At 40.7% G+C, this 144179-nt stretch overlaps 1 protein-coding gene across 2 annotated transcripts; it reads left to right on the top strand.

Annotated features, from left to right (window-relative positions):
• Window positions 1-52252: 52252 nt before the first annotated feature.
• Window positions 52253-119764, top strand: LOC126210553 (zinc finger protein 490-like). 2 transcript variants are annotated; one of them, XM_049939809.1, is made up of 9 exons: window positions 52253-52274; window positions 52389-52596; window positions 52858-52920; window positions 83395-83463; window positions 83575-83652; window positions 83805-83873; window positions 89658-89826; window positions 100483-100984; window positions 116971-119764. In XM_049939809.1, the coding sequence occupies exons 3-9, from the start codon at window positions 52900-52902 to the stop codon at window positions 117101-117103; spliced, it is 1041 nt and encodes a 346-aa protein (XP_049795766.1). In that variant the 5' UTR covers window positions 52253-52274; window positions 52389-52596; window positions 52858-52899; the 3' UTR covers window positions 117104-119764. The 2 variants fall into 2 exon arrangements, with proteins under 2 accessions (XP_049795766.1, XP_049795767.1); XM_049939810.1 differs by lacking the exon at window positions 52253-52274 and having other exon boundaries at window positions 52383-52477.
• The last annotated feature ends 24415 nt before the right edge of the window (window positions 119765-144179 follow it).

The following is a 144179-nucleotide window of genomic DNA, read 5'->3' as shown; positions in this document are numbered from 1 at the left end:
CATGCTACTTGCAGTTTATGTCTCTCACCAAAAACACATTTTTAAGTACCCATAAGAATAGTGAAGTACCCAGTGGCAGTTGAGCTTATCAAGAGCAAATGAACAACGGTGATAGTTATTGTGATGAGATAAGCACCCTGCAAATTCATTGTAATTGTTCACTTCATTAATTACTCTTACCTACTCTGTATTTAGAAATGTCAAAAGGCAGGTATGTAGAGACAGTCATGCATTGTTCATTATCCTTATTGGTTCACTTTGACCACTGCATTACAAGCTTTATGTTTTTAGTTCATTTGATATAAAGAATCTTAACTTTTTTCCTTTATTTATAGCTGAAAATTTGCAAGTAAAAAGTACTGATATTTATGTGGTGTAATCACATACGGTGGAACATTAAGACTAGGCTAAGTAGAAATGAGTATCTATGTAGCGGTCAAAGGAACTGGGCATGTAATATAGTGCATAGTGTGGATACATGGAATGACTGTCAAATTAATTAAGCTCATTACATCCATAGTAATGGTGACTGAGAAAGAATAATGATAAAAAAGATGAGATTTAAGATCATACAGCTTCCTGTCTGAAGTATATTGCTCAGTTTTGAAAACTGCAATTTTTGTTTTGACCTCTATTGATAGTGGAGTTTAGTGTATCAGTTGATAATATTGAAGTCTTAAAGAGTCCTGTATGTATTAGGGAGAATAAAATAATGTAGTGCTAATTCCATGTCAAATAAGCAATAATAATAAAATTCAGTAAAATACTAGTATGTCACATGTGCTGTTTCTGGTAACAGAAAAATTATTAGATCTGAACAAAAATTGATATTGCAAAATGTTGATAGTTATACAATCTCTCAAATATTTGTTGTTATGTACCATTCAATGTATTTGAAGTATATATATATGATAAATTTTGTCTACTGCTGTTGTCTTAGAGTATAATTTTAAGCCGTTGTGTTCTAAACAGTTGTGCAATTTTTATTAGCTTATTTGTTTTGTTGTCATACTGCATTGTTTGACTCATCTATACAGCATTTAAGCAGCATTACTATTTTCTTTGGCTTATGTTGTGGAACAAGTGTTCCTTGTTAGTGTCACTTATTCAGTTTGTCAGAAATAACTGTTTTTGTTTGGGTGACTATGAGTCCTTGTAGAGCACAGTGTTTCATTTGTTACTGATGGCAATGAGAGGGGAAAAGAAAAGTATGAAGTTTTGTACTGTCACATAGCCTACTGCACATGGTTGGACATTTCTGTACCAAGTGAGGTGGCACAGTGGTTACCACACTGGATTCACATTCGGGAGGATGACAATCCATATCCACATCTGACAGTCCTGATTTAGGTTTGCTGTGATTTCCCTAAGTCGCTCCACACAAATAACAGGATGGTTCCTTTGAAAGGGCACAGCTGATTTCCTTTCTCATCCTTGAAATAATCTGAGCTTTGCTCTGTCTCTGATGAGCTTGATTTTGTTAGACTCTAATCTTCCTCCCTTCCTTTCCATGTTTATTTAGGATAAATACTTTTTACATATGAATCATAAAAGGTCATTGGTTTCAGTTACTTTAGTCATTGGACCAGTGTCAGGTAGCATATGAGGAAGGCAAAAAGTCATGTCACCAAAATATTGATCAAGAAAGGTGACAATATCTGACAGTGCACCCAACAACTCAATAATATCAGCAAACCACCAGAAAAGCATGAAGAACTATATATGTTTATACTTGCTGCAGACAGCTTTGTACATTGTTCTCTATTCATCCACAGTCATTTGCACGACATGGTGGTACAATGAGTAAAAAGCACACTTCCTAGATTTACCAGAGATCATCATCATAAATGTTGAAGTAACCGTTGTGGAATTTTTTTCTCATTCAGAATCTTGTCTGTTCCTTTATTTTGGCAGTATATATACATGCAGTTCATCTAGCACATAGAGATAGCACTCTTTGTTGGCTCTATGTGAAATATCCATATTACCTTCTTATGACTGTGATTCTGTGGGTGTGTATTGACAAATTTGTGTCTAGTGCAGTTTTATTTTTTGTTTAAATAGATTCATTAAAGCAAGTTTTAAATGTTTGACCTGTCTGCCCATTGTATTGTATATTGTCATCACAAATTATCTTTTGATAATGGAGTGTAGGAACATTTACTTTTTTTGTCCCTACCTTTCTTAAATTCAAGTATGCTATCGCTTGAGAAGGAAAAAAATGATGGAATACTTTCACCACTTACTATTTTATGATTTGTTATGATGAATATTCTACCTTTTATATCACAATTGGAAAGTTATGAGGGACATTCAATAACTGAAGAGACAAATTGATGCAGAAAACTATTTTTACAAAATTAGACTTCTCAACATAATCCCCACTAATATTAATATTCTTGTCCCAGTGATGAACTAGTTTTATTTTTATTTTTTTTTAACCTGCTCCAAAGAAGAATTTGTCTTGTGGTTTGAGCCACTTTTCCCACAAAATCGTTGATCTCCATATTGTTGGTGAACTTTTTTCTGCATAATACATCCTCAAGTGATCCAGAGAAATGGAAATCTGAAGGAGTCAAATATGGACCAAATTTTTTATGGTTTTTTTGGTCAACTGTGCAGTGTGAGGGCGAGCAATGTCACGTAGCAAGCTCAAGTCTTTTCTTTATGAGATCGATGGCATTTTTCTCTCAATGCTGGCTTTACTTTGTTCATCAGCATGTCTGAGTAGTAGGTGCTGTTTATTGTATGCTCATCTTCCAAATAATCACAAAAGATGACACTGGGGGCATCCCAAATGATGGTCAACATAACTTTTCCCACTGGTTCTTGCATTCTATATTTCTTTCAGACAGGTGAGCTGGTGTGTTTTCCTTCCATGCTTTACATTTGGACTCTTGTTTCAAAATGGGTAAGCCAAGCTTCATAGCACATTACAATCTTGTTTCGAAAGGGTCACCTTCACCTGCATAGTGTTCTGTCAAGTCTACACATTTTGAATCTTGCTTCCTTACGTTGTTGCATTAACTCTTTCGGGACTCACCATGCATATTTGTTTTGCTGTACTTGGGCTTGTTACCAATAATGTTGTGAACTGTGGTACCACTTACTGCAACTGTTTCTGCCATATGTTCAACTTCATTACTAATGTCATCAGTACAGGTTTCATGTGAAGTAGTTGACACTTCAACTGGCTGATAAAGAGTTTGCTCTTCAATCACTGAGGTTGGACCGTTTTTGAACTGTTCTACTGGCTTCTAAAAATTTCTGTGGTTCATACAACTTTCACAATACTGTAAAATCATTCAGGAAAAGATTTTAGCTGGTTTTTCGCCTTCTGGAAGCAGAAAATGGATCACAGAACATTGTTCGACTGATGTTGAAATTACAACTGGACACACCATCATTATATGCCAAATTGAGGCTATAAACAAAATATTTTTTATCCATCAGCTGTTCTCAAAGCTCATCCCAGTGAATCCAGCCTAAAGTTATGAAAGTACAAAACTTTTGCAAATTGTTTTTCTTCTTCATCAATTTGTCTCTTTAATTACTGATTGTCCCTTGTACAGTTTGGTTGGGATGTAAGCTTATCTGGTGCTCTACTCTCTTCTTCCTAAGCAATGTACTCTGTCTGCATGAATGTCTGCATTTGTTAAGATTGTCTCAATTTCCCTGAAAGATATTTTGTCCTACAACACTGGCCATTTCATCAGTTTGGAAGAACTTAATGAAATGACATGTGTTCGAGACATTGTACTAGCATTCAGGAGGACTGGGACTCAACTAGCCATCTGGCTTTCAGGATGTAGGATTCCCATGGTATCATGAATGGGTTAAAGCAAGTTAGACTGTGGGCTCATATTTAGAAGACAGAAGTTTAAGTCCCTGTCTGGTCACCAAGATTTAGATTTTCTGGGGTTTCCCCAAATCAGCTGAGGCAAATGTTGGGATGACCACTTCGAAAAGGACGCAGTCGATTTCCTGCTCCATCCTTCCAGTATCCAAGTTTGTGTTTTGTCTCGAATGACCTCATTGTCGACAAAATATTAGAGACTGGTGTGCCTCTGCTGCTTTTCAACTGGGATGAGCATCTTGAAATATTATTTTATGTAGCTGGCACAAGTTGTCAGCTTGCCCTGGTATACTATGCTGCTATGTAGCCTCATACAAGTGTAACATCAATATCACACTATGTAATTTACACTTTTCATTCCGGTTCTTTTAGGAGAAAAGATTGCTTTGTAAGTATCCAGGGAACGTGGCAATCGATATAGTGATATAGGATAACTGTTTTTAATTTTTTGTTTATGCTGTTGCTAAATTGCTAATAGCAATGTATTTTACATGAAGTGTCTGAGATATTGCTTGACTTCATAACTTTATTAAATTTTTTTTTGTAGTGCACGGTAGATTCATCATCAGGATATCACTCCTCTTTTCCCTTTTGTTAAAATTTATAATATTCAAAATCTTGTCAGTGTTTTAGATGGCAGATATTTCCACCATATCCTGAAGACTAGCCCTTTGGTTTATACACCTAGTAACACAATAATAATATCGTTATTTAATTTTTTCCTTGTATACGTCTCCAAGAGTACTGGAAAATATGACAAATAAGTTCTTCAGGCAACATAGTTTATTTTTTCACTGCCCCAATAAAATATTTATTGTCAGTTTTGGTTAGTTTAAATTCACGGTTACAACTGTGTTGCTTTCGTTGTCAACATTACATGGACTCTGGTAACAGACAGAAATGGCAACTAATCAGTACAACATGTTTCTTACAAGTCATTCACAGTATTCTTTTTTATGTTTTACTGTTACACAATGATTAAATAAAGATCACATGGAATGAGAACAAAATGACAGTATCTTTTCATTGTGATTGGTCGTTGCCAAAATGTGGTTCTCTGATGGATATGGCAACTGTCTGCTCCCAAATGAACAGACAAAGCCATTTTGCTTCAATCTCAACTCTTTCAACATGAAACATTATATAATTATTTCCAAATTATAGTAGGCAAAATTTCATTTAATGTGTTTTACAAGTAAATGTTTTACCTTACATCACATAGACAGCAAAGACAGCAGTGTGACTGAAAATATTGCCACATTACAACCTTTTGTTTTGAAGCTGTTTTCTTAACTGCACAGTCTCTCCTATGGTTCTGTTATTTGTCCTTTCTTTCTGTCTAGTGAGAGGGAGCATTGGGGCAGATTTGTTTGCTGTTCCTCTGTGTAGGCATTTGATGTTTTCTCTGTCTTTGTTTTTATTCTCATTGATGAGGAGGATCTAAAAATATGCAGATTTTCTTTATTAAAAAAAACATGTTTTTTCCCAAACACAACTTTAATTTCCTTCAAAGTACTCTCCATTAGCACCAATGCACTTGTCCAAATGTTCATTCCAATGTTGGAAGCATTTGTTAAATTTGTCCTCTCTGATACCTGCTAGCACTGTCACAACTGTATTTTATGTTGTCAACATTTGGCAAAATGCTTTCCCTCTGAGTTCTTTCTCACTTTGGTGAAGAGGAAGAAGTTGCAGGGGCTAAATCTAGCAAACAGGGTGTGTCGGATACGGAACTGTTTTGTTGAGGACAAAAACAGGCAGACACTAAGGGTATGTTTATGTTATTGCCTCGTTATTGACGCACCACATCTCGCTACTCACCAGGAGCCTTGTTACATTTATGATGCTCATCCTCACTGCTCTATGAGAGTAACTACCCTTCACCTGTTCACATAGCTAGCAGAGTCAAACATGGGACTGCTGGAGAGACCTTGAAGCAGCCAGTCACAGCTCCAGTTTCAGGGCATGTGGCGATATGCACAAACCTTCTCGATCTCATCACCTAGTGAGGGATGTAGCAGTTGGCAGGGCAAGTAGCAATGGAGCAGGTTAAATGGGCCAGTAAGACTCTCTTGGCCATGCCAGTGAAAAGTGAGGTGGCAGCATAAACACACTCAAAGACCCATGTGTTCAGTAGTGTTGTTATGATGCAGGAACCGCTAGCAATTTCACAAAATCATGTTTTCAACTAAATTTGTGTGCAAACTTTTCATAATCTGTAAATAGAATTGTCAGTTCACGGTCTGCTGTTGAGGGATGAATTCTGTGTGTACAGTTCTTTTGATGAACACCCCCCCCCCCCACACACACACACAACGAAAACACCACACACATTGTCTTCAGATTTCATTTCACCTGACTAACTTTTTATAGACAAGGCGAGCCAGGCCACTTCCATTAACTTGACTGTTGTTTACTTTCTGGATCATACCTATTGCACCGTCTCTCATCACCTGTGATGATTTTGTTGAAAAACTTGGATCTTCTTTGAATACATCCTTCATTGTATGAAAGACTTCAACACGCTGGTCCCTTTGATTGCTGGCGAGAACTCTGGACACAGTTTTCCGCTGTCATTGTTCACATTTTCAAATCGATGTTCAAAATGTGCTGAATTGTGCTCCACACCAACCCGTATAAGTCTTATAGTTTGCCAATCCTCCTGTGTCAGTCTTCATTGATGAGATTACAGATTTTGCCAATGTGTTCCTTGGTTCAAGCAGTTGATCAAAATGGAGCTGACTTTCAGTGGCCATTTCCCCGATTTTAAGACAAAAAAGCTATTCGTACACTCGAGTTCCACTAAGATGCTGTTTGCATCCTCACAGCATTTTCTGCTGCATTTTTGTTGAGTATGAAACAAAACTTCACAGCTGCATATTTCTTCATGTCATGATTCACTACAGATGGCACACAGAAAAATGCTCCAGGGATCACTCTTGTCGTTTTCGAGTGACATTGCTCGACAGAATGACTCTGGAGAGGTTCTACAGCAGCCTCCCATGGTGTAGCCTGTTACTACAAGTATTCTATGTGCAGCTTTATGATTCCAACTGCTTTTGGATCCCCCTCTCATATATGTGACTATACTGGGTCATTGTGTGTTGTGGCATGGAGCACGTGTTATGTAATGGTGTATAATGGATCAATGATTTTTGAAACATTATTTTTTTCGTTGCAACTCATGTGTCTGTAGTAGAGGGTCTCAAGTGAGCAGAATGGGAATACCTGTGGTTTCTCTTAACATGGAGAAAGTTGTTCCTGAGTAGACACTTGGCCAAGTATTAACTGGAAGTCACACCCATATCCTTACTTTTTAAAGTCAATGCACTTAAGCGTACTGGGCTATCCTTACATTCTACATGATACATATCCAGGTTTGAGTCCTCATCCAGTAGACAGATTTTTTAGACAAGGTGAGCCACATCACTTTCATTGACTTGACTGTTGTTTACTCTGTCAAGAAGTTTCATACAGGTGTACATTCCACTATAGAAAGAAATAACCATTTAGTTAAAAACAGCTGCGACTATGTTGTATTCAGTCACACAGCTTATTGGTTGTGCCTGTAATTGTTTACTCTGTTCAGTCACTTTACTAATGGATGTGGTAAGGTTGTTTTTAACTGGTACTGGTCTAGTGGACTGCTGCAAATGTGAGTGGAATGGAGCAGTGTTTATTAATGCACTGGACTTACACTCAAGAGGTGCAGGGTTCAAATCTCAATTTGGCCATCCAGATTTAGGTTTTCCATCTTCTTCTTCTTCAGTAGCACTACAGCCCTTGGTGAGCCTTGGCTTCTTCAACAATCTTCCTCCACACTTCTTGGTTATTTGCTGCTCTTTGCCACCCCTGGATTCCCATACTGGTGATATCCATTATTACCTCGTCGATCCATCTTCTTCTAGGCCTCCCTTTTCGCGTAGCTGAATGAATCACACATTTCATAATTTTCTTTGGAATTCTATCCCCTTCCATTCTCTCCAAGTGTCCTAGCCATCGTATTCCCTGTGATTTCACAAATTTTACTATGTCCCTGCCTTGTATTAACTCTTATAATTCGGCATTGTATCGTATTCTCCAGCCTTCTTCCTCCCTTATTGGCCCATCAATTTTGCATAGTATTTTCTGCTCAATGGTTCTTAGTGCATTTTTATCGTGTTCTGTCAATGTCCATACCTCTGACCCATATGTGATAACTGGGTGGACTAGGGAATTATATATTAGCCATTTTGTTTTTCTTGTAACAAGGCTGTTTTTGAAAAGTTTTCCATGGTTTGCCTGAACTGTTGAAGTCAAATACTGCGATGTTTTCTTTGAAAATGACAGAGCCAGTTCCTTCCTCACCCTTGACCCATCCAAGCTCGTGCTTTGTATATAACGACCTCGTCTTGAACGGGATATTAAACCCAATTTTCCTTCTGTTATAAATATGTTTCTGTTTTCTCTCTGAAAGAGTTTGACTTGTAGCTGTGACATGGAATGTGTGACAGGCAGTTTCTTAAATACCTGTTGTGGAAATGTTAATAATTTTTATTACTAACTTTTGCAGTTGAAGTATCTTTTGAGCTTTTGTATATTATTGATGCTTAAATCTGAGAGAGTGTGTTACTTAATGATTATGAAAAGAACGCTTTATAGTTCTCTGTATTCTTTCTAGAGATTTTAAAGACTGAATTTTGTATGAATGCATTTATCAAAGAAATATCCTCTCTGTTACACTGCTCTCAACAGTTTCTGCAATATGACTGTATATCAAATCATGCAGGAAAACTGTTCTTTAAATTCACAACTATTCTGAATCTATTCGCATTAGGCTTTTATTGTGCAATTTTTGTGATTATATGTTGTTGTAAAATTAAAAATTAACAATGTATTGTTTGTTTACTAACTGTTCTTATATAAAAATGAGATATAAATAATTGTTTTAAATGAATTGTGCCACATGCTCTAGTATGTTATAAAACATAAAAGTTCGAAAACATGTTAAAATACTTGTTTCCATGTAAAATGAATGCTGTCAAAAGGCACTGGCACAGCCTATGATCTTTGCACATTTAAATATTTAATAATTATTAAAATATTTTATTGTAAATTGTTTTTTATCCTAGTTTTGTTTTGTCATTTCAGATTTAATGTTCTCTCTGAGATGGCATTTTAGAATGTTGCAATAAATACTGAAGTACAAATTCTTTTAAATGTGATGGCTTTATTATGTAGTTGTTTCATGCTCCTATCATAACTATGATACTGCGGTTGTTTGTTTACTAATAACTGTTCTTATATACAAAATGAGATATAAATAATTGTTTTAAATGAATTGTGCCACATGCCCTCATACATTATACGAGGGCCGTTCAGAAAGTAACCTCCGGTTGATTTAAAATAATACACCAAGTTAAATAAAAATATTTTAATATATACATCTTAGAACTACATCTTTGCACTATTTTTCTACATAGTCTCCATAGCGATTGAGGCACTTATCGTATCTCTTCACAAGCTTTGAAATTCCTTCTGCATAAAAATCACCCGCTTGTGCCTGGAGCCAGCCTGTGACCGCATCTTTGAGCTCTTCGTCGTCATCAAACCGCTGTGACCCGAGCCATTTCTTCAAATGCATGAAGAGGTGATAATCACTTGGCGCCAGGTCTGGGCTGTAAGGTGGATGGTTGATAACGTCCCACTTGAAGGACTCAAGAAGGGCCGTTGTTCTGCGAGCAGAGTGAGGACGGGCGTTATCGTGCAAAAAAACGATACCGGAAGTCAGCATACCATGGCGTTTGTTCTGTATAGCCCGTCGTAACTTTTTTATTGTTTCACAGTACACGTCTTGATTAATGGTCGTACCACGTTCCATGAATTCAACCAACAACACCCCTTTGGCATCCCAAAACACCGTTGCCATCAGTTTTCTGGCAGAAAAATCTTGCGAGGCTTTTCTTGGTTTGGTAGGCGAATTTGAATGTGCCCACATCTTTGATTGTTCTTTTGTCTCAGGGTTCACGTACTTAATCCAGGTTTCGTCACCGGTCACGATTCTGTTTAACAATGGTTCTCCTTCGTCCTCATAACGTGACAGAAAGTCTAATGCAGAGGCCATTCTTTGAGTTTTGTGGTGGTCAGTAAGAATTTTGGGCACCCATCGTTCACAGAACTTACGGTAACCCAATCTTGCTGTCACTATCTCGTACAAGAGAGTCTTAGAAATCTGTGGAAAACCAGTAGACAACTCCGACATTGAGAAACGTCGATTTTCACGAACTTTTGCATCAACTGTCTGAACGAGTTCGTCAGTCACCAATGATGGTCTACCACTCCTCTCTTCATCATGAACGTTTTCTCGTCCACTTTTAAATAAACGTACCCATTCACGGACAACTCCTTCACTCATAACTCTTGGTCCGTACACGGCACAAAGCTCACGATGAATAGCTGCTGCAGAATATCCTTTGGCTGTAAAAAACCTTATGACAGCACGCACTTCACATTTGGCGGGGTTTTCTATTGCAGCACACATTTCAAACTGCCACAAAAACTAAACTAGCGCAGGTACGACGTTCACTCGACCACGGCTTGATGCCGACTGATCTGTTGAGTGCGTGAACGCACAGATGGCATCGCTACTCCCCCCACAACCCGCACTGTGACCGATCGGAGGTTACTTTCTGAACCGCCCTCGTAAGTCATAAAAGTTGAAAACATGTTAAAATACTTGTTTCTGTGTAAAATGAATGCTGTCAGAAGGTTGATGTTTATTTTATAATCTATTTACAAGACAGTATCCGTTTCACTCATCTGTTCTTCCAAATCCTTTGCCATCTCTGACAGAATGACAGCGTCATCAGCAAACCTTAAAGTTTATTTTTCTTCTCCATTAAATCAGTATCTCTCTTACTATGGCCTCAGCAATAAACCTAGCTTTACATTTCTCCTTAATTGGAGAAATGAGGGCTGCCTCCTCACCATACAGCCCACCTACCTCTCACCATATGTGCCATCACTGGGAAAAAAATAGCTTTTCCAATTTGCACCCAGGAGTTAAAGTAGAATACTAGTGTGAGTGACATCTCCTTAAGTGACTGTAACTCAACTGGTTGTGACCTGGGATCTCCTATGTGACTTCCACCATGCTGGTCAGTCGGTTGTTTTAATCTGGACCCCAGATATATTGGGAACCCAGGAAATGAACATGCTGATCCGGATGGCCCAGTTGGCTGCCAGGATGCTGATTTTGGAGGTGAGGATACAGGAACCAGACCTTGGTCGATTCTATGTCGTCAGTTGTTGGAGGTTTGCAACGTGGATTAGTGTGCCGCAAATGTGGCAGTCTTCCCTTCATTTGTCTCGCAGGGAATCTACTATTCTCAGTCAGCTTTGCACCGGCCACACATGGCTGAACCATAACCACATCCTACAACATGAGGATCCACCCCACTGGCAGTGTGGTGCCTGTCTGACAACTGCCCACATCCTACTGGATTGCCCTAATTAGACCACCTGACAGCGAAACCTTAAAATTACTGACATAGAGCCTCTCATGCTAGCGGATGATGCCGAAGTGGCTCATCTCATTTTACATTTTACCTGTGAAAGCAGATTGTTACACTTCACTGTGACATGGGGCACATCAGCCGTGTCAGCCGCTTGAGGGATTGGAGGGGTGCCCTGTCTCCTGCTCCAACCCATAGGTCCCCATGCCTGCCCTTGTTCGGTGTTTCAGCCTGGCCCCTGCCCTTCTCACCTTTTCAATTCTTCTTTTACATCTGTTGTCGGTTTATTGTCTCACCATCATTGTTCTCTCTCCTAAGATTTTGTCAACATTGTCCGTGTTGTGTGGGGCAGCTTTCTCACCTTCACCCTTTTACCCCTCTCTCACTTCTATTTGCTTGTAACTCTTGGTTTTGTTGATTTTTGTATAAAGTCAGGATTTGTCTTTTGAGTCCTTTGCCTCTGGAGACTATTCCCAGCTTGACACACAGGCAATTGAGGGACTGATGACAATATTGTTTGGTCCCTTTAACTCCATCAATACACCTCCATTAACTTTAATCAATGGACAAAGACATCACCATTAAATTCCTTTTCACTCAGCATCCAGTTATTCTTCTTTCCTTATTGATTTTTTGGTGTGGTCAGATTATCACAGCAATAGTCTTTTACTCCTAGTAGTATCAAAGGAAGAATCAACAGAGAAAACTAATAAAAATTATTGGACAGGATTGCTGGTCAGAATTACATTTTAGAGGCAAATGTGTAGTATTGCAGACAGACACACACACACACACACACACACAAACAAGTAAAAGTGGACACTATTCTAGCCTCTAGCTTTAGAAGCTTATAGTTCCCTTGTCAAGGAGAGGATAGGGTGCCTCCCCTTGTCCTTACTAAGTGGTTCTCTCTCATCCTGGGGTCTGAGTGACCTGCTCTTCATTTTTATACTCCCACAACCTATCCTTTTCTCCTCTCCACTTAAGAAACTTGTCATGTTCATGAAATACACATGGTGTCTAACATAAGTGTGGCAGAAAGAGAATCTCCTACCTCCAAAAGTAATTGCCGTTACTGAGGTGGCTTGCTAGCACACAATAACTAAACAGCTTTTTCACAGGGTTTGGACAGAAATTGTAAATCACTTAACAATAGTTGATTAAAGGAATTATTAAACTACTAACTTTAGTGTGAAGATGAAGCATGGCAATATTGTGAAAAGTTCGCTCGCACTTCTAGCTGTGAACACTGGTCTAGTTACGAATCCACTGAATGATGGTTAACGAGTAGTAAAGGGTGTGGCAATAAAATCTCATGCATTTGACATAGACAGTGTGTATTGTATTGTATTTTTATTGGTCCTGTTGTCTACATAGCAGCTTATGCATAAGACATTGGACAAGTCAAGTTATAAATATACAGGCTGAAAGTCATTACAAGGCATACATATTTAAGGTTACAATAATACACTTTACACGTAAGTATTTATATAACACATTTCATAAATTTAAATATTCTTCAATGGAGTAAAAGCAGTGACGCTGTAAATATGACTTTAGAGATTTTCCAAATGTATTGACCTCAGTGATAGCTTTTATGTTTTCAGGAAGTTTGTTATAAAGCTTAACTCCCATGTGAAAAGTACCTTTTTGGCACAGTGCTGTGCTGATTTGAGTCATATGTAAGTTTCTGTTTTGTCTGGTAAAGTGCTCATGTATATCACAGTGTTTTTGCAGTCTCCGGTCCTTGCCTATTACATTTAATTTAAAGAACAAAAGGGTTTCCATAATGTATACACATGGTAATAGAGGAATACCAAATTTCTTAAACAGGGGTTTACAAGAGTCTCTAGGCTTGCACCCAAACAAGATTCTAATGGCCCTTTTTTGTAGTTTAAAAGTGCTATTAGCTGCTTTAAAGTTTTCCCAGAAGGTGACCCCATATCTAAGACGAAAATGAAAGTACGCATGATATGCATTCAATACTGTTTTCTTGCTACAGCATGATTTTAATGAACAAAGATGATGTGAGGATACTGATGTGGAGTGTGTTTTGTTTGAAAGTGGTGTATGTGCCATTTTCAGTCTGCACCATGGTGTGGCTTGGTGGGCATCACATGTTTGTTGTGGAGGAATTTATTTGTAACAGTGGTTCTGTGAATAGAACTCAGTAAGCGTTTTGGAGATGATTCGAACTTGGCCGACATGATTGTGTCCCGGGTAGAAAAGCTATTTAATTGTGGGTATCAAACTTTAGAAAGACGGGCTCAGCACTGAAAAGTAAACCTACTGGCCGTCCTTGGACTGCAACAGCGCCGGAAAATGTGGCACATGTGGGAGTGTGTGTGCAACAGTCACCAGTGCATTCAGCACTTAAAAATGCAGCTGCCCTGGGATTATTTATGAGGAGTGTTAAGAAGAATTCTTCATAGAGAACTTCATATACACTCCTTCAAAATGATGGTTACCCAGGAATTAAGTGAAAGAGATTTTGAAATGTGCAGAGGTGCATGTGAGGAAATTCTTTGAAACAAACTTTCCACCTGGTGCTTTGTTTATTTATTTGGATGAGACCCATTTCCACTTATCACGAACTGTAAACAAACAGAATTTCCACTACTGGGCTGCAGAAAACCCTCCAGAAATTCATCAGTGATCACTACACAACCCTCAGGTGACAGTTTGGTGCGCCATTGCTGAATGTTTTGTGTGGGGACCATATGAAGTGTGGCAATATTGTTAAAAGTTCGCTCACATGAAAAAACTGTTATTTTCATATGCTAGAGACCTTCCTCCATCCTAGGCTAAAACAGTTTATTGCAGATCATGAAGATCAAGAACTGTCGTTCCAGCAAGACGGAGCAATATCACACACCTCTCGGCATTCTATGGAAATGTTGCGCGAGTTGGTTCCTGTTCATCTCGTCTCTTTGCGACAAGACATTGCGTGCTCCTCGAGGTCGCCCGATTTACTGCCTTTTAATTTTTTTCTTTGGGGCCATTTAAAGGCTCTAGTGTACAAACATCGTCCTACAACACTGGAAGCACTTTAAGAGGCCATTACCCAAGAAGTGGCAGCCATTCCGAGAGAAATGACATCAAGATGTACAGAAAACTTTTTGACAGACTTCGTCAATGTGTCAACAATGGAGGACATCATTTAGCAGATATAATTTTTAAAACCAAATAATCCAAAATGGCAAAATATGTATTTTTCATAAATAAAAGTAATTTTTTGCTATCATATTTACTTTTTCTGTGACAACCTATAAATATGAGGAAGGTTTTATTGCCGGACCCTGTAAATGTCCATTCAGGCTCTGCTGCAGATGACAGTAGATAAGTTCTGATGCTGCCTTGAGGCATAATTGTTACATGCTCACTGTGAAACTGGTCAGATGCTGTGTGACTCAGTGCAGATACTGGCTGAGTGGAACTGTGTGTCCACTTATACCTGTGATTAGTACATAGATGAGCATTCATTTGAGAACTATTTGTGTGATGTCAGATGGAAGCAGGGTACAGCCCGTGTTTAGCATGCCCTCTATGGCATTGGACCATAACTGTGGCAGGTGGAGAGGACTATTTGAGTGATGTATGCTAGAAGCATAACACAGTCCATGTCTTGTGTGTCCTTTATGGCGTTTGACCATAACTATCTTCTGCCACAATTGATGATGGCATTGCCGTGTGGCATCCTCTTTGTGTATGGCTGTGTACCGTCTCTACTGGTGAACACAGCAAAACCATTATTTATGAAAAATAGGATTTCCATTGTTTGACTGTGGCACTTTTACATTTATTTGTTTATTGGCAGAAACACACATTTGAACTATTAAGTAATGACGAGTTTTGTAAACTCCCAGGTGACAGTTTATTATCATGGCACAGAATCGTCTGCACCACACATGAGCTCTGCCATTTTTCCTCCCCCCTCCCCCCCTCCCTCTCTGTCAGTCTCTCTCTCTCTCTCTCTCTCTCTCTCTCTCTCTCTCTCTCTCGCTCTCTCTCTCTCCCCCTCCCTGTCCCTCCCCCACTCCCTCTCCCTCTCTCTGTCCTCCCCTCCAACAGTCATCTGACTAGTTTGATGAGGCCCACCGCAACTTCTTCTCCTGTGCCAGCCTTTTCATATCAGAGTAGCACTTGTATCCTATGTCCTCAATTATTTGTTGGATTTATTCCAATCTCGTCCTCCTACAGTTTTTACTGTCTACAGCTCATTCTAGTACCATGGACATTATTCTATGATGTCTTAACATATGTCCTGTCATTCTGACCTTTATTCTTGTTAATGTTTTCCACAGATTTCAATCCTTGCAAATACTGCAGAGAACCTCTCATTCCTTATCTTATTAGTCTCCCTAATTTGCAGCACTGTTCTATATCACCAAATCTCAAACACTTTCGAGTCTCTTCTTTCCCAACATTATCATAGTTCATGATTCACTACCACACAATCCTATGCTACAAATGGCTTTCCCACTGCCATACACTCTCAGAAGAAGAAAAAAAAAAAAAAAAAAAAAAAAAAAAAAGCACCACAAAGGAGTTATGCAAATTGGTCACATATTGATATTCATATGGATATCGACAATAAATGCAATTTGTAATCTTTGGTGGGCAATGGATGAGTGCATGATGCTGCAGCCCAATTTCACCGTACAGTTGCTGAGCATAGTAAATAGGGGACATGTTGATACCAGGGTATAACATCTTTGTGAATTTTATTCCGTCTACTCAGGTGGACAGTAACTGTGCCTCACACACAGGCACATAAAAGTAACATGAGCAGATGTCAGCACTTAAGAGAGGACATGCAGGAGGGCTCATAGCGGCCTGTTGGTGTAGTCAGTGAATCGCTTGAGGATTGAATAGGAGAATTGCCACTATTTGACAATGTTGACAAGAATGGATGAACCATGGCTGAACACAGTGTCAAAAAGGATGCAGTCATCCTGGATGGACGACAGTACATGAAGACCAAGCAGTCATCAGAGAGTCAATCATTAGCATCGATCCGGCATGCAACTGGTGATTCAGTGACTACAAGGGGCATTAATAAGTGGCTCACAGAAAGGGGGCTGAGCTCATGATGCCTTTTATGCTGACTACCATTGACCTCCATACACCGACAAGTGCATTTGCAGTGGTGTGGGGCACATTCAGCCTGGAATCTCATTCACTGGAGTAGAATTGTCTTCTGTAGTGTCGCGGAATAGCAAAGAGTTGGAAACGTGGAATATTGTCAAAGTTTCGTTGCCTATGCCGAGAGCCAGAGGCAGTAGGTTAGCCAAGAGGTAATAGGATTGCATATGTATAGGAATGTGTCGTCACGCAGGGGCAGTGGCCTGGTTATACACAACAGGTGAGAGAGAATTGCTTAGCACGCGGGTTTGTGTTAGACGGAGACTTTCGTAGAGTGTAAGACAGAGGTATAGCGTCAGCTGTACTGCATTTCATAACTTCGCGTAAGTCTCCCATAACAACACGTAACTCTGCCACAAGAACACCTAAGGGGTGAGTACAACAGATAAATCAGCAGTATAAGTGGAACGAATGCGTTCATTACAAAGGAGCATGACGTCAGGATGTCGCTCGTGCTTCCTTTAAATACGCCAGCTGTGATAGCAACAAGGCACTCGCAGTTAGACTTGCAGTTAGATGTGTACTGGGACGCTGCGTAGCACTCAGCTCGGTGATCGACATGTTAATCTTTATTAAGGAGATGTTGCAGTAAGGGCGGTCCATCCAGCAGCAGACGTGAGGGGACAGTGCCAGCTCCGGTCCTCTCTGCTGCTGCTGTCAATCATCAACTAAGGATTAGCAGACATCGCAGCAGACTCACTCGCCGCCAATGCTGACCACATCAGTGAGCCGTCGTCGGGACTGTGTGGGGCCTAGGCCCTGTGCATCCGCCGTCACAACCGGGTGAGCCGACGACGCTGGGGGACTGCAGCCCATTCCGCCCGTCCACTGCGGACGAGCCACCAGGAGGAGCAGGGAAGAAGACAGGGTGGGATTGGGATAGAGTACACTCCACACTACGAGAACGCCTCTCGTGCCGACAGCGCCGGGACTCCAACCCGGAGCCTACTACGCGCAGCAGCCTACTGTCTGCCGCCGAGCCGGCCGGCCATCCGGGCGCCGCCAGCAACGCGCCGCCAAAGTAAGGGCATTCCACCGCTATGTCACAGCACGCGGCACTGCGCTAGCAAGACTGGTGCAGCGCGGAGCTGGTGTCATCGCTCCGATTCAGCGAGGACTCGGGGAAGGTCATTGATATCACCAAGCTCAGCCAGCCTGTGTTACGCGGGCCACATTGTACTCGGCAGGAATAAAGGTGTCATGAATTAATAATGTTTCTTTGCCATTTCTGATGCATCCACAGTCATTTCCTGGCATCCTGACAACTGGAGAGGTCACCGCTCGGCTTCTAGTCCACCATAGGCGACCGTGACCACCGGGGCACCTACACTTCAGTGATGTTTCCCACCTCAAACTGAGCCTCATGACCAGTGAAGATATGTCTGCCCAGTGGCCAGAAGTGATGGTCTGGAGTGCCATTTCATTTCATAGCAGGGATCCTTTGATGGTCATCTACAGCACCCTTACAACACAGTAGTATGTCAGTGATATTCTACACCCTCTTTCATTGCTCTTCTTGGCAAGCCATATTGGGCCTACATTTCAGCAAGATAATGCCTATTTGCACAGAGTGAGAGTTTCCACTGCTAGGCTTCATGCTTGCCAAACCATGGCCAGCTAGGTTGCCGGATCTCTCCCCAATTCAGAATGTTTGGAGCATTATGGGTGGGGTCCTTCAACCATTTCAGTATTTTGACTAGCTTATGCATCAGTTGGACATAATTTAGCATGGTATCACTCAGGGGGACATACAACAACTGTATCAATCAATGCCAAGCAAAATAACTGCTTGCATAAAGGCCAGAGGTGAACCAATGTGTTACTGACTTGCTCAATTTATGAAGTTCTTTTTCTTGAGTAAATCATCCAAATTTTCTGAAATGTTTGTACATGTAGATCCCATCTACCGATCTCCAACCTGTTCAGATATTTCTTTCATGGTACGTCCATCTTTTTCCCCCTTAAGAGTGTAGTTCACAAGCTCCTTTCGGATCTGAGCTTTCACCCAGCACAACATTTATACTAATTCCTATATTTTAACTTCTCACATAAAACAGTCAGTTTTATATAACAAGGGCAAATACATTTTACTACATCTTCATTTAGATCAATTCAGAAAAATTGTGTGTGTAGAGTGATTCAGCTGCCTCTGCCTGTGGGTTTTATGCAACTTGCAATGCCTTCAAGTGCCATACACAAGATTTTCATGTTCTCTCTCTTGCTACACGCAAACTATTAGTCCTATAGAAAAAAACTAACAGAACCTTCTAGTAGGAAATTCAATGTAGTTCAATTTTGTACTGGGATACATTTTCACTAGAGGCTGTAGTTTTTTAATTATTCAAGAAAAAATTAGCTTCAAACATATTTTTCTTGAATAACTTGAAAACCATGACCTACAACAAAAATGTATCACAGTACAAAATTCGACTACATGAAATTTCCTACAAAAAGTCTTGTTCAGTTTTTCTGTAGGACTAATAGTTTGCATGTAGCGAGTGAGAGAATATGAAATCTCACATGTGGTTTTTGAAGGCATTGCAGGTTGCATAAAACTCATTGGTAGGGACAGCTGAATCATCCTGTATGTTACTTTACTTGTAACACATCACCAATGGTTGGCTGGTTACATTGTATAAACTGATAATACTGAACAGTGTTAGAATTGTGTTTTGTCTCATAGTGATGACACAGTTTTTGTCAGTCATATGGTGCACTTCGTAGCAAGTGCATGCTCCTGGTCCATTTTATGAAAGGCCTTGGTGTTAAAGTGTTACACTATAGACACCTCTCTTCTTCAGAGAGGACAGTCCGCTGCTTGACCTCACAATCAGTGAAGAATAAACTACAACTGCACTCTTTTCCTCAAGAAAACTCACACATGAAATAAATAATCAGGAATAATGAATGGACATAACAACTGTCTCTCTGTCCTGAGGAGTTTGCTAATTTTTGTTGAACCTATGCTTCTTTGGGCACTGTCAGAGAATATCTGTGAACATAAATTATTAACTGTTAAACAATTTGAAAGCTTTGAGGCATTCTATTACCTCATGCTAGTCTCCCTACATTTGTTAGTAACTGTTCCATTGCTGATTTCAAGGAAGTCAGGCTTTTCTCTGAGAGTTATAGTACTTATTAATGTAACAGTACTATGAAAAGGATAGTTGCTACTCACCATATAGCAAAGATGCTGAGTCACAGATAGGCACAACAAGAAGACTGTCACAAAATAAGCTTTTGGCCACAAGACCTTTGTCAAAAATAGATGACACACACACACTCAAGCAAATACAAGTCAAACACATGACTACAATCTCTGGCAGCTGAAACCAGAAGTTGGGTATTTTGTGACAGTCTTTTTGTTGTGCCTATCTGCGACTCAGCATCTATGCTATATGGTGAGTAGCAACTATCCTTTTCATAATACTGTTACATTCCAGCCTGGATTTTCCATCTTTGACATACTAATGTAACTATGTTAATGAAAAAAAAAACAAATTTTTAAAAATCCTTATGAAGAGCTGATTCAGAACAGGAAATTCCTGTACGTAAAATAAGGGAAAGGCAACCACTCACCTGTAGTGGACCAATGCATGGAGCACAGAAACATGACCCAGGAAACAGAATTCACACTAACTTTCCAGCTCTTGCTCTTTTTTTGCAAAAGTACACACATTCACACACACACAACCACACAGACATCCAAACGCACACTTCCTTGGCCACATGAGTCTTGTCATGGCCACAGGAGTGTGTGTTTGGGTGTCTGTGTGGTTGTGTATGTGAATGGGTGTACTTTTGCTATAAAAAGAGCAAGAGCTCAAAACCTAGTGTGAATGCTGTTACCTGTTACACGTTTCTGTGTTCCATGCATTGGTCCGCGATAGATGAGTGGTTGCCTTTCCCTTATTTTAGGTACTGATTCAGGAAAAGTAATGATTAAAAGCACCATGCGGGGACAAAGTAGAAATCCCATATTATTGTTGTTGTTGTTTTCTTCAGTCCAGTCCAGTCCAGTCCAGTCCAGTCCGAAGACTGGTCTGATGCAGGTCTCCATGCTACTCTATCCTGTGCAAGCATCTTCATCTCCGATTAACTACTGCAACCTCCATCTTTCTGAGTCTGCTTACTGTATTCATCCCCTCCTATGATTTTTACCCTCAAATACTAAATTGGTGATCCCTTGATGTCACAAATGTGCCCTATCAACTGATCCCATCTTTTGGTCAAGTTGTGCCACAAATTTATTGTCTCCCCAATTCTACTCAGTATATCCTCATTAGTTACCTGATCATCCTATCTAATCTTCAACATTCTTCTGTAGCACCACATTTCAAAATCTCCTGTTCTCTTTTTGTCTAAAATTTCATCGTTTGTGTTTCACTTCCATACATGTGTGGCGCCGATGTGATCGACACCAGTATCGATCTCAGTATCATCTTTGGACTAAGCAAAACATTATCGTTGTGTAGTTCCACCATTCAGTTCTGTGTAATCCTTTCTTGTGTGAAGATGTGAATAAATGAACTCCTGATTATAAGGTGTTGTTTGGTGTATCACACCTGAGCATCCAACTCACTGGTAACCCCGAGTTGTAACGTCTTCCGTTTTCGCCATCTTACTGTGTCTGCGGCCTCCGCGTCGGCTATTTTCGCATGTATTACATCAACACAACATTCGAACAATGGCTTCAGCCCAACGCCTAATGCCGGATTTCGTGAATGCATCGTGTTGCGGGCGATGTACACCAGCCAGGACTGCAACACGATGCCACGCACTCGTCGATTACGCCGATTTCGCAGACGTTTTCGTGTCTGCAACAATAAGTGAGGTTAGGAATGTGCATGACTCCGGCTATCAGACGCCTTTGTTCCTGCCACATCCCTCCGCCCATCAGACATTCCCGCCCTAAGGTTCACATCCCGAAATCTCTGAACAATTGTGAATACGTCATGCTCTGAGATGACACTGTCCGTGATCCCCTCCAACCCCATATACCGACCCGTACCTAGTCCTCCGGCGCTCAGCCAACATCTATGACATCCAGATAAAAGATTCAGCTGTTACAGTCTCTCTCAACAGACTTAAGCCTGCTCATGTCGAGCCCGCTTCTACCCCCCTTCAGGCCACGACCATGTTGTGGCTCATGACGCTCCGACCACTCCCTCCACGTCGGACTTACTCACTCAGTCGAGTGACTTCCAGCTCCAATCGTCGAGCTCTTCTCCGACCTCGCCCTCTACTCCAGTCTCACGCACCCCATTGAGTGATCACATGCTCCCCACGTTGAGCTTACCTACGATCATGCCCTCGCCGCCGGGCCCTTCTCTGGTCCTTTTGTCCTCTCCCCCGTCGCCGTTCCGGACACGAGTGCGCATGCGTGACGAGTGTCACGTGTTTCTGAACTAACAGCTGCTACCCCTCCCCTCGCAAGCAGCGCCTCAAACTATGCAACTTCGGCTCCTGCGCGCTGCCGTGCGACCGCCACTGACAACACAAACAGTACACTCACGCCTAGTGCTTCACCCGTGACCGTGCAGCCACAGGCCGCGCCCTCGGACAACGGACTCACTAACGCTTCACGAGCTCTACCGAGCTCACCCAACCACAGTGCCACTGCTTTGGGCCGGTGGCCATCTTGTCACGTTGACTCCTGGGACACTTCGCCGCCTCGGCTCCCGTCAGATCCACCGAGTGGCTCCGAACACCACGACCTCTCCTCGCCTGCCCCGCCCGCCGCACATTGTAAACAAACCGCCTCCCGTGCCGCCGACAACATTTCCGTCGTCACCAACGACACGGTTCACAAGCTTCGCCTCACGCCAGGCCGCCCGATCTCCAGTAAACCACGTCGACTTTGTCCTGAGCGCCTCTCCGACCTTAAAAAGCAGATTTCTGAACTTCTAAGCTCCGGCGTCATCGAACCCTCTGCCAGCAGCTGGTCTACGCCCATTCATATGACACCCAAGAAAGACGGGTCCTGGCGCATGTGCGGAGACTACCGTCGACTAAACGCACAAACAATCATGGACACCTACCCCATACCCAAATTGCCGACTTTACCAGTTCCCTCGCAGGTACGACCACGTTCTCTGTCAATGCTTGCAAACGGGCCTACCACCAGATACCCATGGCTCCTGAAGACATCGAGAAGACAGGAATCACCACCCCAATCGGGTTATTTCAGTTTCGATTCATCCCCTTCAGTCTGAAAAACGCAACCCAGACCTGGCAACACTTCATCAACGAAGTGCTATTCAAACTAAAATTCTGCTTTGCATATCTTGATGACATTCTTGTGTTCAGCTCCTCCATCGAGAAGAACATTCGACATGTGCAAACTGTTTTGGACACTCTCGCAGCAGCAGGCATTGAGACCAACCAGGACAAATTGCAGCTACATCAACCCACTGTCACTTTTCGTGGTTTTCAGGTCTCTGCTGACGGCATTTCACCGCTCCCTGACAAAGTACAAACAATACTAAACCTACCCAGACCTTCGTCATTCAAAGAACTCTGGCGCTTTCTGGGGACGGTTAGTTATTATCGCCGTCATCAACCTCGGGCTGCGGAGATTCAGGCTCCACTGACGGACGCCTTGGCAGGCACCAAGACTTCTGGATCTCAGCCCGTTCCATAGACCCCTGCTATGACTGACTCTTTCACTGCCCTCAAAAATCTTCTTGCCAAGGCCTGCACCATTGCGCATCCTCATCCCAATGCGCAGCTTTTCATCACCACAGATGTGAGCGATACTGCCATCGGCACTGTCCTTACCCAGACAGTCGACGGCCAAACTTCGCCTCTGCAGTTCTTCTCGTGCAAGCTGACCAATGCACAACGGAAATATTCCACGTTGGACAGGGAGTTTCTCGCCGTATACGAAGCGATCAAGCATTTTAAGACCGACATTGAGGGACGCCCTTTCTATGTTTTGACAGACCACAAGCCCCTGGCTGCGACCATTTCAAACCCGCCAGCTGACCCGCCTCCTCGCCATTTCAGATACATGGACTTCATATCTCAGTTTACCACCGATGTCAGACACATAAAGGGTGCCGACAATATAGTTGCTGATTTCCTTTCATGAGTCGACGCTGTTCATTCACTGTTAGACCTCTCTGAACTGCCTTACCTCCAACCCGCTGACGAGGACACACAAAACCTGTTTTCAGACTCTACCTCTTCACTACACTTCGTCTGCACCACCTTCCCTGGCATTTCTGGTGAGATCTGGTGCGACGACAGTACGGGCACGTTATGCCCCCTCATCCCAACCACGCTCCGTCGAGCTGTCTTCAACGCACTGCATAATTTAGCCCACCCCGGTGTTCGTGCGTCGGCCCACCTCGTAGCAGAGCACTTTGTGTGAAACATCAACAGAGACTGTCAACAATGGGCACACTCCTGCGTCACGTGCCAACGCTGCAAAGCACACAAGCACACTTCACTCCCCCTCGGCGCCTTTTCGATCCCTCCTGGGCGTTTCCAGCATATTCACATTGACATTTTCGGCCCTCTCCCCCCCTCTAACGGCTTTCGTTATGTTCTCTCGTCTATCGACTGAACAACTCGCTGTGTCGAGGCTGTCCCCCTCCCCAATATCACGGCAGAAACTGTTGCTCGAGCATTTGTCGAGTCATGGGTATCGTGTTTCGGATGTCCAGCAGTCATCATGACTGACCAGGGCAGACAATTTGAGTTGGCCTGTTCAACGAGATTTGTAACATTTGTGGCATCCAGCACATCCATACCACAGCATATCACCCGCAAAGTAACGGGATAGTTGAGTGCTGGCACCGCACTTTCAAGGCGACTCTTCGATGCCACGACTCTCTTTGGACGGAGGCCCTTCCCCTTGTGCTACTCGGCATTCGTGCGATCTATAAGGAAGACCTCAAAGGCGCAATAGCAGAGTTCGTATACAGCCAGAACATTGTTCTCCCTGGCGACCTTGTGAGCCCTTCTCTCCCTCAGTCTGACTTACCTCCCTTCGTGGACTGCATCAGACGCCACTTCATCAACCTCCACATCCCTCCGCCCGCCAGCCATTCCTGCCCTAAGGTTCACGTCCCAAAATCTCTGAACAATTGCGAGTACTTCATGCTCCGAGATGACACTGTCCGTGCTCCCTTCCAACCCCCATATACCGATATACCGGCCTGTATCGAGTTCTCTGGCGCTCAGCCAACACCTATGACATCCAGATAAAAGATGCAACTGTTACAGTCTCTCTCAACAGACTTAAGCCTGCTCATGTCGAGCCCGCTTCTACCCCCCTTCAGGCCACGACCACGCCACTCACTGTTGAGGCTCACAACGCTCCAACCACTCCCTCCATGTCGGACTTACTCACTCAGTTGAGTGACTTCCAGCTCCAATCGTCGAGCTCTTCTCCAACCTCACCCTCTACTCCGGTCTGACGCACTCCGTCGAGTGATCACATGCTCCCCACGTCGAGCTTACCTACGATCATGCCCTCGCCACCGGGCCCCTCTCTGGTCCCTTCGACCTCTCCCCGTCGCCTTCCTCGCCCTGTCGAGGTTTCTCACCCCCCCCCCCCCCCAATCTTGAATGTGCCCTCGCTCGAGGTGTTTGTGCCTGTACCCCTGGACATAATCCACGACTTCTCTACAATACTACGCAATGACACACTGTTCGTCGTGTGTTTCCCTTCATCCGGTGCTCATGACACAACCTCCGTCATTCCCTGCCACCTGGTGAAATGTGTTCCCCTCTTGCCTGATGTCATCCCCCCCCCCTCCCAGCCTCTGGCCTCTCAGAAGTACTTCGCTCTGCAGGAGGGGGGGGGGGGGGGGGGCTATGTGGCGCCAATAAGATCGACACCAGTATCGATCTTAGTATCATCTTTGGACTATGCGAAACATTATCTTTGTATAGTTCCGCCATCCAGTTCTGTGTAATCCTTTCTTGTGTGAAGATGTGAATAAATGAACTCCTGATTATAAGGTGTTGTTTGGTGTATCTCACCCGAGTATACACCTCACATGGCTACACTCCAGACAAATACCTTCAAAAAAGACTTCCTAACATTTACATCTATATTCGATGTTGATAAATTTCTCTTCTACAGAAATGTTTTTCTTGCAATTGGCAGTCTACTTTTGATATCCTCTCTAGTATGGCCATCATCAGTTATTTTGCTATCCAAATAGTAAAACTCATGTACTTCGTTCAAGTCTCTCATTTCCTAATCTTATTCTTGCAGCATTGCCTGATTTAATTCAGCTATGTTCCATTATCCTTGTTTTGCTTTCATTGATGTTCATCTTACATCCTCCCTTCAAGACACTGTCCATTCTATTCAACTGCTCTCCCAAGTCTTTTGCTGTCTCTGACAGAATTACAATGTCATTGGCAATCCTCAAAGTTTTTATTTATTCTCTCTGAACTTTAATTCCTTCACAAATTATTTATTTTGCTTACTTTACTGTTTGTTCAATGTGCATAGTGAGTAACATTAGGAATAGGCTACAAACCTGTCTCACTCCATTCTCAACTACTGCTCCCCTTTCATGCCCCTCAACTCTGATAACAACCATATGGTTTATATACAAAGTTGTAAATAGCCCTTTGCTCCCTGTATTTTACCCACGCTATCTTCAGAATTTCAAAGAGAATATCCCAGTCAACATTGTCAAAAGCCGTCTCCAAGTCTAAAAATATTATAAATGTAGGTTTGCCTTTCCTTAACCTATCTTCTAAGATAAGTCATAGGATCAGTGTTGCCTCGTGTGTTCCTACATTTCTCCAGAATGCAAACTGATCTTCCCCAAGGTCAGCTTTTACCAATTTTTCCATTCTTCTGTAAAGAATTTATTGCTAGTATTATGCAATTGTGACTTATTAAACTGATAGTTTGGTAATTTTCTCACCTGTCAGCGCCTGCTTTCTTTGGAATTGGAATTACTACATTCTTCTTGAAGTCTGAGGGTACTTTGCCTGTCTCATACATGTTGCACACCAGATGGAAGAGCTTTGTCATGGCTGGCTCTTCCAAGACTATCAATAGTGCTGACAGTGTGTCATCTACTCCCTTGTTTGAAAAATGCTTTTGCAAAACATAACCTCAAAAACAGGCAGAATGATATAGTTATTAGCTCAAATAAATGAGGCTGCTGCACATAAGAAAGAAACTCGTATGGAAGTCGCAAGAACCAAAAATAAATACAAGTGGACAAGTGTAACTTACAGTAAACAAATTCAAAATGTCTCACTAATGAAAAATAGAGTGAAAAAAATGAATTCCTTGTTATAGGTGATTTTCTGCTGAAAAATGTGGTAGTGCCAAATTCCACAATAGACGTTCATCCAGGAATCAAGAACCACCAGTTGAGGAAACGCTTTAGCAACATATGTAGCTCGCAGGATGATTCAGCAGAGGCATCTCAGAAGAATTACAAAGGACAAAGGAGTCTTCATCCACATAGGTAGAAATTTTCTTAGAAGCAGCACTGAAGAGTAAACTGTAAGTGAAACAAAAAATTTAATTTGATCAGCCAGTAACCTCTACAAAATCAGGGTGAGTGGTATTTATCAACAGACCAGTCAGTGATCGATATGTTGAGAGAATAAACCATTCGATATACTGTAATAATCTAGGAGCTGTTTTTATAAATCTGAACAAATTCTTAAGCAAGAAATGCTTGGCTAAGACAGTCTGCATTTAAATAGGTTAGGATCCAAAATTTTTAGTAAAATGTTCACTGATACATATAAAATTCTGCAAAATAGGGGAAACATATACAAAATTATGGGGATGAGAAACAGTGTTTGGTAAAGAAAACAGCAAGTCTGAAATGGTACCCAAGGAAGAGTTTGCTTGAGACAATAAGTAGAAAAAAATGACACTACATAATGCACTTGAACTTAAATGGTCCAAGTGCTGCCTTTTCAAACAAGAGTCGTAAAGTGGACAAACTACAAATTATTCTATCTGAATGTAGAAATATCAAAGTTATTTGCCTCAATGAACATTGGCTTACATCTAACAACATTAAAATTTTGATTTGATCCATTATAAATGGTTTGTGAAAGCCTGCGAGTGTAGATACAATAGGTTTGTTTATAATTAAATAAATCTTCTGCTACCAGTCACGATTTTTCTTTATTTTACTATTCGCACGACGCGTTTCGAGAAATAATTCTCATTTTCAAGTGCGTTTTTTGATATTTCTCGAAACGCGTCGTGCGAATAGTAAAATAAAGAAAAATCGTGACTGGTAGCAGAAGATTTATTTAATTATAAACAAACCTATTATATTAACATTAAAATTCTTAATAAAATTTAAAGTTTCGAATTAGCCAACCGCTTTTGTAGATGAGAGAAATCACATGGAGTCTCTTACATACTTACTCATTCTGATATAAAATATGAAAAAAGAAATGATTTTAAATCATTTGAATGAAGAGTGTATATTTGAAAGCTGCTGCATCGAGTTGAGGGATCTAAATGTCGTAGTAATTTCTATTTATAGAGTACCAGAGAAATCTACAATTGAAGATTTTCTGGTGAAATTTCATTGGCTGTTTGAAAAAGTCAGTAAAAAAAAGCAAAAAGATAGTAATAGCTGCTGACTTCAATATTAATATCAAAGTTGAAAGCAATGCACAGTCGCGGCACTCCTCCAGAAATTCAAATGGGAGGTTCTCAGCTATCCTCCATACAGTCCGGAACTCTCTCCCTGTGATTATGCCATTCTTGGTCCCCTTAAAAAGGTTCTGGGGGGCAAACAATTCACCTCAGACGATGACATCCAGCTGTACGTGCCACACTGGTTAACATCGCAGCCCCGGGAATTTTATGAGACAGCCATTCACTGCCTTGTGTCACAGTGGGACAAGTATCTCAACAGCCAGGGGTCAATACTTCTAATACACAGGTAATGATTTCTGTAATTACACATCCGGCTCGTTTCTTTTTGAATGGTCCTTATAGTACACACATTAAGTTTCTGTGATTTGCTTGTGCCCACTCACATCTATTGTGGTGTTACCTGCAAGAATAAGCAAATGTTGTTCAGTTAAACTGAACAACAACAAAAAAAAGTGTCTGCTATCTTCCCCGTAGCTATGTGCAACTACTTATTGAACTATATTGTTAGGTTAATGATAGTTGGTGTTAGTACACTTTACAGAAGTATCAGGGTGTGGTTGCATGTTGTTCCACACCCCTGAAGGCTCTCTTGCATGGTGGGATTTAGGAAACAGGATATGTGAATGACTTCCGGCTTTTAATCAATGTATTAGTCTCAGACTATGTTTTATTCATGATATCATTCACAGTTTTTGCCAGCAGTCATCAAACTGATCACTTTTGCAAACATAAAAGGTACATATACAATGTTCCCATACTGCTTAAATAAAAATGTTTGTGAAAAGAAGCTGAAGCATTAGTTGCACTATTCTACTAACTAGGTTTTAAATGAATGAAAGGACTTGCTTAGTGTGAAACAATGAATTAACAGTAACACCCAATGAAATTCTTTAATGAACACAGGCAGGATCTTTTTAAAAACAACAAATAAATAAGAAGGATTAGTTTGCTCAATTACACTTGCTTAATGCCTGTTCGACTTACACACTGGCTGTTGTTCAGCTTAGCTTTTACTTCTGTCACTCTTGAATATGTTGTGTTATTTCTATAATTTGTAGAGCAGAATGTATTTGGGCTTCTGCTCTAGCTTCTGGTATAAATACGGTACGGTAAGATAGTAAGCGAATGATGGTACCCCTTAGGGAAACGGCAGCAAGGGACCGCAAAGGACAGCAGGTGCACTCAGTGTATATGCCTGGGGGCCTCATTTAACATGCCGAAGAGGTTATTCCGGTAGCCTCTGAAGCAACAGGGTACAACCAACTGCAGATTTTGGCGCACGTTGGAACAAATGACGCGTATTGTCTGGGCACCAAGATCACACTTGGGTCATTCCAGCAACTGACAGAAAAGGTTGAGAAGACGAGCCTTGTGCACAGAGTGTCAATGAAGCTCACAATTTGCAGCTTGCGGCATTGTCCCCAGAACTGATTGTGGCCCTTTGGTTCTGAGTTGAGGGGAAGGGGATGTTTGGATGGTTCCTAAGCTGCGACTTCCTACACTGGCACCATAGGGTTAAGAACTGTAGTGTTCCCGTAATTAGGTGAGGTATGCACCACACACCAGCGGCTGCTACTCAGAAAGCTGACTGTGTGTGGGGTGCACACAACGTTTTTTTAGATTAGGTGACCCTTCATCCAATCCAGATGACGATGGCTGTAGGAAACCCACAGGCGAGAGTATTAAAAGTCTATTGGTTACAGGTTGAGGCATTTCCAACAGATTGCCAGAGCTTGAAGTGCTCCTGAAAAGCACTGAAGCAAACGTAATACTGGGTACAGGAAGCTGATTGAAACCTGAAACTGATAGCAGTGAGATTTTTGGGAAAAACTTAAGTGTATGTGAAAAGCATGAGCAAATGTGAAATGGAGGTGATGCATTTGCCGCAGTAGACAAGAAACTCAAATCCACAGAGATAGAAATTGAAACTGCATGTGAGTGTGTTTAGGCAACACTCAGTATTAGAGGTGGGTATAAAATGATAACTGGATCCTTCTCTAATTCAGCTGAGCATGATGGCCTAAATACTAATGTTTTAAAAGCCTGTAGCCAAAATTTCTCTGTACCTCTGTCTGCAGCAGTCAACAATATAATAGAATCAGGCACCTTTCCAGACAGACTAAAAATAGCACAGGTAACACCCATTTTTAAGAAAGGTGACAACAACAAAATAGAAAACTACAGACCAGTCTCAATCCTTCCTGTCTTTTCCAAAATAGTTGAGAAAGTTATATACAACAGGATTATAAACTTTCTTAACAAACACAACCTGATGTTCGAAAATCAAAATGGATTCCTAAAAGGTAAATCAACTAGCACTGCAGCTGCTCAACTAACTGAAGAGGTGTTAGGTGGTATCGAAAGCAAGGAACATGTGGTAGGTGTTTACCTAGACTTGGAAAAAGCCTTTGATTGTGTGAACGTTGATGTCCTAGTAGACAAGCTATGGAACATAGGCATTGGAGGCACTGCTTATGACCTAATAAAGTGTTATATGAGCAACAGAAAACAGTTTGTTCTACTTAAAACGGAAAGTGGTGTCTACAAATCAGAGATCACTTGCATAAAATATGGCGTGCCCCAGGGCTCGGTGTTGGGCCCCCTTCTGTTCTTGATCTATGTAAATGATATTAAATACTGTACTATAAATTACAAAATAATTCTGTATGCCAATGACACGTCCATTGTATGTAAAAAGGAATCATGTAATGAACTAGAGGCCGAGTGTAATAATGTGATAAAAGAAATTGTTCAGTTTTTTAATGAAAGCCACTTAAATGTAAGCACCAGTAAAACATGTTTCGTGGAGTTTAACAAAAATAGTTTGAATAATGAAATTAAATTATACATGAGCAACAAATTGGTAAAGAAAGAGTCTAGTGTAAAATTCCTTGGCATAACAATCCAAAGCAACCTGAAATGGGACACACATATTGACTCCCTAGCAACTAAGTTGTCAAAAAATATATTTGCAATCAGTACTATTAGCAAGTTCTGTAGAGACACCGTAGTCCTAAAGACTGCATACCATGCTCTTTTCTCCTCTCACTTGAACTATGGTATTGAAATTTTGGGGGCAACAACCAAAGCTATTCTAGATAAGCTACTCATTCTTAAAAAAAGGGGTGTGCCTAGCCAGATTAATATATATAGATAGTAACCTAGATAAAATAAATCAGCAGTGTCATATCTCAATGAGGAACTTGAAACTTTCAGCACATGTCAGAGTGATGTAGAGGAAGTCTCGCTCAGGCCTAAAAGAATAACTGACCAGGCACTGGATAGATATGTGCCCAGTAGAACAGTTCATATGTGAGGGACCCTCCATGGTATACATCACTATTAAGAAACTTTTATAAAGAAACAGAGATTACTGCATAATAGGTGTAAAACAAAGCAGAGGGCTGTATATAGGGAGATGCTGAATGAAGTGCGTTTGGCTGTCAAGAGAGCGATGTGTGAAGTCTTCAGTGACTACCGTAGCAACAAATTGTCAAATGATCTTTCACAGAGCCCAAAGAAAGTCTGGTTGTTGTAAAGGCTGTTAGTGACACCACAGTTGCCGTCAGGTCTCTAGTGAAAGAGACGGGAACTGGAATTGAGGGTACCAAAGCAAAATCTCTGTTTTAAAATTTTCCTTTCCAGGAGAATTTCCCCAGTTTAATCATCATTTCACTGAAGAGATGAGCTAAATAAGGATTTGTGTCAGTGGTGTTGGGGAACACCTGAAATCATTAAAGCTGAACCAAGCTCCAGGGCCCTGAGGGAATCCTAATCAGATTCTATATCGAATTTTCAGCTGAGTTAGCTTCTCTTCTAACTATATCATAGATACCTCAAACAAACAACTGTGCCCAGTTCTTGGGAAAAAAAAAGAAACAGGTCACACTCACCTGCAAGAAGGGCAGTAGAAGTGATCCACTAAACTACTGTCCAATACCCTTGACATTGATTTGTTGCAGAACCTTATAACATAAAGAGGTATCTAGAACAGAATGACCTCCTTCAAGCCAACCAGCATGGATTCCAAAAACACTTATCATGTGAAACCCAGCACACACTTTTCTCACACTTGCACTTCTCTCACATGACATACTGAAAGTTTTGGAACAATGCAACCAGATAGATGCAGTATTTCTTGATTTCAGAAAAGTGTTTGACTCAATACCTTATCTATGCTTATTGTCAAAAGTATGATAATATGAGGTCTCAAGTGAAATTTCTGACTGGACTGAGGACTTTTTGATAGGGAGGATGCACCATGTTATTTTGGATGGAGAGTCATTGTCAAAAGTATGATAATATGAGGTCTCAAGTGAAATTTCTGACTGGACTGAGGACTTTTTGATAGGGAGGATGCACCATGTTATTTTGGATGGAGAGTCATTGTCAGAGGTAGAAGTAACTTTGGGTGTGCCTCAGGGAAGTGTGTTGGGACCCTTGCTGTTCATGGGATCATAAGGATAAGATTACAATAATTACAACATGCACAATCAATCATTCTTCCCACATTCCACATGAAAATGGAACGGGATGAAACCCTAACAACTGGGACAGTGGGACGTACTCACTGCCATGTGCTTCATGTGGTTTGCAGAGTGTAGATGCAGATGTAGGTGTCCTCAAGGTGGCGGGCAAGGGGAGCACTCGCCGCCCCCGCCCCCCCCCCCCCCTTTCCCGACGAATCTTGGGTACTAATTATTTTTCTACTGCGTTATAGCCATCAATTCTCTGCATATAGAGAGTTTTTCGTGCCATCAATAAAATTTAGTTCTTATGGCTTGACATGTCGTGAAATTGGCCAAGACATACAAAAAATGGCAGTTTTTTTTATCCCGCCTGGAAAAATTTCTGCGCACACCCTAAGTAACACGACATTCCGAGATCCGAGTGACAAATTCCTTGCGGTATGTTCCTGTTACTCATACTGACATGAGATTAAACGAGCGTGACAGTACGAACACTGCTGTCAAATTTTGTTACGGCGTCTACTGTGTGCAAGTGTTCTTATACACACCTCTCGGCATTCTATGGAAATGTTGCGCGAGTTGGTTCCTGTTCATCTCGTCTCTTTGCGACAAGACATTGCGTGCTCCTCGAGGTCGCCCGATTTACTGCCTTTTAATTTTTTTCTTTGGGGCCATTTAAAGGCTCTAGTGTACAAACATCGTCCTACAACACTGGAAGCACTTTAAGAGGCCATTACCCAAGAAGTGGCAGCCATTCCGAGAGAAATGACATCAAGATGTACAGAAAACTTTTTGACAGACTTCGTCAATGTGTCAACAATGGAGGACATCATTTAGCAGATATAATTTTTAAAACCAAATAATCCAAAATGGCAAAATATGTATTTTTCATAAATAAAAGTAATTTTTTGCTATCATATTTACTTTTTCTGTGACAACCTATAAATATGAGGAAGGTTTTATTGCCGGACCCTGTAAATGTCCATTCAGGCTCTGCTGCAGATGACAGTAGATAAGTTCTGATGCTGCCTTGAGGCATAATTGTTACATGCTCACTGTGAAACTGGTCAGATGCTGTGTGACTCAGTGCAGATACTGGCTGAGTGGAACTGTGTGTCCACTTATACCTGTGATTAGTACATAGATGAGCATTCATTTGAGAACTATTTGTGTGATGTCAGATGGAAGCAGGGTACAGCCCGTGTTTAGCATGCCCTCTATGGCATTGGACCATAACTGTGGCAGGTGGAGAGGACTATTTGAGTGATGTATGCTAGAAGCATAACACAGTCCATGTCTTGTGTGTCCTTTATGGCGTTTGACCATAACTATCTTCTGCCACAATTGATGATGGCATTGCCGTGTGGCATCCTCTTTGTGTATGGCTGTGTACCGTCTCTACTGGTGAACACAGCAAAACCATTATTTATGAAAAATAGGATTTCCATTGTTTGACTGTGGCACTTTTACATTTATTTGTTTATTGGCAGAAACACACATTTGAACTATTAAGTAATGACGAGTTTTGTAAACTCCCAGGTGACAGTTTATTATCATGGCACAGAATCGTCTGCACCACACATGAGCTCTGCCATTTTTCCTCCCCCCTCCCCCCCTCCCTCTCTGTCAGTCTCTCTCTCTCTCTCTCTCTCTCTCTCTCTCTCTCTCTCTCTCGCTCTCTCTCTCTCCCCCTCCCTGTCCCTCCCCCACTCCCTCTCCCTCTCTCTGTCCTCCCCTCCAACAGTCATCTGACTAGTTTGATGAGGCCCACCGCAACTTCTTCTCCTGTGCCAGCCTTTTCATATCAGAGTAGCACTTGTATCCTATGTCCTCAATTATTTGTTGGATTTATTCCAATCTCGTCCTCCTACAGTTTTTACTGTCTACAGCTCATTCTAGTACCATGGACATTATTCTATGATGTCTTAACATATGTCCTGTCATTCTGACCTTTATTCTTGTTAATGTTTTCCACAGATTTCAATCCTTGCAAATACTGCAGAGAACCTCTCATTCCTTATCTTATTAGTCTCCCTAATTTGCAGCACTGTTCTATATCACCAAATCTCAAACACTTTCGAGTCTCTTCTTTCCCAACATTATCATAGTTCATGATTCACTACCACACAATCCTATGCTACAAATGGCTTTCCCACTGCCATACACTCTCAGAAGAAGAAAAAAAAAAAAAAAAAAAAAAAAAAAAAAGCACCACAAAGGAGTTATGCAAATTGGTCACATATTGATATTCATATGGATATCGACAATAAATGCAATTTGTAATCTTTGGTGGGCAATGGATGAGTGCATGATGCTGCAGCCCAATTTCACCGTACAGTTGCTGAGCATAGTAAATAGGGGACATGTTGATACCAGGGTATAACATCTTTGTGAATTTTATTCCGTCTACTCAGGTGGACAGTAACTGTGCCTCACACACAGGCACATAAAAGTAACATGAGCAGATGTCAGCACTTAAGAGAGGACATGCAGGAGGGCTCATAGCGGCCTGTTGGTGTAGTCAGTGAATCGCTTGAGGATTGAATAGGAGAATTGCCACTATTTGACAATGTTGACAAGAATGGATGAACCATGGCTGAACACAGTGTCAAAAAGGATGCAGTCATCCTGGATGGACGACAGTACATGAAGACCAAGCAGTCATCAGAGAGTCAATCATTAGCATCGATCCGGCATGCAACTGGTGATTCAGTGACTACAAGGGGCATTAATAAGTGGCTCACAGAAAGGGGGCTGAGCTCATGATGCCTTTTATGCTGACTACCATTGACCTCCATACACCGACAAGTGCATTTGCAGTGGTGTGGGGCACATTCAGCCTGGAATCTCATTCACTGGAGTAGAATTGTCTTCTGTAGTGTCGCGGAATAGCAAAGAGTTGGAAACGTGGAATATTGTCAAAGTTTCGTTGCCTATGCCGAGAGCCAGAGGCAGTAGGTTAGCCAAGAGGTAATAGGATTGCATATGTATAGGAATGTGTCGTCACGCAGGGGCAGTGGCCTGGTTATACACAACAGGTGAGAGAGAATTGCTTAGCACGCGGGTTTGTGTTAGACGGAGACTTTCGTAGAGTGTAAGACAGAGGTATAGCGTCAGCTGTACTGCATTTCATAACTTCGCGTAAGTCTCCCATAACAACACGTAACTCTGCCACAAGAACACCTAAGGGGTGAGTACAACAGATAAATCAGCAGTATAAGTGGAACGAATGCGTTCATTACAAAGGAGCATGACGTCAGGATGTCGCTCGTGCTTCCTTTAAATACGCCAGCTGTGATAGCAACAAGGCACTCGCAGTTAGACTTGCAGTTAGATGTGTACTGGGACGCTGCGTAGCACTCAGCTCGGTGATCGACATGTTAATCTTTATTAAGGAGATGTTGCAGTAAGGGCGGTCCATCCAGCAGCAGACGTGAGGGGACAGTGCCAGCTCCGGTCCTCTCTGCTGCTGCTGTCAATCATCAACTAAGGATTAGCAGACATCGCAGCAGACTCACTCGCCGCCAATGCTGACCACATCAGTGAGCCGTCGTCGGGACTGTGTGGGGCCTAGGCCCTGTGCATCCGCCGTCACAACCGGGTGAGCCGACGACGCTGGGGGACTGCAGCCCATTCCGCCCGTCCACTGCGGACGAGCCACCAGGAGGAGCAGGGAAGAAGACAGGGTGGGATTGGGATAGAGTACACTCCACACTACGAGAACGCCTCTCGTGCCGACAGCGCCGGGACTCCAACCCGGAGCCTACTACGCGCAGCAGCCTACTGTCTGCCGCCGAGCCGGCCGGCCATCCGGGCGCCGCCAGCAACGCGCCGCCAAAGTAAGGGCATTCCACCGCTATGTCACAGCACGCGGCACTGCGCTAGCAAGACTGGTGCAGCGCGGAGCTGGTGTCATCGCTCCGATTCAGCGAGGACTCGGGGAAGGTCATTGATATCACCAAGCTCAGCCAGCCTGTGTTACGCGGGCCACATTGTACTCGGCAGGAATAAAGGTGTCATGAATTAATAATGTTTCTTTGCCATTTCTGATGCATCCACAGTCATTTCCTGGCATCCTGACAACTGGAGAGGTCACCGCTCGGCTTCTAGTCCACCATAGGCGACCGTGACCACCGGGGCACCTACACTTCAGTGATGTTTCCCACCTCAAACTGAGCCTCATGACCAGTGAAGATATGTCTGCCCAGTGGCCAGAAGTGATGGTCTGGAGTGCCATTTCATTTCATAGCAGGGATCCTTTGATGGTCATCTACAGCACCCTTACAACACAGTAGTATGTCAGTGATATTCTACACCCTCTTTCATTGCTCTTCTTGGCAAGCCATATTGGGCCTACATTTCAGCAAGATAATGCCTATTTGCACAGAGTGAGAGTTTCCACTGCTAGGCTTCATGCTTGCCAAACCATGGCCAGCTAGGTTGCCGGATCTCTCCCCAATTCAGAATGTTTGGAGCATTATGGGTGGGGTCCTTCAACCATTTCAGTATTTTGACTAGCTTATGCATCAGTTGGACATAATTTAGCATGGTATCACTCAGGGGGACATACAACAACTGTATCAATCAATGCCAAGCAAAATAACTGCTTGCATAAAGGCCAGAGGTGAACCAATGTGTTACTGACTTGCTCAATTTATGAAGTTCTTTTTCTTGAGTAAATCATCCAAATTTTCTGAAATGTTTGTACATGTAGATCCCATCTACCGATCTCCAACCTGTTCAGATATTTCTTTCATGGTACGTCCATCTTTTTCCCCCTTAAGAGTGTAGTTCACAAGCTCCTTTCGGATCTGAGCTTTCACCCAGCACAACATTTATACTAATTCCTATATTTTAACTTCTCACATAAAACAGTCAGTTTTATATAACAAGGGCAAATACATTTTACTACATCTTCATTTAGATCAATTCAGAAAAATTGTGTGTGTAGAGTGATTCAGCTGCCTCTGCCTGTGGGTTTTATGCAACTTGCAATGCCTTCAAGTGCCATACACAAGATTTTCATGTTCTCTCTCTTGCTACACGCAAACTATTAGTCCTATAGAAAAAAACTAACAGAACCTTCTAGTAGGAAATTCAATGTAGTTCAATTTTGTACTGGGATACATTTTCACTAGAGGCTGTAGTTTTTTAATTATTCAAGAAAAAATTAGCTTCAAACATATTTTTCTTGAATAACTTGAAAACCATGACCTACAACAAAAATGTATCACAGTACAAAATTCGACTACATGAAATTTCCTACAAAAAGTCTTGTTCAGTTTTTCTGTAGGACTAATAGTTTGCATGTAGCGAGTGAGAGAATATGAAATCTCACATGTGGTTTTTGAAGGCATTGCAGGTTGCATAAAACTCATTGGTAGGGACAGCTGAATCATCCTGTATGTTACTTTACTTGTAACACATCACCAATGGTTGGCTGGTTACATTGTATAAACTGATAATACTGAACAGTGTTAGAATTGTGTTTTGTCTCATAGTGATGACACAGTTTTTGTCAGTCATATGGTGCACTTCGTAGCAAGTGCATGCTCCTGGTCCATTTTATGAAAGGCCTTGGTGTTAAAGTGTTACACTATAGACACCTCTCTTCTTCAGAGAGGACAGTCCGCTGCTTGACCTCACAATCAGTGAAGAATAAACTACAACTGCACTCTTTTCCTCAAGAAAACTCACACATGAAATAAATAATCAGGAATAATGAATGGACATAACAACTGTCTCTCTGTCCTGAGGAGTTTGCTAATTTTTGTTGAACCTATGCTTCTTTGGGCACTGTCAGAGAATATCTGTGAACATAAATTATTAACTGTTAAACAATTTGAAAGCTTTGAGGCATTCTATTACCTCATGCTAGTCTCCCTACATTTGTTAGTAACTGTTCCATTGCTGATTTCAAGGAAGTCAGGCTTTTCTCTGAGAGTTATAGTACTTATTAATGTAACAGTACTATGAAAAGGATAGTTGCTACTCACCATATAGCAAAGATGCTGAGTCACAGATAGGCACAACAAGAAGACTGTCACAAAATAAGCTTTTGGCCACAAGACCTTTGTCAAAAATAGATGACACACACACACTCAAGCAAATACAAGTCAAACACATGACTACAATCTCTGGCAGCTGAAACCAGAAGTTGGGTATTTTGTGACAGTCTTTTTGTTGTGCCTATCTGCGACTCAGCATCTATGCTATATGGTGAGTAGCAACTATCCTTTTCATAATACTGTTACATTCCAGCCTGGATTTTCCATCTTTGACATACTAATGTAACTATGTTAATGAAAAAAAAAACAAATTTTTAAAAATCCTTATGAAGAGCTGATTCAGAACAGGAAATTCCTGTACGTAAAATAAGGGAAAGGCAACCACTCACCTGTAGTGGACCAATGCATGGAGCACAGAAACATGACCCAGGAAACAGAATTCACACTAACTTTCCAGCTCTTGCTCTTTTTTTGCAAAAGTACACACATTCACACACACACAACCACACAGACATCCAAACGCACACTTCCTTGGCCACATGAGTCTTGTCATGGCCACAGGAGTGTGTGTTTGGGTGTCTGTGTGGTTGTGTATGTGAATGGGTGTACTTTTGCTATAAAAAGAGCAAGAGCTCAAAACCTAGTGTGAATGCTGTTACCTGTTACACGTTTCTGTGTTCCATGCATTGGTCCGCGATAGATGAGTGGTTGCCTTTCCCTTATTTTAGGTACTGATTCAGGAAAAGTAATGATTAAAAGCACCATGCGGGGACAAAGTAGAAATCCCATATTATTGTTGTTGTTGTTTTCTTCAGTCCAGTCCAGTCCAGTCCAGTCCAGTCCGAAGACTGGTCTGATGCAGGTCTCCATGCTACTCTATCCTGTGCAAGCATCTTCATCTCCGATTAACTACTGCAACCTCCATCTTTCTGAGTCTGCTTACTGTATTCATCCCCTCCTATGATTTTTACCCTCAAATACTAAATTGGTGATCCCTTGATGTCACAAATGTGCCCTATCAACTGATCCCATCTTTTGGTCAAGTTGTGCCACAAATTTATTGTCTCCCCAATTCTACTCAGTATATCCTCATTAGTTACCTGATCATCCTATCTAATCTTCAACATTCTTCTGTAGCACCACATTTCAAAATCTCCTGTTCTCTTTTTGTCTAAAATTTCATCGTTTGTGTTTCACTTCCATACATGTGTGGCGCCGATGTGATCGACACCAGTATCGATCTCAGTATCATCTTTGGACTAAGCAAAACATTATCGTTGTGTAGTTCCACCATTCAGTTCTGTGTAATCCTTTCTTGTGTGAAGATGTGAATAAATGAACTCCTGATTATAAGGTGTTGTTTGGTGTATCACACCTGAGCATCCAACTCACTGGTAACCCCGAGTTGTAACGTCTTCCGTTTTCGCCATCTTACTGTGTCTGCGGCCTCCGCGTCGGCTATTTTCGCATGTATTACATCAACACAACATTCGAACAATGGCTTCAGCCCAACGCCTAATGCCGGATTTCGTGAATGCATCGTGTTGCGGGCGATGTACACCAGCCAGGACTGCAACACGATGCCACGCACTCGTCGATTACGCCGATTTCGCAGACGTTTTCGTGTCTGCAACAATAAGTGAGGTTAGGAATGTGCATGACTCCGGCTATCAGACGCCTTTGTTCCTGCCACATCCCTCCGCCCATCAGACATTCCCGCCCTAAGGTTCACATCCCGAAATCTCTGAACAATTGTGAATACGTCATGCTCTGAGATGACACTGTCCGTGATCCCCTCCAACCCCATATACCGACCCGTACCTAGTCCTCCGGCGCTCAGCCAACATCTATGACATCCAGATAAAAGATTCAGCTGTTACAGTCTCTCTCAACAGACTTAAGCCTGCTCATGTCGAGCCCGCTTCTACCCCCCTTCAGGCCACGACCATGTTGTGGCTCATGACGCTCCGACCACTCCCTCCACGTCGGACTTACTCACTCAGTCGAGTGACTTCCAGCTCCAATCGTCGAGCTCTTCTCCGACCTCGCCCTCTACTCCAGTCTCACGCACCCCATTGAGTGATCACATGCTCCCCACGTTGAGCTTACCTACGATCATGCCCTCGCCGCCGGGCCCTTCTCTGGTCCTTTTGTCCTCTCCCCCGTCGCCGTTCCGGACACGAGTGCGCATGCGTGACGAGTGTCACGTGTTTCTGAACTAACAGCTGCTACCCCTCCCCTCGCAAGCAGCGCCTCAAACTATGCAACTTCGGCTCCTGCGCGCTGCCGTGCGACCGCCACTGACAACACAAACAGTACACTCACGCCTAGTGCTTCACCCGTGACCGTGCAGCCACAGGCCGCGCCCTCGGACAACGGACTCACTAACGCTTCACGAGCTCTACCGAGCTCACCCAACCACAGTGCCACTGCTTTGGGCCGGTGGCCATCTTGTCACGTTGACTCCTGGGACACTTCGCCGCCTCGGCTCCCGTCAGATCCACCGAGTGGCTCCGAACACCACGACCTCTCCTCGCCTGCCCCGCCCGCCGCACATTGTAAACAAACCGCCTCCCGTGCCGCCGACAACATTTCCGTCGTCACCAACGACACGGTTCACAAGCTTCGCCTCACGCCAGGCCGCCCGATCTCCAGTAAACCACGTCGACTTTGTCCTGAGCGCCTCTCCGACCTTAAAAAGCAGATTTCTGAACTTCTAAGCTCCGGCGTCATCGAACCCTCTGCCAGCAGCTGGTCTACGCCCATTCATATGACACCCAAGAAAGATGGGTCCTGGCGCATGTGCGGAGACTACCGTCGACTAAACGCACAAACAATCATGGACACCTACCCCATACCCAAATTGCCGACTTTACCAGTTCCCTCGCAGGTACGACCACGTTCTCTGTCAATGCTTGCAAACGGGCCTACCACCAGATACCCATGGCTCCTGAAGACATCGAGAAGACAGGAATCACCACCCCAATCGGGTTATTTCAGTTTCGATTCATCCCCTTCAGTCTGAAAAACGCAACCCAGACCTGGCAACACTTCATCAACGAAGTGCTATTCAAACTAAAATTCTGCTTTGCATATCTTGATGACATTCTTGTGTTCAGCTCCTCCATCGAGAAGAACATTCGACATGTGCAAACTGTTTTGGACACTCTCGCAGCAGCAGGCATTGAGACCAACCAGGACAAATTGCAGCTACATCAACCCACTGTCACTTTTCGTGGTTTTCAGGTCTCTGCTGACGGCATTTCACCGCTCCCTGACAAAGTACAAACAATACTAAACCTACCCAGACCTTCGTCATTCAAAGAACTCTGGCGCTTTCTGGGGACGGTTAGTTATTATCGCCGTCATCAACCTCGGGCTGCGGAGATTCAGGCTCCACTGACGGACGCCTTGGCAGGCACCAAGACTTCTGGATCTCAGCCCGTTCCATAGACCCCTGCTATGACTGACTCTTTCACTGCCCTCAAAAATCTTCTTGCCAAGGCCTGCACCATTGCGCATCCTCATCCCAATGCGCAGCTTTTCATCACCACAGATGTGAGCGATACTGCCATCGGCACTGTCCTTACCCAGACAGTCGACGGCCAAACTTCGCCTCTGCAGTTCTTCTCGTGCAAGCTGACCAATGCACAACGGAAATATTCCACGTTGGACAGGGAGTTTCTCGCCGTATACGAAGCGATCAAGCATTTTAAGACCGACATTGAGGGACGCCCTTTCTATGTTTTGACAGACCACAAGCCCCTGGCTGCGACCATTTCAAACCCGCCAGCTGACCCGCCTCCTCGCCATTTCAGATACATGGACTTCATATCTCAGTTTACCACCGATGTCAGACACATAAAGGGTGCCGACAATATAGTTGCTGATTTCCTTTCATGAGTCGACGCTGTTCATTCACTGTTAGACCTCTCTGAACTGCCTTACCTCCAACCCGCTGACGAGGACACACAAAACCTGTTTTCAGACTCTACCTCTTCACTACACTTCGTCTGCACCACCTTCCCTGGCATTTCTGGTGAGATCTGGTGCGACGACAGTACGGGCACGTTATGCCCCCTCATCCCAACCACGCTCCGTCGAGCTGTCTTCAACGCACTGCATAATTTAGCCCACCCCGGTGTTCGTGCGTCGGCCCACCTCGTAGCAGAGCACTTTGTGTGAAACATCAACAGAGACTGTCAACAATGGGCACACTCCTGCGTCACGTGCCAACGCTGCAAAGCACACAAGCACACTTCACTCCCCCTCGGCGCCTTTTCGATCCCTCCTGGGCGTTTCCAGCATATTCACATTGACATTTTCGGCCCTCTCCCCCCCTCTAACGGCTTTCGTTATGTTCTCTCGTCTATCGACTGAACAACTCGCTGTGTCGAGGCTGTCCCCCTCCCCAATATCACGGCAGAAACTGTTGCTCGAGCATTTGTCGAGTCATGGGTATCGTGTTTCGGATGTCCAGCAGTCATCATGACTGACCAGGGCAGACAATTTGAGTTGGCCTGTTCAACGAGATTTGTAACATTTGTGGCATCCAGCACATCCATACCACAGCATATCACCCGCAAAGTAACGGGATAGTTGAGTGCTGGCACCGCACTTTCAAGGCGACTCTTCGATGCCACGACTCTCTTTGGACGGAGGCCCTTCCCCTTGTGCTACTCGGCATTCGTGCGATCTATAAGGAAGACCTCAAAGGCGCAATAGCAGAGTTCGTATACAGCCAGAACATTGTTCTCCCTGGCGACCTTGTGAGCCCTTCTCTCCCTCAGTCTGACTTACCTCCCTTCGTGGACTGCATCAGACGCCACTTCATCAACCTCCACATCCCTCCGCCCGCCAGCCATTCCTGCCCTAAGGTTCACGTCCCAAAATCTCTGAACAATTGCGAGTACTTCATGCTCCGAGATGACACTGTCCGTGCTCCCTTCCAACCCCCATATACCGATATACCGGCCTGTATCGAGTTCTCTGGCGCTCAGCCAACACCTATGACATCCAGATAAAAGATGCAACTGTTACAGTCTCTCTCAACAGACTTAAGCCTGCTCATGTCGAGCCCGCTTCTACCCCCCTTCAGGCCACGACCACGCCACTCACTGTTGTGGCTCACAACGCTCCAACCACTCCCTCCATGTCGGACTTACTCACTCAGTTGAGTGACTTCCAGCTCCAATCGTCGAGCTCTTCTCCAACCTCACCCTCTACTCCGGTCTGACGCACTCCGTCGAGTGATCACATGCTCCCCACGTCGAGCTTACCTACGATCATGCCCTCGCCACCGGGCCCCTCTCTGGTCCCTTCGACCTCTCCCCGTCGCCTTCCTCGCCCTGTCGAGGTTTCTCACCCCCCCCCCCCCCCCCAATCTTGAATGTGCCCTCGCTCGAGGTGTTTGTGCCTGTACCCCTGGACATAATCCACGACTTCTCTACAATACTACGCAATGACACACTGTTCGTCGTGTGTTTCCCTTCATCCGGTGCTCATGACACAACCTCCGTCATTCCCTGCCACCTGGTGAAATGTGTTCCCCTCTTGCCTGATGTCATCCCCCCCCCCTCCCAGCCTCTGGCCTCTCAGAAGTACTTCGCTCTGCAGGAGGGGGGGGGGGCTATGTGGCGCCAATAAGATCGACACCAGTATCGATCTTAGTATCATCTTTGGACTATGCGAAACATTATCTTTGTATAGTTCCGCCATCCAGTTCTGTGTAATCCTTTCTTGTGTGAAGATGTGAATAAATGAACTCCTGATTATAAGGTGTTGTTTGGTGTATCTCACCCGAGTATACACCTCACATGGCTACACTCCAGACAAATACCTTCAAAAAAGACTTCCTAACATTTACATCTATATTCGATGTTGATAAATTTCTCTTCTACAGAAATGTTTTTCTTGCAATTGGCAGTCTACTTTTGATATCCTCTCTAGTATGGCCATCATCAGTTATTTTGCTATCCAAATAGTAAAACTCATGTACTTCGTTCAAGTCTCTCATTTCCTAATCTTATTCTTGCAGCATTGCCTGATTTAATTCAGCTATGTTCCATTATCCTTGTTTTGCTTTCATTGATGTTCATCTTACATCCTCCCTTCAAGACACTGTCCATTCTATTCAACTGCTCTCCCAAGTCTTTTGCTGTCTCTGACAGAATTACAATGTCATTGGCAATCCTCAAAGTTTTTATTTATTCTCTCTGAACTTTAATTCCTTCACAAATTATTTATTTTGCTTACTTTACTGTTTGTTCAATGTGCATAGTGAGTAACATTAGGAATAGGCTACAAACCTGTCTCACTCCATTCTCAACTACTGCTCCCCTTTCATGCCCCTCAACTCTGATAACAACCATATGGTTTATATACAAAGTTGTAAATAGCCCTTTGCTCCCTGTATTTTACCCACGCTATCTTCAGAATTTCAAAGAGAATATCCCAGTCAACATTGTCAAAAGCCGTCTCCAAGTCTAAAAATATTATAAATGTAGGTTTGCCTTTCCTTAACCTATCTTCTAAGATAAGTCATAGGATCAGTGTTGCCTCGTGTGTTCCTACATTTCTCCAGAATGCAAACTGATCTTCCCCAAGGTCAGCTTTTACCAATTTTTCCATTCTTCTGTAAAGAATTTATTGCTAGTATTATGCAATTGTGACTTATTAAACTGATAGTTTGGTAATTTTCTCACCTGTCAGCGCCTGCTTTCTTTGGAATTGGAATTACTACATTCTTCTTGAAGTCTGAGGGTACTTTGCCTGTCTCATACATGTTGCACACCAGATGGAAGAGCTTTGTCATGGCTGGCTCTTCCAAGACTATCAATAGTGCTGACAGTGTGTCATCTACTCCCTTGTTTGAAAAATGCTTTTGCAAAACATAACCTCAAAAACAGGCAGAATGATATAGTTATTAGCTCAAATAAATGAGGCTGCTGCACATAAGAAAGAAACTCGTATGGAAGTCGCAAGAACCAAAAATAAATACAAGTGGACAAGTGTAACTTACAGTAAACAAATTCAAAATGTCTCACTAATGAAAAATAGAGTGAAAAAAATGAATTCCTTGTTATAGGTGATTTTCTGCTGAAAAATGTGGTAGTGCCAAATTCCACAATAGACGTTCATCCAGGAATCAAGAACCACCAGTTGAGGAAACGCTTTAGCAACATATGTAGCTCGCAGGATGATTCAGCAGAGGCATCTCAGAAGAATTACAAAGGACAAAGGAGTCTTCATCCACATAGGTAGAAATTTTCTTAGAAGCAGCACTGAAGAGTAAACTGTAAGTGAAACAAAAAATTTAATTTGATCAGCCAGTAACCTCTACAAAATCAGGGTGAGTGGTATTTATCAACAGACCAGTCAGTGATCGATATGTTGAGAGAATAAACCATTCGATATACTGTAATAATCTAGGAGCTGTTTTTATAAATCTGAACAAATTCTTAAGCAAGAAATGCTTGGCTAAGACAGTCTGCATTTAAATAGGTTAGGATCCAAAATTTTTAGTAAAATGTTCACTGATACATATAAAATTCTGCAAAATAGGGGAAACATATACAAAATTATGGGGATGAGAAACAGTGTTTGGTAAAGAAAACAGCAAGTCTGAAATGGTACCCAAGGAAGAGTTTGCTTGAGACAATAAGTAGAAAAAAATGACACTACATAATGCACTTGAACTTAAATGGTCCAAGTGCTGCCTTTTCAAACAAGAGTCGTAAAGTGGACAAACTACAAATTATTCTATCTGAATGTAGAAATATCAAAGTTATTTGCCTCAATGAACATTGGCTTACATCTAACAACATTAAAATTTTGATTTGATCCATTATAAATGGTTTGTGAAAGCCTGCGAGTGTAGATACAATAGGTTTGTTTATAATTAAATAAATCTTCTGCTACCAGTCACGATTTTTCTTTATTTTACTATTCGCACGACGCGTTTCGAGAAATAATTCTCATTTTCAAGTGCGTTTTTTGATATTTCTCGAAACGCGTCGTGCGAATAGTAAAATAAAGAAAAATCGTGACTGGTAGCAGAAGATTTATTTAATTATAAACAAACCTATTATATTAACATTAAAATTCTTAATAAAATTTAAAGTTTCGAATTAGCCAACCGCTTTTGTAGATGAGAGAAATCACATGGAGTCTCTTACATACTTACTCATTCTGATATAAAATATGAAAAAAGAAATGATTTTAAATCATTTGAATGAAGAGTGTATATTTGAAAGCTGCTGCATCGAGTTGAGGGATCTAAATGTCGTAGTAATTTCTATTTATAGAGTACCAGAGAAATCTACAATTGAAGATTTTCTGGTGAAATTTCATTGGCTGTTTGAAAAAGTCAGTAAAAAAAAGCAAAAAGATAGTAATAGCTGCTGACTTCAATATTAATATCAAAGTTGAAAGCAATGCACAGTCGCGGCACTCCTCCAGAAATTCAAATGGGAGGTTCTCAGCTATCCTCCATACAGTCCGGAACTCTCTCCCTGTGATTATGCCATTCTTGGTCCCCTTAAAAAGGTTCTGGGGGGCAAACAATTCACCTCAGACGATGACATCCAGCTGTACGTGCCACACTGGTTAACATCGCAGCCCCGGGAATTTTATGAGACAGCCATTCACTGCCTTGTGTCACAGTGGGACAAGTATCTCAACAGCCAGGGGTCAATACTTCTAATACACAGGTAATGATTTCTGTAATTACACATCCGGCTCGTTTCTTTTTGAATGGTCCTTATAGTACACACATTAAGTTTCTGTGATTTGCTTGTGCCCACTCACATCTATTGTGGTGTTACCTGCAAGAATAAGCAAATGTTGTTCAGTTAAACTGAACAACAACAAAAAAAAGTGTCTGCTATCTTCCCCGTAGCTATGTGCAACTACTTATTGAACTATATTGTTAGGTTAATGATAGTTGGTGTTAGTACACTTTACAGAAGTATCAGGGTGTGGTTGCATGTTGTTCCACACCCCTGAAGGCTCTCTTGCATGGTGGGATTTAGGAAACAGGATATGTGAATGACTTCCGGCTTTTAATCAATGTATTAGTCTCAGACTATGTTTTATTCATGATATCATTCACAGTTTTTGCCAGCAGTCATCAAACTGATCACTTTTGCAAACATAAAAGGTACATATACAATGTTCCCATACTGCTTAAATAAAAATGTTTGTGAAAAGAAGCTGAAGCATTAGTTGCACTATTCTACTAACTAGGTTTTAAATGAATGAAAGGACTTGCTTAGTGTGAAACAATGAATTAACAGTAACACCCAATGAAATTCTTTAATGAACACAGGCAGGGTCTTTTTAAAAACAACAAATAAATAAGAAGGATTAGTTTGCTCAATTACACTTGCTTAATGCCTGTTCGACTTACACACTGGCTGTTGTTCAGCTTAGCTTTTACTTCTGTCACTCTTGAATATGTTGTGTTATTTCTATAATTTGTAGAGCAGAATGTATTTGGGCTTCTGCTCTAGCTTCTGGTATAAATACGGTACGGTAAGATAGTAAGCGAATGATGGTACCCCTTAGGGAAACGGCAGCAAGGGACCGCAAAGGACAGCAGGTGCACTCAGTGTATATGCCTGGGGGCCTCATTTAACATGCCGAAGAGGTTATTCCGGTAGCCTCTGAAGCAACAGGGTACAACCAACTGCAGATTTTGGCGCACGTTGGAACAAATGACGCGTATTGTCTGGGCACCAAGATCACACTTGGGTCATTCCAGCAACTGACAGAAAAGGTTGAGAAGACGAGCCTTGTGCACAGAGTGTCAATGAAGCTCACAATTTGCAGCTTGCGGCATTGTCCCCAGAACTGATTGTGGCCCTTTGGTTCTGAGTTGAGGGGAAGGGGATGTTTGGATGGTTCCTAAGCTGCGACTTCCTACACTGGCACCATAGGGTTAAGAACTGTAGTGTTCCCGTAATTAGGTGAGGTATGCACCACACACCAGCGGCTGCTACTCAGAAAGCTGACTGTGTGTGGGGTGCACACAACGTTTTTTTAGATTAGGTGACCCTTCATCCAATCCAGATGACGATGGCTGTAGGAAACCCACAGGCGAGAGTATTAAAAGTCTATTGGTTACAGGTTGAGGCATTTCCAACAGATTGCCAGAGCTTGAAGTGCTCCTGAAAAGCACTGAAGCAAACGTAATACTGGGTACAGGAAGCTGATTGAAACCTGAAACTGATAGCAGTGAGATTTTTGGGAAAAACTTAAGTGTATGTGAAAAGCATGAGCAAATGTGAAATGGAGGTGATGCATTTGCCGCAGTAGACAAGAAACTCAAATCCACAGAGATAGAAATTGAAACTGCATGTGAGTGTGTTTAGGCAACACTCAGTATTAGAGGTGGGTATAAAATGATAACTGGATCCTTCTCTAATTCAGCTGAGCATGATGGCCTAAATACTAATGTTTTAAAAGCCTGTAGCCAAAATTTCTCTGTACCTCTGTCTGCAGCAGTCAACAATATAATAGAATCAGGCACCTTTCCAGACAGACTAAAAATAGCACAGGTAACACCCATTTTTAAGAAAGGTGACAACAACAAAATAGAAAACTACAGACCAGTCTCAATCCTTCCTGTCTTTTCCAAAATAGTTGAGAAAGTTATATACAACAGGATTATAAACTTTCTTAACAAACACAACCTGATGTTCGAAAATCAAAATGGATTCCTAAAAGGTAAATCAACTAGCACTGCAGCTGCTCAACTAACTGAAGAGGTGTTAGGTGGTATCGAAAGCAAGGAACATGTGGTAGGTGTTTACCTAGACTTGGAAAAAGCCTTTGATTGTGTGAACGTTGATGTCCTAGTAGACAAGCTATGGAACATAGGCATTGGAGGCACTGCTTATGACCTAATAAAGTGTTATATGAGCAACAGAAAACAGTTTGTTCTACTTAAAACGGAAAGTGGTGTCTACAAATCAGAGATCACTTGCATAAAATATGGCGTGCCCCAGGGCTCGGTGTTGGGCCCCCTTCTGTTCTTGATCTATGTAAATGATATTAAATACTGTACTATAAATTACAAAATAATTCTGTATGCCAATGACACGTCCATTGTATGTAAAAAGGAATCATGTAATGAACTAGAGGCCGAGTGTAATAATGTGATAAAAGAAATTGTTCAGTTTTTTAATGAAAGCCACTTAAATGTAAGCACCAGTAAAACATGTTTCGTGGAGTTTAACAAAAATAGTTTGAATAATGAAATTAAATTATACATGAGCAACAAATTGGTAAAGAAAGAGTCTAGTGTAAAATTCCTTGGCATAACAATCCAAAGCAACCTGAAATGGGACACACATATTGACTCCCTAGCAACTAAGTTGTCAAAAAATATATTTGCAATCAGTACTATTAGCAAGTTCTGTAGAGACACCGTAGTCCTAAAGACTGCATACCATGCTCTTTTCTCCTCTCACTTGAACTATGGTATTGAAATTTTGGGGGCAACAACCAAAGCTATTCTAGATAAGCTACTCATTCTTAAAAAAAGGGGTGTGCCTAGCCAGATTAATATATATAGATAGTAACCTAGATAAAATAAATCAGCAGTGTCATATCTCAATGAGGAACTTGAAACTTTCAGCACATGTCAGAGTGATGTAGAGGAAGTCTCGCTCAGGCCTAAAAGAATAACTGACCAGGCACTGGATAGATATGTGCCCAGTAGAACAGTTCATATGTGAGGGACCCTCCATGGTATACATCACTATTAAGAAACTTTTATAAAGAAACAGAGATTACTGCATAATAGGTGTAAAACAAAGCAGAGGGCTGTATATAGGGAGATGCTGAATGAAGTGCGTTTGGCTGTCAAGAGAGCGATGTGTGAAGTCTTCAGTGACTACCGTAGCAACAAATTGTCAAATGATCTTTCACAGAGCCCAAAGAAAGTCTGGTTGTTGTAAAGGCTGTTAGTGACACCACAGTTGCCGTCAGGTCTCTAGTGAAAGAGACGGGAACTGGAATTGAGGGTACCAAAGCAAAATCTCTGTTTTAAAATTTTCCTTTCCAGGAGAATTTCCCCAGTTTAATCATCATTTCACTGAAGAGATGAGCTAAATAAGGATTTGTGTCAGTGGTGTTGGGGAACACCTGAAATCATTAAAGCTGAACCAAGCTCCAGGGCCCTGAGGGAATCCTAATCAGATTCTATATCGAATTTTCAGCTGAGTTAGCTTCTCTTCTAACTATATCATAGATACCTCAAACAAACAACTGTGCCCAGTTCTTGGGAAAAAAAAAGAAACAGGTCACACTCACCTGCAAGAAGGGCAGTAGAAGTGATCCACTAAACTACTGTCCAATACCCTTGACATTGATTTGTTGCAGAACCTTATAACATAAAGAGGTATCTAGAACAGAATGACCTCCTTCAAGCCAACCAGCATGGATTCCAAAAACACTTATCATGTGAAACCCAGCACACACTTTTCTCACACTTGCACTTCTCTCACATGACATACTGAAAGTTTTGGAACAATGCAACCAGATAGATGCAGTATTTCTTGATTTCAGAAAAGTGTTTGACTCAATACCTTATCTATGCTTATTGTCAAAAGTATGATAATATGAGGTCTCAAGTGAAATTTCTGACTGGACTGAGGACTTTTTGATAGGGAGGATGCACCATGTTATTTTGGATGGAGAGTCATTGTCAAAAGTATGATAATATGAGGTCTCAAGTGAAATTTCTGACTGGACTGAGGACTTTTTGATAGGGAGGATGCACCATGTTATTTTGGATGGAGAGTCATTGTCAGAGGTAGAAGTAACTTTGGGTGTGCCTCAGGGAAGTGTGTTGGGACCCTTGCTGTTCATGGGATCATAAGGATAAGATTACAATAATTACAACATGCACAATCAATCATTCTTCCCACATTCCACATGAAAATGGAACGGGATGAAACCCTAACAACTGGGACAGTGGGACGTACTCACTGCCATGTGCTTCATGTGGTTTGCAGAGTGTAGATGCAGATGTAGGTGTCCTCAAGGTGGCGGGCAAGGGGAGCACTCGCCGCCCCCGCCCCCCCCCCCCTTTCCCGACGAATCTTGGGTACTAATTATTTTTCTACTGCGTTATAGCCATCAATTCTCTGCATATAGAGAGTTTTTCGTGCCATCAATAAAATTTAGTTCTTATGGCTTGACATGTCGTGAAATTGGCCAAGACATACAAAAAATGGCAGTTTTTTTTATCCCGCCTGGAAAAATTTCTGCGCACACCCTAAGTAACACGACATTCCGAGATCCGAGTGACAAATTCCTTGCGGTATGTTCCTGTTACTCATACTGACATGAGATTAAGCGAGCGTGACAGTACGAACACTGCTGTCAAATTTTGTTACGGCGTCTACTGTGTGCAAGTGTTCTTATACTGGAACACAATTTTCGGCTCGATGAATGATTCCGGCTTTGAGAATTATCCAAAAAACTATATTCCACTATAGTGTGATGGCATATGTCGCAATAGCGCAAAAAATGACCATAAAAACGGATCTGAGAGACCATTCTACCCAAATGTACTAGAAATAACTCGAGTTATAAATTACACAAAATGACACTTTGAGGAATAGTGTACAGCGACAATGCTACGCATTTTCACTCATTTTCATACACGAGACAGTAAGGACACCCGAAGAGGACAAATGGGATAATTCTCGTACAATCTAACTTTGCCGCAACCATTTTCCGCTAGCTTCGTTTCGTTCTTTTTTTCACCAGATGTCTTTTTTGCAGGTTATGTTGGCTATGCTGCAAAAGTATGTTACTTCTGCTTTCGATGTACAAACGAGTTTCGTTGAAAGCATTGTTGGATAACGCAACAGGTTATTACATTCTTGTCGGTCAATAATTGATAGAGGAAAGTTTTATTAAAATGACTTGATAACTTTGACCCTGAAATGTGTGCTGGTCTCAGTAATGGAAAAGAAATGACTGGCCGCAGGTGTGAATGCTCGACGTTTCTATATACATATATTTTTGTGTCGTGTTTTTGTTCAGTTTTTGTGAAGTTGACAGTTTTGCTAATGCAGCTAAGACGAAGAATCTTTATACTTATATTACAAGACATAACCTGTATAGTTGTATTGCACTCGAAAATGAGTGGACAATTATTCCATAGTATAAGAAACACACCTTTACATTTTAAGGAACTTTAAGTTAGCGAAAACGCGTCAGAACCTGATGGATGCTTTGTTGTTTCCAGATAACTCAAATTTTGAGGCTGCAAACGAACGCGCTATGTACAATGGCATCGCCTGTAAAAAGAGTAAGTTACTCCGTGTTAAAATAACGGTGGAGGATATAGTCTAATGTGCGATTGCACTGCAACACTTCAGTAATATCTAATTAATTCTGCGGATCTTCTAACTAAAGAACAGATATTTGTTGTAAATCATAACAACTACCATGATCTGTGTACTTGTCTTTCCATTGCAGTTACGTTTGTGTAAGCCCCTTTCGTTTTTAGTTTTAATCGTTGTTTTCAGCTTGTAAGATACAGGAGTTGTTAAAAATTTAGTTAACGGGAACCTATCAATGGTTGGTGTCCACACTGTTGAGCTTCTCTAGGAAAATTCCCTTGTCCCTTTGAAATCTGAACTTATAGGCTATGTACTCACACTTACTGGATAATACTATCGTTATTAGCCCTAGAAGCTGAGTGGGGTCATAATCCAACTACTTTCAGTGGAATGAATTGAAGTTTGTTGTAATAAATAAATACTGTTCTGTCACATTTCTGCTCATTTTGATATGTGTAGTTCGAACTTGATAGTGCATCATTCTGTAGCTCTGCAAAGACTGCAGATATCCACCTTGATGATTTATCCAGCCAGTGACATGACAACTTTCTTAGTTCTGTTCTTAGTGCCATTTCACTTTAGGCCAGATACTGATACATTGTTCCAAAGCAAGGAGTTGCCTGTGAATGTCAGAAAGAGAAAGCGTCCTGGAATTGTATGAACAAGGCTCACACTGAATAGTAACACTGATGTAGCAGCATGTTGTTGTGTTGTGTTTTCTGTCATTCCTCCCAGAAGTTTATGATGAATGTTCTGAACATAATTAATAATGAAACAAAATTATCCAATTTAAAACTGATCATGACTTGTTAGTATTAAGGTATTTATTTTCCACAATGAAACTAAATTATAAACATTGTAAAATATCTTGCATCAGTGCATTGGATGATAGAACGTTTATTTATAATGTTAAGGTATCAACTGTCATTTGACAGAAGTAATGGCATGGTGTTTCTCACCGTATCATGTTAAGGTCCTCACTTTTTCTTGTGTAGAAAGTACTTGCAGCTCAGAATCAGCGTAAAGGCTTCCGAGTAGCCTATGCATAAAATGTAAAAGGACACAAAACAGAACAGGTTGACAGCCATATTGTCATTGAATTATAACTTTTAAAAACCTGACACACACACTTTCTGTTGATAGTGTTGTAAACATCAACTTTTAGATTATGTCTCAAAGCATGTAATAAAATGTATGTGTGTATTCAAACCCATCTTGCTGATACCTGTTTAAAAAGTTAGGAGTAATAACTGTGGCTTCCCAGTATATTTTTTAATGAAACTTGTAAACAGTGTATGCTGCTTTTGAACCAACAACTTGATGTTCATAGACTCAATACCAGGAGAATAGATTTATTCAGAAGCACATATTTTTAATAATTTGTCAGAAAGCATGAAAAGTTCAGGAACTATTAAAAGTAGAGTTAAAAACAAGCTTGAAGAATTTATCAGAGTCTGCCTCAATTTACAACTTGCATAGCAGGATTGATTGGTGTTTTAATATAAATACGTTGACAGGTGTGGGGCCACTGGTGGACACGGGGGGTGACAGATCCACCACCAGTGGATTTGCGACAGTCAACGAGTTAATAACAAAATAATGTAACTTTAAATGCGAACATTTTTAGGTTAGGCTTTACCATGATAGTTACTGACATTAAATGAAAAAAACAAGTTCACTGTTACCAGTCACCGTTTAAAACGGTGACTGGTAACAGTGAACTTGTTGTTTCATTTAAAATAATGTAACGTGAAATCCATATAATGTTCAGTTGCCACATAGCTTAGACTCAAGAACTTCCCATCAGTAGATACTGACGATAACTAGTAGATCACAGAGGCAGTAGACAGTGTCAGTAAACGGTAGGCATAAATCATGCTGGAATATCAGTAAAACTGAAAATTCGTGCATTTGGTGATACAGATTTGTGTAATGGTTACATTGCATAAAATAAATAATTGACACTTTAATTGGTACAGGTGAATGATAACCATCATCACATTTAGCATTAAATTACTTATTAGTATAGAGTTGGAGGGAGAGTTATTGCAACATGTGACTCACTAACATTTCCAATTTTAATGATCACTTTCAGCACATGATGCAGAAAATTGGGGTGCATGTAAACTTGTCATTCGTTTGAATTACTTTTCTTGTTACTGTGCATACTTGTTCCTCATAAATGGAAGTACCAGTGGTGCAGAGAGATCCCATTCCAAACATCTGCAGCTATCGTGCACAAAAAACACAGAGAAGGGTATGGTGGCATTTTGTTTCATTCATATATGGAGCAGGAAAGAATAATCACATAAAAGCCTCAGTGCATGCTGTAATTAGTCTGTGACTTGTAGCAAGTAATACCATGTGACTATTATATTCATTCTTCTATGATCCTACGTCACTTAATTACATGGTTTTGGTCACATGTTGTGACACACAATAGTCCGTTCACTGCTGTGAGCCTTGTTGAGAGTGTTTAAAAAAAGTGATTGGTGTATTTGTATATAGTAAACCAAATGATGTGTTATTGCACATTGTTCATCGTCAGTGTTTTGTCTGAGAGGAGAGCAATGACTGTATTTTCACTGAAATTTCTCCTTCTATCCCTATATGAGATAGAAAGGAAACTTTACTGCAAGAGTAAGCTAACTTATGTTTTTGAAGCATGAATGAGTTTTGTTGACAGCACATTTGGTTAGTTGTTACATGCTTGCTCATCAATATTTGGTAGAGGAACCTGATGAATCATTTTATTTGTTCGCTTTTTTACTTTTCATGTACTCTGTTGGCCAAAAGTCCCCAGGCATTTAACATATTTTGAAGTTAAGCTGTGTACGCAAGGGCATTTAAGTGTAGGTAGATTACTTCAATATTGAGAACCTTTTAACTTTTAAACTGAGTCAACGTAGAGAACTGAGTGAGTTTGTACTTAGGCTTGATTACAGATTTCAACTAATTTGGGAAATCAGTTACAGGAATTGTATGTTACTAAGTCAACGTTAGAGATGATATAGTTGACTGGAATGCCAAGGTAGGCTCATGAAGTTGACTAGCAGAGTCTGCTAAAACTGTAAAATACAGTATATGAAGCAATAGCCAGAAATGCTTGTCATCTTTTTCACAGGACTTCTATTGTCACTGAGGCACAGAGAAAGAATGATCACCAGAGAGACATTTACATTATCTAAAGCAGGTACATTTCCTCATGATGCTGTCCTCTGTGGAATGGTGATTTATACACATCAGCCATTTGACATTCACTGCTGAATAAATTTCTTTTCTACACTTTTCCATGCATTACAATCTTTTTAAGTATTCACATACATCTTGTCACAGCATTGTTTTTTAACGTCATCTACCTACCTTCCATTAGATAGTGGTCTCTTGTCTTTTCTTATCTCAGCACACTGGCCTCGCATTTGGAAGGATGACAGTTCAAATCTGTGTCCAGCCATCCAGATTTAGGTTTTCTGTGATTTTACTAAATGGCTCCAGGCAAATGCTGGGATGGTTCCTTTGAAAGGGTATGGCTGATATCCTTCCCTATCCTTGCCACTCTCCGACCTTATTCTCTGTCTCTAATGATCATGATGTCGAAGTGATGTTAAACCCAATCTTCCTTTCCTTTCCTTTTCTTATCTCTTGTGATCCATCCATTTCCACTGTGCATCTCTCAATTGCACACACACAACAGTGGAGCCCCTCCATGCCTTCACTTGTGTGGTGGCCATCATAAAAAGTTCTTCTATCACTTCCACGATGGGATTAGTTTTCTATCGGGTTCAGTGGATGCAGGTCTTTGTCCATGGACCTGGTTCTGTATGTTCATTAATATGGTATTGTCTAGGAGGTGGTAGACAAGAAGATTTTGGAAGGTAGTGGTTTTGGGTGCGATATTCTGCTCGCGCTTAACCTTGATATCAGGCGGTGAAGTAAAGACTGATCAGAAGCTAAGACCTCCTTTTAGTCAATCACGCTCACCTTATTATTTCCGCACATTTGCCAATATCTTCTGATTGAACTCAATTTCTCAAAGTTCTACAGTTGCTGCTGGAAGTTAAGAGTATAAATCCAACATCCAATTCTCAAAATACAATGCTTCTCATAAACATTGTATCATGTATTATACTTTTGTTTACAGTTACCCATGCATTGCTTAGGTCCTTCATTATTCAGAACATCATGAGTGCGCTGATGAGGTCTAAGTTCATAAATGGTCTGACTTATTTAACAGATTCCAACTGTGTAAGTATATAATAAGTTTTCTTTTATCCCCATGTCGCCTCCTTCGCATTTTCACAGCCAGTGCTTCTCCATGGCTTGCACCATATCTCCAAGGGAGGGCCCATCAACACCCAACCAGCATGTACTGTGAACATGATAATGATGTTTATTATTGTCCCAGCATACAGGTACACTATGTTCATCCATTTCATAATATTGTTGTTTTGGTCTCCAGTCCTGAGACTGGTTTGATGCAGCTCTCCTTGCTACTCTATCCTGTGCAAACTTCTTCATCTCCCAGTACTTACTGCAGCCTACATCCTTCTGAATCTGCTTAGTGTACTCATCTCTTGGTCTCCCTCTACGATTTTTACCCTCCACGCTGCCCTCCAGTACTAAATTGGTGATCCCTTGATGCCTCAGAACATGTCCTACAAGCCGATCCCTTCTTCTAGCCAAGTTGTGCCACAAACTCCTCTTCTCCCCAATTCTATTCAGTACCTCCTCATTTCATAATACATATACATAAATGAAGAAACATGCATCCAAAGAGTAGCTTACAGCTAATTCATTACAAAAATAAACTTTTTCTGGTGGCGATATTGATTACGAAAATAACTTTTTCTGTTGGCGATCATCATTTGTCAGTTTTGAAAAATGCTAGTGGATCATTCCATCCCAAATGATCACATTTTTCAAACGTTTCCCATTCTTTCATTTCTGATTTTGTTTAAATTTACCATGGGTTCACATGTACCATAAAAATTAACTCATGCAAAATTTGAGCTCATAATACCCAATATGTTGGAAACTGCGGCCCTATGTTTGAGAAGCTCTTTGACAAGGGTGTGGTGAAAGCAAGCAAATCCCAAAGTTTGAACCTTACACTCTGCAAACCAGTATGAAGTGCATAGCAGAGGGTACACCTTATTGTACCGGTTATCATGGTTGCTTCACATTCCATTCATGCATGGAGCATGGGAAGAATGATTGTCTCAGTGTCTCTGTGTATGCTGTAATTATTCTAATATTATCCACATGATCCCTCTGTGAGCAATATGTGGGGGGTTGTTGCATATTCCTAGAGCAATCATTTAAAGCAGATTCTTGAAACAGTGTTAACAGACTTTCTCCGGATAGTTTACGTCTATCTTCAAGAGACTGCCAGTTCAGTTTCTTCAGTATCTCTGTGACACTCTCCCATGGATTAAACAAACATGTGTCCATTCTTGCTGCCCTTCTTTGCATACGTTCAACATCCCCTGCTAGTCCTCCCTGGTACGAGTCCCACACACTTGAGCAATATTCTCGAACCAGTCACACGAGTGATTTGTAAGCAATATCCTTTGTAGACTGACTGCACTTCCCCAGTCTTCTACCAGTAAACTGAAGTCTACCACCTGCTTTACCCACGACTGAATCTGTGTGATCATTCCATTTCATTTCCCTACAAAGTATCGAAGCCAGGTATTTGTATGAGTTGGCTGATTCCAACAGTGACTCATTGATATTATAGTCATACAATATTACATTTTTTTCGTTTTGTAAAGTGCAAAATTTTACATTTCCGAATATTTAGAGCAAGTTGCCAATCTCTTGCACCATGTTGAAATCTTATCAAGATCTGACTCAATACTTATGCAGCTTCTTTCAGATAGTACTTCATTGTTGACAACTGCATCATCTGAAGGGGAAAAAAAAAAAAAAAAAAAGCAAGCCTGGTTTTACTATTAATATTGTCTGCAAGGTCATTAATATGTACAACATGAACAGCAAGGGTCCCAACAGACTTCCCTGGGGCACACCTGAATTTACTTCTACATCTGACGATGGCTCTCCATCCAAGATAACATGCTATGTCTTCCCTACCAAAAAGGCCTCAATGAACTCACAGATCTGGCTGTTTAAAAGATTAGTTGACAATGAACTGGATAGATATGTACCCAGTAGAACAGTTCATAATGGGAGGAACCTCCATGGTATAAAGTCACTGTAGAGGAACTTCTAAAGAAACAGAGATTACTTCATAATAGGTACAAAACAAAGCATAGGGGTACAGATAAAGTGATGCTGAATGAAATGCATTTGGCCATCAACACAGCAATGCATGATGCCTTCAATGACTATTGTAGAGAATATTATCACATGATATTTCACAGAACCAAAAGAAATTCTGGTAATACATAAAGGCTGTTAGTGGCACCACAGTTAGTGGCACCCCCTGTTATCGTACTTTTGACAATAAGCGTAAGTGTGGTACTGAGTCAAATGCTTTTTGGAAATCAAGAAATACTGCATCTGCCTGGTTGCCTTGATCCAAAGCTTGCAGTACGTCATGAGGAAAGTGCGAGTTGAATTTCACATGGTCATTGGCATGGAAGAGGTAAGTCTGTTCTACATACCTCATTATGTTATGCTCAGAATATGTTCTAAGATTCTACAACAAATTGATGTCAAGGATATTGGATGGTAGTTTTGTGAATCACTTCTACTGCTCTTCTTGTAGGTGGATTTGACTGGGCACAGTTTTTTGTTGAGTGAGCTACAATAGATTATAGTTAGAAGAGGGGCTAACTCAGCTGAAAATTCAGTATAAAATCTGACAGGGATTCCATCGGGTGCTGGAGCGTTGTTCAATTTTAATGATTTCAGCTATTTCTTAACACCACTAACACTAATACTTATTTCAGTGGTATGAGGATTAAACTGGGACAACTCTTGTGGGTTTCCTTTGTAAATGAACGTTTGAAAATGGAGTTGAGCATTTCAGCTTTTGTTGTGCTACCCTCAATTTCAGTTCCTGTCTCATTTGCTAGGGACTGAAAATAACTGTGGTGCCACTAACAGCCTTTATGTATGACCAGAATTTCTTTTGGTTCTGTGAAATATCATGTGATAATATTTTCTACAGTAGTCATTGAAGGCATCGTGCAGTGCTGTCTTGGTGCCCAAATGCGTTTCTGTCAGCATCGCTCTATCTGTACCCCTATGCTTTGTTTATGAAGTTTCTTTAGAAGTTTCTCTACAGTGACTTTACACCATGGAGGTTCCTCCCATTATGAACTGTTCTATTGGGTACGTATCTATCCAGGGCATTGCCAACTATTCTTTTAAACTTGATCCAGAATTGCTCTACATGCTCCTCCCCTGTGCTGAAAGTTTCAAATTCCTCATTGAGATACGACGCTAGTGATATTTTAACTAATTTGCTGAACATATGTATCTCTTTGCTTATTTTAATTGTCCTTTGTGCTGTGCCAGTCATTGTCGCTACAACCATGTCGTGGTCATTTTGATGTGGACATCCTCAAATAAGTCAAGTCTATTTTTTGCCATTTGAGGCAGTATATTTCCATCATGAGTGGGTTTCCTGACTCTCTGTCCTAGTTAGTTTTCAGAGATGGCATTTAGCAGAGTTTCACAGGATGTCTTATTTCGCCCACCACTAACAAAACTGTAATGTTCCCAATTAATTGTTGGATGATTAAAATATTAACTGATGATTACTGATGATTGGGGAACTTATGGACAAGTGAACTGAGATTTTCTCTAAAGTTCTCAGTTACATCAGGAGATGAGGCTGGTGGGTGATAAAAGGATTCAGTTATCATTTTATACTGAACTTGGCTCATTTATTGTAATTTTAAATTCAATGCCATGTTTGTGATTGAGTATAATCAAAAATAATTGACTAAGCAGGAAGTACGCCGATAGAATCGTATCCCAGGCATTGTCAACAAATATGCCAAGTTGTAGTTCCTTTGCATTCTTTCTTCCTCAGATATCCGAATCCAGAGAGGATAAAAAAATCTGTGAATTTTTCTCTGCAGGTTTTTTGAGTCACTTTATTTCATTATGCTGGTACAAAAAATGCTTTACATTCTATCACACTGCAGTTTTTTGATTCATATCCATAAGTTACCCTGGACCTTAAGCTAAGAGTTTCCTATTTGCTTTTGTCTTGTAATAAAAGAGCTTCAAACAGTGGGTTTTGTTCATTTTCATGCATGTTTTTCGAAAAGCCATCCAAAAAGAAGACTACTGTTTCTCATATACTTAAGCTCATGATTTAAAATTTTGCAGAGATTCATTTTTAGGATAAATTTGCACCTGCAGCAAATTTCAGGAAAATTGAAACTCAAGGAGTGCGAGCCCCACGATTGTGTAGTGACCATTGCATTTGGGAACTGACGATATCTCTTGAGCCAACTGCAACATCCTCATTCCCTGTAACAAACCAAGGTCATCACTAGAGAGGTCAGTTTGATTATAAAATGGTGTAGAAAGTCATGTGGATTTTGTTTGCGTTTAGGTGTGTTTGACTTTTCTGTCAAATCCAGGTGGTAAACTAAGCGCAGCTGGCAGTGCAAGTCAGATTTTCTGTGATAAGACGACTCCACCATTTTGCGTCGTCTGCGTGCCCAGTTTAAGCTCCTCGTAGACGTTTACCAATCCCTAAGGAAAAGTGTTCTTGGCCTTTTAGGCTTCCGCCTGTAGTTACGATTGTAGTTCCCCAGATTGAAGATGAAGGGGTGGTTCGAATGTCTCAACTTTCTATCCAGTTATGTGGTGAGTTTCTCAAATACCTCCACAAAGGTGTCAAAGTGGAATCCATTGTGCACTTCAGTGTTGTGTGTGTATTATGAAGTCTCTTATATTATTTGTAGGACCTTGTTCTGTATGGCCTGCAGGCTATGCAGATGTATTAGGGCTGTGTGTGTCATCATCGGTCTAATGAGAGTGATGTACATGGCCTCTTGACATCCAGGTCATTCCACACCAAGTGATCCAGGAAAAAAATAATTGGTTGCTCGACCATGACAGGAAAAGTTTCATATTTGTTGGGTGAATTCCCTAATGTTTAGTGGGCTCAAAAACATTTTTAATTTTTTTATTGTTTATAATTTAGAAACTGACCATTTTTGTTTCAGTCTGCAATTAGTTTGTTTTGCATTTACAAGCATCTGCGGTTTTTTAAATTATTCAGTAATAGGTTGCCCCAGACCTTACAAATAAGAAGTATTCAGTACACACAGACTATAAATTAAAACCATGATCACCTAGCTGCATTTATTCCTTAATATATTTTGATGGCTCAAAGTTATTGGTCACAAATAAAAAACTCATTTTTGAACAGTATTTTTCCAAAGAAGGAGTAATTTCTCAGCCTTAATATTTTTTTATGCTATTGCTCTACACAGTATAGTTGCTTTTCGTAGAGTATCAATGGTGAGAAGCTTACACTTCAAAAAATACACTATTTAAAAAAAGGGTTTTATTAATTTTTTCGATCTTTGAATCTTTTTTTTTTTTTTGGGGGGGGGGGGGGGGGGTAGATAAAATCTGTAAATTACACACTTCATAGATGTTTATGATATCAAACTTCAGTATAAATTAAAACTTGGAGGTTCAATGGGACTAATGAAAAAAGTGTATCAATTATATAGTTTAAGCACATGAAACTAAAGTAATGAATGATTATTTATTGAAACAGTCCTCTGCAGAAAGTTTCAGCAGGCTAGCAGACAGCATCTGCAACTCGGTATAGGCTTACAGACAAGATGGTACAAGTCTGTCTGTTGTCTTTCCCCTTCCACGAACATCTGTTAACAATGAGCTCTTGAAATGTGCAGCTCAAAAGTGGAGTCTCAGTGTTCTATAGGTGTTCTTATTAATAAAGCTTGCCATAAAAGTGTGTATGGAGTGTTTCCTTAAGACATTGCTTTATTTAGAGATTACAGTGAAGAAGAAAGTGTGTTTTATTTACGAGTTAGCTCAGAGGTTAACTCAACTTGCAAGTACAATGAATTTAAATACTTAAAGAAACTATCTTTTTAGCCTGTCTTGCTTGGACCCTTTCAAGAAACATAAGAAGCCTATAACAGAAGTTCTAAGAGAAATAACATTTGATCATTATTCTGAAAGTAAAAGCATTTTTATCAATAAAATACCAGGAAAGTCATTGTGTCCAACATGTTATTCAAAGATATTTCTCATTAACAAAGGAGGGTATGGTGATAATTTAGATAAAGAATTTTGTGACTCAAGAGAAACTATGAAAAAAGTAGATTTAGCTTGTGAAATCCTAGGTGCATCAGCTACCAGTAAAACGAGAAAACTAAGTGAAGAAAAAAGTACTTTTGCATTGATTGCAAAAATTGAGAAAGTGGCAACTGTTGTCAAAAGAAAAGTTGCATGAAACCAGATGGAAGTTCTAAAAATTCGCTGACCGAATATAATGATTTGATAGAAAAGCTAAAAACTAAATGTCATATTTCAAACAAAGAGGACAACGTTAAGATTACCAGTTTACTACCAAATTCTTAGAGTTGAGCAAAAGTTAGTGACAAATTTAATGAGCCAGAACATTTATTTAAATTAACAGCGCAGTTAGTAAAACTGCAGGGAGTTTCACCAGTGCTGCAAAAGAAAAATGCATCTAATGTCATGGATGCAAACAGGATTGAAAAAGTTATTGGTTTTATGAAGATGACAATAACAGCCATTTGATGCCTGGCAAAAAAGATTGTGTTTCTGTGCAAGGAAATGGTACTAAGAAGCAGGGACAAAAAAGATAAATATTGTGTGATTTAAATGAACTGTTCACTGAACTCAAAAAAGAAAATTGTGACATTAAAGTTGGAAGGTCGAAATTTTGTGAGTTGATACTGACGTAGTGTGTTGTTGCAGGGGTATAATGTTTGTGTTTGTTTGTATCGCCAGAATACAAAGTTGGTGAAAAGATTGGACCTATCTTAGAGTTGACTACAAAGACCTTTTGGAAGTTCTGGTTTGCAGTATTGACAGTTACAGTTGTATGATCATGGGGAAATGTCAAGACTGTCCAGACAAACAGGCTTTATTTGACATATTTGTAGAAACAGAAGAAGACAGTTTGATGTCTGACAGTATAGAATAAAAGCAATGGGTGACACAATGCAGAATGGAAATTGTGACAATTACAAAACCACAAGAAGAGTTTTTTTTGAAGTGTTGGTACCTAACCTTGAAAATCTGAAAATGCATTATTTTATTGTCTAAGCTCAGGGTAGATTTCTGAAAGGCTAAAAGCAAACTTTGGCAGTTGACGAATGCTTAGTTCTTGCCAACTTTTCTGAAAATTATTTCTTTGTTGTTCAAGATGTTAGAATAGTTAGAAAGTATGTGATAATGGTTGTTGTTGTGGTCTTCAGTCCTGAGACTGGTATGATGCAGCTCTGCATGCTACTCTATCCTGTGCAAGCTTCTTCATCTCCCAGTACCTATTGCAGCCTACATCCTTCTGATTCTGCTTAGTGTATTCATCTCTTGGTCTCCCTCTATGATTTTTAGCCTCCAAGCTGCCCACCAGTACTAAATTGGTGATCCCTCGATGTCTCAGAACATGTCCTACCAACCGATCCCTTCTAGTCAAGTTGTACCACAAGCTCGTCTTCTCCCCAATTCTATTCAATACCTCCTCATTAGTTATGTGATCTACCCATCTAATCTTCAGCATTCTTCTGTAGCACCACATTTCGAAAGCTTGTATTCTCTTCTTGTCTAAACTATTTATAGTCCACGTTTCACTTCCATACATGGCTACACTCCATACAAATACTTTCAGAAACGACTTCCTGACATTTAAAGCTATACTCGATGTTAACAAATTTTTCTTCCTCAGAAACGCTTTCCTTGCCATTGCCAGTCTACATTTTATACCCTCTCTACTTCGACCATCATCAGTTATAATGGAGGGTTTTTGTATTTTTGACATGTCCTATATTACAAGTACGTTCACTGTACACCATGTAATCGTACAGGATCAAATAATATTCAGTTATAATTCAAGATCAAGTACAAGGGCACCATGGGGTAAACAGACAGGCCAGAGCTCATCCATTTGTGTTCTAATATAAAGATCAAGGTAAACTAAAGAGCCACAGTTTTTGTTTCATAAGAGACTACACTGACCACAATGTGACAGCCATGCATGCTTTTCAGCTGCAATTAAAAAACTACATAAAACAGCATCACTCTTGTATAAACAAACAGATCTACTTCTGCTATGGTGATGTGAGCCAATATAAAAACAAAAATTTTTTTAACTTCTCCTTTCACAAAGAAGACTGTCGACTTCATGCAGAATGGCACTTTTTTGCATCATGCCATGGGAAGAATGTGTGTGGATGGGTTCAGTGGTACAAAAAAGTTAGCTCTCACAAAAGCTAGTCTGCAGAAGACCTATGAGAACCAGATCTTGACACTTCAAGAAATGTTTAAATTCTGTAAAGAAGTGGTAAAAGGGATTGCCATTGTTTATGTTTTTGTAAAATGTGAGGAAATACAAGACCTCACTGCCATTGTCTTGGAAGAAAGATTCAACACTTGTCAGAAGATTAAAGGCAACCTGTCGTTTCTTTGTTTTATACACTATGCGATCAAAAGTATCCGGACACCTGGTTGAAAATGACTTAAAAGTTCGTGGCACCCTCCATCGGTAATTCTGGAATTCAAAATGGTGTTGGCCCACCCTTAGCCTTGATGACAGCTTCCACTCTTGCAGGCATACATTCAGTTAGGTGCTGGAAGATTTCTTGGGGAATGGCAGCCCATTCTTCATGGAGGAAAGGTATCGATGTTGGTCGGTGAGGCCTGGCACGAAGTTGGCAGTCAAAAACATCCCAAAGGTGTTCTATAGGATTCAGGTCAGGACTCTGTGCAGGGATGTTATTTTTGTGTAACCACCCCGTCATAGGTCATGCATTATAAACAGGTGCTCGATCGTGTTGAAAGATGTAATCGCCACCCCTGAATTGCTCTTCAACAGTGGGAAGCAAGAAGGTGCTCAAAACATAAATCTAGGTCTGTGCTGTGATTGTGCCATTCAAAACAACAATGTTACTGTTGGCACTACACATGCTGGTAGGTGACGTTCACCAGGCATTTGCCATACCCACACCCTGCCATCAGATCGCCACATTGTGTACCATGATTCGTCACTCCACACAACGCTTTTCCACTGTTCAGTCGTCCAATGTTTACACTCCTTACATCAAGTGAGGCATCGTTTGGCATTTGCTGGTGTGATATGTGGCTTATGAGCAGCCCCACGACTATGAAATCCAAGTTTTCTCACCTCCCACCTAACTGTCATAGTACTTGCAGTGGATCCTGATGCAGTTTGGAATTCCTGTGTGGTGGTCTGTATAGATGTCTGTCTGTTACAAATTACTACCCTGTTCAACTGTCAGCAGTCTGTGTCAGTCAGCAGACAAGGTCGGCCTGTACACTTTTGTGCTGTACATGCCCCTTCACATTTCCACTTCACTATCACATCGGAAGCAGTGGACCTAGGAGTGTTCAGGAGCGTGGAAATCTTGCATACAGATGTATGACACAAGTGACACCCAATCACCTGACCACATTCAAAGTCCGTGAATTCCGCAGAGCGCCCCCTTGCGCTCTCTCATGATGTAAAATATATGTTTTTGGGGGTGTCCGGATACTTATGACACACAGTGTACCTCAGTCACATATCTTGCTCATGTGTAAGTTCATGTCAGCATCCCCTTATAGTGAACTTCATTGATGTGGAAAACTTGTACCACTGACACTTGAAAATAAGGACATAGAGGCTTATATTTATGGCGGACAGTGGTGGAGTGCTGAAGTTGATGACATTGATTGTAAAACCAAGATGTGCTTGTTACATTTTACTACCCACAAGAACTGAGGACATAGTTTAAAAAATTTGGAAAGGATCAAGTCTGGTTGCAGGTTAAAAATGTACTGAAGAAGCCGTCTCCCCTGGAATTTACAACTGCATCTGGGTGAAATTTTAATGTAACGCCCAAACTGAGTGAAGGAATTTCTCTGTTGTTCAGTGAATGATGTAGTAAAAACAAATAAGGTGAGAACAAGATAACTTCCCATTGAATCTCAAGAGTTGCAATTTGTACTGAAGTTTGATATCAAAAAGGCATGTTAAGTGTGTAATTTTCAGATGTTTCTGTGACTTGGTTCAGAAAGGGCCATTGTCAAGAATCTTATTTTCTGACAACTATTGACAGTATATTTTGGGCTGTTTGTTACTATAATTATAGTAAATCATCTTAACTAAATCTTAGTTTGAAATAATAAATTTGTAGAACTTTCAACTTCAAAATTAAAGGGCATAAGAAGACATCGGCCTTTTTTAAAATCATGAACTCTCTTAAATTAATTGATATTGGCCCTTTGGACATCAGGGTCAGGTATACTGAATAACCAGAAACAGGTAATTTTAAGATAAATATGTCCTTGTACTCATTAATTAAATCACTTTATTCATTCCTCTAGAATTTAATAACTGATAGCAACTGTTACATGTCCCCAAAATCACATTTTATCGCTGTAAATCATGAAAACACTGTTTCGTCTCGTAATCATGGGGGAAAATTTATTCACAATTTTTAATATCATACAAATTATTTGCATACACTATCATTGATACTGTAAAAGGGGAGAGAAAAAAATATATTCGTTTCCATCATCACCATCCTCATCCTTCCCTTCGTAAGATATCTGTTTATCTCTTTCATCTGACTGTGTATTGGCTCTCAGGTGATGAACTGCATGTGGAATGGACAACGGCTTACATTGATGTATGGAAGGAGATCCCTTAAGTCCTTTAATTTCTTTTCTGAATTGGGTATGATGGCATCAGAAATAGGTGCAAGTTTTGGCATAAACAAGCATCAAGTTTTCTTTCTGTTCAGATCTATCATCTTGAATCGTTGTTCTGAATTTAAAGTTGTAGAAGTCCTTTTGCTCCAGCTCTGTTGCAGTTATGGGTGGCTTTCGGGAAACCATGCGTATTAATTTGGCCCAGTCTCTTGGCAGTTCTACTTCAACAGTTGTTGTTTTCTTTGTCTTCTCAATGGCTGCGTGAATTGAGTCAGCTTCCAGGTGAGTATGTCCAACTTTAAGAAACTTAAGGTTGATTTCCAAAAGTCTTCCCTGAATCATGAATTCTTCCACTACTCTCAGAAACATGATGGCAATAAAAATATTTCTGTATTGTCCGGTACATGAATCGCTGTACAGGTGTACCTCAACAATTTCATTGGCCAGTTTCATCAAATAATCATATAGACAAGAAGCTATTTCTTGGCCACCTCTTCCTGCCACTGTTTCATTCCAAATGTAACATACTGGAGAACATTCTTTATGTCTCTTTACATAGATGGTTGAAGGTCCAAAGTTGTCTTTTGTAAAATGCCGCACCACATTGTAAAAAAGGAGTGGGTAGATATTTCTGCAAATCAAAGGCCAGGGTTACTACATTGAAATTCTGTTCAGCTTTCTTTTTATCACTGTCTTTCTGATGGTATGCAGTCTGGGCTAAATCCAAATGTTGCTGTTGTTCCACTTCAACCTTACAATGTTCAGCATCATCAGTACAATTCTTCAGCATCATGACGTATTGGTCACATTTTGCGCAAGTGTCAGTCTTCGGTTTGTGGAAGCTAAGATTGAAACAGGTCACAAAAACTCTTCGATAACAAGCTTCACTTCTTGGCTTCATACCTTTTGTATGGCAAAATTCTTGATAGAGCCAGTACATTGCTGAAATACTCAGGTCTGGAGATAAATATTTTTTAGAAAAATGAGATCGAGAATAATGGTCTTTGTAGGAAGGAAACATGTTAATGTGGTTCTTTATGAAATCAGTGTCATCAGATGGTACTTTCGGATGTTTATAATGTTTACCACGTCCATCTTCAGAACATTCTCCTCCTTCACAGCCCCATCTTCTCTCCACAAATATTCTTACCTTCTTTTGTGTTAAAGAAAATGTGCTAAGGAACATATTCTGAAATACTTCTATCTTAGTCTGCAAAGAAGGACTGTAAAGTAAGTACTTCCTGGAATATTTTTGCCAGCTTGCAGTTCCTTCAGGTTTGTTCCTTAAACGCTCCACATATTTCTTTTCCCCAGTCACACGATTAACTATGAGCTTCTGGGGACAATTTGTAATATTCAATGAACATTTTCTCTCTCTCATCGTCATTTATTTTTCCTCTGCAATTTTTCCTGCACTTGCACAATGATTTCAGAATTTAAGCAGGTACACCTTTTCCTTTCGACGTCACATATTCCTTTCCTGCAGTTTTCAATTCTTTACTCCAATTTTTCTCCCATAATTTTTCATTTCGCTTTCTTTTCCTGTATGAATGATCACATTTCTTCCTCCCCTTCAACTGAACTTTGTTATTTCTTTGCCAGGCTGCTGTTGAATTAGATCAATTCCTTCAATCCTAGAAGGTTTCTTAACTGTCTTTTGTACAGCTATATTCCCTCCAACATTGCTTTCATCACTACTTTTGCCACCACTTGGAATATATTCATCAGAATCTTCATATAAATCATCATCAGGACTTGAAATCACGTCTGCCAATAATGATGAACATGCATTACCTCCTGTAGTGATACTGGGATGACCTTAAAGCAAATAAAAATGAAATAAATTAAAAAGGCAGTTGATAATATTTTAGATTGGCATTAAGTAGAGATACCAGTCAATTTGCGGTCTTGTGCTAGAAAAATTAGAGATAAATGCTCGTGATACCATTTTATTTTAGCAAACTTACCTTCAAGGCAAAGTGATGACTTGAGCGGTGATATTTCAGATGCAGTTTGTTCCTCAAGCTCTTCCTTATCACCTCTGTGGAACATGTTTGTGCCCACCAAGACTGTTTAGACTCCTCACTAACAATGTGCCAAATGGTAAGGGGAATTTTTAAAGGAACACCTCTTATTATTGTGTATTCCCACCAGATTTAAGTCCAGTGTCACAGCACTGTTTTAATTGTTGAAACCATCTGTTAGTAAAAGGCCAATGTCAAGATTGGCCCTTTTACGCCAATTGAAAAATTGATAAAACATTTTGGGGCTTACAACTTAAAACCCTACGTGGCTTAGACATAGGCCATTTTAACATTATGAAGAGCATGTGAAACTATGTGGTGTACACCAATAAAACCAGTTTTGACAGATATTAACATTGGCCCTTTTAGAACCAAGCCACAGATTTATCTGGCCCCCTAACAAATATATTGCAAACCAAAGAATGAAAAAAATTCAAAAAATCTGTTTTTTGATAATGTATTTTTTTAAGTGCAAGCTTCTCGCCATTCATTCTCTGTAGAAAGTAACTATACTGTGTAGTGTAATAGCGCAAAAAATGTTAAGGTTGACATAATAACTCCTTCTTCGGAAAAATGCCTTTGGAACCAATAACTTTGGGTGAACCATTAAAAATATATTAAGGAATACAATCAGTTAGGTGATTATGATTTTAATTTATAGTCCATTGTGTGCTGAACTAAGTGCTTCTTGTCTGAAAGGTCTGGAGCAACTCATTACTGAATAATTTAAAAACCGCAGATGATTGTAAATGCAAAAAAATGCTTGTGGCTGTTTATAAATGACAACCAATAAAAATATTTTTGAGTCTACCGAACATGAGGAAATTCACCCAACGAATATCAATTTTTTCTGAGGTGGTCAAGCAACCAGTGCTGGTCCACTTGGAATGGATTGACCCATCCTCATGTTTGTGTATTCTGCTGGTTAAGCACTGGGTAGAATTTTTCAAGCCTTGTATGTGCTCTGTTGGCCGTGTATTCTGTATCGCCCCACTTAGTCAGTTTCCCGTTGAACCAGACACTGAGAGGTGGTGGAATTGTAATGTTTGTTACATAATTTATCTGCAGTGTTGATGTTTATGCAGTTGTTACGGTCTATGGTTTTAAATAGTTTTCAAATTTAAAACCCATGTCATACTGATATAAGCTAAGACTGGTAATAAATACTGATTGTTAACTTTCTTTTCATTAGACATTGTAATTTTGGCTTTGAAACCCCTATTCATTTTACCATAAGCACTCTTCTTCTTATTACTTTTAATTTATTTATTTTTATTTTGCATCTGAATAGGTATTGAATGGCCATGCATGTAACATATAAACTTGAATCAATATACATAATCAGGGTGATTCTTCAGGAAAATCTGGAATTCTCGAGGAATTACATTTTACCTGGAAAAACAGGAGAAACCTATGGACTTTTACGAATTTCATAAAATTTCGTGGAATGCTGTGTTTGTCACGAAGCATTGAAATTTAATTTTATTGACTTTTGTAAATCACAAATTTAGAATACTTAATATTTCGAAGTGTGTTAGTTACATGAATATTATCCCACATACATTATCTGTGTAAAAACTGTAGTTTATTGCTTATGGCTGGCGTATCTCAGCTGAGAGGAAAGAAAGAAAAGTCACTATTGTCCTTTATGGGTAGCAATCCACTTGTGTTACCTCTTCAGTGGATGGGAGGGGCAAAGGGGCACTTACCTCCTCCTCCCCCCTTTCAAAGTCAAGGATAGAGGAAATACGGTTTCTGCCAACCCCGATTCACTTAGATGTGTACATAATCTTTACAGTATGTCAGCAAAAATGCAATTAATAATATAGTTGACAACGGTTGTCACTTATAACTGAATTAGACTGTCATGTCCTTGCAGTTACTATCAGTCAAACAATGTTAAACATCTTATAACTCCAACTACATTCTGCTCTATCGTATCATAAATTTCTGTGAAGGAATGGAAGATATTGGAATGGTTTATTTCTTATATGTGGCTACATTATGAAGAAAATAGCTACAGCGTTCTCTGCTATGACTGCATTAGGTCTATAGACATAGTGAACAGTAGATGACAGCAGAAAGAAACAGCTCAAAAAGAAGTTTCTGTCACTGAAAAAAAAAGCTGCAGAAAAGTTAAAAATATACATGGTGAGCCTGATCATTGACAATGAAAGTATCACATCTCTGATAACCCAATGGGTGCAGTATCTGGTGTCTGATCAGTCCACATGCTGTGGAAGTATCTTGGACCTTGTAGCTACCAACAGTTCAGATCTTATTGATGGCATCAGTTTAGAGATGGGGATTAGTGATTGTGATGTCATCATAGCAACTATGGTTATGAAAGTTAATAAATGAGTCAAGAGGGCTGGGAGAGTGTTTCTGCTAGAAAGAGCAGATAAACAGTTGTTGGCATTTCACTTAGACAATGAACTGCTTCATTTAGTTCCAGAATGGTGGCCATAATGAATTATGAGCAAAGCTCAAACAGATTGTAAATTGTGCTGTGGACAAGTATGTGCCTAGTAAGTGGGTGGACGGAAAAGACCCAGTGTGGTTTAATAACAATATTTGGAAAATGCTGCGGAAGCAAAGGCTGTTGCACTCTCGGTTCAAAAGAGAATGCGCGAATGATGACAAGCAAAGATTAGCTTAGATTCACGTGTCAGTGAAAAGATCTATGTGTGAAGCATGCAACAGCTACCACCGTCTTACCTTGGCTAAAGATCTGGCAGAGAACCCAAAAAAATTTTGGTCCTAAGTAAAATCACGAAGCGAGTCTAAGGCTTCCATCCAGTCACTCGTTGACCAGTCTGGATCGGCAGTAGAAGATAGCAAAAGGAAGGCTGAAGTTTTAAATTCCACATTTAAGAAATTGTTCATGCAGGAAAATCGTACAAACATACCGTTGTTTGACCATTGCACAGAATCCCATATGAATGACTTAGTAATAAGTATCCATGGCATAGACAAACAGCTGAAAGAGTTGAAAATAAATAAGTCTCCAGATCCAAATGGAATCCCAGTTCTGTTTTACAAAGAGTACTCTACATCATAGGCCCCTTATTTAATTTGCATTTGTCGTGAATCTCTCAACCAGCACAAAGTGCCAAGTGACTAGGAAAAAGCACAAGTGACAGCTGTATGTAATAAGGGTAAAAAACAGACCCATAATCTTTCTAAGTGGGAGTACAGTTTCTACATACCCATTAGTTTCTACATACCCATTGTTTAGCTGGTGCAGCCAATATGTCTGTCCAGGACAAGGGTATGAAGGAAATCTTTCTCCAGGACCAGCCAAAGAACTGTCGTACCTACTGCAGTAATCATTGTTTGGATCTTGCACTACCGGAAGTTTCAAAAAGCTGTGATCCATTGTGTGATGTCTTGGTAACTGTCAAAGACATATCAGATTTAGTTATTTAATACCCAAAAATGAACAATATGTATGCTGTTGTTATGCTACCATCTGGTGCCGCCAAGATGAATCCAGATCCACAATTTCAGTGGCTAATTGCGATGTGACCGACTCTGTGAGCTGTAAGGCTAAAATTTTTGAAATATTTTGGGATAAACTATAACCAGGTCTAGGAAACAGTAACTGAAATATTGAATGCAGAGAGCTCAAATGGAGAGAAAAGACAGTCAGTCCTGCGGGGTAGGTGAATTGGCTTGGTAAGTATAAGATAAATTTTTTATATGAGAGTCACTGTTGACGTGTTTGGTCCATGCTAAGAACCGTCCAGATCTGCATAGAATCCAATTTTTAGTGCAGTCAGACACGGCTCTTGCAAATCTTAGGACTGCATAAGCGTTTGGTGTGCTGTTAGAAAAAGCCACAGATTATTCTAAGTTCCTAAATCTGAAAGTCGTAAATACCCCATCAATCCAAAAAGTTTTAAAACTGGATTAATAAAAAATATAAGGAAGTTTAAGAAGGCTGTTTTAATGCTTCAAGTGTTCCACATAGCCTCCTCCCTCCCGCCTCCTCTACAAACAACACACACAAAATTAAGTACAAAGCACATAACATTAATACAATCATGTGAAACTGTCTCTTTGTGGAATGGTGTCACATGTCACACTGCCTCGAATGATGGTTACGTCGTCAGATTGTTGCCCCGTCATGAGAATTTCTGTACTTTGCCATTTTGTGTTAGATTTGTATTGATAACACTTAGTCTCAGCACCTGTGGTGATTTTTTTACAGAAAAGAATAGTCCATATTTTGCATGTCCTCAAGTTGTGGCATTGCTTTTGTTTGGTAGTTAAGGAGTACAGGACAACTTTATACACAGTTTTGTCTTGTTCAAAACCCTCTGGAGAATGTTTTGAACCCCTAATTTAGAGATGTTGCCATATTGAGATTTGTGACACAACAGTGTTGACACACTATGTCCACATGCTCACTGCTTCACACAAGTCCATACCTATTGTTTACAGTTGTTAGTTCAAGTAAGCCTCACAGCTAAGAAACATACTAGTGGGATTGAAACACATGGAAACATCTTCTGTTCTTGAAGAATTGTTTCATGGATAACATTTTATGGAAAATGTGTTTAAAATTCTAGATCTCATTCTGAAAGGGATTGAGCGAAGATTCAACTGAGAGGATCGAAAGCGACTATCCCACTTTGAAGAGATACTTGGTAGGTCCTCCCCCACAAATTCTCCATCTGTAAGACATTTAGAAGAGTTACGTGGAGAACACACACAACAGACTTTAACCTCTACAGGCTTCATGCACAGCTTGAAATGCTGTCAACCATTATGACTGGTGTAACACCATGCAATGTCTCATCTGTTGGAAAACAATTTAGTCCTGAATGTGGTAGGGTTAAGGAACTGTTTCAAGAATCTATTTGCTTAGTTATTCTGATTAAGGCTGTTGATAAAATATCGATAGTGATAGTTTTTCCGAAAAATATCGATATTTATCGGTGATATTTTTCCCCCGATATATCGATATCAAAATGGCAATATCGAGTGCTGCTATTTTTATTTTACATTTTTCTTTTTTCACAATTTTCATTTAATATTTGAAGTTCTGCTTTTGAAACTGTAGTAAAACATAATTTTACTTTCACTGTTTGAAGGAGTCTTACCATTTTTTGAGCTTCCATCATGTCCAATCTATTTCTTTGACTCAACAGTATTATGAAAGGAAAGTTACTCCTCACCATATAGCAGAGATGCTAAGTCGCGGATCACAAACAAGCTTTCCACCAGCAAGGGCTTTGTCAGAAATAGACTACACACACACACACACACACACACACACACACACAGACTCACACAAATGCAATTCACACACACACACACACACATGACTGCAGTCTCTGGCAACTGAAGCCACACTGCGAGCAGCAGCACCAGAGCATGATGGGAGTGGCGACAGTGTGGGAGTAAGGAGGAGGCTCAGGCAGGGAGGGGGAGGGATATTAGGGGTAGGGGTGGGAGACAGTGAAGTGCTGCTGGGGAGCACGTAGGGATGAGGTGGAGAGAGGGTAAGGCAGCTGTGTGCAGTCGGAAGGTTAGACAGTGGGCAGGGGATATATATCGGGAGCGGAAAGACTTACCTTAGGGGGAAAAAAGGACGGGTATACACTCGCACACACACACATATCCATCCACACATATACAGACACAAGCAGACATATTTGCGAAAGCTTGAATTTTGTGTGTATGTTTGTGTTCGTTTGTGTGTCTATCGACGTGCCAGCGCTTTTGTTTGGTAAGTCACATCATCTTTGTTTTTAGATATATTTTTCCCACGTGGAATGTTTCCCTATATATATATATATATATATATATATATATATATATATATATATATATATATATATATATATAAATTTGACTTACCAAACAAAAGCGCTGGCAGGTCGATAGACACACAAACAAACACAAATATACACACAAAATTCAAGCTTTCGCAACAAACTGTTGCCTCATCAGGAAAGAGGAAAGGAGAGGGAAAGATGAAAGGATGTGGGTTTTAAGGGAGAGGATAAGGAGTCATTCCAATCCCGGGAGCGGAAAGACTTACCTTAGGGGGAAAAAAAGGCAGGTATACACTCGCACACACACACATATCCATCCACACATACAGATTCAAGCAGACATATTTCACGTGGAATGTTTCCCTCTGTTATATATATATATATATATATATATATATATATATATATATATATATATATATATATATATATATTTGGAATGGGAGGGGGGGGGGGTGTTGGGAAAAAGGTGAGAAGTAAAAACACTGGGTGCAATGTTGGTTTTAGGGCTGTGTAATGCTGGGATGGGAACAGGGAAGGGGCTGGATAGGTGAGGACAATGACTAATGAAGGTTGAGGCCAGAAAGATTATGGGAATGTAGGATATATTGCAGAGAAAGTTCCCACCTGCACAATTCACAAAAGCTGGTGTTGGTGGGTAGGATCCATATGGCACAGGCTGTGAAGCAGTCAGTGAAATGAAGGATGTTGTGTTGGGCAGCATACTCAGCAACAGGCTGGTCCACTTGTTTGCCGACCACAGTTGTTGGTGGCCATTCATGCAGACAGACAGCTTGTTGGTTGTCATGCCCACATAGACTGCAGCACAGTGGTTGCCCCCTAGCTTGTAGATCACATGACTGGTTTTGCACGTAGCCCTACCTTTGATGGGATAGGTGATGTTTGTGACTGGAGTGGAGTAGGTGGTGGTGGGAGGATGTATGGGACAGGTCTTGCATCTAACTCTATTATAGGGATATGAGCCATGGGGTAAGGGGTTGGGAGCAGGAGTTGTGTAGGATGGATGAGTATATTATGTAGGTTCGGTGAACAGCAGAATACCACTGTGGGAGGGGTGGGAAGGGTAGTAGGGAGGACGTTTCTCATTTCAGGGCACAACGAGTGATAGTCGAAACCCTGGCGGGGAATGTAATTCAGTTGCTCCAGTTCTGGGTAGTACTGAGTTATGAGAGGAATGCTCCTCTGTGGCCAGACGGTGAGGGGAGACTGGAAATATAAGGAACGGGAGATTGTTTTTGTACAAGACTGGGAGGATAATTACGATCTATGAAGGCTTCACTGAGACCCTCGGTATATTTTGAGAGGGACTTCTTGTCACTGCAGATGCGACGACCGTGGGTGGCTAGGCTGTATGGAACGGACTTCTCAGTATGGACTGTGTGAAACAAGTATATGTGGCACAAAAGTAGCAGTCCAATTGCCATGGGGAGGGAGACGAGGGGTGGTTACCAGGGTAAATGGAATAACATTATTTCCAATATGAAGAAATAGCACACCAGTTGCATTAAAAACAATTTTTAATGCAAATAGTGCGCTATTTCTTCACATCGGCATTCTTCAAAAACAGTTGCTGAAAATGTTGAACAAAACTCTAAATGATAAGATTGGTTTTTATGGTGGGCGGAGATGTGTGAGGGGAAATGCTGATGTAATCGGCACTCGGCGCTACCAACAGAAACTGCAGTGTTTAGGTTCACCACACAATTTTGACACAACGACTGTTAGGTCACTGGCATTTGCAGAAACGAAGAAACAGGGAAGTCAACATGAACTGTTGTGGACAAATCCGATGCGTGACAAAACCAAACGACGGACTCATCAGACACCTTTTGTTGTATCACTTAATGCAGTTACCATTGTTATCAAAGTGATTATCGTCAAGTGTGAATGTGCATTGTTTTCCTTTCAGTTCCTGCTCTAAGGGGGATAGGCAGGCTGTTAGCTTGTTGATGCACAGAGTATCTAATAATAATACGTAAATATACAGCTCTAAAACTATCAGTATATTTACAATGTGCAGTTGATATTTTTATGGGCAGGTATGTCGAATTTTTTTCTGTCAGTATATTGATACATCGGATTCCCGATATTTTTAAAAATATCAACAGTTTTAATTCTGACCAACCCAGCTACGAGTCCTTCATCTTCGTCAAGGCAGGACTGGGTTAAATTGACCATATGGATGTCCTGAAAGAGTTTGTTCACCATGTTGTGGGAAGGAGAGCTATGTTCAGAAATTCTATATAAAATATTTTTTGTCTAAAAAGAAACAAAATAAGTACCTTCTTCATTTTCAAAGAAATTACGATTTTCTTCCAATAAGACAACGCACAGTGTTTCTAATAGTGTAGTAGTAGTAGCAGTAGTAGTAGCAACAACAACAATAAAGTTATCAACAGCTGATTGTTATGGTGGTCTACAGTAATTCTGAACTACTGTTTGTAAGAGGTCTCAGAGAAGCAGAATTAATGATTTCCCACTACGTGATGTCTTTTTCAAAATTAAATGAATGAAATTTTTTCTGTGCAGCAGGACTTATAAAATTGGGTCTGTATTTGCAATTTTTAGTGTTAATGAATTTTTCTTCATAGAACAACATAGCCTTGCCTACCTTGTATCTTCTCACACTATTAGTACACGTATTTGATTAACAGTTGTTCATTAAACAAAAACAGTGCATAGGTTTGACCACCTCCTCCCCCTTCCCAAATAAAATAATAGTTGGTACTCCACTCCCCTACACACACACACACACACACACACACACACACACACACATTATACAATGGTTATCAGTGTCAGCTTAAAAAAGTTACAGTTGCATCACATTATAAGGTGACAAGTCTGTTATGTATAGAGGCATGGCCATTGAAGCCAACAGAGGGCAGCCAATGTTGACCAGATGTTGCAGAAGTTGACTTGCAGTATCCTGTCTATTCAGAGAGGCAATTGCATAATGGGGATGCCACCAAGCCAATGTGATGGTGTTCCCTGTAGCAACTGTGGTTGGGCATGAGATTCGTTCTAGTGTTCTAGTGGAGCACTGATTTGTCTCTTTTCAGAATTTAGTCACCAGTACCACAGTAATCCTGGAACAATCTCTATGTATTGTGTTTGTATGATTCTTGCTATTCTGTGTCCACTTCTCTGTTTTTACTAGATTGAGGATGTTTAAAAGATTTGCAGCTGGTACTCCTGCACATTCCCTCTCTCCATCCTAGACGGCTGCTTTATCGATCTTGCCTGTCGTTTCATTTCCAGGAATGACATAATGAGCTTTTACTCTGTACATGTTTCCTAGTTGTGAGTTTTAATATCAAGTTCTCGATGTCATAAGCCACAGGATTGTGCACTGTAAACATTGTGCACTGTAAACATATCTCAGTAATTGAAGTGGGAGGTTGGAATCACAGAGGATAGCAACCAAATCATGCATATGCTTATCAGTGTTCAGAGAGTAAGCATTGTTTATTTGTGGGCTCGGCTTTTTATGTTCTTGATCTTCATATCATGTAAGGATATTTTTGGACTCATACTCTGACAGCACTTTTATTGCTGTTAAGAGAATCTGTACCACAGTTCTAACCTCTGTAGAATAACAAAGAAGTCATTTGTGTCAATAATCCATATACTGAAGTTACAGAAACAGATGTAGGTACACACGTCATTCTTCTGGAGTGTTATGTCTACAAGCTGCGTTTGCAGTAAGTGCAACCATGTCCACCTTGTCATGCCCACACAGGCGCTTTCAGCTGTCCTAAATACAAAAACATATCAGCTGGACCTATGACTTGGCTGTGAATTTGTATTACTATTTTTTCGATGTGTTCATTCTTATTTAAGTTGAATTTCAGGCCTACTTACAGGCTTGTTCTATTAAGTACTTCTATTTGTTGTCCCACCACCATAGCTGAGGTCACTGATGCACATATTTGCAGTGACGCTTGACTCTGAGGTAAACCGGTTTGGATCCTGATGGTGGAAAATTTTCCTACCAGTATTTGTCCGGCAAGAGGAGGAGGGATGATGGCGTAAAGTTCCTAATCACCAGACTTTGTGCGGATGTCTGGATTAAATTCCAATCCTCTCCATTGTTTCTCATGAGATGGGGGAATGTGACACTGTTGATGGTGATCTATCTGCTGCACAGGTATGTTTAGTTTGGCAGCTCCCTTTGGGCTAACCAAGAGGAGTAGGATAGATCTGGGCGCTGGGTTTCACCCTCTCCTTTCCCTTCATTCACAACAACACAAACCCAACACTACACTATACAAGCCTCATCACAGTCATCCACAAGAGGACAACGGTTCAAAGCCGCATCCAGCCATCCAGATCTAGGTTTTCCGCAATTTCCCTAAATCGCTCCAGGCAGATGCTGGGATGGTTCCTTTGAAAGGGGGTGGCCAATTTTCTTCCCCATCCTTGACACAATCTGAGCTTGCTCTCAGTCTCTTAATGATCTCGATGTCGACGGTACATTAAACCCAATCTTCCTTCCTTTCCATCATCTGCAAGACACAGATACACACTTGGCGCTTCATATCAGGCCAGGGGAAGGGTATGGCAAGCTACCTGCACTAAAGCCTCACTTAGAGTGATGATGCTGGATTCCTGGGTGTGGTACAGCTTCTACTTTTTGGGTTTATTTTTGAAGTCTACCTATGCAAGAGGCAAACAGTACAGTGCCAATAGCAAAGTTGAATTGGTTGATTTAGATTTGACATATTGTCAAATGGAAACGTGGCCGTATGAATGTTCATATAATTGTTAATTACTTAAGGATTGCCTAATTACAACCAATAGTCACATTACTGGTTCAGCATTTTATTGCCTTATTCAGATATGATCATAATCTACAAACGGTTTCTTCATGATGTACAGATTGTAGTTAAATATGTAGTGAACTTCTTGAAAAATGGCATAACATATGTCAATAAAATATGCACCATTGCATTACTTTGTATAAGAGACACTTTTATCATGTCACAGCGAGATGTGTGCTCAATTGATGTGTTTTATATCATTGTCACTATGTTCATACATATAGCTGTAAAACATGATGAAACAGTTGGTGGATTTTTGTTGCATCTGAAAATGGCAATAAATTTTCAAAAATCATAATGTCAGTGTTTACAGTAATTTGGTGATGTATACATAATAAATTATTATACAAAAGTGGTTAGTATACAATGCAATAAGACAGAATATGCCTTCATCTTCTCAATTTGTGCATCTAAAACTTTCTCTAGAGCTGTTGAGAATAGTTTTGGTGATAAGGAATCTCCTCACATCTCCTCTTTCAGTTACGATTTCCTTACTATCGTGATGTAAATTAATGGAAGTTACAGCATTGACATATGCATTCTTTAGTATATCTTGCTAGTATACTCATATTGCAGTGGAAGTCTCAAGGTTTTGGTTTATGTTACTTTTCTTAGTATTTTTATTTCGAAGATATAAAGATGGACATTTGAGAGTAGGTGAGAATGGATACACTCTTGACAGACTTACACATAGAGGTGAACACACAATAAACTATGTAAAGATAATGGACTAAATTGATGCACGGATAGGAAGATGAAGATGATCAAAGTATGAGAGCCCCTCAGTATTTAGTTTTGTTTATTGTATACCAGAATAACTGGCAACTACAACAATAATAAACAAGCAAAGAAATCAGTGGGAAATCATGCCAGTTCTGTAAATTTTCACAATAGTGTTTTGCGCAAAGATCGTGTTCTTCGCTCCAAGGATTCCTGTTAGTTCATTGAGAAATTCCTAAATACTTTCTTATTCAAAAATGGCTCTGAGCACTATGGGACTTAACATCTATGGTCATCAGTCCCCTAGAACTTAGAACTACTTAAACCTAAGGACAGCACACAACACCCAGCCATCACGAGGCAGAGAAAATCCCTGACCCCGCCGGGAATCGAACCCGGGAACCCGGGCGTGGGAAGGTACTTTCTTATTGATTGAACCTATTGGTAACAAATTTAGCAGCACGCCTGTGATTGCTTCAACGTCTTCCTTTAATTTAATCTGATAGTGTACCCTAACACTCGAGCAGCACTCAACTATGGCTTGCAGTAGGTTTCTGTACACAAGACACCTGTGGAGATGAACTACACTTCTGTAGATTTTCCCCAACAAACTGAAGAGTTGACCATCCACTTTCTCTATAACCGACCTTATATGCTCACTCCATTTTTTGTCACTTTGCAACATTAACACCTGGATATTTAATTAACGTGACTGCCAAGCAGCACATCACTAATACTGTATTACAAAACCACAGGATTGTTTTTCTTACTCATTTACATTATCTTACATTTTTCTGTATTTTGAGGAAGCTGCCATTCATCACACCAAATAACAATTCTGTGGAAATCATCCTGAGTTGTCCTGCAATCACTCAGTGATGACACTTTTCCATACACTTAGCATCATCAGCAAACAGTTTCAGAGTGCTGCTCAGCCCATCTGTGTGATCGTTCATATACAGGGTGTTTATACATTAGTTATACAAAAGTAACCTGTGATTGTGAAAATGTAAATAACTTACAGAAATGTCTGATGTAGACTGAATGCAGTATATCGTCAAGTTTTATTTACAAATGGTAATGTGGTTACCTTTCGTAATGCATGAAATGTCCTATCTGTAATGAATTTGATGCCAAATCCTATGAAGCCAGTCTTAATGTATGGTGGCAGTTGTTACCCATTGACACAGCTCGTTTTCTGGAAGTGGAAAAACAAACACTCTGTCTTTAATGTAACACCATACACATAAGTCCATTATGGTTAAATGAGGTGATCATGGTGGCCATGCTCTGCATTGTTATACAACTCCATGATGAATGCTGGAATAACTCATTCGTGCATGCCACCTAACAAGAACATTGGGAACTAACAGTTAGGCGGGTATAAAACTTTGAAGTATATTGCATTCAGTGCTGTATCTAACATTTATATAAATGGAAACTCCAGGTAGGAATATCAATAATATAAGGAAAGAAATAGAGTGCTACTCATCATAAAGATGATACATTGAGTTGCAGATAGGCACAATGAAAAGACTTTTACATGTTTAGCTTTTGGCCAAAGCCTGCTTCAGAAAAGTAAACACAAACACACAATGGACCAGAATGCCAGTCCAAGCTGCCAGAGATGCCACTTGTGTGTGCATAAGGTGTACTTATTTGTGTGAATGTGTCTGTGTTTTCTTTTCTGAAGAAGGCTTTGGCCAAAACTAAATGTGTAAAAATCTTTTTGCTGTGCCTGTTTGCAACTCAGCATGCGAGTAGCAATCTGTCCTTTTCCTTGTATTGTAAACATTTATATAAGTTATTTACCCTTTTCAAAATTAAAGATTACTCTTTTGTAAGAAATTTATAAACACCTTGTATATAGAATCAATGTTCCCTCAGTTGACACTACATAAGGAGATCATTGAGGATGTGGAACATGTTACATTAGGATAGATCTAAAGATTCTAAGTGAAATGCTCCTGAACGGTGTGGAATACTGTTGCTCTGAAATACATGTAGCTCATTAAAAAACTGAAATACAGGCAGTTGGTGATTTTGTATTAATAATTTTTTTATTTTGTTCACTTTCATTCAGATAAAGGATTTGATTTGCTTAAAAATATTGTTTTCCTTGGTTTGTTTACTAATATTGACTATATTGTAATTGATTTGTCTTTATTTTATTTTTTATTTGTTTGTTGATACAGGAAATGGTATACATTGAGGACCCCCTTGCACTTACTCAAGCAGATGTAAAACAAGAGAATTCATTCGATGTTAGTATTACGCATGTTTCATTGTCTATTATGGATAATTTACTTTATAAATAACATAGTTCGGCTCATGTCTGTCATAGAGCTCATTATATTTTCTTTATATATTTGTAGATAACAACAGAATGCAGCATAGAAGACAACAGTTCACAAGATTGGCAAAACTCAGTCCTGATAAAGGAGGAGATTGAGGTACCGTGTTTAGAATACATTTCCTTGTAATGACTCATTTTAAGAAGAGTAACATGTTGAGCTTCTGAGTTTGTAGAACATTATTTTCCTGTATTTTCCTAGTAAAACTGTATTAAATGGCTGTTGCTTAATTTCATTGCAATCTCTTTCAGATTGCAGAAGGCTGGGAACTAGCTGGAGAAGAAGCAAGTATATATTTCGAACCAGAGATGTGCATTACAGTGAGTTTTTGAAAACTCAGCATCCTTAAATTTTTGTTGTCTCAAATTACATGATACATATGTCCCTCAGATGTGTAGCTGCCTGAAAACAATGTTGTGGGATTTATGTGATCAAAGTCAGTGAGAAAAAAACTGTTTGTGTAGTAGTAGTAGTAGTAGTAATTTTGGAAGTGGATCAAATTGTTTGACAAGATTGGATCCAAATTATTTAATTTTTTTGTGTCCAGAAAATTTCCTCTGAAGTTTTTCAGCCAAATATCAGGACATAGCCAGTGCTTCTTTCTTGTCAAGCCATGGGTTGTCAAGGGCACATCTTGTTAGACAACTGGGACATTGCAGATGGTGTTCCATGTCCTGGACTTGACCACAGGCATGTTTGTTGTCTGCTTCATCTTTAAGGCTCCTTTTAATTAGATTTGTTTTGATTGGTGCTACACCCATTCTGATGTGATTCAGCATTCTCCAAATCTTTCAGCTTGATATATTGTCACTGGACATCTTTTTGTGAGCCTGGATAATCCTTTGCGGGTTTCTTAAGGTCAGTAGTATAAGGGATCTCTTGTGGGATTTAAGCCTGCCAAGTCTGCATGTAGCACTGTGTGTGCGGTGGCAGTCATTGAAAATCTGTTTAAATTATTCTGTATGCTCATGTGCAGTTCTTCTCAATTCAGAATCAGAGAATCTGGTTGCTTACTTAGCTTCCCAAGCTGCGCAATTCAATTGGTTAGATAAAAAATCTACTTACCAAGTGGTGGCATGAGAAAACACACATAAAAGTTAAGGAAGTGTGCAAGCTTTCAGAGTCAGTAGCTCTTTCTTCTGGCAGAAAAGTTGAAAGGGAAAGAAGAGGAATGAAGGAAAAGAACTGACAAATTTTAGGAAGTGGAGACTGTTGTGTTCTGCCTACTCGTCTGATATAGGGTGCCTAGGAAAGTTGCTTTCTCGGATCGCTAGACAGCAGTTCAAGCAAATATTAATAAAGTTTATTACAGTAAGATAAATGACAATACTTAACTTTGTGTATCCACAAAGGTGTGTCGCAAGCAAGTGGCAATATGCAGTTAATCAATGTTCTTCGGTATATACAAATCCAATGCAAGCAAATTAATACAGTTCATAAGTCACTGCTGTAGCGTTCGGAGGACAGCTCGTTTTCAACTCGGGCTGCGGCCAGGCATAGCAGCGCTTATCTTCTCTTCGTGTAGAGGTTGCTCCTGTCTCGGTGTCATCCTAGAGAGGGGCCAATCAGCGTACTATTGGGTGACGTCGTCTCAAAGCCCTCTCTACTGTAATGTTCCAGGCTGACGTGCCAGCACTGGATGTTACACTGGAACAGGGGAGTGGTGGAAAAGTTGCACAGATCTGTGGGTAAGGGGAGACTTACCGGATAGAATGAGAAGGAAAGTCTTATTGTTGGGGACTGCACTGGGCAAGATTTGAAAACCTGGGAGCTTAAACTTTGAATTCAGTAATTTCTGTATTGCTTAATATCCTGTCTTCCACCTATAAGCACTCAGATTTTGAAATCTCTTTATGCAGTCTCCAACAATCAGTCTGTCCTTTCCATCTCACCTAGCAAATCACCACTGATCTGGGTATCTGGGCAACTTTTTCATAACTTTCCCATTTCCTAACCTTGCCAGTACTTTTCCTTCATCTCTCTTCCTTCCTATTCAAATATTTCACTAGCCCTGAAAGCTTGCACATTTCCGTAACTTCTATGTGTGTTTCTCCTGCCACCGCATGATGAGTAGATATTTTTATCAATCCAAATATATTTTCAAAAACTGATTGTTTTTGTTGATCCCCAAGAGGTTTGAGTTTCACGCATGCTGTTGTTAGCCTACATATGTCTTATTAAACTTGTATCGACCTTAATGGCATGTGCGAATCTGGACCATATGGGGCATGCATATTCTGCCATGGAGAAGCAAAGTGTTATTGATAATATTCAGACGAGATGTTAATGAGTTTTCTAGTTCCATTCTACTTTTTTTCAAAGATGTTTCTTTGTGTGGTAATAGCCAGATCATTTGCACACAAAGAAATAGGTAGTATGGACTGGTGTTGGTTGATTGTTTGCCTATAGGTTAAATAAAAGAAGAATACAACCTGAAACACAGTATCAATGTTAGTACATAGTATCAATGTTAGTACAGCAAACCACGTTAGGGTGTGTGGTGGAATATACTTTTTTTACCACTATCAGCATCTAGTACCCCCACCACTTTTCATATTTTATTCACGACTGGTGTTTGGAGAGGACAACAGTCAGTAAGCCTTTGTACGAGCACTGATCTCTCGACTCTTCTGGGAATGGATACTCTCAGAATTTTGACAGTAAACCTTTTCATGATGCACAACACCTCTCTTGTAAGGTCCGCACTGGAGTTTGTTGAGCATCTCTGTGTTGCTCTCACACTTAGTAAATGATCCTATGCTGAAACTTCCCACTTGTTTTCTAATCTTCATTATCATACCTGTTAAACCTCCCTAGTAAGGACACAAACTGAGGAGGAATATTCAAATATCGGTCAAACTGATTTGATGCTATTGTATCAGTAGTTCATATGAGGTGGTGTGTTCATCTAAATTAGTCCAAACATTTATTAAGTGGATAAAACACAAGCATATTTATTTACACATGTACAAGGCAGTTGAAAATATATGTAGTTTTGATATCCTTGGTTGTATTTGTTCCACACTGGTTCTGGTACAGTAAAGTTGATCACTTGCTGGCTGTTTCAGTATACTGTCACTTGCTAGCTGTTACAATATTAGGAGTGTCATACTTGGTACATAGTAGTTATCTCATTGCCAGTCTTCCAAAATTGGGCGGAGCTCTGAGTGCGGCATCTTAAAATGACGCACGGACAGATACACTTCCTTGGAGTGAGTAGAAACAAAGAACAGAAGGGAGAACCGATAAAAGTACTCAAGGTACCCTCCGCCACACACTGCCAGGTGGCTTGCAGAGTATGGATGTAGATGTAGATGTAGACGGTGTGCTCTGATGACATTCATAGCCCGCTACGTAGGAAGGCAGCTAGCCCTGGAGAGAGCTTTGCTCGTGGTAGTACAATGATGGCCTATTTAAATTTATCTTCTTCCACAGAGATGTGAGCCGTATACCACGTGAGGTCGCAAAGACACTGTTGATACTGCAGTAATGAAGTATTGTCTGGAAAAAGGTGCAGAAATATTCAGTCAGATCTTTGATAACACTGTGCAGTGGTGTGAAGATTGTCAGCTTGCTTTAAATGAGCAGAAATGTAAAATTATGTACTACACAAAACGAAAATACTTAATATCCTGTGATTACAATATGAATAATTCACAATTAGTTTCAGTCAACTTGTAAAAATAGGTGTGCTTAACAGTTTGTAGGTATATTAAATGGAATTTTCACATGGGCCCAGTTACAGCTAAGGAAGGTTGCAGGCTTTGGTTCATTGACGGGATGCTGGGAAGATGCAGTCAGTCTACAAGGACATTTGTGTACAGATCCCTTGTTTGTCCCATCTTAGAATACTGCTAGTGTGTGGGACCCATCCTAAAAAGTACAGGGAATACAGAAGGTTTACAAAGAAGGGAGCACAAATAATCACAGGTTTTTTGACTCACGGGCAAGCATCATTGAAATGTTGAAAAATCTAAATTGGTGTACTCTTGGAGATGGAAGAAAATTATCCTGCAGAAGCCTATTTGCAGAATTTAAAAAACTGGTATTAAGTGAACAATCTAGATATATTCTTCATTCGCCTACATATCACTCCTGTGAGGATCGTGAGGACAAGATTAGACTAATTACGACACGCCCAGAGGCATTTTAGCAGGCATTCTTCTATGCTCCGTACACAGTTGGAACAGGAAGAAACCCCAACATATTGTTTCGTGGTAAGTAACCTCTTCCGTGCACTTTACTTTGTTTTTCAGAGTAGATATCCAGATGTAGAGCTAGCGTTTTGTAAGCCTTTTTTTCATAAATGAATTGCAGTGTCTGCAGCTTCTTTCATTGAGTCTTGGCCTGGCAGCTACTTTTCCTGTATTAGTTTTTGCACTTTAGGTTGCTCTAAATGGTAAGTCCTAATCCATGCACTGACCAAGCCTGGTGGCATTGCACTAAATGGCTACTAATCTGTGTACTGACCGAGTGTGTCTGCCACGTGTAGCAATTCGTATGCAGCAAACCTGTACATGCTCATGACTGGCAGCCTCACTTTGTTGAAATGTGGCGGGTGCTCACTGCTGATTGCTAGTTGTTCATTGCGTGCGAGAACACCCTCAATACCAAACATGTATCAGCTGCCTTCATACTGATGTATAACATCAAAACCAATAGGAAACCAAAATGAAAATTGCATTGGTGGGTGAGAGAATTCTATTGCCAAAGAATACAGAATGAAAACAGACTTATGCAAGATATGAATTTCGAAGTGATAAATTTTACTCAGTTTTCCTTACATGATTGCGAACAGTTAAATGCGGTGATAGGGGAGGGGCAGGGGGGGGCAGTAATCTTAGGGAGATGTTCTTCTCGCTTCTGGAAAAAGCCAGTAAAAAATATTTTCTTTTTTAGTTCCTGAATTGGCATCTTCATTTAGTTGCTTATCCTTTTCCACCCTGGCCTGCACTATTGTGCGGGTTTTGTTATAAATTTGCTGGAGCTCAACTACATCACTTTTTTGCATCACTCCAGACTGCAATGGTCGTGTGAGTTCCTGGCTTCTGTTTGGCAGCTATTTTGCTTCATATTGTGACCATCAGAGTGCAACAGATCATTTCAAACTTCAATGAAAAGACAAAGTCATGGGTACCAAAGATAAACCAATATATTATCTTACATTTCATTAGTTTGAGGCAATTCCTGGATTATTTTAGAGTGATAAAGTTTCATTTAATGTATGTAATGTGTCTAAACAAATGCGTGAAGTGCTAGTTGGATTTTATGTGTATTTGTATTTTGATTTTTGAACAAACTTTCACCATGAGAATTTTTTTGTATGATGTACAGATCACAATATATGGAAATTGGCACATTTTGGATAAAGCTTTAAAATTTTTTTCTCTCATGGTGGAAAGGGGTGTGTCCACCCATGTATCCTCAAGCTTATTTTTGGTGTGGTAGTCTCTGTCCTTTGGATTGCGCAACACCTCTTGTTTTATAGAGCTGTGTAAGGACAGAACCATATCTTGATTGTCATTTTTGTCATGCGTGAACAGCAGAACTACCATCCCAACTGCACAAGTGGAGCACTCTGAACTCTCTGTACTGCAGGATGATAGACCTCTGTGATTCGTATCACTGTGCGGCAAGTTTGACTGTGGAAGCCACGGGCCGCAACACGGTATCAACTGCGTGAGTCACAGCTGCAAATGCTGCTGCAAGCTGCTGCCGTGAATCATTGGCCCACTCAGCAGATATGCGGATACATGCGTTTTATAATAGATTATGTTTCCAGCACTTTATGGCCAATAGTGCAATCAAATAATAATGGCCCCCTCTGTATATTTCTGCACAGTATTGCATTTATTTACATTGAGTGTCAGCTATCACACTCATCACCTAGTGTTGATCCTCAGCATGTCCTCCTGTATTTTGGTACAGTTATCTGGCATTGCTGCTTCCCTCTATGCAACAGCATCATCTGTGAGTAACCTCGAGAAGCTTCCTATGTTATCTAACAACTCATTTATGTGTATAATGAACAGTTTGATAAATGTACCTAATCTGTTCCCACTACTTTACTCACGTCAGATTTATGCTCTTCCTTGTTATTGCAGGAGGACCAGTGGACACTAGAGAATTTGCAGGACAAATTTCCTAATGGAGAAAATCGGTTAGCTGCTCAAAGTAATCAGAAGGAGAGCTGTGGTGATGATATTGAAGTCATTGACTTGGCCTCTGATGATAATGTTGAGGAAACAACAATGGATGTTAAACCTAAAACTGGTAATAATAAAACTGACAAATAGGAGTATTTAGCTGGTTGTATTTTAATATATCATTAAAGAGTTAAAATATTTTTTGGAGTGCTGTTTCTGTGGATCACGCACATGTTATTATTGTAACATTGAAATGTGCCAAGAGAAAGGGGGTGAGGGAGGCTACCAGTGCATTTCTGTTTGACGTATTTTATTCAATCATCATTGCATTGTCCTTGATGCTTAACCCTTTCACTGCTGTGGATGTGTATACGCATCCTCCTCCACCATTCCCCAGGCACTGTTCACACGTATATGCATGCCACTTAGGTTTTCCTACAGTGCTGTTGAAGTCTGTATGTGTCCTGAGTCACTGACATCTCACTGTTGTGGATGCGTTACTTCCACATCTCAGTGATTAAAAAAGTTTTGAGAATTTATCATAAAACATATGTGCCTTTTTGTGTGGTGTTATTTGCAAAAAACCTTGTTCTGATATCTTGAACCATTTATGAAATATGATAATTGTTGTGACCGTATAATTCCCGATGTGCAGGGATGGAAATGGGCAGATTGTGTGCAGCTGCCCAATGGAAGTAAACATCAATAACTCAATAATGTAATGATATATCTTCCCGCTCTCAGTTCTAAATAAAATTTTGGTATCTTACTTACAATTTACTTACTGCAATGTATGAGCTAAAATCAACCATATAACACCATGTTATTTCACATTGTCATGCCATTAAGGAATAACCAACAACATTTTTTAGATTTTATGTGATTAGCATTAATTGTATTAAAATGAGAACACCTTCACCATCCAAAGAAGACATGATGTCACTTCACAAATGCCGAATCAATTCTCTTACATCAAGGTACAAAGGATACTTCTCCCACACACATTTTGTGAACAAGTGGCAGTAATGGCATAGATTCTGTTTCATCACAAGAGTTAAGCTATGTGATTGCCCCAGACAATTATGTTATTGGGAAGAGAACATTAAATAACCATATTCAGTAAACACTCAGTGGATTGCTGTATGATGGGAGAAAGAGTCAGCAATTGTGGATTAGCTCGTTTTATGTTTCAGAACAACTTACAAATACAGCCACCATAATAGCACAATGAAATTAATGAAATTGTACATTTAAAAGAAAATGCAAATGGTAGCTATTATTCTGCCTCAGAATTTGCTTGCCCACCTAGGCATTTTACCAGCCTCCCTTACAACCATAGACCATATATAACATATACCATGCAGTTCTGTATATCTGCCTTGTTAAGGCTTGAAACCAACATCTAACTCACGTGACATGGGGCAGAAAGCCAAGTTTCTGTCATTATGCATTGTGTGAAGTGGAGCTGACAGTTACAGTTTTCCCCATTTATAGCTGAAATCAAGCATTGGTTTTGACAATCCAATAAACTGTATTACTACTGTTACACATGTAGTAGTGTAGTTAGGTTTTCTCCAAAATTCCTGATAATGAAGTAGTGGTTATCGATTATACATGCGGTCAAGTCGAAACATATTGACTATTCTTTTTAACAAGTGACAGATTCACTGTTCTTCAGTGAATACATTCTCTCTCTCTCTCTCTCCCTCTCTCTCTCTCTCTCTCTCTCTCTCTCTCATCCCCCCCCCCCTCTCCTCACTGTGAATTCCTGTAGTTCACTACTTCCACAGGAGTGGAAGACAAAATAACAATTTCGCACATAGCATTAGTTTTCTAATGATTCCACAAGAATATGAGTGAAATGTTTTAGTATGCTTTTGTAAGAAAGGAAATTCGTTTATGTTATAACGTCAAGTTGAACACATATATTTCAAAGACGACAAAATACATGTAAGTCACAGAGCAAGTAGACAAAGTAAGACATGTGTACACTGTAACAGTCAAATCAGCACAGAGTCCAAGGCTAGCGGCCGCTGGCTGGCTGGCCGCTTAGGTGGTGCGGCTGCTGCATGGCTGGCAGACAGCGCCACATGTAGAGGACGCGCGTAACTGCGCGGCGGCACTTTGAAAGATCAGCGAGTCACAACAGGTTACGTGCATAATATCAGGTTTTACACAAAATAAGTACATATGTTTTCTGACTTTTGCTTAATCCAATGCAGATACGGAAACGATAGGAAGATAGGAAGTGTAATGTATAACAAAATGTTGATTATACTTGTGTATTGAGCTAGATATTAACAATATGTTGTCTCAAAATATTAGTTATTCATCAAGTTCTACATCCAAGGATCAATAACCATCCTAACTTCCAACACATGGAAATATCTCTGCATGGATTTTGAAATAGTTTCCTTTCACAATTTAGATTTTCATCTGGTTGTGAATTGTGTAGACTCAAAAGAAAAATTCTCTGCATATATGAAGGTCATTAATTATGCTGCTAATACCTGCAATGAAATTACACTATAGATAGAGAACCTTCAGGGATTTGGAATGAATCAGTATTTACAGTAACAAGAAGCAGATTGTAGACAGTCTGTATTAACATTAGTATACCTACCCCTATATTGCATAGTTATATTCATAACTACAGCAGCTAATTAATTAAAGTAAAAAGGAAGCTACTATTTTGAAAAAAGCTACTGCATCCACAGTTACAGTAAATACTTGCTCTTTGCCTCCCACTGGTAGTTTAATACTAACTTGATTACACTTGAAATTTTGAAACAAAAAAAGTTACTTATTTCTGCAAAAACTGAGTCTTGCAGTGCATTACTATTTAACTTACAGCTTTACAACACTTTTCGTACCTACCAAGTAGCCATCAGAACTTTTTAATTATTGAATCTAGATCTTCAAGTAATAAAAAGAGTGACTACTTTAAGAATGATTTTCTTTTGAATTAGTAGAAATTGTTGTCAACAAGACAAACCATAAAGGAATACAGGTGTTGGGGAGTAAGAATTCCAAGAGCCTTAAAAAAGTATTGTGCACAATATGTGGTTATCTGCTTTACACAATCATCTTGCTGCTCACTTCCGGTGAATAGACACTATTAACCACACATGCCTGAACACTTTATTTATTTAAAGTGACCTGCTGCAGAGGTTTCATTTACAGCAGAGTGAAAATATGCCAACAACAGCAATGCCCTGCCGCCGACCCCCCCCTGCCCCCGAAACAATCATATATGGACAGCAATGTACATCCTAAGCTCCTTTAGACAGACATTACTCAAGCTTGGTACCACTGTTTGTGTTAATATTATTGTATATTTCTTATAGATGAACTGCTCTCTTTGAAGAATGAGGTAAACAGCACTTTTTTAACAGGATCATTATCAGTTTCATAACTTACTTAGAATCTGCAATAGGCTGTATTGTGTGCGTTAAGGTTGGAGCTTTTTCTGGTAAAGTGTCATGGGGGGAGTACATTTCTGATGACAATTATAATTATACCTATAAAATTGGTTCTTGTTGAGTGAACCAGTTAGTTGCCTCAGGAGGTTCTCTTAACACAAACTGGAAATCTCTTACTTTCTTTACTAAGTGACAAAAGTCATAAAATATAAACACTTATGGTTATAAATGGATTTCATTTCTTATAAAAGCATAACAAAACATTTCACACGTTTTGTTGAGGAATCGTCAGACGAGTAATGTTGCCTGCCAAACTGATACTTTGTGTTCCACTCCTGTGGAAACAGTGGACTAAAAAGACTCACAGTGCAACAAAAACAAGTATTCACTAGAGAAATGTAATTTTCTTGCTTGTAAACAGACCTGTCAATATGTTTCATGTGGCCACATGTGAAAGCGATAATCATCTCATTAATATTAGGAATTTCAAAGAAATCATGTTAACTGCAGTACTACATGTGTAATAGTAATAAGGCAAATTGTTTTGTCGTTTGCCCCTCAGAGCCTTTTTAAGGGGACCAAAAATGGCGTAATCTGAGCTGTACGTGCGGAACCGGTTAACATCGCAGGCCCGGAAATTTTATGAGACAGCCATTCACCGCCTTGTGTCACAGTGGGACAAGGGTCTCAACAGCCAGGGTCAATACTTCTAACATACCCCAGGTCAATACTTCTAACATACAGGTACTGGTTCCTGTAATTATGCCACCAGGTTGTTTCTTTTTGAAAGCCCCTTATAATTATTTACATGAAAAGTAAAAGTTTTAGTGATAAATTTACTACAGAAGTGGATGTAGCTTTGTTTCAGTTACATAAACCATTAATTAAGTTGACTTCATCGTGTGGAGAAGACATGGTATATTACTTGCTGAATCACTTTGATATTGGCATCGAATCACATGCATGCTACACCACTGCTGTGTATCTGCCATGCTACATGTCATGTAACTTGTCACACTACATCAGAGGATATCTTACCTAGGGCTGTATATGCTGTGAAAATTAATACCATAGTAGGCAGTCCAGTTGAAGTGGAATGAACCTGTCTAGAAAGGGCAGTCACAGAAGTTGGACGGATAAACATAGATATAAGGAAAGTGACCCCGAAGAAACCTTATGTAACAGAACGAATACTTCAATTGATTGATGAAAGGAGGAAGTACAAAAATGTTGAGGGAAAGACGGGAATACAGTAATATAAATCACTTGGGAATGTAATAAATAGGAAGTGCAGGGAAGCTGGAAGAAAAGAATGTGAGGGAAATCAAAAACGAAATGGTTGCCAGAAGCAAAAGAAAAGTCAAAACAACTTTTGGTGAAATTGAAAGCAAAGGTGTTAACATTAGACTGCATTGGAAATTCCACCGTTAAATACAGTGGAAAGAGTGGATAAATGTAAAGAGCACAATGAAAACCTCTGTGAGGGAGGATCAGTACTTGTACAGTGATGTGATAGAAGAAGAAATGGGAGTGGATGTGGAAGACATAGGGCATCCAGTATTATAGTCAGAGTTTAACGGAGCTTTGGAAGACTTGCGATGAAATAGGGCAAAAGAGATATATAACATTCCTTTGGAATTCCTGAAGTGATCGGTGGAAGTGGCAACTAAATGGCTATTCAAGTAAGTGTGTAGAATCTATTGAGACTGGAGACATACCATCAGGCTTCTGGAAGAATACCATCCACACAATCCCAAAGATAGCATGGGGAGATAAGTTTGAGAACTATCGCACAATCAACTGCAGGGTGCAATATTTCATCTCTACTACTCAGTCTGTACATAGAAGAAGCAGTGATGGAAATAAAAGAAACATTCAGGAATGGCATTAAAGGTCAGGTTTAAAGGATAACAGTGATAAAGTTCGCTGATGACGTTGCTATCCTCAGTGGAGGTGAAGAAGAATTACAGTACCAGTTGAACGTAATGACCAATCTCATGAGCACACACTGCAGATTGAGAATAAACCAAAGAAAATGGAATTAATGAGGGGTAGTAGAAATAAAATGAACAATGAACTTAACATTAAAATAGGTGACCATGAGGTAGATGAAATTAAGGAACTCTGCTAATGTGGAATAAAAATAATACATGACAGATGATACAGGAAGGACATAAAAAAGGAAACTAGCACAAGCAAAGAGAGCATTCATGTGTGAAGGAAATGTACTAGTTCAGACACAGTCTACTAGTATTAGACACAGGCCTTTAAGGAAGAAATTTCTAAGAGTGTATGAGTGGAACACAGCATTGTATGGTAGTGAAACATGGATTGTGGGAAAACCGGAACAGAAGAGAATCAAAGTGTTGTAGACATGGAGCTATAGAAGGATGTTGCAAATTAGATGGACTGATAAGAAATGAAGAGGTTCTCCACAGAACTGGCAAGTGGAAGAACGTGTGGAAAACACTGACAAAAAGAAGGGGCAGAAGGGATGGGAATTGTGTTTGTACATCAGGGAATAACTTCCATGGTATTAGAGGGAGCTTAGAGGGTAAAAACTATAGGGTAAGAAAAAGACTTGGATACATCCAACCGAGTTGACAACATAGGATGTAAGTACTACTCTGAGATGAAGCCTCCTCCTCTCCTTCCTGCCCCCTCTCCCTCTCCCTTTTCCCACCACTTATAAATTGACGATTCCTTGATGCCTCAGGATGTGGCCTAGCAACTGAGCTGTTTGTGCCACAAATTTCTGTTCTCCCCAATTTGAATCTTCCATAGATATCCAGTCTACCTACACAATCTTCAGCATTCTTCTGTAGTACTGGTTGCTTCTTGTCTGAAATACTTATTGTTCATGTTTCACTGCCATGTCTGCCCCTGTAGCTGAGTGGACAGTATGTCTGACTGCCGTGGGGTGGACCTGGGTTCGATTCCTGGTTGGGTCAGAGATTTTATCTGCTCGGGGTCTGGTTCCTCGTCATCGTTGACATGCATGTGATGTTAACAGGAGAGACTTGCAGCTTGGCAGCCGAACTTCCCCAGGTGGGGTCTCCCTGCCATCAGTGTCATACCATCACTTAATTTCACTGCTGTACAAAACTACATTCCAGACAGATATCTGCAGGAAAGGTTTTCTAACATTTAAAATCTTATTTGATGTTTACAAATTCCTCTTTTTCATTGTTGTCAGTCTGCATTTTTAAATTTTCTCTTCTTTGGTCATCATCACATATTTTGCCACCTAAACAGAAAGACCCAACTACTACTTTTAGGGTTTTATTTCCTAATCTAATTCCCATGTCACCGTGTTCAGCTCAAACATGTTCCAGTACCTATGTTTTACTTTTCTGTAGGTTCATTTTATAACCTCTTTACAAGATACTACCATTCTGTTCAACTGCTCTTTTTAGGTCCTTTGCCATCTTTGAGAGAATTAAAGTGTCATTGTCAAATTCATTGTTTTCCTCCACAACTTGTTCCGTGTACAGATTGAATAACGTTGGGGAGAGGCCACAGCCCTGCCTGACTCCATTCTCATTTACTGCTTTACTTCCAGGCCCTTCCACTCTTACTACTGTAGTCTGGCATCTCTACAAGTTGTAGATGACTTTAACTCTTTTTTTATCCTTGCTACCTTTGAAGTCTGAAAATGTGTATTCCAGTGTAATGCATCCTTGTTACATCAGTGGGAATAAGACTGATAGGCTTATGCTTATCATAATCTCTCCACTGTCTCATATCACTCTCTGCCATGAATGCAAATGTATATTTAATGTTAGATCAACATTTTTATTATGCATTTGGAGGAGTTGCACAGAAAATTATAACCATGACATAAAAGAGATAACAATTATTCTGTATAACTTTATAAACTGTTAATTACACAAATGAATAAGAAAGCCCCATGCTCTGAGGGTCACTCAAAGTAGGTCGGCTGCAGGGAAGTGCATTCCGCTGTTTGGTATGTGCAAAGAATGCTGTCACTATTGAGGTTGCCATTTGAGTCTTCTGTCCAGCTGTGGCTCACTAACTAAACATTATACCTGCACTCTGCCAAACTGGGTTTATAGCCTCTGATGTGCAGCCATTGTGCTCAAGAGTTGGGTGCCAGCTGTACCCTTCAACTCACTTTCAAGGCCTCAGACAATAAACTCATCCAATTCATGACTTATCCAGAAATCTCACTTTCCAAGAGCATATAAAATTTCTGTTTCCTCTTCCATTCCTCACCTAAGGCCTGTGCTTTGGTTAGCATTAATATGACTGTCATAGTTCTCGTTCTGCAACATGAGATCTCTTGAACCATGGATGAGGGCAACAGGCAGATTCCATATTCCTAGGTTTCTGCAAAGCATTTGGCACAGTGCCATACTGCTGACTGTTAATGATAGTAGAAGCCTACAGAATAGGTTCTCATGTATGTGATTCGTATTGTCAGGAGTGCAGCAGTGAAGTGTGATAGGACCGCTGTTATTTTCTATATGTGTAAATGATCTTGCAGACAGTATACGTAAACGATCTGGTGGACAGGGTAAGTAGCAGTCTGTGATTATTTGCTGATGATCCTGTGGAGTATGACAAGGTGCTGTCAGTGAGTGTCTATAGGAGGATACAATATGACTTAGGCAACATGTCTAGTTCGTGTGATGAATGGCAGCTAGCTCTAAATGTAGAACAGTGTAAATTAATTCAGGTGAGTATGAGGAGAGGAAAAAAAACCCTGAGCTGTTCCAGTCTCACATTAGTAGTGTGCTGCTTTACACAGTTATGTCAATGAAACAGCCGTGTGTAATGTTGCAAAGCAATATAAAATGGAATGCGCATGTAAGGACTGTATAATAGGGAAGATGAATGATTGACTTCAGTTTTTTTGGGAGAATTTGAGGAAAGTGTGGTTCATCTATAAAGGAGACCACATATAGACATCAAAAAAAGTTTTGCATCAACCCGGTTCCCAGACACCAGAAGATAGACTTTGACTGTGTATATTGTATCACAGACACAGTCCCTTTGACTGTCAGAGATGTCACTAAACCCACCCAAAGATATAAACAACCATGCATTAGCAGCATCTATTAGACGGAGGAGGTCCAACAGCCGATCAGTTCCAGTCATTCCACCAGGAAGGAAGTACACAGCTCATGTTGTCTGAAGTTCAACAATGCCTAGACAGTCAATACCGCAATTTGATCGCGTCTGCATTGTTACTTTGTGCCAGGAAGGGCTCTCAACAAGGGAAGTGTCCAGGAATCTTGGAGTGAACCAAAGCGATGGTGTTCGGACATGTAGGAGATACAGTGAGACAGGAACTGTCGTTGACATGCCTCGCTTGTGCCGCCTGAGGGCTACTACTGCAGTGGATGAGCACTACCTACGGATTATTGCTCAGAGGAACCCTGACAGCAACGCCACCATGTTGAATAATGCTTTTTGTGCAGCCACAGGATGTCATGTTATGACTCAAACTGTGTGCAGTAGGCTGCATGATACGCAACTTCACTCCTGACGTTCATGGCGAGGTCCGTCTTTGCAACCATGACACCATGCAGCACTGTACAGATGGGCCCATTAACATGCCGATTGGACTGTTCAGGATTGGCATCGCATTCTCTTCACCGATGAGTGTCGCATATACCTTCAACCAGACAATCGTCGGAGACATGTTTGGAGGTAACTCCATCATGCTGACAGCCTAAGACACACTGTCCAGAAAGTGCAGCTAGGTGGAGATTCCCTGCTGCTTTGGGGTGGCATTATGTAGAACTGACATACGCCACTGGTGGTCATGGAAGGTACTGTAACAGCTGTACGATACGTGAATGCCATCCTCTGACCGATAGTGCAACCATATCGGCAGCAAATTGGCGAGGCATTTGTCTTCATGGACGACAATTTGCGCCCCCATCGTGCACATCTTGTAAATGACTTCCTTCAGGATAACGACATCGCTCGGATAGAATGGCGAGCATGTTCTCCAGACATGAGCCCTATCGAACTGTATCGAACATGCCTGGGATAGATTGAAGAGGGCTGTTTATGGACGACCCACCAACCACTCCGAGGGATGTACGCCGAATTGCGATTGAGGAGTGGGACAATCTGGACCAACAGTGCCTTGGTGAACTTGTGTATAGTAGGCCACGATGAATGTCTACGATGAATGTAGACATGCATTAATGCAAGAGGACGTGCTGCTGGGTATTAGAGGTACTGGTGCATACAGCAATCTGGAGCACCCCCTCTGAAGATCTCGCTGTATGGTGGTACAACATGCAATGTGTGGTTTTCATTAGCAATAAAAAGGGCAGAAATGATGTTTATGTTGATCTCTATTCAAATTTTCTGTACAGGTTCTGGAACCCTTGGAACTGAGGTGATGCAAAACTTTTTTGACGTGTGTAATACACTACTACCTATTGTTGAGTACTATTTGAGTGTTTGGGATCTGCATCATGTCAGATTAAAGGATGACATTGTAGCATTCAGAGGCGGGCTGCTAGATTTTTTACTGGTAGGTTTGAACAACATGCAGGTATTACAGAAATGCTTCAGGAACTCAAATGGGAAGAACTGGAAGGAAGACGACATTCATGTTGAGGAGCGCTATTAAGAAAATTTAGAGAGCTGGCATTTGAGGCTGACAGCAGAGCGATTCTACTGCAGCTAACGTAAATTTTGCATAAGATGAGGACCACGAAGATAAGATTAGAGTAATTAGGACTCGTATGGAGGCACATAGGCAGTACTTTTCTCCTCACTCTGTGAGTAGAACAAGAAAGGAAGTAACTAGTAGTGGTACAGGGCATCCTCTCTATGCACCATACAGTGGCTTGCAGAGTATCTATATAGATGTACAATAATCCCCACCATTGTTAACAAGAACATCTCTCCCTCTCATTTCTCCGTACTGGTAAAAGTTTTGTCCTTGGAGTCCATTTCCACCATGCCATGGAAGCATCCTACTTTACATTTACTTCATAACTAGCATTTCTTCCCACTGTCTCCTGCCATGGCATAACGAATTGTATAGTTATTAGTTTGTCATGCTCTGTATGTTGCGCAATGGTGTTTACTTGAAACTGCATGCAACCACATTAAAGCATGGCCGAGAGGATCTTAGTGTTTGTCCTAAACTATTCATTCTCAAGTGTTGGAAGTCACCAGCAGCATAACGGATAGAGTCTGGACCTGAGTGACAGGGGCCCCGGTGATGCAAATGCTAATGGTAGCCTCCCACAGGAAGCTTATTACCATACATTACATCAAGTCATCAATGCTAAAGCTTCATCTAAATCTACAAATGCTGTTGTTGTGGCAGTGTTACACACCAGCTGACAAGATTTGTTTTCCGGCAGCTCCGATACTGCGCCGACTATTGGAACAGGGTCCGGCGTGGGACGAACCCGGGCTGGAGGAGGAGCCCGCATTCTCCTGCAAGCAGTGTGGTGCGGCCGCCGAGAGCGCCTCGGAGCTGGCGACGCTGTGTGCATGGCACACTGGCGAGCGGCCCTTCTCGTGCACGACCTGTGAAAAGCGGTTCGCTACACGGGTGCAGCTCTGCATACACAGCATCGCGCACTCGCGGGGGCAGCCCTTCCCCTGCCTCGTGTGTGGCGAGGAGATATCGCGGATGGCCCACTTCCGCCACCACATGGTGCTGCACGACGACTCCAGGAACCGCCCACCCCGGCGCTGCCTCCACTGCCGCCGCACTTTCCGCGGGGACCGTGAGTGGCAACGGCACCTGCTGCGTGCGCACCGCATCAACCGCCGCTCTTCTGTGAGCCGAGCACAACCCGGCAGTCCGAAAACATCTGTCGGGAGCTGCTGCCACTGTGGGAGGGAATTCACGAACAGGTGATCCGTTAATATGTCACTTGGTATTGTGTTTATACTACTGAAGATAGAAGCTCTTGTGATCATTTGGAAGGAAATAGGGAAGTGTGTGTGTTGGCAAAAATGAGTAGAGATCCTGCAATAGTTGCATGCTACAAAAACTACTCAAAGTTACCAAGGAGGTTATTAAAAAAAAAATCGAAGACATACACATAATGTCAGAAATCAGTACTTCTGACAACAGACTTAAGGGTATACGGAATGAGTTTTTCGATGAAAAAATCGATTTTTGGGTAAATGCATTTTCGAAAAATTTAGACTCTCCCGTTTAATACCATGTATAAAATATTTGAGTGACATGAATAGAACTATTTTAAATAATTTTTTAAAATAATTTCGACACACGATGTTCCGCACCTTGTATATGAGATGCGAAATATACCTGATATAGACAGCCTTGCCAGAGATATAATTAAGCACAAGAAAGTTAGCTTTTCTGTTGGCTACACTGCTAGACAGTTGACAATAGATTCTGCACCATTTGTATTGTTTCCTTTGTGAGTACATCCATGTCATTGTTGTGAAAGTCGTATGTGGAGAAGTCATTGAGTTTTCTTTCCTTCAACATGCCAAGACCTAGTCTGAAGGTATTTAGAAAGCGTGTACATTGGCGCAAGAAAGTAAAGTGTACTAAAAATTCGTCTGATTCATCTTCATCAGTATCTGATGTCCCAGTAGCGACTAACCTCAACACTGGTAGTGATACATTGAGTGATGCTGCTGCCACTACACCGGAAAGTGCTTCAAGAAGAAAACTAGCTGGAATTGAAGAAGAATACAAGAAACTAAATGCTGGGACTACAAAATACGAGGTAATCAACGTCTCTTTTATTATCAGACGTTTTGGAGAACAATGTGTGCTGCAAACAATGTGGAAAATGTGGTGTTTCATTGAAAACAAACTTACATGTAGGACTTGCTTGTGAATTAGAGTTGATGTGCAGTTATTGCAAACATAGTGTTACTTTCTTCAATTCCTCACATGTTACTGCAGATACAGGTAAACTATACGATATAAACATTAGACTGGTTTATGGGTTACGGTGTATAGGAAAGGGCAGGGCTGCCATGTTGTGTGGTGTGATGAACCTCCCTCCTCCACCTTCAAAATTTAACAAACACATAATTGCAATAGGCTCTGCTGTAGAAGATGTGGCACAGGAAAACATGAAAGATGCTGTTGAGGAAGCAGTTGTTGAAAATAATAATAGCAGAGACTTGGTCCATAGCTTTTGATGGAAGCTGGCAGAAGAGAGGCCACACATCTCTGAATGGTGTAGTAACAGCTACAAGTGTGGACACTGGTAAGGTAGTTGATGTGGCAATACTTTCCAAGCATTGCAGATGCATGGAGAAAATGAAAAATAAACATGAAGAGGAGTGCATGGCAAATTACTACGGGGCAAGTGGTGGTATGGAAGTTGCTGGTGTAAGAAGTATTTATCAACACTCAGTAAAATGGTACACCGTTAGATACATAAAAGATGGTGACTCAAAGGCTTCCAAAGAAATTGAGGAACTGAGACCCTATGGTAACGATGTGAAAATTTCCAAACTGGAGTGTGTTGGCCATGTTCAGAAAAGGATGGGATCAAGACTTCGACAGCTCAAGGCTAGCATGAAAGGCAAGAAATTGAGTGATGGAAAAACTTTAGATGGGAAAAATAGACTGACATGCTACAATAGATCATATTCAGAAGTGCAATGGTCTAGCAATAAGACAGAATACAGCAGATGCAGAATTAATGAGAAGAGCAGTCTGGGCTCTGTTTTTTCATACAGCTTCAAACAATGAGAATCCCCAACATTGGCTATGTCCAAAAGGAGACGATAGTTGGTGCAAGTACAACAGAGGCAAGGTAACTAAGAAACAATACAATCACCCTCATCACCTGCCACCTGCCATAATGGATGAAATAAAACCAATATTCCGAGACCTCGCAGATATTAGTCTACTAAAGAAATGTCTTCATGGCCGGACTCAAAATCCAAATGAGTGTGTGAACCATGTGATATGGAATAGACTACCTAAAACTGTTTTTGTGGGTATAAACACACTTCACTTTAGTGTTTATGATGCTGTTTCATCATTCAATCAGGGCAATATAACAAAGTGCAAAGTTCTGGAGAAGTTGGGCTCTGTGTAGGACTACGAACTGCCGCAGCTATGCTTTGTTTGGACAAGGAACGGCTCAGGTCTTCAGATAATGCCATAAAAGTATATTCAAAGATGATGTGACTTACCAAATGAAAGTGCTGGCAGGTCGACAGACACACAAACAAACACAAACATACACACAAAATTCAAGCTTTCGCAACAAACTGTTGCCTCATCAGGAAAGAGGGAAGGAGAGGGAAAGACGAAAGGATGTGGGTTTTAAGGGAGAGGGTAAGGAGTCATTCCAATCCCGGGAGCGGAAAGACTTACCTTAGGGGGAAAAAAGGACGGGTATACACTCGCACACACACACACACACACACACACATATCCATCCACACATATGGTGTCTGTATATGTGTGGATGGATATGTGTGTGTGTGTGTGTGTGTGTGTGCGAGTGTATACCCGTCCTTTTTTCCCCCTAAGGTAAGTCTTTCCGCTCCCGGGATTGGAATGACTCCTTACCCTCTCCCTTAAAACCCACATCCTTTCGTCTTTCCCTCTCCTTCCCTCTTTCCTGATGAGGCAACAGTTTGTTGCGAAAGCTTGAATTTTGTGTGTATGTTTGTGTTTGTTTGTGTGTCTGTCGACCTGCCAGCACTTTCATTTGGTAAGTCACATCATCTTTGTTTTTAGATTAATTTTTCCTACGTGGAATGTTTCCCTCTATTATAATCATATATTCAAAGATGGCTAGACAGCATAGCAGAGCCATCAAGAGGAAGCTGTTGGACGATTCTGATGATACAAGCTATGGTGCAGGCTTGTACTGAAGTAAAAACTTTGAAGCTAATTTCCCGTAACTTTAATTTTTTTGTGTATAAGGCACATTTTCTCAGGGCCTATTTATTGTAGAAAGATGAAATTTTCTGTAGTTGTTCCTTAAGACCTTCTAATACACTCCTGGAAATGGAAAAAAGAACACATTGACACCGGTGTGTCAGACCCACCATACTTGCTCCGGACACTGCGAGAGGGCTGTACAAGCAATGATCACACGCACGGCACAGCGGACACACCAGGAACCGCGGTGTTGGCCATCGAATGGCGCTAGCTGCGCAGCATTTGTGCACCGCTGCCGTCAGTGTCAGCCAGTTTGCCGTGGCATGCGGAGCTCCATCGCAGTCTTTAACACTGGTAGCATGCCGCGACAGCGTGGACGTGAACCGTATGTGCAGTTGACGGACTTTGAGCGAGGGCGTATAGTGGGCATGCGGGAGGCCGGGTGGACGTACCGCCGAATTGCTCAACACGTGGGGCGTGAGGTCTCCACAGTACATCGATGTTGTCGCCAGTGGTCGGCGGAAGGTGCACGTGCCCGTCGACCTGGGACCGGACCGCAGCGACGCACGGATGCACGCCAAGACCGTAGGATCCTACGCAGTGCCGTATGGGACCGCACCGCCACTTCCCAGCAAATTAGGGACACTGTTGCTCCTGGGGTATCGGCGAGGACCATTCGCAACCGTCTCCATGAAGCTGGGCTACGGTCCCGCACACCGTTAGGCCGTCTTCCGCTCACGCCCCAACATCGTGCAGCCCGCCTCCAGTGGTGTCGCGACAGGCGTGAATGGAGGGACGAATGGAGACGTGTCGTCTTCAGCGATGAGAGTCGCTTCTGCCTTGGTGCCAATGATGGTCGCATGCGTGTTTGGCGCCGTGCAGGTGAGCGCCACAATCAGGACTGCATACGACCGAGGCACACAGGGCCAACACCCGGCATCATGGTGTGGGGAGCGATCTCCTACACTGGCCGTACACCACTGGTGATCGTCGAGGAGACACTGAATAGTGCACGGTACATCCAAACCGTCATCGAACCCATCGTTCTACCATTCCTAGACCGGCAAGGGAACTTGCTGTTCCAACAGGACAATGCACGTCCGCATGTATCCCGTGCCACCCAACGTGCTCTAGAAGGTGTAAGTCAACTACCCTGGCCAGCAAGATCTCCGGATCTGTCCCCCATTGAGCATGTTTGGGACTGGATGAAGCGTCGTCTCACGCGGTCTGCACGTCCAGCACGAACGCTGGTCCAACTGAGGCGCCAGGTGGAAATGGCATGGCAAGCCGTTCCACAGGACTACATCCAGCATCTCTACGATCGTCTCCATGGGAGAATAGCAGCCTGCATTGCTGCGAAAGGTGGATATACACTGTACTAGTGCCGACATTGTGCATGCTCTGTTGCCTGTGTCTATGTGCCTGTGGTTCTGTCAGTGTGATCATGTGATGTATCTGACCCCAGGAATGTGTCAATAAAGTTTCCCCTTCCTGGGACAATGAATTCACGGTGTTCTTATTTCAATTTCCAGGAGTGTATATCTGAATTAAAAGATATGTGGAATTATTTTGTATTAATGGATGTAAATTTTAAAATACTTGTTAAAATGTATAACTTTTTTAACACTTACAAAAAATAAAATATCTGAAAAACATACATTATTTTTTCAAAATTAATAATTCAGCATAAAAGCAGAACATATCTCTGTGTTCTGTGAAAAAATCAAGAGTATCGTCCAAATAACAAATGAGAAAATGTTCCTAACTTTTATCTCAATTTAACATTGTAAACATAGGGCGTTCCGTATACCCTTAAAGCTTTATGGAATGTAGTAAAGGGTAAATGACAGGAGTGTCCAGCCTACGGGCCACATGTGGCCCGAAGCGAGTATCAGTACAGTCCAAGAAGTGAACATCTACCACATAATAAGTAAAAGAAATTCCATGAAATTCTGTATATGTTAAGTTATGAAACCTCACATAAAAAATCTCAAATGAATTTCACTTTGTTTTTTAAAAATGAATAATTGTAAATTGATCTAAATTACTTCAATGTGTTAACTATATACTTCCCACTGCCCCTCCCCCTCCAACCCTCAGCAGTTATTGTTAGTGTCAGGTATATGACTTGTGGCCAGAAAATGTTGGTCTTCTTCCAACTGGCCCACATAAGCTGAAAGGCTTAACACCCCTGGTACATGAAATTTAATGAAATCAAAGACGGAACAACCAGCCACAGAACAGGATAACATCACTAATGAACTGAGTGGAAGGATTATAAATGATGAGTCACAGATAGCAAATATATTTAATAATCATTTCTTAACCAAGCTATAATACAGGGTTATTACAAATGATTGAAGCGATTTCACAGCTCTACAATAACTTTATTATTTGAGATATTTTCACAATGCTTTGCACACACATACAAAAACTCAAAAAGTTTTTTTAGGCATTCACAAATGTTCGATATGTGCCCCTTTAGTGATTCGGCAGACATCAAGCCGATAATCAAGTTCCTCCCACACTTGGCGCAGCATGTCCCCATCAATGAGTTCGAAAGCATCGTTGATGCAAACTCGCAGTTCTGGCACGTTTCTTGGTAGAGGAGGTTTAAACACGGAATCTTTCACATAACCCAACAGAAAGAAATCGCATGGGGTTAAGTCTGGAGAGCGTGGAGGCCATGACATGAATTGCTGATCATGATCTCCACCACGACCGATCCATCGGTTTTCCAATCTCCTGTTTAAGAAATGCCGAACATCATGATGGAAGTGCGGTGGAGCACCATCCTGTTGAAAGATGGAAGTCGGCGCTGTCAGTCTCCAGTTGAGGTATGAGCCAATTTTCCAGCATGTCCAGATACACGTGTCCTGTGACGTTTTTTTCGCAGAAGAAAAAGGGGCCGTAAACTTTAAACTGTGAGATTGCACAAAACACGTTAACTTTTGGTGAATTGCGAATTTGCTGCACGAATGCGTGAGGATTCTCTACCGCCCAGATTCGCATATTGTGTCTGTTCACTTCACCATTAAGAAAAAATGTTGCTTCATCACTGAAAACAAGTTTCGCACTGAACGCATCCTCTTCCATGAGCTGTTGCAACCGCGCCGAAAATTCAAAGCGTTTGACTTTGTCATCGGGTGTCAGGGCTTGTAGCAATTGTAAACGGTAAGGCTTCTGCTTTAGCCTTTCCCGTAAGATTTTCCAGACCGTCGGCTGTGATACGTTTAGCTCCCTGCTTGCTTTATTCGTCGACTTCCGCGGGCTACGCGTGAAACTTGTCCGCACGCGTTCAACCGTTTCTTCGCTCACTGCAGGCCGACCCGTTGATTTCCCCTTACAGAGGCATCTAGAAGCTTTAAACTGCGCATACCATCGCCGAATGGAGTTAGCAGTTGGTGGATCTTTGTTGAACTTCAGGACGAAGTTGCACTGTTATGACTGACTGATGTCAGTGCATTTCAAGCACGACATACGCTTTCTCGGCTCCTGTCGCCATTTTGTCTCACTGCGCTCTCGAGTGCTCTGGCGGCAGAAACCTGAAGTGCGGCTTCAGTCGAACAAAACTTTATGAGTTTTTCTACGTATCTGTAGTGTGTCGTAACCATATGTCAATGAATGGAGCTACAGTGAATTTATGAAATCGCTTCAATCATTTGTAATAGCCCTGTAGAAAGTATAGGGACAAACAGGTCAAGAGAAAAATCACAGCAGTATGTTGAAAAAGCAGCTCTCATAAAATTCAGTCCTAAGAATGTATCACCAACTTCTCTTCCTGAAATTAGGAAAATTATATGTTCTCAAAACTAAAATCTCATCTGGTTTTTTTGGTATTTCCAATAAAGTACTAAAGATTTGCTCCCATATAGTAAGACTTGTGTTACCTGAAATTCTTAGAATAGCATCCCACTGAAGCAACGTTAATATCCTAAACAAATCACAGTTAGTGTTTCAGGAGAATCACTCTTCTGAGAATACCATTTTCATGTTTATTCACCATATTTTACAAGCATTAAGTAATAATATAGCTCTAGTTGGTATTTTCTGTGATCTATCTAAGCCATTTGACTGTATAAATCTCAGTATTCTTCTAGTGCTATTTAATCAGTCCAAGCATACAAACAGCAATGAAAGAAATGTTGAACAATGTTCTTGACACTATCATTGATTGGTTTTATGCGAATGGTCTCATTCTCAGTTTTAAAAGTACACAACATATTCAGTTCTGCTAATCTAGCAGTACTGCACCAATGATGAGTGTAACACATGTTGAGGAAATAATAAATAGGTGAAAACTTCAAAAATTGTAAGTGTTAATATTGATGAGAATTTAAACTGGAAAAAGCGTATTTAGGAATTCCTAAAACAGTTTAGTTCAACCACATTTCCACTTAGAATGGTTGAAAATCTTGTGCAGAGAAATCATAAGTAAACATGGTTTGCATATTTTTGTTCAATAATGTTGTAAGGAATAATGGTCTGGAGTAACCCCACTTTGAGAAAGAAAGTAGTCATTGCTCAAAAATATGCTGTAAGATTAATATGTGGTGCTCACCCATGATTATCTTGTAGACATCTGTTTGAGGAGTTGGGCATTCTGACTACATCTTCACAGTATATTTATTTCCTCATGAAGTTTATGTAAATAACCACTGCAGTTTGAAAGGAGCAATGATTTAGATAATTACAATATCAGAAGGAAAAATGATATTTTTTACTCTACATTAAGGTTGTCTTTAGCACAAAAAGGGCTGCACAATGCTTTTTGATCACCTATCCAATGGTATAAAATGTCTGACAGACAGCAAAGTAAAATTTGAAAACAAACTGAAAAAGTTTCTCATTGACAATTCCTTCTACCCCATAGAAGAATTTCCATTATTGTATTGTTTTGTATTTTATTATTGTAATGTGTGAAAGCTGGTGGGTAGGAATTGTTAACTCAGAAAGCTTATAAACAAGCAGCATGTTGTCATATTTACAAATTAGAATAATTCATCATGTGACTCTTAAATGACTCGTTCCACGTCGTCATGATTTACCATGCAAATTATCTGTGGAACATGAAACTAAGGCCAGTATTACACTATCAAATTTCTTTGTCCAATATCTTTGTCCAATACCTTTGTCAAAGATATTTGATAGTGTAATAGGGATCTTTGACAAATGTCGTCCAATATTTGATCAAATCTAGGCCGAGGCCGTATATTTGATCAAAGAAATCGCTTGTCTTCTGTTCACTGCAATGCGATATGTTACCACGCGGAGCGCTAGCATCGCTGCAGCGTTCTGTCGTCTGTAGTGTTTTTATAACCATTGCCGGTAAATACAATTGGTGTGTGCCGACAACTACAGAATTAATAGAGATGTCTGAAGCTGATGAGGCGCTTTACAACGTGAGGCACCCTGAATACAAAAATAGATTAAGAAGATTGGAGACCTAACCTAACCTAACATAACCCTCTCCTGTAGCAAGGAATCGGAGTGTTATAGTGAGCCTGTCTTCTGAAGATGTAGCAGTTCTTAAGTGAAAATTGTGCTTTGTGATATGAGGATACACTTCATTGAGCACATACAGAAATGTATGCTCATCCATTCTTAAGTAATTGATGTACGACTTGACGTCTTCCACTGTAAGCTCACGTAACAAGTTTTGTTGAATGCTTTTATCGTGTCGTCGTAAAACCCACGGCTCCACCCAGATTAGATTAGTTTTTCGTTCCATAGATCTGTGCTGAGGAGATCCTCGTGGATGTGGAACATGTCGATTTTTTTAAGCTGAAATAAAAATACTAATAGTATGAATAAATACATCATTTGTTTCTATTAAAAATTTCGCCAATGGAGTAGAAGGAGTTGGCCAGTAGTAAGTCTTTCAGGCTCCTTTTAAACTTATCTTTATTTCTAACTAAATTTTTTATGTTTCCTGGCAAATTATTGAAGATGAGTGTTCCTGAGTAGTGGACCCCATTTTGAACTAAAGTAAGTGCTTTTAAGTCCTTGTGCAGATCATTTTTGTTCCTGGTATTGTATGTATGAACTGAGTTGTTTGTTGGAAAAAGAGATATATTATTTACGACAAATTTTATTAAGAAGTAAATATACTGAGAGGCAGTAGTTAGTATACCCAGTTCTTTGAAGAGGTTTCTGCAGGAGGTCCGTGAATTTACTCCACAAATAATACGTATTACACGCTTTTGGACCTTGAAAACTTTTGTTTGACTTCAAGATTTACCCCAAAATATTATCCCATATGACATTATGGAATGAAAGTATGCAAGCTTTTTCATTTTTATGTTGCCTACGTCTGCTAACACTCGAATTGCAAATACAGATTTGTTAAGGCGTTTCTGCAGTTCTGTGGTGTGCTCCTCCCAACTGAATTTATTATCAAGTTGTAATCCCAGGACTTTTAAGACTGTCAACCTCGTATGTATGGTTCCATTTTTTCCCCCACTTCTTTTCCGCATGTGCACACAATGCAATTGGAGTACCTAGAACTGCTGCGGTTAATAACAAGTTGTCGGCCATCTTGAACTTTGACGAAAAATTTGATGACAGTGTAATACCACTTGTAGCGCTACGTCAAAGATCTTTGTCAAATATATTGGACGGAATATTGGATCACATCTTTGATCAAATCTTTGACAAAGAAATTTGATAGTGTAATACCGGCCTAACTAACTAGCTCATGCTGTGCTAGTCACCTATTTCAGTGAATTTATAGGTCATTCAGTACCATTTCCTTTCTTTCTTTTTCAACTGCTCATTTACAAAACAAGCCAAAACTTTATCATCACTGCCCACTATGAGACTAGATGACACCTAGTGGTGCTGTGCTCGTATGGTGGAGTAATGAGAATATAGAAGCAGAGCAGAGACAATTGAGGACTCATTCTAGTGACAGTGGGTTCTGCAAATAGAGAAATCCACTGACATAAGCAACTGTGACAGAGGGCAGATTGATATGAACTGGTGCCTTGGAACCAGCTTTTCAGAAATGTCGAAGCTAGTTTGTTATTTGCATGCCACTGTTGTGAGCACCTTTGGACATTGGTTGAAAAACAGTGAAATAACGAGTAGGTGACAAGGTGTCAGACACCACACCTCATTATAGAACGTAGAGGTCAGAGGCTTGCCTGGTTATAAAGCAAGATAGGTGGCAATTCATGGCAGCTGTAACGACAGAACCCAGTGTCGATATGAACCCGAGTGTTCCGGAACACACTGTTCAGCGCACATTGTTGAACGTAGGGCTCTGCAGCTGGTGACTGCTATGTGTTCCCATGTTGCTCCAATGACATTGTTAATTACAACTGCACTGGACATAGGATCGTTGAGGCTGGACTGTAGATCAGTTGAAACATTTGTCCTGGTTGGAAGAATCTTGTTTCTTGTTACACCTGGTCGACTGTTGTGTCTGGGAATGCGATCAACTAGGGGAATGGTTTTGCACAAAGTGTTGTCTGTGGTGGACATTCACCTGGGCTTCCATTGGACCTGTGGTATCAATCGAAGTCACGATGTCAGCTATGAATTACATGAATGTTATTGTGAACCATCTGTATCCCTTAATGCTTGAGGTCTTTCCCGACTGTGATGTGTAATATAACGTGGCAAAAAAATGATTTTGTGGGGGTGAAGTTTGGGATGTGTATCATTGCTTAACACAAGAAACCAATATACCAGGTCATACTTTGGATATCTTCCACCAAATAAATATCACATATCTTGTGTAATCAGGGTGCTGCTTCTTAATGATACCATAGGTTCATCTTGATGTTACTGCATTGCCACTCAGGAAGAAGCTCCAGGAATTCATGTTCTCGACGAGTTTAATTTCGCACGCTAGATGTTCGGCGGCGAACTACATGTAAAATTGACTTAAGACTGTCTCATGACTGACGTCAAACTGAACTCCAACTGGGATATGGTGGTGTACAAATTGGCTCTATTTATATGGTTTTAAACAATTACTGACATTGTCACATATTAAATTTTTAGGTTTAACAATTAAAACTTTTTACATACATCTTCCCAGATCACTTACAAATTTACATGAAATAAAAGTGCATAATTTCATACAAAGACAGGAAAGACTCTGTTTCTATTAAGACTGTAAATTAGATGTTGTATCATTACAAAAATATATTTTGTATATTTCGTTAATTTGCATATATCATTTTATTTACGTAAAGGATAATCATCCTATCATTTTCAGGTGACGCGAGGGATTGGTTTTATTGAATGAAAGGTCGAGATTCAATTAATTAAATTTTGTACAAGTAAAACTTTGCATTTCTATGGAGTTGAAATTACAATTTCATTAACTAACACCAATTAAAACAGTATGCTTAATTCTCACATGAAAAATTATCATGTCATGTTTCTATTCTGGATATAATTTGTGTTTTAGTTTGTAAACATGAAAATAGCTGTTTTTCAATGATTAGAAATATTGGAACTTTAATTGATAATTACTCCATAATTGCAATAGCAATTTTATCCCTACCATGTGCCTGAAGTTTGTATAATGTGCAAATTGTGATGGTACATCAGCTTTTAACCCAACAAGTTTCTTTCATTCTGCATATTGGTGAGGCCCAATGTAAATAATTTCAAAACACTAGCTTAAATTAATGCAAATTATTAATTTGCTGCAAAAGAAAATCTTCAGTATATTCAAATACAGATAACCAGAAAAGACCAAATCAAAGCAGCATACTGATATTACACATATTCCCTCTTCGGGAAAGTGGGGATGAGACTGGTAAAAGTATATAGGGTCACAAAGGGTTGTGGCATTATAGAAGCAATTTTCGAGCATGATAACTGTCCGTCTCATGAGACCAGATTCCTTCTACAGTGTTTCCAGGAATGAGATAGTGAACTTACCTCTGACATCTGGGCTACCAAATTCAGTTGATCAGAAACTTGTGGAACACATTAGGAACAATATCAGATGCCAGCCCAGTGCCCACAAATCAGAGGCCCTTAATTTACAGGAATTACATGAGCTGCTCTTAGATATCTGGTGTAACAAACCTCTGGAAGCCTACCAAGGGCTTGTTGAATCCATTCTCCACAGAAGTGCTGCTTATTATGTTCAAAAGGTGGATCAACACTTTTATTAAGGGAGTGGTCATTGTGTTTTGACATATCATTGTGTTTTATAACATCATCCAGCAACAGCTAGTTAAGCTGTATTCAGTGAGTAAAATATAATGTTACTGCCTTTATTGCACCAAATAATGCACCATGATGTTTCACCAACTCAAAAAGATGTAGAGAAGTCACAATTTTCCTTTATTGCAGCAAATAATGCACAATGATGTTCCACCAACTCAAAAAGATGTAGAGAAGTCACAATTTTATCTTGTTCATTGCTCAGATTTCCACCTTCCCTTGAAAATCTGCAAGTTATGCAAGGACCCTTGACAGGGCTATACGTTCCCTGCAGTTGCTACATATAAATGCACTGGGTTTAACTTCTCTTGAAGCATTGGTTACAACATATGATGGCCATTTTTTGACATGAAATAAAAAGGGAGGGGAAGGAGCTTTGTGATCCGGGCAGTGAAAAACTGTTATAAATTTGAGGATGGTGTTTCACTGCATGATGGATAAAATTAAATATTGACACACTAAAAGGATTCAAAGCTACGCTGAATTACCGTATTTACTCGAATTTAAGCCGCACTTTTTGTCCGGTTTTTGTAATCCAAAAAACCGCCTGCGGCTTAGAATCTAGTGCAAAGCAAGCGGAAGTTCTGAAAAATGTTGGTAGGTGCCGCCACAACTAACTTCTGCCGTTGAATATACATAGCGCTACACAGGCATGCTATGTAGGCACAAAGATAAATACTGGCGCCAAAACCAATGCGTCAGTAAATAAATTAAAAAAAAAAAAAGATGGAAGACGAGCTTTTTTTCTCCGCCCCGAGTTTCGACCACTGCATTTTCATACATTATCCAACGAAATAATACAAATTCCGAATTGTTCATCTTCGAATGTAGCAGAATTTCAATGTACTAAGAAAATCCGACTGGCAAGACTGTTTGAGATGTTTGTCAAATATGGCCAACTCTAAGTTCTGAATTTTTTCCTACCTGTGAGAAGAGATGGTTGCTAATAGGAACCTGATGAAATGTGAATCACATGCAGTATTCTCTTCACCATAAGAGTAATACGAATATAAACATTTTACTATGTATTCTTTCGTGTTTCCTGCTATCTCATTTAAATCCTGTCTGCCTAATAAACTACGAAACTAGAGACAACAGCAAACGCGGAAGAATATACGTATCGTGTCATGTTTACATATTATTCTTATGCCTAATAGTGATACAGTCAGAAATGAAGCACGGCAACTGACTAGATTTTTAAACCTAAGACGATTCTAATTTCTGTGCAGAATTTGACGTACTAAAGAAGCGGCCGCAAAGACTTTCAAACGGGGAAAAATTTTCGCCTAACTCTCGTTCAGAACATGTTGTTCTATCATACGCAGTCTATTATTTGGTTCTTGTTGATCATTATCAAAGAAAGCAGCAGTGTAAGTAACAACAAATAGCAGTCTCTTGCCATTGTTTCGCTAATGAGACGATTCCTCTCTCTTGTTTTTTAATTGTAAGCGGCGGTAGCGCGCACAAAAGCAAGCCATGCCGCGAGCGGCGACAGGCCGTAAACACGCACTATCAGAATGCGACAAACAATGTATGACACAGCAAAGTAATGCATTTTCAGCTTAGAGTGACGCAAATAGCTATAACAAAGAAAACAGCACTTACCAGATCAAAGCAAAATAAGCAATCGATCCAAACCAGACGAAGCACGTGAAAAAGGAAGGGTGCCCGTATAAATACGGACGGAGCGCCTGACGCATAGCAATGGCTACGTGGTAAAGCTTAACTGCTAAGCTTTACGACTCGAACCAAACTACTGTAGCTGTATCGTCATTCATTATACCTAAATTGTGTCTCATATTAGAATGGACCAACTTTGTTTCGATTTGGAGGTGCGGCCTAAAACTTTTCTCTCCCCTTGAATTTCGAGTCTCAGATTTCAGGTGCGGCTTAAGGCCCGTCCACACGCAACGATCTGTCTGCGCAAATGTCTGCGCACATCACATCTGCGCAGACAGATCGTTGCGTGTAGACAGAAGATTTGCACCAACCTGAGGTGTGTGCAAACCTGGAAGTTGGAGTTGGAGGTTTGAGCGAAACCTCTCAAATCTGTGGGTTCAAACCACATCTGCGCAGACAAGTTGGAGCGTGTGGACAGGAGATCGCCGCAAATCTGGCGCGAAGCAGCTGTTTGCCCAGTCTAGTGTTTGTATTTGTGCGCACAGGGCATTAAAATGGCTGATACTCGTCAGTGTTCTCGAGAGTTTGTAAGTGAATTCATTGAAATATATAGAAACCACCCATGTTTGTGGAAGATTAAAGTAAAGAATATAGTGACTGAGACAAAAAGACAGCAGCATACAATGCTCTAATTGAAAATTGCGGGTATTACTTAACTCAACTCTTGTTTCGATATTGCAGTTGAAAATTCCAAATCCTTGTAGCTCCTTCCTGTTGCTAGGAATTTTAATGTTACCGCCAGCCGTTCATGAGGAGAAATTGCCTTTCTCTATACAAGTATTTTTTCTCATGATATGAGGGGTTACAAGCTTTAAGAGATAATTATAAGTTTCGACATCCATCCGCAAATAATTTCGCCAGTCGCTAGACTCGCCCTGCAACTCTCGCAGTAAATTTACGTGAGAAAACTGCTTTCGCTTTAGCAGCCACTGTCTACACCATTTTGACCGCTTTCTCTGTTTCCTGCGGTTGGTCTGGATGTTTTTTGCAACACAAGTTGCGAACACAGGCCACAACAGAACTTCCTCCATTTCCATAGATCAAAATAACTGAATTAAATTTTTGACGTTTACGGGGAGCGTAGTCGCTTGCTACTGATATTTCTTTTCTACACCGACAGATGGCGGGCGAGTAGTAGATTGGGGGTTTGTGTCGTGTGAACACACCACATTTGCAGCGATCTTTTGCATGTACAGACATCTGCGCCGATGTCTGCGCAGACAGATCGTTGCGTGTGGACCGGGCTTTAGATTCGGGAAATTTTTTTTTCCTTTATTTCGAGTCTCATTTTTCAGGTGCGGCTTAGATTCGAGTGCGGCTTAGATTCGAGTAAATACGGTACATATCTTTTATTTTTTAACAAATATTTCCATATACATAAAAATATTTTTTTCTTTTATTTCCAGAGCAGATAATCCAATAGTTTGTCAGTTGTACAGTCCATATTATGCAAACTGCCATTTTCATTTTTCTTATTTACTTTTACATTTTTTTTCTGTTTATTCATCTCATTGGCTCTCTCAAATTCCAGTCGACAGCTGTAATGAATTTTTGGAAGATCAAAACCATTTTGTCCGCCATAGCCTGGTAAATTTATTGGAACCAGTTGCACCTTTTTGCTTCATAAAGTATATTGCATTATGACCTAGTTTTGGCAGGAGACCATTTTCAAATGCTTATTTACAGCAATTATTTGTATGTAATAATATTTTAAACAAACTGTAGTTATGTGGAAATAGAAATTTGTTACGAGACACAAGTCAGATTTCCTAGTATATAAACTGAGTAAGCAAATTCACTGCCATTCAGCATGCACTGCAATGTGTGCTCATAATTATATTCAGGAAAATTATATTCAGGAAAATTTGATTTGAGTGTGGGAATAAATTCCTGTTTCCCTTGTGACACAAAGTGGTTATAGGTATGATGATACAGGTCATTGGTGTAAAATTTTCATGGGCTGAAACTAGCCAGTAATGTAAAACATAAAACTTTGAGGTAAAAGGTCAACTTGTTTCAGTAAATTAAACAACCTTTGGTGGACAGCTGCTTTTGAACTTCAGAAAATTTATTTGATTGTTTTTCTGCAACCTGTGTTCCGCTAGTAAAGACACATTACTGTTGTCAACAGGGGAGGCTTGCGTCGGCACGAGCTGGCTTGCAGCAATGGCAACATGCTGCTCAAACAAGAGGAATGTAGCACAGAGGGACTAAGAATCGACATAGACAGGATTATTCACCAGCAGGATTTGTCTCTGGCGTGACAAGAGTCCGTGTCCTGTGTTCCTCAGCCGACTGTCGCAGAGCAGTCTACGTCGTTGCCAGTTCCTACAGGTGTGGCTGTGGCAGCACTGAGGAGGAAACTACAGGATAAGAGTAGAAATTTCTCTGGTGATCAGACAACTTGACTCTCTGTAATAAACTCAAACACTTGCCTCATCAGCTCAGATCTCAAAAGGCTTATTGCTTAGTCTTGTGTGTATTTGTTCTTTGATTGCCATATTCACATCATTTCTTCAAGAAATGATAATGATTGTGTCTTGTGTAAAGACAGTATTTTTTAGCTTGGGTTTTTCCTGGATTTAATACAAGGGAGGAGATTATGTCTGTGTTGAAGAGAGTAGTTTACTTGTCAAGTGCCTTGCTTTAGCCAAAATATTTGCCAGGTGGTTTGAGAGAAAGAAGCTGTTGACTGTTAATGTTGAGCAAGTGTTTTGTTATAATGCAAATAGTAGTGTAAAATAATGTGCAGTTGTGAATTTAAAATCATTTGTTGTTCTTATTGTTTTTGTGGAAAGACCAAATGAACAGATGCATTGGGAAGGTACAAATTACATTTGAGAGGAAGAAGGTCAAATCTCTGTACAACTATCCAGATTTAGATTTTCCACAGTTTCCATAAATTGTTTAAGTAAAATCTTGAGATTACTATGTGAAGAGGACATGGCCAATTTCCTTCTCCGACTTGAGTTTTCGCTTCATTTCTAATAACCTCACTGTTGGTAGGACATTAAAACCCAATCTTCATCTCACACTGTGGAAAGCAATGTGTGAAATACTAATATGAAAGGGCAGCAAGATCGTTAGTTGCTCATGACCTATGTTGCTGCTCAGGGATAGTGAGTAACTTGTGGATTGCGCACAAATGCTTGCGAGTGAGGCAGCTTGGTGATACTCGTAGTGGTAGCGAAATCAGTGAAGTATAATAAATGATGTGCAATGAAAACTGCATGCATTATGTTACTTTCTTCTTTGCATCTTTACAAATATCATAGTATCATAAACTAGCCATAGTTTCCATTCGTAAGCATTGCTTCGAAAGAAAATTTTTGACTACCACAATCATACTCAATTTATGAAATACTTCATGATTTCAGTGAGTACTCCAAAGATATTATGATGTGTGTAATGCTTCTTGTCCCTCTCTTTGACACTGAACATAACCCAGAGAGTCACAAGTATCCCTTTCACCCACTATTTGAAACTAAAAATAGCATTAATAACAGTGTATTCTGTTGAATACAGGTCCTACTTCTTTCTCTTACCTCTACAAAATAATGAAGGAATTTTTTTCAAAACTAGAGGGCAAGAAGAAAAAGCACAGAGGAAAATATTATGTTTATTCCTGTAACAGTTACAAGCTGAAACGTTGTTGGCAGTTGCTTCAGTAAGCAAGAATCATTATTCAGATTTCTTTTATGAAAATGAATGAATACTTTTTCTAAAAACATACTCAAAATCTATTTTACATTAGTTTCTGTTTTAACTTTCTTCAGTGCGAGGAGTGGCAGTAATCCAGACCCGTCTTCCGTGATTGAACTCTTTCTGCTTGATATGGAATGGAGAAACTTTAATAATTTTCTCACATGACTGATTTTAAATTGTAAGACTTGGTGATAACAGGTTGCAAGAAGTACTGCATACGGTGCCTGAACATGGATAAACTCTGCCAGCATGTTCTTGTGTAATTGCTTTTGGTCAAAAGGTAGTAATTACAAAACCAGCGTACACACAACCTTTTCATGACTTTATTTTCATACAGGGAGTAGTGTTTCATTCATTTGAAATTCCAACAAAGCTAGTAAGCTTATACTTTTCGATCTGTGATCTTCTGTTACTGTATCATGGTTTTCTAAGACGCTTCCTCAGTTGGCCAGCCTAAAAGTGAACCAGTCGCAGACTAACACATTCTGGATAAATTGACATAAATACCAGTTCGTGGTCACCATGAACCTCGCCAAACTCAGTTTTCATCTGTGTGGCTGCCCATCTACACAAATGAAAGTGTTTAACTGGATTTGGAAATTTGTTGTAAGTTCCTTTGGGACCAAACTGCGGAGGTCATCGGTCCGTAGGCTTACACACTACTTAATCTAACTTAAACTAACTTACGCTAAGTACAACACACACACCCAAGCCCGAGGGAGGACTCAAACCTCCGACGGAATTGGATTTTACTTAACCAGGGAGACAAAACAATAATGGTCATAAACCCTGTTGCTCCCACCGAAACTAAGTTTACTGTGCAGATTCTTTCCCTGTCATTCTAGTAAAGCCAGTCAGTATCCTTGAAGAGCAGCAGGAGACTTTTTACTAGGTATTTGTTAGGAATTAATGACCCAAATATATTGTGTCTTTCAGTCTCTAGTGCTTCGCATTGGAATATTAAATATGGTGTGTTTTCCTCTCCCACACCTGGTAAATTTTATCGTAGTAACGCAAGACCCTTTCCTTTTTACACCTTGCCTCTTCAAAAGGGTTTGCCATTAACAACTACACGGTGCATCTGTTTGAATCTCAACAAAACCATTTGTGAATCATGCTTAACCACCCCGATGTATTGTACCAAAATTTCACATTTTTTTTATTGAAATTTATCAGACTTTACAAAGATTACGAGAGTTTCGCCATTTCACATTTGGCAATAAAGCTTGTTATTTATTTTTCAGAATAAAATTCAGTTATCAGTTGCAACTGTGTTTTTATTACACTGAGAAATTAATTCGTCATCTTCATAAGCTTAGTATCTTCTTCATGAAAGCATGATGCTATGGCAGGTCCACAAATGTACAAATTGTATGTGATTATGTAAACACAAATTGGCAATTTACAGTAACAGAATCCCATCCATGTGTCTGTTATTTGTTAAGTCTTTAACAATGTTGAGTCCTGGTGTGTGCGTGTGTGTGTGTGTGTGTGTGTGTGTGTGTGTGTGTGTGTGTGTGTGTGTGTGTGTGCGTGTGTGTGTCTTTGCAAATTGTTATTCAAGAAACAAAATTATGTTGCTAATTTGTTTGTGTGTGCATGTGGAGGGAGAGCAAGTTTGGATATGTGCACATGCCTGAATGAAAGCGGAGTTACTTGGCTGTGGATTAAATTTATACTTAGAAATTTTGAGTACCAGAAATTTTGTGATGAAGATGTTGGCTAATGTGACTACAGGGGTATTTTGAACACAAATTTGAATTCTTGGCACTTTTACTTTATGTAAATGGTAGTGAGTATGATACCAGAATTAGCCACAGTAAAATTGGGGAGTCAAGAGTTTTTTTGTCTCCTCTCATCCTCACTACAGGTGGATGCCTCTCATCATGGGTTTTGAGTGATCCACCCCTCCTTTCTGACGTACCCAAGCTATGTCTTTGGCCTCCCTGACAAAAATGTGGTTTTACCTCCTAATTTTTTCAAGTTGAGAGATTCAGTATGGGGTTACAGCAGTTCAAATACATTTCCAGCCCTTGAGATTTACATGGGGAACTTACAGCTTGGCCCTCTTTGATTTGCTTCATACTTATGTGATTTGAAGGCCATTGCCTGGTCATTGGTTTCCCACAGCAGTATGATACAATTTAAAAACATTGCTTTTAAAGATTAGATGATTTTTAATTGCCATTAAGTAGGAAACAATTTGGTGAATGTGTTCTGCAAAAATCTTAAAATCTCTCAGTAACAATATCTCTCTTTTTTTGAGTTCTGTATGTATTAACAAATAGAAATTTTAATTAACCAATGTTGAATCATAATCCATACATGTTATAAAAATGTGTGTGTGTGTGTATGTATGCATTTTCCAAATTTCCGCCTACACTACTGGACCGATTTCCCTTTTTAAAAGGCAAAGGAATGATGATAAGTAAAATGTGTCCCAATTTACTCAATTTTACCACTACAATTTAATAGAACACCTAGGTTGCAGGGATTTATCAACTGTTTCTTAAACTGATCAAAATATAGCTTATGTTTTATACATATTATTTTTCCTTGATGCTTCCCTATAGAAAAAGGTTTAGGACGTAATCGATAATAGTCGTACACACACTGTCAGTAAATATAAATGTTAATATCGTTTCACTTTTTAAACTCAATAATCACAAAATAAATTTTAATCCAGGCTTAAGTTGGCCATTGAAATATATGGTCTGAAGCGTCCAGAGTGCTCCAAAATGTGGTTTTACCTCCTAATTTTTTCAATGGGTTCTCTCATTTAGATCCCCTTGTGGTCTATAATGTATCTAGTGAGTCATCCCCTCCAATAATTTAGTTCTGGTGATGCATGTGGCAGCTGGGACAGGAAACTAAATAAATAACAAAATACAGTTGCTGGTTGTTTATGCCATCACAGCATTTGAATTACACATGTATAATGTTTTTACTTTAACATAAATGCCTTTTAATAAATATGTATCACATTTTAATTCATTTTCATGCAGCCAGTAATTAAAAAGTTGTTATTTTTATTAAAAAATTATGATTCAACATTTGTTAACTAGCACTTCTATTTGATGATAAATGTGAAATTAAAATAATAATAATCATAATCATAATAGTAAGTTGCTCCTAACAAGATCTGAACCAGCAATCGTATAATTACCAAACTTTTACATAGTGCACTCACCTATTCTCGATGACTATTTTAATAACTACAAATCTTTTGTACTTAACAGCACTTGGAAATTATCTAACCTTCAAAAGCAATTTTTATGACATTTTTGAGAGTTGCATCATACTCCTTTGGGAAGTTGGCCTCCAGGCATTGCCCATCAAATCATATAAGTGTGAATAAGGAAGGAAGACTGTTTAATGTTCTGTTGCCATCGGTGTCAACAGAGATGGAGCACACGTTTTGATTGTTTCAAGGCTGGAGAAGGAAATCTGCTGTGCCCTTTCAAAGGAACCATCCCAGCATTTGCCTGGAGCAGTTTAAGGAAATAATTGAAAACCTAAATTTGGGAGGCTGGACATGGGTTGAACATTTGCCCTCCCAAGTGCGAGTCCAAGTATGAAAAACAAACAAAGAGTGCCAGTCCGTGAGGTCTCCTTGTCATGTTGTCTCCAGGGAATCTAAATGTTTCATGTTGTCTTCAGGGAATCGAAACATTGCAGCAATTCATGGACCACATGAACAGAATGTGCTCTGATGTGAAGTTGACTGCAGAAATGGAGAAGTTGTAGGTCAGTTGTCAGTGTGGACACCCAGTGTATCGTAAATCGACCCACACAGACTGTTATCTCAGTGGGCACATTTTCCATTGTCCTGCCTCAAAGAGAGCAGTGATGAACATGCTGAAATGTAGAACTAGAAGCACATTGGACAAAAACTGTCTTGGCCTCAAAATAAATCTCCAACCTCTGCGTTCCGAGAAAATGTGTATCAATCACATGAAATAAAGTTAGCTCCCTCCAGAAAATGCAAATCCAAGTAGTTGAGTGACATGACAAGATTAGCACACAGTGTTCAGTCCATTCTGTGGAGCAACATCGATTGAAATAGGGGGAATTTTATGCAGATGTTTAAATCCCATGTCTGGGATTTAAACCATCTTTAGCTACATGGGACAGTCTATTCGAACTGTCTCCCATTTGTATACGCAACATCAGCAGCACATCGAGAATAGGAACCTGGAAGAATCTTCCGTTGTTGAACACAGCCTTACAAATAAGCGCAAAATCTTGTTTGAATGGACACAGATTATGACCCAAACTTCAAGCTACTGGGACTCAGTCTGGACCTATGTCCACTCTGCAAATTACTGTGGAACACATGGCAGAGAGTACTTCCTATTGTACCAGTTATTAGGGTCATGTATGGAGTGTGGGAACAACTGTTCAAATGCTTCTGTGCACACTGATTAATCTAATCTTGTCTTCATGATCCCTGTGGGAGTGATACCTGGCAAAGTGTAGTATATTCCCAGATTCATCACTTAAAGCTGGTTTCTGTGCCTAATAAGTACACTTTCTCAGGATAGTTCTCAACTGTCTTCAAGTATCTGCCAGTTCATTTCTTCAGCACGTCTGTAACACTCTTGCACAGACCAAACAAACAGGTGACCATTTGTGCTGCCCTTCTCTGTTTATGTTCAATATCCCCTGTTATTTGGCACGGGTCCCACATACCTCAGCAATATTCTAGGATGAGATGCACTAGCATTTTGTAAGCAGTTTCGTTTGTAAACTGATTACATTTCCCTAATATTCTACAAATAAACTGAAGTCTGGCCCCTGCTTTACAGGAACTGAGCCTTTGGGATCATTCTATTTAATATCCCTACAAATTGTTATACCAAGGTATAGGTGACTGATTACAATAGTGACTTGTTGATATTGTAGTCATAGGATACAACACTTTTTTGTCTTGTGAAGTGCACAATTTTACATTTTAGAACATTAGAAGCACGTTGGCAATCTTTCCACCACTTTTATATCTTATCATTCTATTTAATATCCCTACAAATTGTTATACCAAGGTATAGGTGACTGATTACAATTGTGACTTGTTGATATTGTAGTCATAGGATACAACACTTTTTTGTCTTGTGAAGTGCACAATTTTACATTTTAGAACATTAGAAGCACGTTGGCAATCTTTCCACCACTTTTATATCTTATCAGCACGTGACTAAATATTTGAGCAACTTTTTCCAGAGAGTACTTCATCATAGATAACTGAATCGTCTGTGCAAAATCTGAAGTTACTATTAATATTGTCTCTAAGGTCATTCATATACAAGAGGAAGAGAAAGGTCCATACACACCTCCCTGACACACCTGAAGTTACTTTTCCATTTTTCTGTGACTCTCCACCCAAGATAACATGCTGTGTTCTCCCTACCAAGAAACCTTCAGACCAGTACAAGTTTCGCACCGAGCAGTTTGTGGAAGTGGCCACTTGGCACTGAGAGAATGTATAGAAATGTGTACCAAATTGTACACCATGATGGAAACAAAGGTGTTCCAAGGGCTGTTTCATCAATGAAGCCAGTGTAACCTCTGGTCGATATAGGCTATACTACATCCGTGTGATTCAGTTACTTCTAAGACATCGTCTTACTTTTCTGATGAAAACAATATTGGTTACTATCGAATGCTTAGATTTTTATTGAGAATTAATGTGATAAATGCACCAAGCACAGTTTATATGATAAATCAGTTGCAAAAGACTTTGTGGCTACACTCTGATTTAGGTTTTTCATGATTAACCTAAACTCTTTAGGCAGATGCCAGTGTGGTTCCTTTGTAAGATTATGGCAGATTTCCTTATCCAGTCTAAGTTGGGTACCTGTAATGACCTTGTCAAAGGGGCATTTTACCTTGTCTTCCTTCTTTCCTTTTGAGGAAGGAACTAACAGGCATAGTTCTTTCTTACTTTAAAATGTTTTTGTCAGCAATATTTGAAATTGTCACACACACACTTCGTCCTATTTCATTCACATGTGGTGACATAACAATAAACATCATTATGCCTTTGTATGTCGCTGATTGTAGCACATACCAAAAGCACTCCGTCTTCAGGCCACAAGGGGCCCATCGGCACCATCTGACTGCCATGTCATTCTCAGCTGAGGATGCGGATAGGAGGGGCGTGTGGTCAGCACACCGCTCTCCTGGTCATTATGATGGTTTTCTTTGACCGGAGCCACTACTATTAAGTCAAGTAGCCCCTCAGTTGGCATCATGAGGCTGAGTGCACCCTGAAAAATGGCAACAGTGCATGGCGGCCCGGATAAAGTCACCCATCCAAGTGCCGGCCATGCGCGACAGCGCGTAAGTTTTGGTGATTTGACAGTTCCTTCATTCAAACATTCATTATGTCCAAGAAACGCACAATAATATCCAAAAGTGTTGGGATTCCAGCTTAATAACTAATTCAACTGGGCTGAACACACCACACAACCGCTGTAAATTCGTTTCCACACATGTATTCACATTTAGCCTTCACGTTACCGTGCATCCTCTGAGGTACAACTGCAAAGATTGATATAGCACATACCAAGGCAGAACCTTGTTCACACAACCCCTCTGTGAGTTATACAATAGAAACATCAGAAATATTCCATAGCCATCCATCAATACCAGTTCTCTAAATTTATTCAGTACTGTTTTGCAACAACAATGCCTGACTTCAAAAGATTCTCAAGTGAGTTCCCAGAACATCTCTGTTATGCTTTCTTGTGAGCTAGCTCATTCTGTTGTAATTCCACTAGAAGTCTCTGAATTTCTGTGACATTTTTCATCAGTCTGCCTTGACAAAAACTCCAAACAGTTGAATGGTACTCAAGAATCAGTTACATTCGAGTCTTGTATGCTGTTTCCCAAACATGGGCATTTTACTTTCCCAGTGCTCTTGTGACCAGTCTTGAGTCTTCTATTTTACTTCCCCAGAATAGTACACATCTTGTATGAGTTGAGGATAATTTTTCACAGGCAGGTGCTGTTTTCTGGTGTGAGCATGCACATAGATGTTTTAGAAAAGAAATGATTCACCAGTAACTTGTTCAGAACTTGTTTATTAATATTGTGGTACAAACTCTAATATATTTCTAAGTTATCCTGTTTTACTTTCTTTTTAATTTTATGATGTTTACAGAGCACTGTGTGCTAGAAACCTTTGACAAAAGTACAATGTTTCTGTATTAGTTGTATAAAATTTTTATGTAAATTTGAAAATTATCGTAACTAACAACATGTTATGCTAATGAAATGAATATTGGGCAGCTACTATATATCAGCCTACATTTAACACAATACTACTGCTAATTCTTTTCTGAGAAATAAGTTTTGTGTTGAGAATGTTGTTAGTTTTGCATAACAGTCAGTTTAACACTATCATTCATTTATCTTCTGTGTTGTTGCAAACAGGTAATGAAATCCTGCTGTATATTGTATTTTGATAACATAGTATTTTTTATGCATGTTGCTGATTTGCGTTTTATATGGTTGTCTTCCTACAAAGAAGGAACCCGGCATTTTGAATGTCATTGTTATCCTCTTCCAGACGAGAATTCCTTGTAAGTTGTGTCCTCACAGATGTGATATTTGTTGTGATTGATTGCGAGAGAATATTTGTAAAATAATGCTATTAATTGTTGACTGTGTTGTTCATTGTTTACAAAAGTTTATTTAATAAAGTAATGTACAATTTTTCAAAAACATTCTGTTTGTGTCTCATCATATTCTATAAATTTCATCTTGGATGAGAAGATTCAGGAAGGAGCCAAGACGTACATTAAGAAACACAAGCAGTTGTTTGAAAGTGCATGAAGAATTGCACAGACCAAATAAATAAATTACTTTTTGTTATGTTTGAAGCGTGATCTCATGGCTTTTTGAGCAATGAATCCATATCTGACATGGTGTAAAACTTGCAACAGATCCACATGTATGAGCTTTTAGCTGATGAGTTGTAAAAGATAAATTACAAGTTGACATTAATTATTCTTAATTTCAACTTTTTCGAGAATGAGATGCTAGAAGCTTAAGAACAGCAGTTAAATAAGTCGTACAACTTTCTTGGAATGATGAAAAATGGTGTCTACAAAATCTGTTCAGTTCATCATAACGGGACACATTAGGCCACCCAAGTTACTAAATATTCTTAGTTTCTTATTCTAGACTAGAAAATAAGTAGGAACTAGACTGATCTCTTTACACACCTAAGAATGGATTAAGCACAGCAAAATTGATCAGTTTCTTCTTTATTACTTAATGATAAAAAGAGCGGGAGATTTACTACCTACAGATATCATGATAGCCATAACATCCTCCTCTGAATACTAATACTCGCAAAAAATCAGTCATGAGAAAAAGTAAGATATGGGCTCTTCAATAAAGGGGCATCATTGCGAAGCACATGGGCGCAGAAAAAAGTATTTAGTTAGATCAGTGTTATGTGAATATGGAACCCAGTAGAATATTGTCATATGCGTGTATTTAAGAATGAGATGCATACAACATCCCATAAGGTAAATATGATGTAAAGAAACTGGCATGAGTAAGGGAGAGTCGGGAATAGTAGATAACACAATGCTAACTTGATCCCCTCCCCCGCCTGCTATGTATGAAGCTTTAAGAAAAAAACCCATCTCTCGAACAGGTTCTCCAGCAAGGTAGCACAAGGTACAGCAAATATAGCGCTGCACAGTTTAGTCTGCAATACATTTTTATGTGTTATGGAAAAAAACCATAAAATAAAATATTCAGGGAAAATGTATATTTCAAGTGCAACTAACATACACAGTACAAATTGAAATGTGGTGCCATACTTTCCAAATCTCTTTCTTACACTTTAATAATTAACATAAACCTTAAAAATATTAGATTAATTATGTAGTTAAACACCGAATCTGTTGATCATTGGGGACTATAACTTCTGTCTGTGTGAATTGGGCAGGGCAGCATCTGGAGAAGAGGGCTGTGTCAGTCTACAATAACCCTTTGTATACAATGCAGTTGTAATTGAGGTTCCATATAACTCTGGTTATGTAGTGTAACATGTCATATCATTAGTAAATGCCATGGTACACTTGGAGGCCCTTCAAGAAATGGAAGATATTTACATGAATGTAGAGAGAGGAAAAAAGTATTATTTTAAGTTAATTGAACTGGATTGGAGCAAAACACAGTCACTATGCTTCTGTTTATGCTGCGCCAAGAACATATGCGGGAGTTGCACCTCTCATGGGCATAAGTGGTGAACAGAAGTCGTCACTTACTGCGGTGGACATGTTATTCTGTGCAGCCACTGATGGAAGGTGTTATGGTTGACTGACAAGGAATAACCAATGAGCCTGCATTAGCAATGAAGGTTATGTAAAAGGCTATGTAATTGTTTTATATTGCATACAGACCAGAGGGAAGGAGCAGCCTGTTGCTCATTGTTATTTACATTGTATTTATTGTTAGTCTGACAAGATGTGGTTGAAATGATGGAACTCTGGTTAAGAGTACTTTACGTTATTTGAGGACAGAAACTCTACAAGATAAATTTATAGGTGACCATAGTATCCATAAATTTTAGCAAACAAATCGAATCTACTGAAGTCGTGTGCTATTTCAGGAGGATGTATGTAACAGTGGCTGTTCATGTGGTCAGACAGCTTGTTAGTTGTCATGCCCACATAGAAAGCAGCACATTGGTTGCAGCGTAGTTTGTAGATCACAGGACTGTTTTCACAGGTGACCCTGCCGTTGATGGGATAGAAGATACCTGTGACCAGAGTGGAATAGATGGCGGTGGGAGGATGTCCGGGACACATTTTGCATGGAGGTCTATTTCAGGGATATGAAGCATGGGGTTGAGCACAGTAGTGGAGTAGGGATGGACAAGGATACAGTGTGGGTTTAGTTGTTGGCAGAATGCTGTTGTTGGAGGGCTCCGAAGGATAGTGGGTAGGATATTCCTCATTTCAGGGCACAATGAGAGGTAGTCAAAACCCAGATGGAGAATGAGATTCGGTTGCTTTACTTTTGTGTAGTACTGATCCACAAGGGGAATGCACCTTTGTGACCAGATGGTGGGGATGTGGAAGGTGGTAGGTAACTGGAGAGATATAAGACATGTGAAATCTGTTTCTGTTCAAGGTTGGGTGGGTAATTTCCGTCTCTGAAGGTGTCGGTGAGATCCCTGGTATAATTGGAGAGGGATTACTTGTCACTGTGAGTGATGGCCAGAGCTGTATAGGCAGCATGGATTAGTCTTCTTGGTATGGGATGGGTGGCAGGTGTCGAAGTGGAGATATTGCTGGTGGTTGGTAGGTTTGATATGGAGAGAGGCATTCTTAACCTCAAACCTGGCCTCACCATCATTCTCCAAATTCCTCTACATAGAAACAAACCTTACATCTGCCAAAAGAACTGCAACCTTTGTCTAAAAACTAATCCCAGCTTTATACTCCTACCTACTGACAAAGGTTCCACCACTGTGGCTTTGAACTGTATGGATTATTTAGCAGAGGTTTTCTGCTGGCAGTCAGATTCATCCACTCCAAACCCTGCCACAGTGGCCCAATTGCAGAAATCTGTCAGGATCTGCCGTACCTCCCAAATTGTAAGGCCCATCGCAGAACCTCTACCCTAAGTCAACTGCTTTCCTAGCCCCCACCACTCCTACCTTCTGCGTGATTCCTAAAGTCCATAAACCCAACCACCCAGAACACCCAATTGTGCCCAGTTAAGGAGAGAATTCCTGCTCTCGCGGACCAATGCCTTAACCATAATCTACCCTCTTATATAAAAAGACACTAAACAATTCCTCCACCAAGTCTCCACCACTCCTGTTCCTTTTCCTCGAAGCACCCTCCTCGTCACTGTTGATCTCAAAGTCCTCCACACTAACATCCCCACTGCCCATGGCCTTGATGAACACTACCTTTGCCAATGCCTGAATGACTCCAAACCTACACCCTCCTTCCTCATCACCGTGACCAACAATATACCTTTATCCATAATTACTTTTCTTTTCAAGATAACACTTACAAACAAATCCATAGTACAGAAATGGGCACTCGCATTGATCCATCCTGTGCTAACTTATTCATGGGTCACCTAGAGGAATCCTTCCTAACCACCCAGAATCTCAACCCTTCCCCCTTTCTCCCTGTCATATTTCATTGACAACATCTTCCTGATCAGGACTGAGGTTGAGGACATCCTATTCACATTCCTCCAGAACCTCAATACATTCTCCCCCATTTGTTTCACTTGGCCTTCCTCAACCCAACAAGCCACTTTCCTGGATGTTTACCTGCACATCAAGGGTGGCTACCTTAGCACCTCCATCTGTATCAAACCTACCAACCACCAGCAGTACCTTCACTTCAACACCTGCCAACCATTCCATACAAAATAGTCCCATCTATACAGCCTACCCAACCGTGCTCGTTGCTTCTGCAGTGACAAGCAGTCTATCTCCAAACATATCAGGATCTCACTGAGACCTTCACAGACTGAAACTATATACACAACCTCGTGCGGAATCTGATTTCCCATCCCCACTGTTCAGCCACAAAGGAGTATTCCCCTCATGCCTCAGTACCACCTAGGACTGCAGCAATTAAATCACACTCTCCACCAGGGTTTCAACTATAATCATGCCCTGAAATGAGGAAAATCCCACCCACTGTCCTTCCCACCCCTGCCACAGTGATATTCCAGTGCTCACCAAACCTACACAACATCCTCATCCATCCGTACTCAGCCCCTGCTCAGAACTCCATACCTCATGGCTCATATCTTGGTAATAGACTTAGATGCGATAAGTGTCCCACACATCCTCCCAACACCATTTGTTTCAGCCTCAGGCATCTCCTATCCTATCAGAGGCAGGGCAACATGTGAAAGCAATCATGTGATCTACAAACCGCTGCAACCACTGCTGCTTTCTGCATGGGCAGACAGCTAACAAGCTGGCTGTCCCCATGACTTTACATTGTTAAACTGTGGCTAAAAGTCAACTGGACCACCTAGTTGCTGAAAATGCTGACTAACACAATGTGCTTCACTTCAGTGACTGCTTCACAGCGTGCAGCAGGATTGTAGATGGTTCCAGGTTGTAGGTGGACAAATCTGACTGCTGGCAGAGGCCCTGCACAAGCTAATCCCTGTAGTTTAAAGCCAGAGTGGTGGAACTTTAGTTGGCAGGTATGATTTTAAGGATGGGATTAGTTTTTAAGTGGTGGATTGCGATTCTATCTGCAGATGTAAGGCTCATTTCCATGTAGAGGAATTTGGGGAATGATGGCGAGGCAAGATTTGAGGTTAACAATACCTCTGTCCCTATAAAACCTCCCAACCACCAGCAATACCTCCACTTCGACACCTACGACCATTTCATACCGTGTAGCCTACCCAACTGCTGCTGTCGCTTCTGCAGTGATGAGGAGTCCCTCTCCAATAATACCAGTGGTCTCACTGAGGCCTCCAGAGGCCGAAATTACTCACTCAAACTTGTACAGAAACAGATCTTCTGTGACTTGTCTCTCCAGCCACCTACCACCCCAAACATACCCAGCATCCGACCACAAAGGTGCATTTCCTCTGTGAATCAGTAGTGCCGAGGAGTGGAACAACTGAATTACATTCTCCACTAGGGTTCTGACTACCTCTCGTTGTGCCCTGAAAAGAGGAATATCCCACCTATTATCCTTCTGACCCCTCCCACAGTGCCACTCTGCCAACAACTAAACCCACACCATATCCTTTTCCATCTGTACTCCACCCCTGCCTCCAACCCAATGCTTCGTATCCCTGCAATAGACTTTGATGCATGACATGTCCCAATATCTTCGCATCACCACCTACTCCACTCGGGTCACAGACATCTCAGCTGTCTGTCTGCATGACTTGCCATTGACAAACTGTGATTAAAAGTCAACTGGACCACCCAGTTGCTGAACATGCTGCCCAACACCGTCCTTCACTTCAGTGATTGCTTCACTTCAGTGGCTGCTTCACAGCCTTTGTCATCTGGTTCCTTCCTACCAACTCCAGCTTCTTTTAACTGCACAATTGGGAACTCTCCCTGCAATATATGCTATATTGCTGTAATTCCCCTTGCCTCAACCTTCATTGGTTCCTGCCTTGCACTTACCTATCCCTTTCTCTGCTCCCAGTCCAGCAAAACACAGTCTTCTACTTCTGCAACTCACCCACTAGTCATTTTCCTCTTCTCTAATTCTTTCCTTTTCCACTCCCCTTCCACCGTCCTCCCTACCCTTACGACTGCACCTAGCAGCCCTACCCAGACACCACCATGTCCTTATACACTACCAGAACCAGCACTACACTTTCCCCCACCCCACCCTGCTATCCCCCCCTCCCTCCCTCTCTGCCCTAACCCTCTTCTTTACCCCAACCATCGGATTGCTGCTTGCCTCAGGTACTGTTATGACTTACTCCACCCACAGCTGCCATAGACTGTGGTCGTGCGTGTGTGAGGAGCATAGTCATCACACATAAACCATTAAAATACATTACCACTCTTAAATTATCTTACCACTGAGTGAGGCTAACAAACACATTTGTAACATTTCATTCGGTAAACACAAAAATACCTGAGTGACTTTACTGTATCTGGTAAAAAGTGAATAACATACCAATTACATGAGGATGAACATTTCTTGGACAAAATCATCTTTAATGACGAATCGACTTTTTACTTAAGTGGCACGGTTAACACACATAACTGTAGGATTTGGGGCTGTGAAAATTCACATCAAACATTGCAACATGTTCGTAATAGCCCTAAACTAAAGGCTTTTTATGCATTCAGCAAGAACAAAGTGTACGATCCCATTTCTGCCGTGAGAGAACCATCAACTGGATAGTGTACCTGGATTTGTTGCAACAATTTGTGATGTAGATCGATGAGGATGACAAAGAACGAAATGTTTACGTCATGAGAGGTGGTGCACCATCCCACCACCTGGCCGACATTCGGGATTTTCTCAGTGATAGCTTCCCAGGTCAATGGACTGACTGATGCGCCAATTGCATGGCCCTCACGTTCCCAAATCCTGACACCACTCGATTTTTTTTTAATGGGGTTTATCAAGGATATCGTGTTTGTACCTCCTGTGCCGGCTTCTTTACCTTAACTTAGAGCCAGAATTTTCGCCGCCACTGAGCAAGTTACAACTGCAATGTTACAGTGTGCTTGGGAAGAAACTGATTTCTGATGGGATGTGTGCGGAATAACCAACGGAAGCCACAGGCAACATCTTCAGTTTAAGGTAAAAAAGCTTGATTTGTTTCCCTACAAAATAACACTAAACCCAACTCTATATCTTCTTTCTAAAAATCTACATGAATTTTTAAAGTTGGCAAGTCCGTTTTGAAACTCTCTGTAGTTGGGGAACAACTTAGATCCAGAAACTGGGGTTGAACGGAACCAAACTCATCCCTCTCTCCATTTCACATGTAACGACCGCCACTCCAGACAAAATATTGCTACCGATTTTCGCGGCTGCAGTCAGGGTCGCGGAAGAAACGTAAGTACACGAACTCCACAGCAATAATTACGTAAAAGCTGTCGAGGGCAAAGCTGCACTAATGTTACTCTCAACGATTTGACAAGATTAGGAAGATGATTTTGTGTAATAATTATATACAGTAGTTTATTTAATGTTCAACAGAGATTGTGACATTTTAGTTGTGTAAAGTGTTGCATACAGTGCTGTTTTTTTTGGGGGAAAGCTGGGGGATGCGTACCCCTAAACTTTTTCGTCGACAAAGTATTTTTTTACGATGTTGAGAACTTGGAAGAGTGCCAAAGATTTATTTCACGGAGGTAAATTTTTTATTTCATTTTTTCGTGTTGGTAATTGCAATACGAACGATACCAGTGCAGTTTTTGGTGGGACAATCGATGTCATTGACTGTTTCAAGCATTTCGAGGCTGCGGCAACCGTTCTCGACAACTGAATCGCTGGCAGCCAGCAGGTAGTGCCCTCGCCCGTTAGTAGTGGGCGATGGTAGTGCTAAACGGATATGCGTATGCTCAAATTGCATGCTTCATTTAAGGTGATGTGCACTGAAGTGTTCGATACCACTTTCTCTTGTATGTTTGTGTTTCTCGGTATCGCCTGCTTCATTTGAGCCGTAAAATAAACTGAAGAGTCCGATACTTTTTTTTTTTGTAGTTCGACATGTTGATGATGTCATGGCTAAAAGCAGACGGGTGGTATCCCATGCTTCAGTTATAACTAATTTTCGCTGCATTATATCCCATGTCGGAGTACCCTCAAATTTTTTTTTAGAAAAAAAGCACTGGTTGCACATATGATGATTGTAAATTATTATAAAGGCAATAATTCCTAATTTATGAGAAATGATTTCGATTCCACACCAAATAGCAGAACTGTTCTGAATCAGTAAATATCAGTTTTAAAAAGAATTTAGCTCTCTCTCGGACTATCTGATTTTTCATTTTACGTAGGTTGGAACTTAAATAGTGGCAACACTGCTGTGGAGACACTATGCAATGGAATCTACTATTGTCACTGACAGCACACGTTGTTGACATACCTACCTTACCTCCGAGTAAATGGACTCGCCCGTCCCACATCACCGGCGTGCGCACAATCGAGGGAAACGCTGTCACTTGTGAGCGAGCGGTCTAACGTAACTGAGTCACTATGTTTTCGAAACAGGAACAACGGATTTGGATCAAGATTGAATGTTCCATAGGTCGTACAGCAGCCGGCCGGTGTGGTCGAGCGGTTCTAGGCACTTCATTCTGGAACCGCGCTACCGCTACGGTCGCAGGTTCGAATCCTGCCTCGGGCATGGATGTGTGTGATGTCCTTAGATTAGTTAGGTTTAAGTAGTTTTAAGTTCTTTTTTTTTCCCTACTGACTGGTTTGATGCGGCCCGCCACGAATTCCTTTCCTGTGCTAACCTCTTCATCACAGAGTAGCACTTGCAACCTACGTTCTCAATTATTTGCTTGACGTATTCCAATCTCAGTCTTCCTCTACAGTTTTTGCCCTCTACAGCTCCCTCTAGTACCATGGAAGTCATTCCCTCATGTCTTAGCAGATGTCCTATCATCCTGTCCCTTCTCCTTCTCAGTGTTTTCCACATATTCCTTTCCTCTCCGATTCTGCACAGAACCTCCTCATTCCTTACCTTATCAGTCCACCTAATTTTCAACACTCGTCTATAGCACCACATCTCAAATTCTTCGATTCTCTTCTGTTCCGGTTTTCCCACAGTCTATGGTTCACTACCATACAATGCTGTACTCCAGACGTACATCCTCAGAAATTTCTTCCTCAAATTAAGGCCGGTATTTGATATTAGTAGACTTCTCTTGGCCAGAAATGCCTTTTTTGCCATAGCGAATCTGCTTTTGATGTCCTCCTTGCTCCGTCCGTCATTGGTTATTTTACTGCCTAGGTAGCAGAATTCCTTAACTTCATTGACTTCGTGACCATCAATCCTGATGTTAAGTTTCTCGCTGTTCTCATTTCTGCTACTTCTCATTACCTTCGTCTTTCTCCGATTTACTCTCAAACCATACTGTGTACTCATTAGACTGTTCATTCCGTTCAGCAGATCATTTAATTCTTCTTCACTTTCACTCAGGATAGCAATGTCATCAGCGAATCGTATCATTGATATCCTTTCACCTTGTATTTTAGTTCCACTCCTGAACCTTTCTTTTATTTCCATCATTGCTTCCTCGATGTACAGATTGAAGAGTAGGGGCGAAAGGCTACAGCCTTGGCTTACACCCTTCTTAATACGAGCACTTCGTTCTTGATCGTCCACTCTTATTATTCCCTCTTGGTTGTTGTACATATTGTATATGACCCGTCTCTCCCTATAGCTTACCCCTACTTTTTTCAGAATCTCGAACAGCTTGCACCATTTTATATTGTTGAACGCTTTTTCCAGGTCGACAAATCCTATGAAAGTGTCTTGATTTTTCTTTAGCCTTGCTTCCATTATTAGCCGTAACGTCAGAATTGCCTCTCTCGTCCCTTTACTTTTCCTAAAGCCAAACTGATCGTCACCTAGCGCATTCTCAATTTTCTTTTCCATTCTTCTGTATATTATTCTTGTAAGCAGCTTCGATGCATGAGCTGTTAAGCTGATTGTGCGATAATTCTCGCACTTGTCAGCTCTTGCCGTCTTCGGAATTCTGTGGATGATGCTTTTCCGCAAGTCAGATGGTATATTGCCAGACTCATATATTCTACACACCAACGTGAATAGTCGTTTTGTTGCCACTTCCCCCAATGATTTTAGAAATTCTGATGGAATGTTATCTATCCCTTCTGCCTTATTTGACCGTAAGTCCTCCAAAGTTCTTTTAAATTCCGATTCTAATACTGGATCCCCTATCTCTTCTAAATCGACTCCTGTTTCTTCTTCTATCACATCAGACAAATCTTCACCCTCATAGAGGCTTTCAATGTATTCTTTCCATCTATCTGCTCTCTCCTCTGCATTTAACAGTGGAATTCCCGTTGCACTCTTAATGTTACCACCGTTGCTTTTAATCTCACCAAAGGTTCTTTTGACTTTCCTGTATGCTGAGCCTGTCCTTCCGACAATCATATCTTTTTCGATGTCTTCACATTTTTCCTGCAGCCATTTCGTCGTAGCTTCCCTGCATTTCCTATTTATTTCATTCCTCAGCGACTTGTATTTCTGTATTCCTGATTTTCCCGGAACATGTTTGTACTTCCTCCTTGCATCAATCAACTGAAGTATTTCTTCTGTTACCCATGGTTTCTTCGCAGCTACCTTCTTTGTACCTATGTTTTCCTTCCCAACTTCTGTGATGGCCCTTTTTAGAGATGTCCATTCCTCTTCAACTGTACTGCCTACTGCGCTATTCCTTATTGCTGTATCTATAGCGTTAGAGAACTTCAAACGTATCTCGTCATTCCTTAGTACTTCCGTATCCCACTTCTTTGCGTATTGATTCTTCCTGACTAATGTCTTGAACTTCAGCCTACTCTTCATCACTACTATATTGTGATCTGAGTCTATATCTGCTCCTGGGTACGCCTTACAGTCCAGTATCTGATTTCGGAATCTCTGTCTGACCATGATGTAATCTAATTGAAATCTTCCCGTATCTCCCGGCCTTTTCCAAGTATACCTCCTCCTCTTGTGATTCTTGAACATGGTATTCGCTATTACTAGCTGAAACTTGTTACAGAACTCAATTAGTCTTTCTCCTCTTTCATTCCTTGTCCCAAGCCCATATTCTCCTGTAACCTTTTCTTCTACTCCTTCCCCTACAACTGCACTCCAGTCGCCCATGACTATTAGATTTTCGTCCCCCTTTACATACTGCATTACCCTTTCAATATCCTCATACACTTTCTCTATCTGTTCATCTTCAGCTTGCAACGTCGGCATGTATACCTGAACTATCGTTGTCGGTGTTGGTCTACTGTCGATTCTGATTAGAACAACCCGGTCACTGAACTGTTCATAGTAACACACCCTCTGACCTACCTTCCTATTCATAACGAATCCTACACCTGTTATACCATTTTCTGCTGCTGTTGATATTACCCGATACTCATCTGACCAGAAATCCTTGTCTTCCTTCCACTTCACTTCACTGACCCCTACTATATCTAGATTGAGCCTTTGCATTTCCCTTTTCAGATTTTCTAGTTTCCCTGCCACGTTCAAACTTCTGACATTCCACGCCCCGACTCGTAGAACGTTATCCTTTCGTTGATTATTCAATCTTTTTCTCATGGTAACCTCCCGCTTGACAGTCCCCTCCCGGAGATCCGAATGGGGGACTATTCCGGAATCTTTTGCCAATGGAGAGATCATCATGACACTTCTTCAATTACAGGCCACATGTCCTGTGGATACACGTTACGTGTCTTTAATGCAGTGGTTTCCATTGCCTTCTGCATCCTCATGTCGTTTATCATTGCTGATTCTTCCGCCTTTAGGGGCAATTTCCCACCCCTAGGACAAGAGAGTGCCCTGAACCTCTATCCGCTCCTCCGCCCTCTTTGACAAGGCCGTTGGCAGAATGAGGCTGACTTCTTATGCTGGAAGTCTTCGGCCGCCAATGCTGATTATTTATCAAAATTTAGGCAGTGGCGGGGATCGAACCCGGGACCGAAGACGTTTTGATTATAAAACAAAGACGCTACCCCCCTTTTTTTTATCGTTGTGTTTGGTCGTTGCGGACGTCACATGACATCGAGTCAAGTTGGTTTTGTTGATCCTTTCACTCAGTTTTTTTATTACAGAGGCCAACCGGCTCTCTGACCGAACACGCTGAGCTACCGTGCCGGCTCCCTAGACCATGAGGACTGATGACCTCAGATGTTGAGGCCCATAGTGCTCAGAGCCGTTTGAACCTATCTCGTATAGCAGGACAGTGTCATTAAGGTCGTCAAGAGGCGTGCGGGGACTAGGCATTGACGTACAGAATGGTGGCACGTTGGGTAAAAGCCTTCAATGAAGATCGGCAAACTGTGGCAGACATGCATCGTAGAATGAAGGAGCAGAAAAGTTCTTGGACCACGACCTCACATCCTGGAAAGTATATCAACAGCCAGACATGCATCGGGCTGGTCGTCCTAGAGTCTCTGAAGAAGAAGTGCATGCTGTTGCCGCGTTAGTGGACAGTGATCGACGCCATACGATTCGTGAGCTCGCCCACGAAACCGGATTAGTGCATACGACGGTGCTTCGCATCTTGAAGGAACGCCTGGCATGCGATAAATTGCATCACGATGCGTTCCACGGAAATGCAGAAGTGGATGCATTACGACGCTGCTCAGTCGCACTTGGAGCGCTATGAGCGCGAAGAAGAGGCTTTCTTACGCTGTATCATAACGCTGGATGAGACGTGGGCCACATCGTACGAGCCAAAACTGAAACGCCAATCCAACGAGTGGCATCACTATGGGTCTAAAGTGGGCGAAAGTCTAAAGTGCGTCAGAGCCCCAGTATGTTGGAAGTTATGGTGATTCTCATGTACGATTGTGATGGTGTTATCCAAACGCATTACGTTCCTCCACGGCAGATAGTCAATGCACAGTATTACTGTTCGTTTTTGGAGCATCACCTGCAACCAGCTTTGCAAATGAAGTGTCGACACATTCTGCGCAACCCATCCATCATTCAGCACGACAATTCGTGGGCGGATACAGCGCAAGCTGTGGCTGCTCTGTTCGGTCGATGGGACTGGGAAGTACTGTAGCAGCCACCATACTCCCCGGACCTTGTGACTTTGATTTGATTCCGAAGATGAAGGAACCACTTCGTGGCATTCGCTTCAGAACTGTTCCAGAGATTCGACAGGCAGTAGACCGCTCCATTTGCACCATCAACAGAACATTTTCTGCTGACAGTATACTACACATTCCACATCGCTGGCAACGGGTTCTACACAACACTGGTGAATACTTTGAAGGACAATAACAGGTGCAAACATGTAACTCTTTTGTGTCGGTTGTGAATAAATAGTTGCCACCATGTACGTTCCAACCCTCGTAGTACTATGTGCTACATATATGTTTATGTCTTTATAAAAGGCAAGTAGTTGTGGAGGAATAGAAGAAAGGTTAACCTGAATTGAAATCGAAGTTGAAAATTCTGCTAATAAATTTTCAGTCTGCCACATAGAATGTTTCAGAAACTGGTTATGATGATTAAAATGTGCATATGACCTGTCCTGAACAGAATTTCATTAGAAATATCCTCTGTCATAAAAGATATCTTCGAAAAATGAACTATTTTTCGTAAGAAAATTGAAAAAGTTAAAAAAATTACATTATGGAGTGGAGGAGAGGGATGCTCCCTTGCCATGCAGGGAAATTTTCTGTTTCTTACGAATAAATCCTCTATGAGTGTTTTCCCAAAGTTTCAAAACTTTATTAATTATTTCTCCCGTTTTTCCTAATTTGCCTTGGGTAAAAAAGGAGAGATTGGACTTCACAGCAAGGGTAGATAATGACGAGATGGGCTCACGTTACGCGGTGAAACTGCTCACATGTTGGTGCGTCAGCGGTGACAGACATGGATTGGGAGCGACTGCATAACTGATCTTTTAACAACGAGATGTTGGCGGATTTATACGAGGGCCGTTCAATAAACACTACAACACATTTTTTTTCTGAGAGCAGGTTAGTTTTATTCAGGATTCCAATACACCACATTATTCCCTACTCTTTTGGCTAAAAAAACCCAATTTTTTGACATAATCTCCGTTCAATGTGACGGCCTTACTTCGCCTTACTGGGAGGGCCTGTATATCCGCATTTTTTTTTTAAGAGGTGGAGCCCCTCCACGCCCACACCGGCATGATGGCCAACACAAAAGGTCTACTGCCATCTCTGCATAAGGGTTAGTATTCACCAAAGTGAGGTGTCGCAGGATGTGGGTACTGCGATGTTTGCGTACGTCTGGTTAGGATTAACCATTAATACGCGCTCATCTGGAGATAGATTGGTCGAAATCTGACGAAGGGTAGCGGTTTGAAGGGCAGAGGAAAAAAAGTGCCAAAGCAAGAGCTAAGGGAAAAAAACCTCTGCGAAAGTTAGGTCGGGCGGCAAGAGCAGTAGCGGTTGTCTTGCTGCCTGCGATGGGTTGTGCAAGGATAGGCTTTGTTAGTAGTGGGTATCATGCATGTCGATACCTTGACGTTGTGCGTTTGTGCTGCTCGGCGGCTGGCGCTGGGTGCTGGTGCAGAGTCCTCGTTCAGCGTCCTGCAACCTGCAACAGGTTTGTTATCGGTCTTGTGTCCGATAGGTCATATACCGGAGGCACAGTGTGAGGGAGTGTTGGCAGATTGTTCGTGCGTCTGTGGGCGAGCTCGTCGGTGTCCCTGCTGTGGCCTGTTGGTCGGCTCTAATAGCAGCTGGTAGTTGCCAGTCAGTGTTGCTGATATGCAGGGGCTTACCGACGTTTGTCGCTGTTTGCGTATGTTAGTTTACCATAGGTGGTTATGCCCTAGCTAGCAGTGTCTTTGGCCGCTTGTGTTTCCACCTGTGGTTGTGATCGTAGTTTCCCAGAGTGAGGATGAAAGGATTGTTCGAGTGTCTCGAGTTCCTGTATAGTCGTGTGGCGTGTTTCTTGAATACTTCCTTGAGGGTATCAAGGCGGTATTCGTGGTGAAGATCCACGGTGTCTGCACGTTCCAACATTCCAGGATTCACAGCTGTGAGTGGCCAGTTGTCACGCGGAAGATTGGACAGATTTGCGGGACCTTGTTGTGATGATGACCTCGCCCAACGACTCACCGTGCTTTTGTTCACTGCCAGGTCTCCGTAGACATTCTGCAAGCGCCTTGAACATATGCGATACTCTGGTTTTCCACCAAAAGAAGCTCAGTGACAGCTCTCTGTTACAGGCTGCATTTTGAAGGATACGTATAGCACCACCACTTATGGGAATTTTATGCAACTATAGGGTTGAAGCAGGAATGTAAGGTGTATCAAAAAGAATCATCCGATTTCAAAAAATCAAAACTATTATGTCATTTCAGATATGTGCATGAGCGACAGACTGTTGGAAAGAGAAAACTCTCGAGTTTTACATGGTTCCCACTAGGGAGCAGCAGTGTGTGCCCACTTCAGTTCTAGTAAAAATGGAGTCGGGACAACAGAAAGTATTTTGTGTTCTACGTTTTGCGCAGTGTGGGTCAGTAATAACTGTTCAGTGTGACTTTAGTACTAGGTATGGTGTGGATCCTCCTACATCACAGAGCATTAGACGAAGGCATGAACAATTCCGAAAACGGGTTGTTTGGGTAAAGGCAAATCGTCGGGCCGTCCCCGAGTGCCTGACACAGACGTCGAACGCATCCGCCGTAGTTTCACAAGGAGTCCGCAGAAATCCGTTCGCCGTGCAGCTCGACAGTTCAACATGCGCCCGCCGTCCACTTCACTTGGCGCGTTTTGTGTCGACATTTACACTTGAAACCATAGAAAATCCAGCTACTGCAAGTTCTTCGTAAATATGACAAACAAGGTGTGGAGTTCTGTAATTTCGTTCTTAGCAAGATGGAGGATGACAGTTTTCTTCCACACATGTGTTTAGTGACGAGGCAACATTCCATTCAAATGGAAAGGTCAATCGTCATAATGTGATAATATAGGATACGGAACAACCATATGAAGACATGGTCGCTGCAGTACGGGAACAATTTGAATACTGCATTGACATATGTCGTGCGTCTCAAGGGGGGGCATATTCAACACCTATGAAATGGTATGGAAAAAAAAAAACTTTTTGAATCTCCAGTCCGTCAAAAAACAAAATTCATTGTATATGTTTATTTGTTTCAGAAATATAGACGTGCCAAATCCGATCATTCTTTTTGAGACACCCTGTATTTCACAATGTCCCACAACAAATTTCGCATTCTTCAACTGAAACTGGTGAGAAAAAATCAATTACATTACGCCCCTCAAAATTACTAGCTGAAAAAGACTCGCTTCGCTTACACTTTATTTTCATATGTTTTGTGAGAACATTTCTGATCACTCGAGAACATCGTAAAACTCAACAGGTGGTTACCCTTAAGTACTCTTAGCACAATTTAATTGTGCTTTAATGGGATCGTAACGGAATGCTACATCTGGCATTCTGTTATCTCAGCTACTTCTGCTTTACACTTCTCATACACTGATGTTTTATTGCTTAATTTGCGATCGTAGTCTCACATGAAGACCACGCAGTGTAACTTCATTCAGTTCATTTGACAATCTTGTTTCTTCAGCAGTATCTCTTTATCTGCTTCCTGAGTGTATCGTTGGATCTTATTCTCCAATTTCAACTCGTCGTTCACCTCTTAACTTTCAGTTTATTCATTCTCTTCTTTTGTGAAGATAAACACACTGCTCACTCATTATCTGTTTCATTTCTTCGCTATTCTTTCTGTTACATTCTTTTGGGTTTGTAAGCTTATTTTTCCGTTGCTGACGTAGAAGATCGCAAACCTTCTTTCCTTTCCATCTGGGCAAGCTGTGCAGTGACTAGGGTACATGTAAAGCTTACTGGGTCAGGTTAAATGCTAGCTACAATGAAGTCGATCATTCGATTGTAATACTGGCATTTAATTTTGATATTTCCCATAATTAACAAAAATTACGAAAATGTGATTTTTTTTTACCACCCACACACTCCTGGGAATGGCACATTAACTAATCTGCAATTACGCGCCCCAATTACAGGCAGCTACGTTGATGAATACTCGGCACCTCGCAAGGATAATTACATGATCAAGAATACTAGATATGTTGTTGAAAGTGGTTAACCGTTGGTGAAAATCTCGCTTCTGAGCACACAGAGAGCTCTAAGTGCAGAACTCTCCATGGAACGCGCGTTTCTGCAATGCTGCGATCCAGACCGTTTATCTCCCGCGCTGAACCTCGTCGTGTGGACCTAAAAAAAATCCTACACCTATAGTGAAGGCAATCACTCAAACTGGCTCTATGGTGAAGATACCGATAATTCGGAGGGCTCTGCCGTCTCCGAATCACAGCACACCCAGTCTGAGGTGATCTCAATTGAAAGTTGCGTCTCAAACTTCCACCCCGCAGGACAGCAAAAATCCTGCAAGTTAGAAATCAGACGCCAACTTTCTTTTGACAAAATCTGTAATTCGAATACGAAAAAAATCCCTCTCTGCACTATTCTGCACAGAGGAACAATTCGCGTCTTAGATCTTGCGGGTCGAAGCCCGCTCCCTTCGAAGGCGATGGCCAAGACACCGTCTCCAAGTCCGTACCGCTCGATGGCTGAAGGCGAAGTCCACTCACTCCACAATTCTCCCGCCTTCCACGCCTACGAAACCGCGGCGGAAGAATACTCAGTTTCGGCCAATGTCGAACGCTCTAACATCGCCGAAATGCCTCCAACGGCATTTTTGAGATTCTACCCAATGATCGTGTGGGTCATGTCGCCCCTAGGCAAACGAAATTCCCGGATTCGCCACGTGCTGCCCAGCACAGGTGGCTCCGTAGGCCGGACTTCCCCCAAAGGCGCCGTATCACCCTGCGTTTCCGGTGTCCGCTACCTGCCGGCCACGGCGGGCTGGCTGGCTAGGCCAGCTGCAGACTTTATATTCTACAATTCTCAACTTCGACACTTTTCACCAATGCTTTAAGTTAGTGGCTTAATCATGCAGACACGCAGTATATACTACTCGAGAATGCCTCATATTCATCAAAAGTGAATAAAGTCATGACCTGATGCCCTTGCCAGTCCCTTTATTATTAATGCTAGTGTTGGCAAGCTAACGTGTAAGTGCCCAAATCCTGGCACCTTACAGGTTCACCACTGACAGCACCTCCCCCTCTTTTATCTTTCAGTACCCTGTTAAATTTTAGTGTGACTTAACACTTTATTAGTCCTCTTAATACTGCTCATTACCTTAAGCAATTCACTTTCACTTAAATTTATTGCATTTTCTATCACTTTCATTTTTGCCTGATCCGCTGTAATTGATTCCAAAAGTATACTGAAGCGTAGTCCCCTCGTCAACTATACACTATTTGATTAAAAGTATCTGGACACCTATTAGTGGACATTAATATAGCCCAGGGCTTCACAACATAC

Source organism: Schistocerca nitens, chromosome 10 (assembly GCF_023898315.1).
Source record: "Schistocerca nitens isolate TAMUIC-IGC-003100 chromosome 10, iqSchNite1.1, whole genome shotgun sequence".
In the NCBI taxonomy this organism is placed as follows: Eukaryota; Metazoa; Arthropoda; class Insecta; order Orthoptera; family Acrididae; genus Schistocerca; species Schistocerca nitens.
This window is presented reverse-complemented; position numbering and strand designations above follow the sequence as displayed.

Bases quoted from the DNA above. Each gene is read 5' to 3' on its own strand.
- LOC126210553 (XM_049939809.1), top strand. From the start codon at position 52,900: ATGGCATCGCCTGTAAAAAGA. The intron at 83,874-89,657 runs GTGAGTTTTTGA...TTGTTATTGCAG, and splicing joins AACCAGAGATGTGCATTACA to GAGGACCAGTGGACACTAGA. The intron at 89,827-100,482 runs GTAATAATAAAA...GTTTTCCGGCAG, and splicing joins GGATGTTAAACCTAAAACTG to CTCCGATACTGCGCCGACTA.